This window comes from Rhineura floridana, chromosome 3, assembly GCF_030035675.1.
Source record: "Rhineura floridana isolate rRhiFlo1 chromosome 3, rRhiFlo1.hap2, whole genome shotgun sequence".
NCBI lineage: Eukaryota > Metazoa > Chordata > Lepidosauria > Squamata > Rhineuridae > Rhineura > Rhineura floridana.
Genome location: NC_084482.1, coordinates 149173076 through 149292017, shown reverse-complemented (window position 1 = coordinate 149292017; position 118942 = coordinate 149173076). Strand labels below are relative to the sequence as shown.

At 42.4% G+C, this 118942-nt stretch overlaps 2 protein-coding genes and 1 pseudogene across 12 annotated transcripts; 2 read left to right on the top strand and 1 right to left on the bottom strand.

The window, feature by feature from the left end:
- Window positions 1–9845: 9845 nt before the first annotated feature.
- On the top strand, window positions 9846–73793 carry DENND6A (DENN domain containing 6A). 11 transcript variants are annotated; one of them, XM_061618299.1, is made up of 20 exons: window positions 10190–10548; window positions 20445–20483; window positions 20561–20603; window positions 28535–28647; window positions 30050–30130; window positions 31725–31830; window positions 32184–32263; window positions 33088–33150; window positions 36717–36772; window positions 37662–37784; window positions 38695–38790; window positions 42295–42389; window positions 53389–53454; window positions 53542–53606; window positions 54622–54711; window positions 63900–63953; window positions 64037–64146; window positions 66667–66769; window positions 68036–68110; window positions 73009–73793. In XM_061618299.1, exons 1-20 carry the CDS (start codon window positions 10360–10362, stop codon window positions 73132–73134), a joined length of 1773 nt encoding a protein of 590 aa, XP_061474283.1. In that variant the 5' UTR covers window positions 10190–10359; the 3' UTR covers window positions 73135–73793. The 11 variants fall into 11 exon arrangements, 2 of the variants coding, with proteins under 2 accessions (XP_061474283.1, XP_061474284.1); XM_061618300.1 differs by lacking the exon at window positions 54622–54711; XR_009761491.1 differs by lacking the exons at window positions 54622–54711; window positions 63900–63953; window positions 64037–64146; ... (1 more) ...; window positions 68036–68110; window positions 73009–73793 and adding exons at window positions 46185–47240; window positions 48000–49912; window positions 50551–50701 and having other exon boundaries at window positions 53542–53564.
- LOC133382491 (5S ribosomal RNA) lies at window positions 65781–65899 on the bottom strand (annotated as a pseudogene).
- Window positions 73794–93100: 19307 nt separating the features above from the next.
- Window positions 93101–106950, top strand: ARF4 (ADP ribosylation factor 4). Its single transcript, XM_061618297.1, has 6 exons — window positions 93101–93588; window positions 99828–99908; window positions 100577–100686; window positions 103071–103142; window positions 105015–105140; window positions 106017–106950. Exons 1-6 carry the CDS (start codon window positions 93522–93524, stop codon window positions 106101–106103), a joined length of 543 nt encoding a protein of 180 aa, XP_061474281.1. The 5' UTR covers window positions 93101–93521; the 3' UTR covers window positions 106104–106950.
- Window positions 106951–118942: the final 11992 nt, after the last annotated feature.

Below are 118942 nucleotides of genomic sequence, written 5' to 3'. Positions count from 1 at the left end.
CCCTGTTAGTTCTATTGGACCTCTCAGCGGCTTTCGATACCATCAACCATGGTATCCTTTCGGACCGCCTTGCTGGGATGGGACTTGGGGGCACTGTGTTACGATGGCTCCATTCCTTTCTGGAGGGACGAACTCAGAATGTGGTGCTGGGGGACTCCTGTTCGACTCCTTGGCCGTTGACCTATGGGGTCCCTCAGGGTTTAGTTTTGTCCCCCATGTTATTTAACATCTATATGAAACTGCTGGGAGAGGTTGTCCGGGGGTTTGGGGTTCGGTGCCATCAGTATGCGGATGACACCCAACTCTATTTCTCCTTTCCACCAAAAGCCAAGGAAGCTGTCCTGGTCCTGAACCAGTGCCTGGCATCAGTAATGGACTGGATGAGGGCGAACAAATTGAAACTAAATCCAGACAAGACAGAGATGCTCCTGGTCAGTCGAAGGGCAGATCAGGGAATAGGGATTCAGCCTGTGCTGGATGGGGTTACACTCCCCCTGAAGACACAGGTTCGCAGTTTGGGTGTGCTCCCAGACTCAGCTCTGAACTTGGGAGGCCCAGGTCTTGGTCGTGGCCAGGAGTGCCTTTGCCCAGTTAAGACTAGTGCGCCAGCTGCGCCCATTCCTGGAAATGCCTGATTTGACTATGGTGATGCATGCCTTAGTTACATCCCATTTAAACTACTTTAACACGCTCTACGTGGGGCTGCCTTTGAAGACTGTTCGGAAACTTAAACTGGTACAAAGAGCTGCAGCCAGAGTATTAACAGGGGCTGGTTACAGGGACCATACAAATCCCTTGTTACAACAGCTCCACTGGCTGCCAGTTTGTTTCCGGTCACAATTCAAAGTGCTGGTTTTGACCTATAAAGCCCTATATGGCCCAGGTCCATGCTATTTGTCAGACCGTATCTCCCTATATGAGCCTACCCGGGCCCTGAGATCTTCAGGAGAGGCCCTTCTCTTAGTCCGAACACCCTCGCAAGTGCAATTGGTGGGGATGCGAGGTAGGGCCTTCTAGGTGGCTGCTCCTAGGTTCTGGAACTCCCTTCCTAGGGAGGCACGAATGGCCCCCTCCTTGCCATCCTTCCATCGGCAAGTAAAGACTTTTTTATTCCAACAGGCTTTTGGGATAGAAGGTGTTTAGGATTGGGCTTTACAAGGCTTGTTTTATTGTTTTATATTATTATTTGTATTATTTTAAATTGTTTTTAGATTTTTAAGTGCCTTTCACGGTTTTAAGGTTATGCATAGTTTAATTGTATTTTAATTGTATGTTTTTCTATGTTTTTAACTACATGTAGTTCTATTTGTAAGCCGCCCTGAGTTCCAGTTTGGAAAAAGGGCGGGGTAAAAATAAAGTTTCAATTCAATTTCAATTCAATTCAAAGTTGGACAGTGAAAAAAGTGGATAAGAGAAAAATCGACTCATTTGAAATGTGGTGCTGGAGAAGAGCTTTGCGCATACCATGGACTGCGAAAAAGACAAATAATTGGGTGTTAGAACAAATTAAACCAGAACTATCATTAGAAGCTAAAATGATGAAACTGAGGTTATCATACTTAATGAGGTTTCAGATAGAAGATGAGATGAGAACTTAATGAGATAATGAGAAATTATTCACTAGAAAAGACAATAATGCTGGGAAAAACAGAAGGGAGTAGAAAAAGAAGAAGGCCAAACAAGAGATGGATTGATTCCATAAGGGAAGCCACAGACCTGAAGTTACAAGATCTGAACAGCGTGGTTCATGACAGATGCTATTGGAGATCGCTGATTCATAGGGTCGCCATAAGTCATGATCGACTTGAAGGCACATAACAACAAAAACAACATGCAGGCAAAGTTTATTAAGTAGATTCACACAATACATTTAAAGCACATCCAACTCACATTTAAAGTGCATGACTTCCCCCAAAGAATCCTGGGAAGTGTAGTTTCCCCTTCACAGTTATAGTTCCCATCACACTTAACAAACTACAGTTCCCATGATTCTGTGATGAGATTCACATGCTTCAAATGTGTGTTGAATGTGCTTTAAATGAATGGTGTGGATCTGCCCTAGTATGCTGTGCATTCATTAGTGAATTGAAAAGAACCATTCTGAAATACTTTTTTTAAATGGGAAGGGCTGTAGCTCAGTGGTAGGGCATATGCTTTACACACAAAGGTCCAAAATTCAATTTCTGGAAAGGCTGTTGCCTGGAATCCTGGACAGCCAATGCTAGTCCATGTCATCAGTACTGAGCTAGATGGTGTCAAATGGCCTGACTCAGTATAAGGCAGATTCCTTTGTACCTAAAACAGGAAAGAGATCCAAGGGCCACAGTAACTCCAAAATTTATTTATGTATTTTATTTACAACATTTATATATCGCTTTATTGAAAAAAACCCTGAAATTGGTTTACAGAAGGAATTAAAACAATACAAACTGTTGGCAAAAACAGTTTGAAGACAGGCATTTTAAAACATTCAAAATAATAAAACCAACAATGAGTTAAAAACAGATTTAAAAAAATAGCTTCTACATGCCTGAGTAGGCTTGCCTAAACAAAAATGTTTTTAGCAGGTGCTGAAAAGAGTACAATGAAGGTGTCTGCCTAACATTCCATTCCTGGGCAAGGTCCTTGAACAAGCGGTTGCAGGCCAGCTCCAGACACTCTTGGATGAGACCAATTATCTGGATCCATTTCAGTCGGGTTTCAGGCCTGGTTTTGGCATGGAAACAGCCTTGGTCGCCCTGCATGATGATCTCTGTGAGGAGAACACAGGGGAAGTGTGGCTCTGTTGATTCTTCTTGATCTTTCGGTGGCTTTTGATACCATCGACCATGGTATCCTTCTGGGGTGACTGGATGAGTTGGGAGTGGGAGGGACTGCATGGCGGTGGTTCCCCTCCTCCTTGGCAGGTCGCCTCCAGAAGGTGGTGCTTGGGGAACATTGTTCAGCACCCTGGATTCTCCAGTATGGGTTCCGCAGGGGTCAGTTCTGTCCCCCATGCTGTTCAACATCTACATGAAACTGTTGGGTGCGGTCATCCAGAGTTTTGGAGTGTGCCTGGCACCAACACTGTTATCTTTTTGGCGCCGGGTCAAGACTTTCCTCTTCTCCCAGGCATTTTAGCATGAATTTTTAAATTGCTTTTTAAAAATAATTGTTGTAAACCGCCCAGAGAGCTTTGGCTATGGGCTGGTATATAAATGCTATTATTATTATTATTATTATTATTATCATCATCATCATCATCATCATCAATACGCAGGGAATTCCAAAGTGTAGGTGCTGCCACACTAAAGGATTGATTTCTTACAAGAGCAGAACAAGTACTATGTGGCACCAGTAACATGGAAGGTGCACCTTGAACTTGGCCTGGTAGCAAATCGGCAACCAGTGCAGATTTCAGAGCAGAGGTATTATATGCTGATAGGATCTCACTCTTGTCAGCAATCGTGCCGCAGCATTCTGCACTAACTGCAGCCCCTGGGTCAGGTTGTGCTGCATGGGGATTTCTGTGACCTTGGCTGACTGTCAGGATTTTTTTAGCTTTGGTTAGGAACCCTGACTGGTTGTCGGATGCTGAGTTTTCTGTCTAACTCATAGGAATCTTGTGGTTGGTATGGTATTGCATTTAAGAAATCATCACTGTCTTTTCTTTTTCTATTTGCATTTCATATACCTCTGACTTACTCCCTTACATCCATAGAAGCAATCCATGATGAGTGTTTTAAAAGTATGACAAATTGTGCCCTGAAAAGAATAGGAAGCAAATAATGGAACATTAATGTACTCTCAGGGTAGATTCTCATGCAATGTTTTGTACTTGGGCACAGGCACCAGAGTATAAAATTGTACCACCAGTTTTGCAGAGCATCTGTGTATCTATCATTTGTCCCCTTAAAACACATGGAAACAGGGTATGATTTATTTATTTATTATTTATTTTATTCAATTTTTATACCACCCAAAGCCAAAGGCTCTCTGGGCGGTGCACAGCATAAAGTAAATACAATACAATAAAATATAATAAAATAACAATAGAAACACTAAAAGCATACATATTAAATATTTAACAGCCTGGTATATATTAACAACAATAAAATATGTTAAAATGCCTGGGAAAATAAAAAGGTTTTAACCTGGCACCGAAAAGATAAAAGTGGAGGCGCCAGGCGCACCTCATCAGCAAGACTATTCCATAGTTTGGGGGCCACCACTGAAAAGGCCCTAGATCTCGTTACAACCCTCCGAGCTTCTCTGTGAGTCGGGACTCGGAGGAGGGCCTTTGATGTTGAACGTAGTGAATGGGTAGGTTCATATTGGGAGAGGCGTTCCGCCAGGTATTGTGGTCCCGCACCGTGTAAGGCTTTATAAGTCAAAACTAGCACTTTGAATTTGGCCCGGAAACAGATAGGTAGCCAGTGTAAACGCGCCAGAACAGGTATTATATGTGTGGACCGTCTGGTCCTCATCAATAGTCTGGCTGCTGCGTTTTGCACTAGCTGTAGTTTCCGAACTGTTTTCAAAGGCAGCCCCACGTAGAGCGCATTGCAGTAATCCAATCTTGAGGTTACCAGAGCATGCACAACTGAGGCAAGGTCGTCACTGTCCAGATAGGGACGTAGCTGGGCTACCAACCGAAGGTGGTAGAACGCATTCCGTGCCACTGAGGCTACCTGAGCCTCAAGAGACAGGAATGGATCAAAAAGAACCCCCAAGCTACAAACCTGTTCCTTCAAGGGGAGTGTAACCCCATCCAGAACAGGTTGACCATCCACCATCTGGGCCGAGAAGGCACCCACCAACAGCGTTTCAGTCTTGTCAGGATTGAGCTTCAGTTTATTAGCTCTCATCCAGTCCATTATCGCGGCCAGGCAACAGTTCAGCACATTAACAGCCTCACCTGAGGAGGATGAAAAGGAGAAATAGAGTTGCGTGTCATCAGCATACTGGTGACAACGCACTCCAAAACTCCTGATGACCACGCCCAGCAGCTTCATATAGATGTTAAAAAGCATGGGGGACAGAACCGATCCCTGCGGGACTCCACAATGGAGAGTCCAGGGTATCGAGCAGTGCTCCCCAAGCCCTACCTTCTGGAGACGGTCCACCAAGTAGGAGCGGAGCCACTGCCAAGCAGTACCTCCAACTCCCAACTCCGTGAGTCTCCCCAGAAGGATACCATGGTCGATGAATAATTCCCCGCATCCAAATATTTTGAAGAGACAAGCAGTGAAAAATATATACGTAAGCCCTTTACAATTGGCAGTTAGGTTTATATCCCCAAATCCAAATTAAATCCAAATTATTGCATGAGAAGACTGGCTCTGGCTGCAGTGCTAAACATACTTACTAGAGAGTAAGTCCCATCAAACTTGGATTTACTTCTGAGTAAACATGTTAAGGATTGCAGAGTCTGTGATACAACCTCATCAAGAGGTGAATTATATTCTGAAGGAGCTTAAAGGTTCTCATACAGTAGTTGAGAGTGGCCCCCTATAGGCAGTTTTAATTTTACACTGTTCCATCTCTTAACATTTGTAATTTGATTGTAAAACCTACATTGGCTAGAATGTACATTTGATTAAAATGCCTCTTCTCTTTGCAGTAGTAAGATCCACAAGGGACACATTCCAGATTAAAAGGCATTATTAGCATCTTTTATGAATGTGCCCATACAACCTATTATATTAGTGTAGGAAGAGAAAAAAGCATGAATGTGTGCTGGAATCTAATTAGTTTTAATCTCGCTAATAAAAGTTAGAATGCATGCAATTAGTATTAATTGAATGCTTAAGGACAGCAGTACCTTAATCCCCAAGAAAGTAAAGAGAACCATTATGAGGCATAGAGGTGTGCAATTTCCCCACTAAAATCTGAGTGTATTTTGGTTTCTGGAAAATGTCAATGTGCTTTAACCTATATACAGCCTTTCCCAACCAGTGTGCCTCCAGATGTTGTTGGACCACAACTCCCTTCTTTCCTGACCATTGGCAATGCTGGCTGAGGCTGATGGGAGTTGTGGTCCAACAACATCTGGAGGCACACTGGTTGGGAAAGGCTGCTATATAATGTAAACGCAAAGAAACTCCTGGACTCCCAGAGGAGCTTCAATGTTTAATTCAATCACCTGCTTCTTGAAACATTTATATAAATCTTTGAAGCTCCAAATATAACTTCTGTAATGGGACTGTAAAACCTATATTAGCTAGTGTAGAATTTAAAAGCACTTTACAGAATGTAGGTGGACAACCCCCCCTCTTTTGGTGTCATGTGTGAAAGTGCCCTAACAGCTATACATTAGGGATAGAGCGATAGGCAAAAAAACAGGGACTGAATCCCCCCTCCCCCCAAAGGATTTCCATCTGGCTCCCAAAGCAGATTTATATAACCATGAATATATTTGGCTAGCCTCTCATTTGTACCACTTAGTGACCATATTATGATCTGAGGAAGGACTGAAGCCAGTAGCAGTGGCACCATCTTAGTTGTGGTACACAGCATCTGTTTTGAATGCAGGAGGCCCCAGGTTAAATCCCCAGCATCTCCAGATAGGGCTGGGAGAGACCCCAGTCTGAAACCCTGTTGTCAGCATAGACAGCCCTGAGCTAGATGTCCAATGGTCTGACTCAGTATAGGGTTCCTATAGACTCAGTCTTACACAAGCCAAGATTGAGGTAAAGGATTCTTGAACCACCTTCTCCCCAGAGGAAACAGCAGTAAAGGTTTGGCCAGAATTCTCTCCCCAGCTGAGCACTCCTATTTGATTGTGCTTTTGGCTTGTGAATGAGAGTGAGCAAATGAAGTACAAAAGAGGGCCAAACTAGATGTGACACAATTCATAGAATTAGCAATTGTGTGAATGTCTGTTTTTTTAAGAGAAAAGATCAAGTGTAACAGGCATGGTGCATTTGGCTGAGGGAGTAAGAGAGGCTTCAAGCCTTCCTCTGCATAGTCCCAAGTTAAGGATGAATGAATCTGTCAATTTCAGTTTCTCTCTCATTTTTCTGATCTTAAATTCTGATATCAGTTTTTGGCAACAATTTGCATTAAAAAAAATTCTCATGAAAATTTGTCAGCATTAGTCCAAATTCCTTTTGATAAAGTTTTTGTTTGCAGTTTTGACTAATACACACATCTTTACGTTTTCCCCTTATATAATGCATATTTGTATGTTATTTCTGTAGTATATGCATTATTATGTACACTTTCCCCTAATTTATGTAGTTTTGTACACAGTGGTTGGACAACCACATTACAAAATTTGGAGAAGTGTGAATTCTAAAAGATAGCTGTGTTTTAATTCACATACAGGAATACCCCGCATTAACATACGCAATGGGTCAGAGCGAGTACGTAAACCAAAAATGTACTTAAAGTGAAGCACTACCTTTTTTCACTTGCGCCGCCACTGTGCCACCTCTCCTTCACGCGGAGCCTCAAAGCCCCGCGCTAAAGCCTCTGCTGCTGCGCTGCCGCGCCTCTCAGCTGATCACAATCGCGCCTCCCAGCTAATTCACCGTCGCGTGGTCACATCTCTTTCCACCAAAGAACAGGCCACAACCAAAGGTTAAGTGTCCGTTCTTGCAAAGTGAAGTACGTAAACAGGGGAATGGTGCTACTGTAAATATGTCCGTACTCGCGAGTGTCCGTAAAGTGAAGGTCCGTATAGCGGGGTATTCCTATATTTGTTTTAGAAGTGCAAATTCGATAGTGTCTCATTAAAATGCAAACACATTTAATTTTCTCCTCCATCCCTAGTCACAGTTGCCTTTTATTTGCTTTAAGAGAAAAGATCAGATAACTAGTTTTATTTAATTGTGGGATCTTCACATCTTGGATAAGTATTGCAGAAGCACACTTAAAATGGCTAACACCTATGGCTGAAAGTGATAAAATGATAAATTGCTGTAATTTGGGGGTTCTTAAACTGATCCATGGACCACTCGCAGTCCACAGGCTTCATTCAGGTGGTCTGCATCATGTCTGCATTAACTACCAATATTGATTTTAATAGTATTTTTATTGTTTCCTGTGTTGCTTATGCTGTATTTTATTGTATTACCATTTGAATTCTGTGGAATGCAAACTGTAATACAATAAAATAAAGGAAATAAAAGAAGCAATAGAAGATACATTTAAAAATCGTACAGCATGTAGCACAGCACATTACAATAGCTACCAAAGGCAGAAAAAGCATTAAGTGGTCCACTGTGGCCTTCAGCGATTTTTGAGTGGTCCATGGGGAAAAAAGTTTGGGAACCATATGGTCAAGAGCATCTAAGTTCATTTGTGTAGTAGGAGTTCTACAAAAGCAGTACCTCTAGGATCGTACATGGAGGCCTAGACTGGGAGCAAGCATGCTTCTGATAGCTTTAAAGAAATAATGCCTTATATTTTAGTCAGACAACGCTGGCTTTTTAGACAATTATTTCTACTGAAATTCTCAAACATCTAAATTGAAACTGAATTGGTTACGGGACCTCTGGGGTGGGTTAGTTTTTAATATGGTATTATTATTATTGTTGTGGTCCTCATTGGCTTTTATTGTATTTTACTGTGAAGTTGTACGTTGCCTAGAGTGGCCGTTAACTCGGCCAGATAGGTGACTCACAAATAAAATTTTATTATTATTATTATTATTATTATTATTACCATTTGGGGGGCAACCTAGGCTTGGTGCAGGAGATCTGATAGTGATCTTGTAAGAATAAAAAGGGGGGAAAGCTAATACCAGTTGCAAATTAAATTGTGGTATAGCACTGGAGAAGGAGGGGATTAACCCTTCCCCACATTGATTGATTGATTGATTGAATTTATTAGTTGCCCATCTGGCTGGCTGTCCAGCCACTCTGGGCAACGTACAAAATAGGCATACAATACGTAGGCATTAAAAATCTAAAAACAATGAAGATAAAATCTAACCCACCCCAAAAGCCCGCCTGAAGAGCCAGGTCTTCAAGGCCTGGCGGAAGCTCATCATAGAAGGGGCATGGTGGAGATCATTTGGGAGGGAGTTCCACAGGGTGGGGGCCACAACTGAAAAAGCCCTCTCTCTAGTCCTCACCAGTTTGGCTGTTTTGACTGATGGGATGGAGAGAAGGTCTTTTGAGGCTGATCTTGTTGGGCAGCATAGCTGATGATGCTGGAGGCGCTTCTTTAGATAGACTGGGCCGAAACCGTATAGGGATTTAAAGGTCAAAACCAACACCTTGAATTGGGCCCGGTAAGAACCTGGTATCATTTTACTATTAAAAATTGCACCCTCAAAGGTGTTATTTGCCTCATGGAATGAAAACATACAGCTATAAATATATATTCAAGATCAATTCTTGCAGATGGAGAGGTAACATTTTAACCAACCTTTTATAAACCATCAAGAAACCTTAGCGAGTAAGAAAACGCTTTGTTTAATATGTTTTAAAAACTCCTTTGTAAGCTGCACTGGGAGTCCCTTTGAGAACTAAAGAGCAGGATACCAAATACCCTGAACGAATAAAAAATGTGGATTATACAGAGTTTCAATGCATGTGAATTATGCAGTTGTAATTCTGCTTAATATTATTGATTGCAAATACAGAAAATAACTATAGTTATTCTGGATTCATTGGAAGTGGACTGCCTTCAAGTCGTTCCTGACTTGTGCGACCGTATGAACAGGTTTTTCATGGTAAGCGTATTCAGAGGTGGTTTAACACTGCCTCCAGAGTAAAACCCTCGGTCCTGAATATATATTTATTAGTATTATGAAAGAACGGAGAGAGACACCTGCCTCAGTGCGTGAGACTGGATCAAATGCCATGACCTGAATGTGCTTCCCAGGCTTACGCTAACAGCGTTGTTGTTTTAAAAAAGGCCTTGAGCTAAATGTAACTTGGGAGTAGTGCTTGGAAGCGCCCTGGGCGTACAGAATGTTAAAAAAGCAGGTAGGCAGCTTTACAAGGATACTTACAAAATCCTCCTCCCCCGAGTCACCCAATGCCTTAACTTACTATATACCAAACTAAAAAAAAAAAATGCTGGGAAGGCTCCATACATTTCTCCTCTTTCTATCGTACTGGCTAAATTATTTCCCTCCTCCCCGAGCTGGAAATGTTACCCTTCTCCCCTTTCTTTGTCCCCACCCCTACAGTACCCGTTTGGACTCTTCTACTTCCCTCTTCTCGGCCTGCTGTGGATTTTCCCATAGAGGAGAGAGAGGGGTAGGGGTGGTGGCAGCGGCCCCAGAGACATGCGTCACGTGGTTTTCCCTCCCTTGGAGTTGCTGCCAGAACGGGCTCTACGGCGGCTTAAGCCTAGAGTGAGAGGAATTTTGCTGCTCGGGCGTCGGCGGCCGGAGCTGCCGGTGCAGGTCGGCCAATCGCCATGTCCTTGCGGAAGCCAGGAGATGGCGACGGCGGAAGCGCGAGGCTGGGGGGCTCCCCCGGGGCCGAGGATCTCCAAGAATGTGCGCCGGCTCGGTGCTTACCACTGCTGCCTTGGGACCGCTTCTCGGCCTGGTTGCACTGCGTGTGTGTGGTGGGCTTCGACTTGGAGCTCGGGCAGGCTGTGGAGGTGAGCGTGAAAGTGACGAGGCCAAAGCAGGTGGCGTGACCTCGGGCGAGGCGGGATATTTGTATTCTTCTGCTCCGCTGCAGCTCCTGGGTGGGGCTGGGGTCTCCCGGGAAAAGCGCTTTTTCTTTGCCTAGGGGTTGGCCGTGCTGTGGTAACGTCGTCGCCCCAAGGGTAGAACAGAGAGACCTTCCAGGCATCTTGCCTGGACGTTTTGCGTGGCGATTCTGTTCCTTTGAGAGCGGAGTGTTGTGTTTGTATCTTACAGTCTTTGCCGATACAGAAGCTCTTAATATTAATAATTGAAAAATCGGCGCGTTATTCAACATCGTTTTATTATTCAGCATAAGAGCATTGCTGCTTCCAAAGAAGAGAGAGTTTAACTCTTTGTTCGTCTTTCTGCATGTAACCACGGCAGCCAGACAATAAGAATATAGTTGTCTTAATGGCTAAGGAAAGGTTCAAGGGGCACTTTGTTTTATTAGCTGTTGCTTTCAGAGCTGCTCCTCTTCCAGTTCAGGAGTGTCTGTTTTGAAAGCAGAAGGGGAAACGACTTCAATGAGAGCCCCTTCATTAACGAAAATGATAGTAAAAATAAAGAGAGCTCTTGTTATGTTACCAGACTGGTTTATTTGAGAAAACTAACTGTTCTGCCCAGTCTCCTTTCCTAAGTGTTTTTTAATCCAAGATTTATTTTTCATATATCACCCACAAGATGTGGCTAGAAGTAGAGTTCAAGATTCATTTGTGATATTTGGGTATTTACTTAATTATTTTTCTCAGCTTCTCTCTAAAGAATTTGGGGTGGCTTATGGGTTAAGCTGAGAGGCAGGGTGATTTGCCCAAGGCCATAGTTCCTTGCTGAGGGCTATTACACTGTCAGCTTCATTGTTAAAGGCCATTACACAGTTGCCACAGCATCATAGTATACTAGTGTACAGGCTCAGTGGGCCTGAAAAGTGTGAAGAGAAATGTATGCCCATGGCCACCAGGACATGTAGTGGATGCACACTGGCATCAGCTTGCAAGTGGCTATGGTTCTTTGTTGCACATCTGCTCTATGTTTGGGGATATGTGTCTTCTCACATTTTCCATGTTTACCACAGCAATACCAGTGTGCATGTGTACTGAGCAAAGTGTGGACTATCTTTGAGCCAAACTCAAGTCTGATCAGTATTTTGTTGTTATGTGCCTTCAAGTCAATTACGACTTATGGCGACCCTATGAATCAGTGACCTCCAAGAGCATCTGTCATGAACCACCCTGTTCAGATTTTGTAAGTTCAGGTTTGTGGCTTACTTTATGGAATCAATCCTGCCATTTGCACTGGGCACGCCTGAAAGAATATAAAGCCTTTGTCTCCGTTTGTCAGTGGATAAGAATAGCAAACGCAGAAGAGGAATTGGAGAGATTTTACGCAGAAGTACATGAAGAAATTGATCACACACCAAAACAAGGTGTGCTGATAAACTTGGGGGACTGAAATGCAAAAGTAGGGAACAGAGAAGAACTAGAAATTGTAGGGAAATCAGGCTTAGGAGACAAAAATGAAGCAGGACTTATTGAATTCTGTGGAGCCAATAATTTGTTTCTTGTAAACACATTTTTGAGCAACCGAAAAGATGACTGTGCACGTGGACATGGCCAGATGGTCAATATAGGAATCAAATTGATTATATAATTGGTAGCAGAAGATGGAAAAGTTCCATACTTTCTGCAAAAACAAGACCAGGAGCAGACTGCGGTATAGATCATGAACTGGTTGTATCAAAAATCAGAGTAATGCTAAAGAAGAACAACAAAGCAATCATAATGCCAAAATACAATTTAAATAACATCCCAGAAGAATATAAAGATCAAATAAGGAACAGGTTTAAGGCTTTAAACTTAGTTGACAGAGAACCAGAAGTATGGAGTGAAGTCAGAGACATTATCAGGGAAGAATGCAAAAAGATAAGACCTTTCGTTAAAAAGAGAGAAAGACCTCAATGGATGACTGAAGAAACTCTTACAATGGTTAAAGAGAGAAGGAAAGCAAAAGCAAGAGGGGGCAGAAACACTGTCAGAACCCTAAATGCAACAATACAGCGACTAGTATGTAGGGACAAAGAAAATTATTACAATAGTTATTGTATAGAAATAGAAGAGGACAACAAAATGGGAAGAACAAGAGCCCTATTCCAAAAGATTAGAGAAATGAAAGGGAAATATAAACCAAGAGTAGGGATGGTGAATAATCAACAGGGGAACACACTGACTGACCGAGATGAAATAAAAGGAAGATGGAAGCAATACACTAAAGAACTCTATAAAAGAGATGCAAGGATGACAGATTCATTCACGGAGGAACCGTATGATGAAGAACCAGAAATTTTAGAATGTAAGGTGAAAGCTGCTCTTAAAATACTTGGACAAAACAAATCACCAGGAAGAGATGGCATACCAATAGAGTTGCTACAAGCTACTGGGACTGAATCTGTCCAAATTTTGACTAAAATTTGTCAAGAAATATGGAAAACTAAACAATGGCCCACAGACTGGAAGCGTTCAATATACATTCCAATTCCAAAGAAAGGGGATCCCAGGGAATGCAGTAATTATCGAACTATTGCTTATAATCCCATGCAAGTAAAGTAATGCTCAAGATTCTAGAACAAAAGCTCTTACCATATATGGAGCGAGAAATGCTAGATGTCCAAGCTGGCTTTAGAAAGGGAAGAGGTACAAGAGATCATACCGCAAAGATACGTTGGATAATGGAAGGAACCAAGGAATCTCAGAAGAAAACCACCCTGTGCTTTATAGATTACACCAAAGCCTTTGACTGTGTAGATTATGAAAAACTATGGAATACTTTAAAAGAAATGGAGGTGCCGCAGCATCTGATTGCCCTGATGCGCAACCTATACTCTGGACAAGAGGCTACTGTAAGGACAGAAAATGGAGAAACCAATTGGTTCCCAATCGGAAAGGATGTGAGACAGGGATGCATTTTATCACCCTATTTGTTTAATCTATACGCAGAACATATCATACGGAAAGCGGGATTGGACCAAGATGAAGGAGGTGTGAAAACTGGAAGGAGAAATATCAATAATTTAACAATACCATACTACTAGCAGAAACCAGTAACAATTTGAAACGAATGGTGATGAAAGTTAAAGAGGAAAGCACGAAAGCAGGACTACAGCTAAATGTCAAGAAGACTAAAGTAATGACAACAGAAGATTTATGTAACTTTAAAGTTGACAACAAGGACATTGAACTTGTCAAGGATTATCAATACCTTGGCACAGTCATTAACCAAAATGGAGACAATAGTCAAGAAATCAGAAGAAGGCTAGGACTGGCGAGGGCAGCTATGAGAGAACTAGAGCAGGTCCTCAAATGCAAAGATGTATCAGTGAACACTAAAGTCAGGATCATTCAGACCATGGTATTCCCAATCTCTATGTATGGATGTGAAAGTTGCACAGTGAAAAAAGCGGATAAGAGAAAAATCAACTCATTTGAAATGTGGTGTCAGAGGAGAGCTTTGCGCATACCATGGACTGCAAAAAAGACAAATAGTTGGATGTCAGAACAAATTAAACCAGAACTATCACTAGAAGCTAAAATAATGAAACTGAGGTTATCGTACTTTGGACACATCATGAGAAGACAGGATTCAATAGAAAATACAATAATGCTGGGAAAAACAGAAGGGAATGGAAAAAGAGGTAGGCCAAACAAGAGATGGATTGATTCCATAAAGGAAGCCACAGACCTGAACTTACAAGATCTGAACAGGGTGCTTCATGACAGATGCTGTTGGAGGTCAATGATTTATAGGGTCGCCATAAGTCGTAATCGACTTGAAGGCACATAACAACAACAAAGGATGATGGGTGAGTTTGGTCTGCAGCAAGTCTGGAGTTAGGTTGGTTAATAGAGATGTGAAGCCCCCCCCCCGATGGGAAAAACCCTATTTTCCCCCTTTCCCCAATTTTGAGGGGGAAAACCTGGAAAAACTACATAAAAACTGGAAAAAAAATTTGGGGGGGGGGGTTCTAGGCCTTCATATCTCCAGGTTCGTATCCAGTGGACATATGACTTATCTACATGCACTCCGGTCTTCCATTTTCATTGGCTCTCACCAATTTGCATTACCCATGGAGGATGATTATAGGCCATATAGTCTTCATGACCTGGTCCATCATGCTGGTGTGGATGTTCCCATGCTAACCTTTATCTAACACTATGGTGTTATAGCAGCAGACTAGGATACATGAAATTAGGAGGTCAGTGACTTTCCAACACGGAAGGTATTGGTTTGTGTTTTCCAAACACTGAACATGTAAGACATGCATCATAGAGACGAGCATCATAGATTATAGGTGGTCCCAAACTTTTCACCCTAATAGAAGAATGTAGTCTGTAGCTCTTAATCTATTTGGAATAGATGGGATTCTCACATGAGCATCTAAATATGATAATACATTTTAACAAAATTGTGAGTGTCTTATGATCCTAGGCCACAATCAGGAGGACCAAATGTATGCATGTAGCAGGCTTTTTTTCTGCAAATCTTTTATAGGAAGGAAATACATGTCCCCCCACCCTGCCCCAGCAAACACTGATTAACTCAGTATGTTTGCATTTATTTAGTTTTTAGCTCCTGCTGGGAGCTGCTGAGAGGGAGAGAACCCGCTGTTGTTTCTCTCCTCTTGAGAGAGTCAGTGTACTGTGGTTGTTGGAGTGTTAAATTTGAGTAGAAAACCAGGATTCACATCCCTGCCTGGCTTTGAACCTCACTAGGGAGCCTTGAAACAAGTCCATCATAATAACAAGAAACAACAAGAGGAGTAGTATTATATCCCAGCCTAGTGTACTTTGCAGGATTGTTGTGAGAATAAAATGTGATAACTGCATTAGTGCCACTCTGGTTTCTTGATGGAATGGGTTGATGCAAATGAACTAAATTACTGTGTAGCACACTGCAGAAATATAAATGTGGCTGTATTCAAAATTATGTTTTAGAGTCTTCAAACATTTTAAAAATTCACAATGGTATTTTTCTCCTAAATACTGGTGTCCTTATAGATCACTATGTAGAATGGAAAGCTAACAAGTTCCAAAGCAAGTTCCAGCTTCGCAGTCTCAATGCGTGGATGAGACGATGGTGTCAGGTGGAAGGGTTCGGATTTGTTAGGCACTGGGGAACATTTTGGGACAAGCCGGGCCTGTACAAAAGGGACGGGCTCCACTTGAACCAGAATGGAACCAGACTGCTGGCACTTAAAATTAAAAAGGTAGCAGAGCAGCTTTTAAACTGACAGAGGGGGGAAACCCGACAGGAGCTGAGAAAGGTCCGGTTCGGAATAAACCTCCCCCCTGGGATAAAAACCAAAGAAATGATGAAATTTTAAAAGGGGTAGGCCTAGAAGTAGGCATTGTGAGAGCAGGGGCACAGGATATAAATTCAGAAGAGCAAAATTACCACAGGCCTAACCACAAGTGCCAAAGACACTTGAAGAGAGACACTGCTTACAAGTGCCTGTACGCTAATGCTAGGAGCCTGCGAACCAAGATGGGAGAACTGGAGTGCTTGGTCTTAGAGAAGAGCATTGATATAGTGAGCATAACGGAGACCTGGTGGAATGGAGAAAACCAGTGGGATACGGTTATCCCTGGATATAAACTATATCGGAAGGACAGGGAAGGACGTATTGGTGGCGGAGTCGCTCTATACGTGAAAGAAGGCATTGAATCCAGCAAGCTGGAAACCCCAAAAGAGGCAGACTCCTCCACAGAATCATTGTGGGTGGTTATACCGTGCCCCAGGAGGGACTTAATACTGGGAACGATCTATCGTCCCCCTGATCAAAATGCTCAGGGAGACCTTGAGATGAGATATGAAATTGAGGAAACATCCAAACTAGGAAATGTGGTAGTAATGGGTGACTTCAACTACCCGGACATAGACTGGCTGCATATGTGTTCCAGTCATGACAAAGAAGCAAAGTTTCTAGATATTCTAAATGACTATTCCCTAGACCAGTTGGTCATGGAACCGACCAGAGGGACGGCAACCCTGGACTTCATCCTCAGTGGGGACCAGGACCTGGTGCGAGATGTAAGTGTTGTTGAACCGATTGGGAGCAGTGACCACAGTGCTATTAAATTAAACATACATGTAACTGGCCAATTGCCACAAAAATCCAACACGGTCACATTTGACTTCAAAAGAGGAAACTTCACAAAAATGAGGGGATTGGTAAAAAGAAAGCTGAAAAACAAAGTCCAGAGGGTCACATCACTCGAAAATGCTTGGAAGTTGTTTAAAAACACTATATTAGAAGCTCAACTGGAGTGCATACCGCAGATCAGAAAAGGTACCGCCAGGGCCCAGAAGATGCCAGCATGGTTAACAAGCAAAGTCAAGGAAGCTCTTAGAGGCAAAAAGTCTTCCTTCAGAAAATGGAAGTCTTGTCCGAATGAAGAAAATAAAAAAGAACACAAACTCTGGCAAAAGAAATGCAAGAAGACAATAAGGGATGCTAAAAAAGAATTTGAGGAGCACATTGCTAAGAACATAAAAACCAACAACAAAAAATTCTATAAATACATTCAAAGCAGGAGACCATCTAGGGAGACAATTGGACCCTTGGATGATAAGGGAGTCCAAGGTGTACTAAAGAACGATAAGGAGATTGCAGAGAAGCTAAATGAATTCTTTGCATCTGTCTTCACAGTGGAAGATATAGGGCAGATCCCTGAACCTGAACTAACATTTGCAGGAAGGGATTCTGAGGAACTGAGACAAATAGTGGTAACGAGAGAGGAAGTTCTAAGCTTAATGGACAATATAAAAACTGACAAATCACCGGGCCCGGATGGCATCCACCCGAGAGTTCTCAAAGAACTCAAAGGTGAAATTGCTGATCTGCTAACTAAAATATGTAACTTGTCCCTCGGGTCCTCCTCCGTGCCTGAGGACTGGAAAGTGGCCAATGTAACACCAATCTTCAAAAAGGGATCCAGAGGGGATCCCGGAAATTACAGGCCAGTTAGCTTAACTTCTGTCCCTGGAAAACTGGTAGAAAGTATGATTAAAGCTAGATTAACCAAGCACATAGAAGAACAAGCCTTGCTGAAGCAGAGCCAGCATGGCTTCTGCAAGGGAAAGTCCTGTCTCAGTAACCTATTAGAATTCTTTGAGAGTGTCAACAAGCATATAGATAGAGGTGATCCAGTGGACATAATGTACTTAGACTTTCAAAAAGCGTTTGACAAGGTACCTCACCAAAGGCTTCTGAGGAAGCTTAGCAGTCATGGAATAAGAGGAGAGGTCCTGTTGTGTATAAGGAATTGGTTAAGAAGCAGAAAGCAGAGAGTAGGAATAAACGGACAGTTCTCCCAATGGAGGGCTGTAGAAAGTGGAGTCCCTCAAGGATCGGTATTGGGACCTGTACTTTTCAACTTGTTCATTAATGACCTAGAATTAGGAGTGAGCAGTGAAGTGGCCAAGTTTGCTGACGGCACTAAATTGTTCAGGGTTGTTAAAACAAAAAGGGATTGCGAAGAGCTCCAAAAAGACCTCTCCAAACTGAGTGAATGGGCGGAAAAATGGCAAATGCAATTCAATATAAACAAGTGTAAAATTATGCCTATTGGAGCAAAAAATCTTAATTTCACATATACGCTCATGGGGTCTGAACTGGCGGTGACCGACCAGGAGAGAGACCTCGGGGTTGTAGTGGACAGCACGATGAAAATGTCGACCCAGTGTGCGGCAGCTGTGAAAAAGGCAAATTCCATGCTAGCGATAATTAGGAAAGGTATTGAAAATAAAACAGCCGATATCATAATGCCGTTGTATAAATCTATGGTGCGGCCGCATTTGGAATACTGTGTACAGTTCTGGTCGCCTCATCTCAAAAAGGATATTATAGAGTTGGAAAAGGTTCAGAAGAGGGGAACCAGAATGATCAAGGGGATGGAGCGACTCCCTTACGAGGAAAGGTTGCAGCATTTGGGGCTTTTTAGTTTAGAGAAAAGGCGGGTCAGAGGAGACATGATAGAAGTGTATAAAATTATGCATGGCATTGAGAAAGTGGATAGAGAAAAGTTCTTCTCCCTCTCTCATAATACTAGAACTCGTGGACATTCAAAGAAGCTGAATGTTGGAAGATTCAGGACAGACAAAAGGAAGTACTTCTTTACTCAGCGCATAGTTAAACTATGGAATTTGCTCCCACAAGATGCAGTAATGGCCACCAGCTTGGATGGCTTTAAAAGAAGATTAGACAAATTCATGGAGGACAGGGCTATCAATGGCTACTAGCCATGATGGCTGTGCTCTGCCACCCTAGTCAGAGGCAGCATGCTTCTGAAAACCAGTTGCCGGAAGCCTCAGGAGGGGAGAGTGTTCTTGCACTCGGGTCCTGCTTGCGGGCTTCCCCCAGGCACCTGGTTGGCCACTGTGAGAACAGGATGCTGGACTAGATGGGCCACTGGCCTGATCCAGCAGGCTCTTCTTATGTTCTTATGTTCTTATGTTCTTAAACGTTTAGCTACAGCTAGGATGTGTACACATCCTGTCCATTATCTTGTAATTCCTAAAATGATAATGGATCTTATGCAGTGGTGGGGAAATGAATCCGGCCAGTGGGTGGGATCATGACCTCCCCCAACCCCTGAAGACCTTTTTGGCAAGTATTGGGATTTCCCACCTGTCAATCACTGACATTAGGTGATGCATTTTTCTTTGGCTGTGCCATTTGAAATCAAACCATGCAGGCAAAGGGAATGAGGATTGGAGGCATCCCTGATCAGTTAGTTGCTTGATAGTCCCTTCAACCCCCGCTTCCTTTGCCGGCATGATTTGAAATCAGTTTACATGGGCAAAGGCACAGTTTGCAGCCACCGATGATCAACTGATCAGGGATGCCTGCAAACCCTGCTTTCATCTGGTGTGGGGCAGGCGAGTTTAATTAGGTCCATGGGCTAGAGGTTCCCCACTGCTGATGTTATGAGCACCCATGTCTGTAATTTTTTTTTTTTAAAAAAAGAAAAAATTGCAAACCATTATTCTGATTAATAAACTGAAATATTCTAACAGTGTCATCTTTTTAGCTCAGTTTTAGACAGTTCCAAACTTTGGAGATTTGGAATACATATAGTCTGTTTTACCTTCTTCCATGCTGATTTCCTCTTCTGTTTCTAGATTGCTCTGTCTAGAGTTTGCTGTGATGTCAGTCAAACAAAAGGTTAGTGCTAAACTCCAAAACATGATTTGAAATAATAGTTTTAAATGGGTTTGCAAAGCGTTCTTTGGAGGATAGCACTAACCATCATTGCCTTATTTTGAGATCATGACAAACTATGGTTTGAACAACTTGAAAATTAAGAAGGGAAATGATAAGAGAGAGGAGTCTACAGCACATTTCCTGACCCCTAAACTCTGGGTTGGAGGAAATCTGAATTGAGCCATAGTGTGTATTAGCAATCTGAGGAAGGTGTAAATAACTATAACTTTAAGTTCAACTGGTTCAGCTCATCTGCTCAGAGCTATTTCCAGTGTTCTTTGTGTTCCAGGTAATACCTATATAATACCCATAAAGGTAAGGCATTTTGATTTATTAACAAAAATGGATGATACAAGCAAGAATGAACAGGCCAAATATGCTTACAGGAAAATGCATGGATGTACCCTGTTGGATGTACACAAATCCTTGCAAAGCTGCTGTGAATAGTGCCTGAACTCTCTGGATTGGGCCTGTCTAGAAGTGCATACTCCCCTATTTATGAGAATATGTGGTCACAGGTATACTAGTGCATACTACTTTGTACAACTTGGTCATACTAACACATTGTATTATCTTCTTGTCAACCAATGAAAGTTTTATCATTTGCAGGTAATATACCCTCAACATGCAAAACTTACAGATAAAGAGGTGAGTATAAGCTTTCAAAGATATTTATGAAGTACCATTCCCCTGCCAAAATGTAATATTTGTTTTTTTTCCCCTAGAAAACCAATATTTGCTATTTGTCATTCCCAGATTCCAATTCAGGTAATTTTTAATTACATATGCTATGCTATGTACATATGAAAAATGAGATGCTTCTATTTAAGATAGAACTGTGCCATTACCATTTTCATTCTAATTATTGTTCGGTTTTAGTCAGTGAAATAAAATCGGCATGTGATAGAGAAATTTGAATACTTGCTATTTGTCCTACATGGAGAATTTGAAATACTTTACAAAATAAAAAGAAACCTCAGGAAGCTGTGGTGAATTAAGTAGGTATCATTAGTTACCCATGTTATTGAGACAGAGGATGCAATTTTGATATGTCACTCTGACAGTGCAATCCTATACATTTCTACTCAGAAGTGTTCCATTGAGTGAACTGAGACAAACTCCCAGGTAGGTAAGTGGATGTAGGATAACAAACCCATTCATGTGAAAGTAAGTCCCATAGAGTTCAAATTAAGACCACAGGAAATAATAGAAAGGGCAGTTCAGTATAGATAGTGCAGTGTGAGAATTAAGGACAATTAATTTGCCAGAAATGACCAATTGTCTGGTAGATAAAACTTGAAAATAACATACCTGATGCTCATGGAAAGAAACTTCTTTAAACAAATCTGGTACAACTTGATTGTAAATAAGGGCTTGATCCTAATTTCTAATATGCCCGGAGCCTGCGGGAGTCAGGCGCCTTCAAGAGATATTCAGGCCTTTCTCCTGAATGTTTAACTTTTTTAAAAAGTTCATTTCTAGCCCCCCTTTTTATGGAGATATAAAGAAAGCTGCTGCTGCTGCTGACATTACAGAGCAGTAATCAAAATTCTGCAGTGTCTACATCCATAAGAATTTCAGACATGCACATTCTGCAACCAAAAGTTAAATAAAGAAGGTAATGCTTTGAGAATTCTGTTCAATTTAAAATAACATAAGAGATTGGGGAGGTTGAATAGTATTGATTTTCACATTAAAAAAAATTAAAAATCACACAAAAAATCACAGTGCCTGCACTTCTCAACAGCTAGGGGCTGGTTTCTTCCCCTGCCCCCTAATTTTAGATTTTCTCTTACTTTCTTGCTATCTTCATTGTTTCGATTTTTATTTATTATTTATTTATTATTTGATTTATATCCTGCCTTCCTCCCAGTAGGAGCCCAGGGTGGCGAACAAAAGCACTAAAGACACTCGAAAACATAAAAAACCCAGACTTTAAAGTATATTAAAACAAAACGTCTTTAAAAACATTTTTTTAAAAAAGGTTTAAAAACATCTTTAAAAGTTTAAAAACATTTTTTTTAAAAAAAGGCTTACAAACATTAAAAAGCAATTTCAACACAGACACAGATTTTTGTCTGACATATTACTCGTACATAATAACTGGTCATTATTACTGGTTTCACTCCCATTTCAGTATATAGTGTTTGATATGTGGGAAGTCTAAGGACAGAATATGGAGAAACTGATTGGTTCCCAATCGGAAAGGGTGTGAGATGGGTGTATTTTATTACCATATTTGTTTAATCTATATGCAGAGCATACCATACGGAAAGCAGGATTGGACCAAGATGAAGGAGGTGTGAAAATTAGAGGGAGAAATATCAATAATTTAAGATATGCAGATGATACCATACTACTAGCAGAAACCAGTAATGATTTGAAACGAATGCTGATGAAAGTTAAAGAGGAAAGCACAAAATCAGGACTACAGCTGAACTTCAAGGAGACTAAAGTAATGGCAACAGAAGATTTATATAATTTTGAAGTTGACAATGAGGACATAGAATTTGTCAAGGATTATCAATTCCTTGGCACAATCATTAACCAAAATGGAGACAATAGTCAAGAAATCAGAAGAAAGCTAGGACTGGGAAGGGCAGCTATCAAAGTCAGAATGATTCAGTCCGTGGTATTCCCGATCTGTATGTATGGATGTGAAAGTTGGACAGTGAAAAAAGCGGATAAGAGAAAAATCAACTCATTTGAAATGCAGTGTTGGAGGAGAGCTTTGCACGTACCATGGACTGCGAAAAAGACAAATAGTTGGGTGTCAGAACAAATTAAACGAGAACTATCAGTAGAAACTAAAATGAAACTGAGGTACCATACTTAGGACACATCATGAGAAGACAGGATTCACTAGAAAAGACAATGCTGTAATGGTGGGAAAAACAGAAAGGAGTAGAAAAAGAGGAAGGCCAAACAAGAGATGGATTGATTCCATAAAGGAAGCCACAGACCTGAACTTACAAGATCTGAACAGGGTAGTTCACGACAGATGCTGTTGGAGGTCAATGATTCATAGAGTCGCCATAAGTCGTAGTTGACTTGAAGGCACATAACAACAACGAAGGATGGTGGGTGAATTTGGTCTGCAGCAAGTCTGGAGTTAGGTTGGTTAATAGAGATGTGAAGCCCCCCCTAAAATGGAAAAAAACCCTATTTTTTCCCTTTTCCCCAATTTTGAGGGGAAAAACCTGGAAAAGCTACATAAAAACTGGAAAAACGTGTTTTTAGTGCCACTCTGGCTTCTTGAAGGAATGGGTTGATGCAAATGAACTAAATTACCGTGTAGCACACTGCAGACATATAAATGTGGCTGTATTCAAAATTATGTTTTAGAGTCTTCAAACATTTTAAAAATTCACAAGGGTATTCATAGGGTTGCCATGTCGTAGTCGACTTGAAGGCACATCACAAGAACAATGAATCAGCGACCTCCAATAGCATCTGTTGTGAACCACCCTGTTCAGATCTTGTAAGTTCAGGTCTGTGGCTTCCTTTATGGAATCAATCCATCCCTTGTTTGGTCTTCCTCTTTTTCTACTCCCTTCTGTTTTTCCCAGCATTATTGTCTTTTCTAGTGAATCATGTCTTCTCATGATGTGTCCAAAGTATGATAACCTCAGTTTCATCATTTTAGCTTCTAGTGATAGTTCTGGTTTAATTTGTTCTGACACCCAATTATTTGTCTTTTTTTGCAGTCCATGGTATCCGCAAAGCTCTCCTCCAACACCACATTTCAAATGAGTTGATTTTTCTCTTATCCTCTTTTTTCACTGTCTAATTTTCATATCCACACATAATGATCGGGAATACCATGGTCTGAATGATCCTGACTTTAGTGTTCAGTGATACATCTTTGCATTTTAGGACTTTGTTCATAGGGTTTTTGTGGTAAGAGGTATTCAGAGGTGGTTTACCATTGCCTTTCTCTGAGTTTGGATGCATCTTAGTCTGGTGTCTCAGCTTTGACCATTCCACCTTGGGTGCCACTGCTAGAAGTCTAGACTCCTGACGGCATTGCTGTCAGCTTCTTCAACACTCTCAAATGTTGGAAATGTACCCAGCCTGAAACACTGGAGAACTGCTGCCAGGCAATGTAGATAATGCCAACCTGGATATACCAATGGTCTGACTCAGTATAAGGCAGCTTCTGTGCTCCTAACGTACCATAGCAGTAATTTCTCACAAAATTAAATGTGATGTTAAGGAGATGAATGAAAGGCAGGCAAATTGGTAGAAAGAAGAAAGAACCATGAAACATGCCCAAGGATTTTTTTTTCAAAAGAACAATACACTTGAATTGGAAGATATGTATTGAAAAGGAATAAACGGTGCTTGATACATAAATCTGTTGATCATATGAACAGACTGAAACTAAACAGATAGTTTAAATTTTAGTACTAGTGATTGTTGCTCTTAGGATGTGACTGCCTGAAGGTACCCAGGCTGAGCAATCGAGACTAGGGCCACAGAGTAGTGATGCAGAGCAGCGGATCCACCACCTATCTGAGGATCTGCCCCCCCTTAGGGCATATGCAGGGCTTGGGATCCAATGTTTTCAAAACTGACGTTGTACCACCCCATTTTAGGACTTTCCACTAGTTGCAACCAGCAGGAGAATTGCCAGTGGGAGCTCTCCCACCAATGGAGTGAAGCAGCTATCAACATCTGGGGGGTGTATGGTTAGAATTGCATAGTAAACTCTGTATTACTGTTGGGAAGGAATACTCAAAAAGTTAAGCAATTTGAAGTCCCTTTTATGTCCAGTTTGATTTAAAACACTTGCTTAAATCTCTGATTAAAATCATTGGAACTTCAAAGCGCTTAACTTTGGCTGGATTATGTCCAATATGTAGAGGTATTTGTAAATGTTGAAGCGCTTTCCAGACAGCAATTTGTTAATGGAGCCTTATGCATAGGCATCAAATTTTAATCAGTAAACTGAATCAACCATTTTGATTATAATTCAAGAAAAACGAATAAAAATATTTAATTAGTTTTAGGCTCTATTGAATTTGAAAAATAGCATTTGGGATTAAACAGCTATTTTTTCAGCATAGTCTTTATGATAGTCTTCTAAAGTTTGAGGTAGTAAAGCTGGGAATGCACTAGCTGTATTCAGAGTCAACCATTTGGTTCTTTTATTTCATTTATTTAAAACATTTGAGTGGTAAGCACTCGTGTTACACTTGCTATTTCTGTGTGAAAATCAATGCTATCAACCTTGGTCATAATCTCATTGTCATTCAGAATCAGCGCTGTTTCCTTTACATGATTTTCAACTATATTTAGTTATAAAGGCATTACCTTTCTTTCTCATTTTGGTAACGGAATATGCACATGTCTGGAAGGCACTCTGGATATAGTTGTAGGACATGGTTGACCGTACGGGTATGGTACAAAGATTAAGCATTTGGCCTTCCTAGTCCAGAGTATAAGTGGAGCTGTGAGCCTGGTTGAAACATAGTCAGGTCTGCATACCAGCCTCCTCAGTGCTGTGGTGCCACCTACTTCCTGGCCAATTAGACTAAAGGGGCATCCATTCCAAGGAATGGGGGCTGAATGTGTACTCTAGGGTACTACAGTAAACATCTTATACTTGACTTGTGGTACTCTTCAGTGATTGGACACCACTGTTTGATTTTTGTCATCACTGCAAGAAGCAGGGTGTAGGTTTCCTTTTAGGAAGGGTGAAGAACATCAGAATCATGGGCCAAAATCCTGCCCTCTGTGTGTGGCTCTCTAGATTCTTTCCAAGCCGCACCCCTCACTTTCCCTGCTTCACATCCTCCTTGAGTGTTTTTGCCTGGCTGGAATGTGTCTTTGAACCTCGATGCCCTTTGCTTGCCTTTACAGAGGACAGAGAGGAGTGTGTGTAGAAGCTTGCTTACTGTATAAAGTAAACTTTACATTAATTGCTCTATCAGCTTTTGCCTGTGACTCCAGCCACGATTTGCTTGTGGCCCCTGGAAGGTCACCTAGAAGGGAATGTGTCCCTCAGGCTGAAAAATATTCTCTGTCCCTGCCTTTTAGTTTGTAATTTGATGGATTGCTACGTGCACACATTTTCTTACTTCTTCATAAGTAAAAGGGCTAGAGGCTTCCTTTGATGTTGTTTGTTATGAGCTGAACACTTGCAGAAAGGGCTGAGAGAGTCTGGCTTGCAAAGCTTCTCGCATGACTGTGGCCCTGGCTACAGCAGGAATTATCTTTTAAAAATTCTGTATTTCATTTCAGTTGTCATGTATAATTGCGCATTCGAACATGTGGAATGTTTTCCTCTTCATATGCCTCAAGGTTGCTCATTGTCTTAAACTTGGATACTCGGAACCCTGGGCTGTGTCCAGCATAGCTCTTTGTTACAGTCCTGTCAGCACAAGGATTTTTGCTTGTGCAACAGGGCTTCCCCCTTTCTCCCCCTGCACACCTCCATATATGTTCTAGGGGTTCCCCCAAACCTCCAGAGCAGATCTGGGGAGCGTGCAAGGTAAGCGGAGGAGAGAAGGGGGAATGTCCGTTGTGTAGGCAGAAATTATTGTACAGATGGGACATATTAGTTGAATATTGCCTTCTGTGATCTATTAGTCAAATTGTTTGATAAGGAGTTTATGTTCTAGGAAAACGTGATTAAATTATATATAACTCTTCAATATATTGCTGAGTTGTTCTTTTAAGACACATTACAGCCTGTTATTTCAGTTTTGCAACAAAAATCAGTTAATTACACTGAGTGTTTCCCTTTAAAGTTGATCTCTTCCCCCTGCTCTTCCCCCCCCCCCCGAATCAAACTCTTTAGTTAGATCTTCAGCAGAATGAAATGTTGTTTCGGACCAGCTTTTGGCTAAAGGGGGAAAAGACCCTGCTTAATGTTTTCTGACTTCTTAATTTTGAGTAGTGTTAAGATTTTAGCAGAAAAAGTTAGGGATGGAAATTTGGGGATCAATACATAGTGCAAGCAATTGACTTTTAAACTATTAGATTGTAAACTTTTTTTATGCTCCTTAGCTTTGATATTTTGAATATTAAAAAATTCAAATGTAATTTTTAAAAATGCTTGCAGTATGCCCAGGCATTGTTGTTTCAAACCCAGCCCACCAGCTAAATCATTCAAGTCCTAGCTCTTGGTCGAAGATAATACATTGCTTTTTCTGACAGTTCTTAATCAATATCTCGTTTAACTTACCATAATCACTGCATAAACTTGTGAGTACGTAATACTCTTTGTTCTGCTTCCAGAGCAAAATATAAAGCATGGAAAATGGAATGGTCATTAAACTGAACCACTGACAATAAGAGACAGGAGGAACAAATATGTTTTTTCATCTTGCCATTTGCAAAAGCTTAAATGTCTACTTCAGTTTTGTTTTTAACTACTCCATTATGATAGATCCAATATAGCCCCAATTCTGGCATATAAGAAACAAATTTGTTAGTATTTCCTGAACCTTGTGGTGGTAGATCAAGTGAGCGGAGGACATTCCAACAGTTGCACCGAGTTAAAGCTGGTGCTTCCTACAAAATGCTTTTCTGAAAGCTTTTGTTGCAGAGGGCTCAAGTGTAGCTGCTTCAATGGGTAATTCTAAAGTGTTAGTTCTTGCAGATCTCCCTTAAAGCCAAAATGTAAGCAGAGCAATGGAACAGGCAGGCACACCACATGAGTGGTGTCTATTGAAACAGTGATGAACAGGCAAAGCAATCCAACCTGCCAGAGGCCGGTGGAAGCTAAGCTCACATTCAGCTGCTGCTCAGAGACTTCTTACAGGGGAGGATGCTGGCTGTGCCAGCAGGGCGCAGCAGAAGGAAGGAAAATACATCTTTCCTCCTGACACCCCTTTTCCTGGTGTACCGGCTGCTGCGATGGAGGGCCGCAGGAGGGAGCCGAAATGGGACCAGGATCTTGTGTAAGGCCCCTCCTCTGACATGCCCCCGGAATGCCCCTTTTGCAGGTCTTCTGGGCTTCCCCAGCGGATCTTCAGCTGGGATGGGATGAGGGGCTTGTGTAGGCATAGCCCGACTGAGACAGGACCCAGCTGGCTCAGCCGGAGGTTCACCATATGCAACTTGCCTCAGCCTGGTGTAAATAGAAGTTGGATTGTATCCTAAGGCAGGAGCTTTAATGTATCTATTTCAACCATTAAAATCAGGGCTGGCAGCTCTTTTCTCCAGTTTCCTTTGTTGCTAGCTTCTTGCCATTTGGACAGGAATGGTAGGATCTCCAATACTTTTTGACCTCTAAAGCAGAAGGATATGGAGGAAAGTATGGACAGGCTGGACTTGTCCCACTCTTAGTTCATACTCAGTGTGTGCATTCTGTGTGTGCGGTCTCTTGCTCTGCCAAGAGAGGAAAGGTAGCATCTGCAAAAGCCATAGCATGCTGTTGTGTTGGTCTTAATGGAGAAGCACAGCATCATGCTGTGGCTGCCCCCATATGGGTGTACTTTCTGTTTTCCAGTATAAAACAGCACAGCAGCAGCACACCTCTGTCTTTCTCCAGCTGATACACTGTGGGTGCTGGTAAACACAAAAATGACAGGACTATGTTTAGTTTTCTGGAGGCATTTATTACTTGCTAGAAGTGGCCAGTCAAGCACCTACTGAGGAATCTTGTAGTTACAGATTTTCATTAAATGTATTTTCAACTCAATATAGTACTTTGTTCCCCCCCCTTTTTTTCCCCCCTTTTGGCTTAGGGTGCCTTGGAGACACGCAGTTTTGTTTTAGATTTCGACAGTCTTCTAGCAGAAACCTTTCATGGCATTGTTTGCTGGACCAGTTTGACAGAGACCTCCCCATTTACTTGAAGGTTGGGAAAGTAGTTTCACTTGGCCAAGCATGATGGTGCTTTTCCCTTTCTAGCAAGCAATTATTGTGCTGATACTTCATAATAAAATTGAGAGGTCCATTCTGAAATCCATTCTTCAAAAGGCATTGCTCAGCAAATAATTGGTGTTATACTAGTTTATGTAACATAAAACTACAAAACGTTCTAGTAATTAACATTAAATACTATTTCTGCTGAAATGGAAATACTATTTTAACATATATGATCTTATACAGCATTGTTCCATCCTTTGGGAATTTGTTTTAAATGTTCCTATATAGAGTTGTTTTCAAATTTTCTATTTTTGGGAAACCATTTCTTTGTCTGCCAAAGAATTCCAGAGGAGTGTCTATGGTGTACATTCAGTTGAGTCTCAGTTGATACTGACGCAGGGATGGGGAATCTGTGGCCCTCCAGAGGCTGCTGGACCACAATTCTCATTATCCCTGATTATTGGTCATGCTGACTGGGGCCGCTTGGGAGTTGCCCCCATGTCCTAGAATATATTCAACACTCTCCTGTAGCTGAAAAATGCACCTGGAACAGAATTCGAAACCATTGCTATTTTACCATTGGTAACCTATTCAAGCCTGTCAGAAAATGAGTATTAAAATTGCAGTAGTTTAAAGAATGAGTGTATTTATTTGAAAATATGTTTGATTTTAAGTATGGTTAGGATCACAGCCTAAATTAGATGGAGAGAAAAATATGCATGTTTTTGCTTGAATCAATTTTTTTTTTATTTCACAGCAGGATTCCTTAAAGTTTAGGTGCTTTTATATTTTTTATTTCTGTATTAGAGGTGTTCAGATTCCTGGGTTTTATCAAATACAGTAGGGCTCCACTCATATGGTGGGTTAAGTTCCGAACCCCTGCCGAAAAGCGAAAACCGCTGAAAAGCAGAACTCATTGAATAGAATGGTGCGCGACACGTGAATACCGCTGTAAAAGCGGAACAAGTGCCGTATGAGTGGGGCTTTAGTCTAATTGCATCTAATTGAGACCACCGCATTGGTGAAGCGCCCTAAAGCGAAGCGCCCTAAAGCGGGGTCCTACTGTACCGCTAAACTATGCAGATTCTTGTAATAATCTTAGAAAAGTTTGGTTTCTAAGCTGTACCAATGAATTTTCTTATTTTTCATATGCATAATTGAGATGTGTTGAATGGAATAACTATTTAAGTATTTTTACTGTGACATGTATAATATTAAGTGAAACTGTAAATATAAAAACTGATCATCTTATGGGGAGTACAAGGCCTTTCTTTCTTTCTTGTAATCAAGTCATCCTTAAAGTTGAAATATGTAATTCTTGTTCAGAAAGTGTGAAGTGTTATGGAATGTTTTTGTTTTTAAAAATAGTAAAGTTTTTTATTTCTTTACAGAAGGATCCTGCATATTATTATGGTTATGTATACTTCAGACAAGTACAAGACAAAACGTTAAAAAGAGGCTACTTCCAGAAGGTAATCTAGTTTTGGAAAGATTGTTTTATATGGAAATAAGTTCCATTGAAATCATTGGAAAGTATCCCATGTAACGTATTTAAGAATGAGGAGTGAATGCCCTTTAGTCTGAAAATTAACAGCCAAGACTAAGACCAATATGCATAAATAAAAGTAATGCCTCCAGTGTACAATATTGGAGATGAGTAGGCAGAGGAAACATTCAATTACAGATTGTGTGGTTAGCTTGCAGGATTTACTGTTGATATTAAGGTTTATTTATATACTGCTTTTTGGCTCAGAGGCCCCCAAAGTGGTGAACAGCATATTGGTTCTATCCTTTTTAGATCTAGCTATGCACAAGGTTTCAAATGCATGTTAGCCGAGGAATGTTGAACCCCACAAGAGGAAAAGCAGGGGGAGGGTTGCAACTTGGTTTGGAGGAAATAGTGAGCAGGAAAAGATTAAACCTTGTGCTGATTCTTTGCTCAGAATTACAGCCCCCCCCTTTGTGTTAACCACCAAGAAAGTTCATTGAGGTATTGTCACATCCATTGTAACACCCTACATTGTAGGTGCACTTGTATGAGTAAGGAACATTGTTATTGTTTATAGCAATGCTGACATTGTGTGTGTATATATATATATATGAACGTAATTGTGATTAACCAAACACAGGTTTTCATTGTATTAACAAAACGTTTCAGCTTCCGCCTTCATCAGCTGCTAACATACAAATGCTGTTACCAAGGTGGCAGTTATAGAGCTTTGAGGATGGCATGCTCAGGGGGCTTCATTTGCAGAAGCTAAGTAGTGCTGGTACTGTCCTCCAGGTTCAGGCCATGTGGTGCCAATGTGTCCAGAGAGTAAATCCAAAAGTTCTCCCTTTTGGTTAATGCTGCTGGATCTGCTGGCATCTCTATCACTGTAATGGCAAAGTCCAACAGGCTGTGACCCTCGATGTTAAAATGCTTGTGTGTGTGTGTATAGATATAGATATATTATATGTAGTGAGAAACTGATAATTAATTTACAAGCATTCTCTAAATACCATCATTGGCTTTGAGAGAGATGGGCAGGGCAATCCAGCTCAGAGGAAGCAGGTGTAAGTTGTGGTGGAGCAAGAGAAGCCGGAGTAAAGTTCCACCGCATCCAGTTGCTATTCAGGAGCCTCTGGGTTAGCTGAACGCTGGCTCAGCTGGGAGCTGTGCACAGGGCCCAGAAAGTAAAAGCCTGCTCTCCCAAATACCCCTACTGGGAGTAAGCCCTCTCCATTGACTTCATTGCAATTATTTTCTTAGACTGACCTTTTCCCCGGTGTAACTTTTGCCTGGATTAGGAACTGCAGGAGCTCTCTGAACACAAGTTGGATGTGGCCTAAGTTCCCTCACCTCGGCCTCTCCCTCAGCATGCCCCTTTTTCAGGCCTTATTCCGGTTCCACTTGTGCTGGTCTCAGCTGAGCTGGCTGAACCGGGCTGAGGGACTTACACTGGCATAGCTCAGCTGAGCCGGAACCCAGACAATTCAGCTGGAGAACCACCGCATCCAACTCTCCTCAGCCCGACGATTTGGATTGCGCCCTAAATGTGAATTATTTTCTTTCTCTTCTATTAGTCCTTGGTTATGATCAGCAAGTTGCCTTATATCCACTTTTTTCACACTGTGCTTGGACAAATTGCACCAGAATATTTTGAAAAGAATGAACCTTTCTTGGAAGCAGGTTAGTAATACTGTTGCAAATTAATGTTAACTACATATTTGTGTTTCTCTGGAGACTTTTTATAATGGAAGTGCACTATAAATCTATGACACTCATATTGGGGTAGGGAAGTACATCAGAGAAGATTGGTAGATTATAAGGTGCTTATGTGCAGGTTGCCAACTGAGAAACCAGATGACATAACAGAGGCTGTGACCTTGGTCAGAGATGATATTGTCAGATAGCTCTGAGTAGAGAGCTGTTGGTGGGTCTCTTAAATCACAAATTTTTGGAGGCGTTATAACTTAGTTGAGGGGGGGTTAATGCACAAAGCCTATTGTATTTTGGTATTATTATTCTTTTATGTATTTTAGCTTGTAGTGATATTGATCGATGGCCACCCCCAGTTCCAGGGAAAACCCTACATTTGCCTATCATGGGCATTGTAATAAAGGTAAATTAAAAGCTCTTCCCTTCTTGTTTGCTGTATGAATTCATGCTGTGGCTTTGTATATTTCTTGTATGTCACTAGTCCCTGTATATTTGCATTGATTTTATGCTTGTGAGGTTCACCTAATAGATGGGAGAGGAGGGTATGTCTGAAGAGAAGGAATATGTTTGAAAATTCTACAGGAATGAGGTATTCTAGAACTTTTTTTCCTGTTTAGACTTGTCAGTTAAAAGTAGCATTTGTTTCTTTATTATAACTAGAGCATGTAGGGCTAGCTAAATTTGAGTTTAAATTATTTCAGTGGGAGAGATTTAAACATGGACTTTACACTATTAGTTTGAAGTCCATTACACTGAAAAATGCTTAACTTTGGTTGAATCATGCCCATAATTATACCCATGAATGCACATTGCCAACTACACAATGTTTTGGTATTTTATTTTATTTCTTTACGAGGCTTTAATTGATTTCCCTAAGCAGAAACATTTTCCCTTGCTCTTAGGTAAATAACTATTTAATTATATTTTCTTGATAGTTCTTTGTTTTGTTTGTGTGAAGACTTCAAATTGCTCACAGGGCTGGTACCTATAAGTTAGGTTGTTAAGAATGACAAAGGTAGTTCTTAATCATTTCAATAGTTTGGGGGGAAATCCACAGTGATTTTAAGGAAAAAGAATTAAGACCAGTATATCTGCACTGATGTAAAGATGTCTAAGTATTACTTTCAGAAGAGGTTAATGCCTCTATTAAGTTATTACATAAGTTTAGCATTCTAGGTTATTCGCATTCTCAATAATAAATGAAGCACATCATGTCTCTTTCCTAAGGTGCGGATTCCTACATGTCGTGACAAGCCTGGAAAAACCCAAGTATTACAGTCCACAAACCAGGTAGTGAACAGTTCACCTGGCACTTAAATACTTCATCAAAACGAAGGGCTGACTATCAAATGTCATTTCCAGACCTGCAGGTATACACTCAAGTATAAGGGAGTGTATGTTTTGTAAATGAGGAATAACTAGGGAGTTGCAAGTACGAAAATATAACATGAGAAAGTGGAAGTTTGTACAAATATTTTTGCAAATATAAATTGGTGACATTTTGCTATCCAATAAAGTGTAAGTATAATTCAACTTGCTTCTAAATCCTATGTCTCACTTTAACTTTTAATTGTCTAAGAAATTATTTTGAAGCCCCTTAAAACATGAAATTCACATATTAACCTGTCACCACTCCAGCATAAGCATAATCCCTTGGTCAGTAGACCTTATTCCTGGGGTGGGGAATTCAGGCCAGGGCCTTCAGGACTCTTTGCAGGCCGTGCACCTCGTTGGTACTGTTTCACCCCCTTTGAGAGTTTTTGAATTCTGATAATGTCATTGAACTCTGATACTGCCTTTTGCTTGCCTGGATGGAAGATAAGAGAAGTATATATAGAAACTACTGTATACAAGTAAAATTTACTTGTATACAATAGGTATAATGATCTAGAGTTAGGGGTGAGCGGTGAAGTGACTTAAGTTTTCTAATGATACCAAATTGTTTAGAGTGATTAAAACAAAATGGGATTGTGAAAAGCTCCAGAAGGACCTCTCCAAATTAAGTGAATGGGTAGTAAAACAGCGACACCAATTCAGCATAAGTGAGTATAAAGTGGTTCACATTGGGGCAAAAAAATCTTAATTTCACACACATGCTCATGGGTTCTGAACTGGCAGTGACTGACCAGGTACAAGACCTTGGGATCAGAGTGTATAGCTGACAATGAAGGTGTCAACCCAGTGTGCAATACCTGTGAAAAAGGTAAATTCCATGCTTAGGATCATTAGAAAAGGAACTGAAAAGAAAACTGCCAATATCATAATGCTGTTGCACAAATCTATGGTGTGACCGCATTTAGAATACTGTGTTCAGTTCTGGTCACTTCTACTCAAAAAAGATATTGTAGAGTTGGGAAAGGTTCAGAAAAGGGCAGCCAAAATGATGAAGGAGATGGAGCAACTTCCCTATGAGGAAAAGTTGCTGTGTATTACCTCCAGTGTAGGAGGCAGTATGCAATACCTGAATGCTGCTGTGCTCAGGTCCAGTTTACAGGCTTCCCATGGCCATCTGGTTGGCTACTGTGAGAACAGGATGCTGGACTAGATGGGCCTTTGGCGTGATCCAGCAGGGCTCTTTTTATGTTCTTACATTTGTTGCTCGACTCGCTTTTGTCTCTAGCCCCACACACCACATGTGGCCCCCAGAGGGTTGCCCAGAAGTGGCCTTTGGGTTGAAAAAGGTTCCCTACCCCTGCCTTCTAAAAGAGGGACAGTGTGTCTTACAGTCCCAAGCCCCCTGAATTCCCCTTTTCAACTTCCCAGTCTGTTTCTTCTCTCCTTTTCCCCCCTCCCAGTGTTTTTTCTTCTTCATTCCCATTGCCCCATGAAAGATACTGTGCATGTGCTCTCCCTCGCATCCTACTGGCTATAACGACATCTTCTCATTCCTCCCCCCCCCTCCATGGCATATAAGTTTAACTTGTTCTGTCTCATCTTTCCAGACTGTTTTTTATTCTGCCTTACCAATTCAGGTGCACACATATTTGCCCCACTCTCAGACGTGCTGTTCTTGGGATGAGCATTGGTTGGTTGTTGGAAGGGGAGATAGTGGCGGGAAGAGGCTTCAGCTTTCATGGGTGTAGAGCCAAACAGGAGCGTTTACAAGCAGACTATTTAGTGCATTCACTGAAGAAGTGAATTTATGAGGGATCTAGCTTAGGAGCAAAAAACTCTTTATGCCAGACTGGGTGGATGAAATGAGTGGAAGTAACCCCATGCCCAGCTCTCCTGGCTGAGCTGATCTCCCACTAGTTGTTGAACATTTGGGTGGGAGACACCAGCAAGAGTAGGCTGAAAGCGCAAAAGCAGGAATGAACCAGTCTCACTGCCATGATGCAATGGCACGGGGCCTGTTGTGGATCTGATTGCTGCACCAACTCCAGTCTAGGGCAGTGAACTTAGTGCCCCCTTCCTTCCCGGCAGCCGTGAAGGGCAGAGATATGGATGTGGTAGTGGCCATGATACACAAGAAAGCCCTGCTGAGGGTGTGTGTGTGTCAGGAAGGTTACAATTGCAGCCTTACTGAGTGTCAGTCTACATTTTTTGTGATATGCTTAGTATGAGAGATCATCATAGTTAGCATAATACACACAACCTTTTCCCCAGGTAGCATGCCGTCACATGGGTTATATAGCTAAATAGTTTCTGAAGGCTAGAATGCACTGAAGTCAAGACCTGGGCTGCTCCTGCCGCCCCACCCCAGTTCATTCTTGTCTTCATCCAAGGCTGCTACCTTTTCCTTTACTCCTTGTAGTGAGTCTGTGTAATGGATTTGGTGTGTTTAGGGTGGTCTGTGTGTAAGGTGTGTGTTGTTGGGGTGTATTGTGAGGAGTGTTTTTTTCTGTGGAACAGTTGTTAATTTTTGCCTCCTCCCCAGCCCCCCCCTCCTCACAGGGCTCACAGCCGTGGCCTCACGGGCTTGTTTGTTCTTTCCAGACCAATTGGGACCACCTTCCTCGTGGGGCTCATGGCTGCGGCCTGCTGGTCTCCCTTTTCCACCCCGGCCTGACTCTCTCTTACCTTGTGGGGCTCGTGGCTGCCGCCCCGATTAGTGGCATTTGCTTGCCCCCTTTCTTTTTTCTTCAGCTTTTCCACTGGACGGAGCACAAGCAGTAGTGGCGGTGCTGGCTGACGCCCTTCTCAAACGGGGCTCACAGCTGTGGCCCTGGTGTGTTTGCTGGCCCCCCTTCTTTTTTCTTCAGTTTTGTCACTGGATGGGACAGAAGCAGGGATGGCGGCGCTGGTGCTTTTCCTGACCAGAGTTCATGGCTCTGGCTGCTCCAGTCATTGTCAGTGGTGCTAGTTAGCACCCCTCTTTTGTCTGGTGCTTGCTGGGGGCAGCTGCGCTTATTCACGCCTCCCTCAATTTTGCTAAGGTGGTTGTGAGCATCTTTGTTTGTGTGTCTGGCTGGCCAGAGGAGATCCTGTTGGAGCTCACAGCTGCAGCTCTGGGCTGTTGGGGTTTGGGGCTGTTCGCGCCCTTTTTGCCTGACCGCCATTTTGTTGGTTCTCGCTCCTTCTCTCCCCTCCCACCATTGGGTATGGCATTTTCCTATCCTTTTTATTGCTTTGTCAGCTTGACTATCCTTTTTCTCTCTTTGTTATCTTGGCTGTCTTCTGTCTTGCCCCCCTTCGAACTAAAGGAAGGGAGAATATATGTGGGGTTTTTTAAAGCCTGTATTTGAGTCGCAGCTGGGGCTGGACTGTGCCCCTCTACTTTGTGGGTGTGCCTGAGCCTCAAATGAAATCACCTCGCACCCCCCATGTGCATCTGCCTCAGTGTGGATTCACTGCACCCTTCTTTCATTCCATAATCTGGTGCTAATATAACCAAAAACGTTTTGTTTTGCTTTTAGACAGACACACAAGTCTCCATTGCTTTGTCTACTGTCCACGAAATTGATCTCTTCAGGTAAAAGCTTTCTGAAGTCTTGAAGTCGACGTATTCCATCAAAGAAAATTTCAGAAATTGGTGGTTTTAATGACTGGCTAGCAAATAGCATAAGTGAGACATCATTATTGGTAATCCAGAACATACAAGATGGGATGTTTGTCTATAAGGATTATAATAACTGATTTAGAAGTATTATTGTTAAAGTCAGTTATTTATTCTGCAAATATGTATACACTTATGTGGGAGTAAGTTCTACTGAAGCCAATGGAGTTTTCTTATGACGAGACATGTTTAGGATTGTACTCTTAGTCACTCTTTGGAGTGCTTTGAGAAGATAAGGAGAAACCCACAGGTAATAGAAGGGGTCCTTTAAGAGCTAATTGAAAAAGTAACACCTCTCTAGGCTTACTCTTTATTAACTTACACAGGTTTCTGTTACTCCCTTAATATAGTTGTGCTGTATCATAGGAATAAGGTTTGCAAGAAAAAAACAAGAATGCACTGTGCTTGTACTCTTCTTGCCACTGGTCCATATTCCTAGAGCCATACCCAGGTATCTTAGCATCTCTATAGCCTCTTCATAGTGGGTGCAACACAGTGAAGTAATTGTGACTGTGGCCAGTGCATGTCCTGACCAAAGTTGGAGAGCTATAGTTATATGTCCTCTGGCTGTAGTTCTACCCACACTTTTATCTCCATTTCTTTTCTGCCTTTTTCTTTTCACCTTTCAAGAAGAGTCAATAGTCATGCAAAGCTAAGACTCTCAAGATGGTGCAAGTCAAGGTCACATTTTCAGTTGCATATTTTCTCCTCTCTCTTTTTGCTCTACCTTTTCTTTGCTCCTGCTCTCCTTGCTATAAATAGAGATAAAAAATTTAAAAAGACTGTTCTTGTAAATCTGTTTCAGATGTTTCTCGCCAGTGTTCTTTCATATCCAGATGCTATGGGAGCTAGTGTTGTTAGGGGAACCGCTTGTTGTCATGGCACCATCACCATCAGAGTCTTCAGAAACTGTGTTGGCACTTGTAAGGTAAACATATGGAGGAGTCTTAAAAAGCTACATGACTGTGATCTCACCATGAGTCACAGGATGTGGAGGCTATAGCAGAATCCTCAGAATTGGTCGACTCATTTTTTTTTTTTTAAAAACCCTAACCCATATAACTGAAGAAATGTTTTTAAATTTAAATGCATGTAAAAGGTTAATACTTATAGGGGCCTTTTTTTTTTTGGCTGACAGTTTGAGGAGAATCTTCCAAGATACGAGGCCTCATCCTGTGCCTTTTGAGTGTCCCAGAATAGTTATTGCTTTCTTTTATTGTCCAAGACACTTAAAGAAAATAAAATAAAACATTGTGCAAAATGCAGATATTTAGAAAACATAATTATGCAACCTTACATTTACAATATGATATAATTTACATTATATTTTAAGCATAGAATGTGATTTTTTTAATGAGTGATTTTTCCCCTGAGAACATATGGCCAAATGCCACAAAATAATGGGTGATATTCAACATTATCATTCCCCCTTCCCCCCCCCATTCCATTCCACCTCCCCCGCAGCCAGTCAGGCAGCTGATAATTCTGGCTACTATATGGATTATGCCATTTTGGCTACCTCAGGATTCATACTTGGAGAATGACTTCTCTACTAGGATAAGATTAACAATTAAGCAGCATGTATTTTAAAAGATAGCAGTAAAATAGCAACAAGGTACCAGAGTTTATGTGTGAAAACCCAAGAGAATAAAATCACTTTCATTTGTCACCTAATAGACAATGTCAGCACCAAGCATATATCCCTGGGTGGGGGATATTCCAAAAGTATGGAAAAGGCCCTGTCTCCATTTAATCAACCAGAATAACCTGCAGAGTAAGTTTATAATCCTAAACATATGCATATTCACACACTTTTCTTCTGTGTGTTTGTTTCACAGCTGTATTTCACCTCTGAAGTACTATAGTGATTTTAGGCCTTATTTTACAATACACGACAGTGAATTCAAAGAATATACCACTCGTACACAGACCCCGTAAGTAAAATGGATTATACAATTTATATATTTAGATTCATTCTTCATTCATAATTCTGACTCTAAAGGATTGTGTAGACTTAGAGCCTCATTTTAGGAACCTCATCTTAACAAAAAAAACCCTAGCCCTTCATTTTTGTAATCCTGCAGGCCACGATTAACTATTTTAATTGAGTTTCATGCTGAGAGATGGGAAATAAAAAGCAGCTGTTGTTTTGATATGATTTTATTATCTTCTAATATATAGTGCTTAAAACAATAGGAATTCTGTTTACAAGGCTATTAAGACATCCTCCTAGTCAGGACAAACATTTCCTAACTCCAGTAACAATCTATATAATTTACCAGTATTCTAATGGATGTCTAGCCAAATTGTCAAACTTAAAGAAATTGAAGCAATTTTGAACTAGAGACATAGTGCATGAGTGCTGTTTCTCAAACATTTCTCAGTTACTTTTGAACCAAACAAGCTTTTCCCACTAAACCATAAAATGCAGAACAATAATATTGTCCATAATGTTTTTGTGCTATATTGTAACTTGATGAATGTGGTGGTAATTACACTAGCTTTGTTGGGCTATGTCTCAAAAGTCAGTAGTAACTTGAAACTGCACAATTTTAAAATTCTGTCAATAATAATATAAGGGAGGAAATATCCAAACATGGAAACTATACTTCTGAGCAAGTTATTTTTAGAGGCTAAGTTGTGTTTTGCTTAACCAGTCCCACAGAAACAGAGCAGTGTTTGGAATGATGACCCTTTATGTAAATGTAGAAGACCAAGAAATGAGTGGTTTGGCATAAGCTGTTGTTTCAAATAGAGCTGGTACTCTCCTCTTCTCTATGGCTTCCATAGTCTGAGCTTTCCTGTTGTGTAGTAAACAGTCCTACAATACTTCACTCTGCAAGCATTCAGAAGAACAATCTGCCTGCACTTGGAAAAGTAAATCAGTGCTGTTTTAAAGACTTTACAGTAATATATTGAAAAAGTGAGGGGTTAGATCTTAATTTAAAGTCTTTAGTGTTCTAAAAATTAAGTGTATTGCTTATATTGCTATCTTTATGCTGAGACAAAATATATATTCCTAAGGAATACTGCCAACATTTTAGAGTTTGATCAACTTTGCACCTGGTTGTTTGTTCCCTGCCCCCATCACCAGGTATAGCTGTGTAAGCATCCCTGTTATGCACAGATATTGTTCATCTGCTGTGACATTGAGGAAGCATTTCCACTGGATTATGAAGAGTAGTTCAGTTCTTGAAATTATTTAACAGTCATTACAGTTTAGCTGGGATATGTGTATTTTCTTTATTTAAAAATACAAAGCAATAAAACTTGGTAGCATCAATAGCCAAGCAGGTGGTTTTAATAGAGATATCAAATTGTCAGAAGCATATATTCTGCTTTCCCAGAAGAAAGGCTTCATTGTTCTTAATATCCCCCTTCTTTACAATTAATTGTTGAATATGTTTTTCCAGATGAGCTGTTGATTGTATGTTTTTTTAAAAAATGTGAATTTGTTTGGTTTTCACAATTATATCATGATCAACCAAAACCAGTTTGGAGAAGACCTGAATAGGTTTCATCCAGAAGAGAAACTCATTTGTTTGGGAGTATATTCTAATTATGTGAGAAATAAGACTTTTGTAACTTTAAACACAAAAGAGAATCTTGTGGAACCTGAATGGCTAAGCAATTTACTGTGGCATAAGCTTTTGTACAGTAGAGCTCACATCATCATCAAATGCATTGAGTTATCTTCAGTTTGTAGCTATACAGTTGTGTCCAACTATGTTCTATTTGGATTACCCACTAAAATTAATGGATCCCCATTAGTAATGTCCATTAATTGTAATAGGTCCACTCTGACTAACATTGGATACAACCCATACATATGGTTGTAGAAGAAAAAAGTGTAAAACAGAGTGGAGTTTAAAGGCCACAAAATACAAGAAATACTTTTCTCTGCAAAACTCAGAAATATACAAGATAAGTACAGTCACCATTCACCATAGTAATAATGGGCAGCTTCTGCCAACTGGGGATAACACTTCATGCATTTGAAGTGGGCTCTAGGTGATGAAAGCTTATACCTTCAGAAATGGGCTAGAATGTATAGAGGTCCTTCTTGGCCCAGGACATGGGAAATGCCAGAGCATGGGAAGAGGAGCTTGCCAGTTCTTACAAGGGCAGCTAAACCTATGGGGTTCTGCTGGATTCCTAAGTCCCAGTGGGAAATCGCTTTTGTCAGGTCCCTAAGCTAGTTACAGGAATACCTCGCATTAACGTACTCAGTGGGACCAGAGCGAATACGTAAACTGAAAATGTCCTTAAAGTGAAGCACTACCTTTTAAAACTTTTTTTACCTCTCCTTCATGCGGAGCCTCAAAGCCCCACGCTAAAGCCTCTGTTGCTGCGCTGCCGCTCCTCTCAGCTGATCACGATCACATTTGCAGTGGTGCGATCGCGTCTATTTCCACCCCCACGCACCGTTAAGTGTCCGTAAGTGTGAAGCAAGCATATGTAAACGGCCATGGTGGAGTATGGAGTATGTCCGTAAAAGCGAGTGTATGTTAAGTGAAGGTCCGTATAGCGGGGTATTCCTGTATTAGGAAAAATGAACAAAAGGGATTTGTTCTGGGAAAAGGGACAGGCAAGGGCTACCCAAGCCAAAACAGTAAGAAGCCATCTAGCTATAAGAGGGCTTTTGAGTTACTGCACACCTGTCAGTAGCCACAAGAGGCAAGAAAAATCAAACCAAGCCCTCTAACTGTGGATAAGAAAGAAAAAGGAAGTATCTGCACTCCCAGGTTAGGCCTCTCCCTCTCCCTTGCCTTGTGCTCTTGCTCTCTCTCTCCCTGGGAGGGAGGTTTGCATCTCCATGTCTTTCTAGTGTCTGGCTTCATGGGGCTCTCTGTTTCCCTCCTTGCTTGGGTGGCTGTTAAAGGCTGCTTCTGCTGCCTGGCAGTCTCCATCTGCTCTCTTACTCCACCCCTGTAAAGCAAATGGGATATATTTAAATCAACTTTGTCTTTCCATACACTTTGGCTGATCCCAACCCCTCCTTCCTGTTGTAGCTGCAGCTGTTGGGCTCTTTGAGTGAGGAGAGTTTTGGTTCAGGGCAAGGCTACTGAGTCACTTGAGGCAACTTTGAAGGCAAAGGAGCAGCTAGTCCATTACAGCTGGGCTTTTTTGACCAAATGGCTGACCTGAAGGTTTGCCATTCATCCAGGCGCCTGCATGCTTTGCACATGCGCACAGTCACACACACACATGCACATACTTGAACATACACCCCTCCACTGGGTCACAACTTCTTACACAAATAAAAGGAGTTGTTCTCTTCATAGAAAGAGTATTGTAGAACTAAGCCTTAGTCTTCAGTGTGCCACAAGTCTCCTCTTGGTGTTTTCTGCAACAAACTGAGCTACTCCTCTGGAATGTAGTTTCTTTGCATCTATGCAGAAGTTATTGATCTCATTCAAGAATTTTCCACATTTCAGGCCTTCTGTCATCTTAGGAGTGACAAATCCATTTTTTGCTAAAACTCTGCAGCACTGGCCACACATCATCCGAATAGGAGACATTAAACTGTCAGGTAAATTTTTAAGTTGACTGAAGGTTCCCCCCCTCCCCAAAGGTATATAGCATATTATATGCTACTGTCTTTGTTCTTTTAGCTTAGTTAAATGGCAACAAAAGTTAATTGGCAACAAAATATGAAATTACTGTTTTAAAAAATAAAGTAGAGAGGTGGTTTTGACTTGTGGTATGAAAATCAGTAGCCTGGCTTGCCTCTGATTTAATCACTTTATAAGTTAACATTTGCAAAACCTGAACTGGTGTGGAAACCAAAATAGTAGACTAATATATCCAATTAGCTGGTGTATGTTGTTATTTGAATAGAAACTGAAAGGCCCTCCAGCTGCATCCAGTCCCTCCACTCTCCTCCCCAGTCTTACATCATTCCCAAGGATCACCCCACCCCAAAGAGACTTGGAGGCAGCAGGGAAGAGCCCCACAGGGGGAGATGGAAAAGCCCTGTACCATGAACATGAACTCTGTCCCATTCATGGCAGGAAAGTTAGGATCTAAATCGTTGTCTGCGCTCTGATTGAGAGAAGCTCTTCCTAGGCCTTCTATCTTAGATCTCTTTAACTATAGATAGCAAGGGTCTTGTGGATCCAAATCATATGTTCTGCATCAAAGAAAGGAGAGGGATATGGAGTTTGCCATGTTATTCTTGCATGGCAAGGACCTCCTCCCATTCCAACTTGTCATACTGATAGACATGTAGCATGTAAGCCAGAGATGGGGGAACTTTTTCAGCCTTAGGGCTGTGTCCAGAACCCTCAGTAGGCCATGTTTGACAAATGGATAGGGCCACCAGCTTGTCAATCACCTGATACAAGGCGATTCACAATTCAGGCCATGAGCAGGGACAGATGTATTGTTGATCTTAATGCTGTGGTGCTTAGCACTACAATCAGAGATTATTTATTCCTGATCTTAGCACTTAGATTGGAGATAAGAGATCTCAGTGCCTGATGTCATATGATACCAGGTGAGTGAGAGGTGGGCGTGGTTTGCCCAAAATGGCCATGTGGGCCGAATTCAGAAGCTTGGTGGGCCTAGGCCCACAGGACCGAGGTTCCCTACCACTAGTGTAAGCAGTAGTGTAATTTATCAGTGCAAGTTAGTAAGTAGCCTTGCTGTGTTAAAGTTAAATAGTTAAGGAAAGTTGTCCTCTCCAAAACTTACAGTCTGGGCCTATATAATAAATTTGCCCTTTTTTGGGTCTGAAGCTACCACAGTAACAGCTGTCTCTACTGAAGTAAAAACAGATCACATAGTTAATTGTTTCAAACATATTTTAAAATATAAATTTTAATGTTATGTAATTTCCTATCAAATGACAAATATTTTTGTTTCCCCATTGAATGCATAAAAATGATGTTATGTGTTCTTTGCAAATGATGTATGTCTGGTCTGGTTTAGAATTTCTAAAAAAGGAAATTCTAAAAGCGCAATGGCAAGCAATTCCAACAAGGAAAAAAAGGGGGAAACAGCAGAAGAAGCCAATGTGGATTCACAAAAAGCTTAGAGAGGACCTGAAAACAAAAAAGGACACATACAGGAAGTGGAAAGAAGGCCAGGCCACAAAGGAAGAGTACAGGCAGGTATCACGGAATTGAAGGGATGGTGTCAGGAAGGCTAAAGCTGAGAATGAGCTGAGGCTAGCAAGGGATGCTAAAAGCAACAAAAAAAGCTTTCTTCAGGTATGTCCATAGTAAAAGACAGAGAAAAGAAATGATGGCACAGCTACTCAATGAGGATGGCAAAATGATAACAGATGACAAAAAAAATGCAGAAGTCCTCATTTTCCCTATGAGTCCGGCCATCACAACGGGTTTTAGCTCCACCTATCGTGCGAAGGCAAGAATGTCTTTGAAGTCAAGACTAGGGGCGTCAGGCCCCTCCCACTCTCCAGTTCATTCTTGCCTTCGTACGAACAAGATTGGAATTATAGCATAGCATTGAGCTAAGTCTCTTGTATTTGTTTGTGTATTTGTCCTCAAATCCTTACCTTTTCTGTTTTGTGTGTAGCTCACTTAGGGTTCCCACAGAGACCGCGGCTGCGGCTCTCTTCGATCCTTTCCCAACCCTGAGCTATTCATCTCAATTTTCTTTTCTTCCTTGACTGGGGGCTCCCTCTGAGACCGCGGCTGCGGATCTCTTGGTTTTTGGCTGTTTTTGAGATCCCCCCCCCCCCGGCTCTGTTGCATCCATTGTCTGGGGGCTCCCACAGAGACCGCGGCTGCGGTTCTCTTTCTTTTTGACCGTTTTTTGAGCTTCCCCCCCCCGGCTCTGTTGCCGCGGCTGCGGCGCTTCCGATCTCAGCGGGAGCTTGCAGCTGCAGCTCCCGCCGTTACCCCGTCACTCAATTTAGCCTGCCCGGGTCCGTTCTGCCTGTGGCTGCGGCTACTCCATTGGTTCCTTTACCTGAGTTTTACCCTTTACCTCAGCTCACCCTCGCTACGTGGCTTTAATTTCCCACTGCGAAGGGCTTTGCAGGCGGCGGCGGCTCTCTCTGTGGCAGCTGCCGCTTTTCCCTCACTACACTGTTCACTCCTGGGGGTTTTTTAGAACCGCCAGTGCGGTTTTCGGCCCCGCGGTTCCTCCTGCGAGACCACGCTGGGCAGCCCTTCCCCCAGTTCGATTCCAGACGGCCGCCATTACTTCTTCTCTCTCCACTATTTTTTCCCGCTCTTTTTTTCCGGGCGCCATTTTGTGAATTCAAATTTCCCGCCTTTTTTGTTACCCTTATTATCCATTGGATACCTCCCTTGCAGGCTATCTATCCGTATGTATGTTGTATACGTGCTGCAGACAGGCTCACACAGGGCTGATTTACACACAATTTTACTGTGGCTGTAATCCTAGTGGCTGGATTATATTATCAAGGCTGGAGCTCCAATTCTAGTGGGCTGGATTATTTTATCAAGGCTGGAGCTTTAATCCTAGTGGCTGGATTGTATTCTCGAGGCTGGAGCTTTAATCCTAGTGGCTGGATTGTATTATCAAGGCTGGAGCTTTACAATAGTGGCTGATTTGTACTAAATCTGATTTATATTGGTCCTGCCCCCTCTGAGGTCGTGAACCAAACCTGAAACCCAGCCTACAGCACTAATCTGAGTGTACCAACTCTAAAACAGCCTATATTACATTAACGTTGATACCTCAGTGCATTCTGCCCCCTCTGTGGCAGTGCACTTCGCCATTTGCCAGTGTATTCTACCCCCTCCGTGGTAGTACACTGTGCCAGTTCGGGTCTTTACATTCTGCCCCCTCCGTGGCAGTGTACTGCACCCAAGTTAATATAAGATGGCAAAACAGCCAGGCATGCCGCCATCAACCCATATGGTGCCAGATCAGCCAGGCATGCCACAATCAGCCAAGCCACAACATCCTAACACGACTAAGACCAGACATACCAAAGCACTGGCTAAGACAAAACATCTTTCCAGCCATAGTAAACCAAAGCGCCCACGCTATGTCTCTGTGCCAACCACCACTACAGCACAGGCACACATAAGCGATATTCTACATTCCCCTGCTGCTGCCTCTGACGAGGAAGAGTTTGTTGGCTTTCCCCCGTGTTCGCCTAACGAACCTCCCTCCGTTTTACCGCCCCAAACATCTGTTCCAATAGTTCCTCAGGCACATACATCTGCCACATCCGGTCTGCAGCTGTCTCCTGATTTCCTCTCCCAACTTCAAGCCATGCTGGCATGTTTCACCCAAATGCAGTCACTACCACAAGTTCCTGCCATACCTCCACTTAACATGGTCCAACGTGCGTGCCATGAAGCTCATTCTTCCGGTTCACCAGATCCCTTTGATGTAGCCAGAGGCAGATGTACGGACGAAACCTCGTATGCGGAGGAGTCAACTTTCACTGACCATGTTGAAGGAGACGACTGGAGCGACTATTCAGATCATGAGGAGGATACATCGTATCGCTTGTTTAATACCTCAGATTATCAGCCGCTAGCACGCAGGGTAGTTAATACCCTTGGTCTCCAGACTGCGCCTTCAACTTCGCCCGCCCCAGCTATCAAAGGGGCCAAGGTCCTCAAATCCCCTGCACCTACTGCGCACTACATCCCGGTGCCGGACCTAATTACCAAATTAGCCTCTGAAGAATGGGCCCATCCACTCAAAGCTCGACGCTTCAAGAATCTGGCTGACAGACTTTACGCCCTAGCCCCGGACTTTGCCACCAAGTTAGATGTCCCTGGCATAGATGAACCAATCGCTCGCCTCGTTTCACGATCGCTTTTGCCCAGGGAAGGGGAATCCCACCTAAAAGACACTACTGAGCGACAAATAGACTTTGCCCTCCGCAAGAATCACGAGGCCACTACCCTAGCCATGCGTGCCTCCGCTTCAGCCTCCATCTTCTCCAGAGCATCTATGATGTGGCTGGATGACCTTCTAGAGGATTCTAACCCTGATCCTGTCACCCTCAGAAGAGCACTATTGAAATTGCGTAAGACAGCAGCTTTTGTGGCCGATGCCACTTTGGATGCCACCCAATTAGGGGCACGAGCCATGACGGCTCAAATAGTTGCTCGTCGCACCCTCTGGCTTCGCCACTGGCAAGCTGATTCAGCGGCCAGATTGAATCTGTCCAGGGCTCCTTACTCCGGATCTCTACTCTTCGGCGAGGAAGCTCTAAAGGCAGTGCTGGTTGATCCAAAAGACGCCCACAAACCGGTTCTGGCCACAGTCAAGAACAGCGACCACAGGCCTTTCAGGCGATTTCCTTCATTCCGTTCTAACCAGCCCTTTCGAGGAACGCGGCCAGGAGGACGAGGCCGCGACTTCAGACCCTATGACCCCAACGCATTCAGGGGCTCCTGGAACCGACGCTTCCAGGGCAGAGGTCAGTACCAAGGGCGCAGGGGCAACTCATCGTCCTCATTTAAGGGAGGCCCTCGCCTACGCAAGTAGTCTTAACGCCCTCCCCATAGGTGGCAGATTACTTAATTTTGGAGGTCGATGGCTGCGCCTTACTAAGGTCTCCTGGATCAGGGACCTTTTCAGTTATGGTTATACCATAGAGTTCTGGACAACCCCACCAGACAGATTCCACCCGTCTCCTTGCCCAAGGGCACCAGCCAGGCACAACATTATGCAGACAGCTATACACCACCTCTTGGACATAGCGGCGATAGAGCCAGTTCCCACAACTGAGAGGTCGGAAGGGGTGTACTCCCTCCTATTTGCTGTGCCAAAACGAGATTTATCATGGAGGGCGGTATTGGACCTCAAGTTTGTCAACCGTTTTGTAACATATCGCAGGTTCAAAATGGAATCACTCCACTCCATTACGGAGAGTCTGCATGAAGGAGACTTCCTGGCTTCTATCGACCTTAAGGAAGCGTATCTCCATGTGCCCATTTGCATAGCCCACAGAAAGTTTCTTCGGTTTGCTTTTGGCCACCAGCATTTTCAATATAGAGCGATGCCATTCGGCCTCTCCTCTGCTCCAAGAGTGTTTACCAAGGTGCTACTCATCCTAGTGGCTTACCTCCAGACCCAAGGGGTTCATATCTACTCATATTTGGATGATTTACTAATACGGGCCAAGTCGGAGGAACTGGCTCATCATCATTTAATGATCACCCTCAATGTTTTGCAGGCCTACGGCTGGCTTGTCAACTTCGACAAAAGCCATCTCCAACCAACCCAACGCCTACTACATCTAGGGGCAATGTTGGACACCCTGCAGGCAATGGTCTTCTTGGCTCCAGATCGCATCACTGCCATCACAAGCATCGCAAGGTCCCTGATGCAACAAACATCCGCAGACGTCATGCTTCTTGCCAGAGCGCTCGGGATGTTTATATCTACAATCCACATTGTGCCATGGGCTCGAGCCCACACTCGGCCCCTTCAATGGATTCTGTTGCCTTTTCAAAAAGACATCGCCAGCTCCAACCATCGCAAAGTTCGCTTGAGCCCTGCACTGCGCCTCTCCTTCCGCTGGTGGACCAAGGTTCAACACCTCTCCAAGGGCACGTCGTTCAGAGAACCCCGCAGAACCGTTGTAACCACAGATGCCAGCCTCATAGGTTGGGGAGCCCACTGCAACTCCCAGTACGTTCAGGGGGTTTGGTCCAACACAGAGCAATCCCAAAGCATCAACTGGCTGGAACTAAAGGCTGTCCACTTAGCCCTATGTCATTTTCAGTCTCTGTTCCCTTTGCATCATGTGCTCATTCGAACAGACAACACGTGTGTAAAATCACATTTGAACAGACAGGGGGGCACCAGGTCTCGTCCTCTGCAGGACTTAGCCTCCCTCATCTTTGTCTGGGCAGAACAACATCTACAATCCCTGAAAGCAGAGCACCTCAGAGGGATTTGGAATGTGACAGCAGACTGGCTCAGCAGACAACAGGTCTTTCCGGGAGAATGGAAACTTCATCCAGCCATTTTCCATCGTCTCCAGTGTCGGTTCGGCGCCCTCTCTGTCGACCTGTTTGCCTCCAGTCGCAATTGCCAGCTTCCCAGGTACTTTGCCCGATACCTGGACTCAACAGCAGAAGCAGTGGATGCTCTGACAACACCGTGGCCAGACAGTCTATTGTACGCCTTTCCTCCCATACTATTGTTAGCCAAAACCTTGAGGAAGGCGCGAACCGAAAGGGCACAGCTGGTTCTGATAGCACCATTTTGGCCACGCCGACCGTGGTTTTCAGATCTTCTGGCAATGTCAATGATGGATCCTTGGACACTTCCAGTAAGGCCAGACCTTCTATCCCAGGGTCCAGTACTGCACCAGGACCCTACTTGGTTCAATCTAACAGCGTGGCGTTTGAACGGAGACATTTGAGGTCAGCTGGACTGTCTGACGCTGTGATTGATATTATTTTGGCCTCGAGAAGACCATCTACCACCCGTATTTATCAACATACCTGGGTGGCTTTCTCCAAGTGGTGTCAGTCCCACCACCACGATCCATCCCAGGCCACTGTGCATCAGGTGCTCCAATTTCTCCATAGCGGCTTTATGATGGGACTTCGACCCAACACCCTACGTCGACATGCGTCCACTCTGTCGTCCATTCTCTCAGTGTCCTCTCCTGGAGATCATATTTCCTCACATCCATTCATCAAACATTTTTTGAGGGGAGTCGCCCTACGCTCTCCGGCTGTTGTCCATCGGTTTCCCTCATGGAGTTTGCCGAAGGTTCTGCAGGCTTTGCAACGTCCTCCGTTTGAACCCATCAGGACTGTGCCTCTTCGTATACTGTCCTTCAAGGTCTTGTTCCTGATCGCAATCACATCTGCTAGACGAGTTTCGGAGTTGGGCGCATTGTCTTCCGCTCGCCATCTCTGCGTCTTCCATAAGGACTCTGTTGTACTGAACTGATCCTTCCTTCCGTCCCAAGGTTGATTCAGTTTTCCATTGCAACCAGGACATTGTTTTGCCTTCCTTTTGCCTGAATCCTACCCATCCTCTCGAGAAGGCTTGGCATTCGTTGGATGTCCGGAGGGCTCTCAAGACCTACCTGTCTAGGACCCAGGATATACGGCGAACTGAGTCTCTGTTTGTATCCTTTCATCCAAGGTCTATGGGGCATAAAGTTTCCAATCCTACCTTATCCCGTTGGTTAAGGGCATGTATTACTTTAGCATATGAGTCTCTGAAGCTGTCAGTTCTAGCTAGTATAACGGCTCATTCTACCAGGTCAGCTGCCACTTCGGCTGCTTTTGCCACTAATGCTCCTGTTGCCGATATTTGTAGGGCTGCAGTCTGCTCTACCCCACACTCGTTTATAAGGCATTATAAAATAGATCGCTATGCCTCTGCTGACGCTTCTTTTGGCAGACGAGTGTTGCAACAGGTTCTTAATGACGATTAACACGTGGGTGGTCCCTCCCTGTTTGGGCTGCTGGGGTACATCCCGTTGTGATGGCCGGACTCATAGGGAAAATGGACCATTGGTCTCACCTGAAGGGTGATTTTCCTATGAGGACGGACATCACGACCCTCCCAGTTGGAGGATGACTATATATTTTTTAATGTGTTCTATATTACTGTTACGCTATTATATTTAAATTTAAAAGTAAAGTCAAGACTTCTAGTTCTGTTATACCGCTATGTTGGAGTCATGTTACTATGCATGGTACTATTGTGTTATTTTCCTGCTGCCAGGCCTGTTGGCCTTGTTCTTGTATTTTTAGATATCTCTCCTTAGACTCGCTGCGAATGAACTGGAGAGTGGGAGGGGCCTGACGCCCCTAGTCTTGACTTCAAAGACATTCTTGCCTTCGCACGATAGGTGGAGCTAAAACCCGTTGTGATGTCCGTCCTCATAGGAAAATCACACTTCAGGTGAGACCAATGGTCCAATTCCTACTTTGACTCAGTCTTCTCCCAAAAAAGGGTCTATGACCCTCCCGGGAAACATGAAGTAGAAGGGGCAGGATTGGAGCTTGAGATTGATAGACAAATGGTCAAGGAATACCTAATCAACTTTGAACAAGTTCAAATCGGCAGGGCCCGATAAACTGCATCCTAGAGTATTGAAGGAACTGGCTGAAAAACTCTCAGAACCACTGTCTATTATCTTTGCGAAATCATGGAGGGCTGGTGACGTGCCAGATGACTGGAGGAGAGCTAATGTTGTCCCTATCTTCAAAAAGGGCAAAAAGGAGGAACCAGGGAACTACAGACCAGTCAGCCTAACATGAATTCCTGGAAAAATTCTGGAGCAGGTTATAAAGCAGTCAAATCTGTAAGCACCTTGAAAACAGTGCAGTGATTACTAGGAGCCAACATGGATTTATGAAGAACAAATCCTGCCAAACTAATCTTATCTCATTTTTTGATTGGGTAACCTCCCTTGTAGACTGTGGGAATGCTGTGAACATAATATATGTCAACTTCAGCAAAGCTTTTGACAAAGTGCCCCATGACATTCTGATTAGCAAGCTAGCTAAATGTGGGCTGGATGGAAGAACTATCAGGTGGATCCACAGTTGGCTTCAGAATCATACTCAAAGAGTGCTTATCAATGGTTCCTTCTCAAACTGGGCAGAAGTAATGAGTGGGGTACCACAGGGCTTGGTCCTGAGCCCAGTACTCTTCAACATTTTTATTAACAACTTGGATGAGGAGGTACAGAGCATGCTTCTCAAATTTGCAGCTGATACAAAATTGGGAGGCACAACTAATACCATGGAAGACAGAAAGAAAATTCAAAGGGACCTTGATAGGCTGGAGTATTGCGCTGAAAACAACAGAATGAAATTCAACAGGGATAAATGCAAAGTTCTACACTTAGGAAAAAGAAACCATATGCACAGTTATAAGATGGGGGATACTTGGCTTAGCAATACGACATGTGAGGAGGATCTTGGAATTGTCGTTGATCACAAGCTGAATATGAGCCAACAGTGCGATGTGGCTGCAAAAAAGGCAAATGCTATATTAGGCTGCATTAACAGAAGTATAGTTTCCAAATCATGTGAAGTATCAGTTCCCCTCTATTCAGCACTGGTTAGGCCTCACCTTGAATACCGCATCCAGTTCTGGTCTCTGCTCTTCAAGAAGGATGCAGACAAACGGGAACAGGTTCAGAGGCAGGCCACAAAGATGATGAGGGGACTGGAAACAAAGCCCTATGAGGAGAGACTGAAAGAACTGGGCATGGTTAGTCTGGAGAAGAGAAGACTGAGGGGAGATATGATCGCAGTCTTCAAGTACATGAAAGGTTGTCACACAGAGGAGGGCCGGGATCTCTTCTCGATCGTCCCAGAGTGCAGGACACGGAATAATGGGCTCAAGTTGCAGGAAGCCAGATTTCAACTGAACATCAGGAAAAACTTCCTAACTGTTAGAGCCGTACGGCAATGGAATCAATTACCTAGAGAGGTAGTGGGCTCCCCGACACTGGAGGCATTCAAGAGGCAGCTGGACAGCCATCTGTTGGGAATGCTTTGATTTGGATTCCTGCATTGAGCAGGGGGTTGGACTTGATGGCTTTAATAGACCCCTTCCAACTCTACTATTCTATGATTCTGTGGTCACAATATGTATAAACAATGTATGGAATCTAAACAGCTGTGTATGGGCTTCCACATGTGCAGATCCACAAACTTGGGCCTATGAGGACACTGTCCCTTCCATTCAGTGCAGGCCTTAGGCTACAGTTCTATGCATGCTTACCTGGAAGTAAGTCCTATCAAAGTTAGTGGTACTTACATCCAAGTACAAACACATAGGATTGGGTTATTTGTCCTTGATCTTGTACTGCATCTCTGTGTGAGGTCAGAGACAACCCCTTTCTTCCTCCCCCAACTCCCAAGTTTAGAGCTGGAAAGGGGGATGGACAAGGACCCCACAGTTGTTGTGGGCTTCAGATCACCTTGAGAGCACAGCACACAAGTGTGAGGATAGTCCCTGCTCCAAAATAGGAGCTGGGGATTGTTTGGCACTGGGCAGCCAGGGCACTTGGAATCTCTTTTCCACTCATTGTTCAAATTGCCACCTCCAGGTTTTTCCTCCAGAGCTGAAGGAAAAGGTTGGGATTTGTTTAGGCACTGAGCAACAGGGGGGCTTTGATTACCAAAACAGCAAATCCCAGCAGCTTGGAGAAGGAGACGGGACAGGGATTTTCTCCGTAGCTGCATTGTGCCATCCAGAGCCCAACACAACTGCAGGGAACAATCCTCATTCCTTTCCCATCTCCTGGCTAGAGATGAAAGGCAGGGTTCCTTTCTTCTTTGCCATAGGGCAATGAAATATTTGCCATGGCTACGATGACACTGAATTCTAGACTGCTGTACAAACTCACTGATGTTCTTATCCCTTCCTACCAAAGCTCCTTGTACTCTGAAAATATTGGAAGCTTCTGAATTGGCATCTGAGGCACTGTGGGTTGTTGAAGTTAGAAGTAAACCACTGGCAATGTTCCCCATGTGAATGCAGAACCCCTTTTAAGACCATGCCCTGGGCTCTTCAGATCTTGGCATGTGACTGATATATCCACTTAAGTGTCTCTTCCTTCATTTTGGCAGGTGAAGTACCAAAACAGGTAAAAGTGAAAAAGTTGAAGAACTTAAAGACTTTGGATTCTAAACCTGGTAATGCATTTCATCAGTATAAACACACTACTTACAGAATATTGTTATGGGCCTAAACCAGAGGTAAATCTTTTTTTTCCCCTGTAGGTGTTTACACATCTTATAAGCCATACTTGAACAGAGATGAAGAAATCATAAAGCAGTTACAAAAGGTAATTTCAAGCATGTAGTTGAACCACTTACATTAATGGTTCTTGGGCAGAGGCAGGAAAAGGGGAGAAATGTACTATTAAGAAACAAAAGGAAACAAGGACCTGCTTCTCCCAAAAGGAGGCCAGGGCATCAGTTTGATGTTGTGAGTTGCATATAAGAGAACATTTGAATATTTTATAATAAATAGAAAGAAATATGTAAAGCTAGACCGTATTGTTAAATCTTATCAAGAAATTTCTCCAAAGTTTAACGTCATGAGAAGGGGAAGACTGGGTTACTTTTGTTGGAAAAAACAATTTACAGAGTAATCCTGTACTCAAGTCACACCATCTGAGGGTCCATAGGATTTGGCAGGAGAACTGCTATGCTGGTAGATCACAAGACATATCACCAGCACAGAAGATCTGCTGGTGAAACACCCCAAATACGCTGGAGTCCACTGGCTCCACCAGTGAACATATGCCAGCAGAATGGCTAAAATGTGGCAGAGTCATAGATAGGAATGGCACAGGGGAAGATCACACTTGTACCGTATCCTTCAAACCACAGCTATGCTCCATCAGTGGTGCAGTTCTGCATGGATCTGGCACAAGAAATTTCCCATTGAATGGGCTTTTGTGGTGTTTCCAGAGACGCTGAGAGTATATCTGCCATGGTTAACATCAGCTACTTACTTTCTATGTTGCATGTTTTCCCCTTTCCCTCCTGGGCTGAGTTGGCACAGGGTAGGGCAGCCATTTTGCTGGTGTAGCAGCAGCATATAATCCCCCCCCAAGTGTAGTTAGCATATAGGATTGCTCAGTTCAATATTCAAATATGCACATGTAAAGTCTCCCCCTCTCCTCCCCCCCCATGCACTCTTAAATCTATCCTGGGGCTTCCCCAACCCTCCAGATGTGGCGATGGTACGAGGCTCCCCTTGAGCTAGCACAAAAATGTAGTTGAATACTGTCCATAGCTTTTCGTCTTCAAAATAATAGAAAGTGGGCTACTTACTGTGATTGCTTTTTTTAGGGAGTACAGCAGAAGCGTCCTGGAGAAGCCCAAAGTATAATTCTTCGTCGTTATTTTTTGGAACTGACCCAAAGTTTCATTATTCCTTTAGTAAGTTGCCATATGTATGACACTTCTCTATTGAGCAATGAAAATATTTGTAATTCAAACCACTAATACTCACAGACCACTTAAAATTTGCTTAGAGTCTTGGCAGAACATTTAACCATCGTTGACTGATGGTAGCAATTGTAATGCTCTGTGTGAGATGCTGTATGATTTTTATTGCTTTGTTTATTTCTTATGTTGTATTCTATTACAAATTTCACAGAATTTAAATTGTTACACAATAAAATACAATATAAGAAATGTATGCTGGTCTTTGACCAAGATAAATTATTCATTCATTATTCATTCATTCAATATAAAAAAAGAAAGAAGCAATAAAAATACAATAAAAAATTAACATTAATATTTAGTGTGGCCATGCTGCGGACCACCTGAATGAAGCTCATGGACCATTGGTGGTCCATGACCACCAAGATGAACAAAAGAGTTTGGGCAAATGGTTCCTGAAACTACCTTTGTAATTTGCATGGCGGTCAGAAAATATTGACAAACAAGCATTCTTAAAAATCGATATTTTCCATAGGAGGTATACCATCACTGCGGGTTGTAGCTCCACCTATCGTGCGAAGGCAAGAATGTTTTTGAAGTCAAGACTAGGGGCGTCAGGCCCCTCCCACTCTCCAGTTCATTCTTGCCTTCGTACAAACAAGTCTGATATCTATAGCGTAGCTTTAGCTAAGTTTCTGTGTTATCTGTTGCTGTGTTTGTCTGACAGGGTGTGGAGGTTTTGTTGCTTGTGTGTTACTGAGTGTTTTCCTTCCCTCTGTCTTGTATCTAACGTTGTGTTCCCATCCCTGGGGAATTCCCTTGGGGGGGTTCTTTCTTGCCCGGGCTGTTGTTTTTTCCAGTCCTTCGCCCAACGGCCATCAGAGGGACCGCGGCTGCGGTTCTCTCTATTCCCAGCGGGAGCTTGCGGCTGCAGCTCCCAGCGTTGCTTCCCTCCCGTACCTGGCCGTTTGGGTCGACTCCGTCCCGGGCTCTGCCGTGGCTTCTCACGGCAGTACCTTTTTTGGAGTGCCTCCTTGAGAGCCTGCGGCTGCGGCTCTCTTTCTGTGGCTTTTTACCTGCCGGACTGTTTTGAGCCTCGCTGCCTGGCATTTTCGCGCCGCAACGGTCCCTGCAGACGGCGGCTGCGGCTGCTTCCTCCTGCTTCCTTAGCGGCTGCGGCTTTTTTGCCCTTTTTTCCTAGCCGTTTCTCTTATTGTTTTCTGCGCCGCGACTTCACTTATCGCACCCGCGGCTGCAGCACGAGTGGCTCTTCCTCCGTCCGCCATTGCCTCTTCACCATTTTTTATTTTATTTTCCCGCGCCTGCTCCGGGCGCCATTTTGTTTGTCCCCTTTCCCTCTCCTGTACTAACAATAGAGGGCTGCCAGGGTTACTTGTAGGTGTGGGGCAGTTAGGACCCTGTAAAAATACAAGGGTTCTTTTACCACGCGGCCATTGCTGCTGCCCCCTGCTACTATTTGAACTCCACAGCTTCTGTGGCTGTATCCCAAGACTGTGACTGTGATCTACGCTGTCTGCACTCTGCTTCTGTGGCTGTCTCTTCAGGCTGTGGCTGTGTTCTATACTGCTGCTGTGGGTGTGCTGAGACTGTGAAAATCTGCACAAGCTGTTGAATCGTACATTCTGCCCCCTCTGTGGCCGTGTACCAAGCCTGAAGTCGACACTGTACATTCTGCCCCCTCTGTGGCCGTGTACCAAGCCTGAAGTCTATACTGTACATTCTGCCCCCTCTGTGGCCGTGTACCAAGCCTGAAATCTATACTGTACATTCTGCCCCCTCTGTGGCCGTGTACCAAGCCTGAAGTCTATACTGTACATTCTGCCCCCTCTGTGGCTGTGTACCAAGCCTGAAATCCAGCCTACAATACTAACGCTGATACCATAGTGCATCCTGCCCCCTCTGTGGCCGTGCACTTAGCCATCTGCCAGTGTATCCTACCCCCTCTGTGGTTGTACACTGTGCCTGTTCGGGTCCCTACATCCTGCCCCCACTGTAGCCGTGTACTGCACCCAAAGTGAATATAAGATGGCAGAACAGCCAGGCATGTCTCAAACAGCCAAGCTGCAACCTTCCAAGGCAACCAAGACTAAGCATGCTAAAGCACTGGCTAAGACCAAACATCTTTCCAGCCATAGCAAACCAAAGCGTCCACGCTATGCTTCTGTGCCGACCCCCACCACAGCAGCTCAGGAACACATACGAGATATATTCCATTCACCTGCTGCTTCCTCTGACGAGGAGGACTTTGCTGGCTTTCCTACTCAGCCTTCGCTTAACCAGTCTCCCTCCATGTTGCCGCCCAGGGCTTATCCTCCGGCTCAACCCACGGAGCCAGCTACTCAGGAACAAACATCTGCCCCAACAGCTACTCAGGCACAAACATCTGCTCCAACGGGGATGCAGCTGTCCCATGATTTCCTTTCCCAACTTCAAGGCATGCTGTCATTTTTCACCCAAATGCAGTCACCACCACAAGTCCCTGCCATACCTCAATGCACTATGGACCAACATGCGTGTTAAGAAGCACACCCTTCCTGTTCCCCAAATCCCTTTGATGTAGCCAGAGGCAGATGTATTGACGAAGCTTCGTATGGGGAGGAGTCAACCTTCACTGACCACGTTGAAGGAGATGACTGGAGCGACTATTCGGAACATGAGGAGGATACATCGTATCGCCTCTTTAATGCCTCAGATTATCAGCCCCTGGCGCGCAGGGTAGTTAACACCCTTGGTCTCCAAGCTGCGCCTTCAACATCTACCACTCCAGCTATCAAAGGGGCCAAGGTCCTCAAATCCCCTGCACCTACTGAGCACTACATCCCAGTGCCGGATCCCATCGCCAAACTGGCCTCTGAAGAATGGTCTCATCCATTCCAAACTCGCCGCTTCAAGAACCTGGCTGACAAGCTTTATGCCCTAGCTCCGGACTTTGCCACCAAGCTAGCTGTCCCTGGCATAGACGAACCAATCGCTAGCCTAGTTTCACGATCTCTTTTGCCCAGGGAAGGAGAATCCCAACTAAAGGACGCTACTGAGCGACGACTAGACTTCACCCTCCGCAAGAATCATGAGGCCACTGCTTTCTCCATACGTGTCTCCGCATCAGCCTCCGTCTTTTCCAGAGCAGCTATGATGTGGCTGGATGATCTTCTAGAGGACACTAACCCAGATCCTGTCTCTCTCAGAAGGTCACTGATAAAGTTGCGTAAGACAGCGGCGTTTGTGGCTGATGCCACTTTGGATGCCACTCAACTGGGGGCACGAGCCATGACGGCTCAGATAGTTGCTCAACGGACCCTCTGGCTTCGCCACTGGCAAGCTGACTCTGCGGCCAGAATGAATCTGTCTAGGGCTCCCTACTCCGGATCTCTACTCTTCGGCGAGGAAGCTCTAAAGGCAGTGCTGGTTGACCCCAAAGACGCCCACAAACCAGTTTTGGCCACTGTTAAGAACATCGACCACAGGCCTTTCAGGCGATTTCCTCCCTTCCGTACTAACCAGCCCATTCAAGGAATGCGGCCAGGAGGACGAGGCCGCGACTTCAGATCATATGACCCCAATTCCTTCAGGGGATCCTGGAACCGCCGTTTCCAGGGTAAAGGTCAGTACCAAGGGCGCAGGGGTACCTCATCGTCCTCATATAGGGGAGGGCCTCGCCAACGCAAACAGTATTAACGCACCTCCTGTTGGTGGCAGATTACTTAATTTTGGAGACCAGTGGCTGCGCCTCACTACGGTCTCCTGGATCAGGGAGCTTTTCTGTTATGGCTATGCAATAGAGTTTTGGGCAACCCCACCAGACAGGTTCCATCTGTCCCCTTGTCCAAGGGCACCAGCCAGGCACAGCATCATGCAGACAGCTATACACCACCTCTTGGACATAGCGGCAATAGAGCCAGTCCCCACAACTGAGAGGTCGGAAGGGGTGTACTCCCTCCTATTTGCTGTGCCTAAACGAGATTTATCATGGAGGGCGGTATTGGACCTCAAGTTCGTCAACCGTTTTGTAACATATTGCAGGTTCAAAATGGAATCACTCCACTCCATTACAGAGAGTCTGCATGAAGGAGACTTCCTGGCTTCTATCGACCTTAAGGAAGCGTATCTCCATGTGCCCATTTGCATAGCCCACAGAAAGTTTCTTCGGTTTGCCTTTGGCCACCAGCACTTTCAATATAGAGTGATGCCGTTCGGCCTCTCCTCTGCCCCGAGAGTATTTACCAAAGTGCTACTCATTCTAGTGGCTTATCTCCGGATTCAAGGGGTTCATCTCTACCCATACCTGGATGATCTGTTAATACAGGCAAAGTCTGAAGAGCTGGCTCATCATCATTTAACGATCACCCTCAATGTCTTGCAGGCCTACAGCTGGCTTGTCAACTTCGACAAAAGCCATCTTCAACCAACCCAATGCCTACTACATCTAGGGGCGATGTTGGACACCCTGCAGGCAATGGTATTTCTGGCTCCAGATCGCATTACTGCCATCACAAGCATCGCAAGGTCCCTGATGCAACAAACATCCGCAGACGTCATGCTTCTAGCCAGGGCGCTCGGAATGTTCATCTCTACCATCTATATTGTGCCATGGGCTCGAGCTCACACTCGTCACCTTCAGTGGACTTTGTTGCCCTTTCAACAGGACATCGCCAGCTCCAACCATCGCAAAGTTCACTTGAGCCCTGCACTGCGCCTCTCCTTCCGCTGGTGGACGAGGGCCCAACACCTTTCCAAGGGCACGCCGTTCAGAGAACCCCACAGAACTGTTGTAACCACAGATGCCAGCCTCATTGGCTGGGGAGCCCACTGCAACTCCCAGTACGTTCAGGGGGTTTGGTCCACCGCAGAGCAGACTCAAAGCATCAGCTGGCTGGAGCTAAAGGCTGTACACTTAGCTCTACTTCATTTTCAGTCTCTGTTCCCTTTGGACCATGTTCTCATTCGAACGGACAACACGTGTGTAAAATCACATTTGAACAGACAGGGGGGCACCAGGTCTCGTCCTCTGCAGGACCTAGCCTCCCTCATCTTTGTCTGGGCAGAACAACATCTACAATCCCTGAAAGCAGAACATCTCAGAGGGATTTGGAATGTGACAGCAGACTGGCTCAGCGGACAACAAGTTTTTCCGGGAGAATGGAAACTTCATCCAGCCATTTTCCATCGCCTTCAGTGTCGGTTCGGCGCATTCTCAATCGACCTGTTTGCTTCCAGTCGCAATTGCCAGCTTCCCAGGTACTTTGCCCGATACCTGGACACAACAGCGGAAGCAGTGGATGCGCTATCAACACCGTGGCCAGAAGGTCTTTTGTACGCCTTCCCTCCAATACCAACGTTAGCCAAAACCTTGAGGAAGGCGCGAAGCAAGAGGGCACAGCTGGTCCTGATAGCACCATTTTGGCCACGCCGACCGTGGTTCTCGGACCTTCTTGCAATGTCAGTAATGGATCCTTGGACAATCCCAGTCAGGCCAGACCTTCTGTCACAGGGTCCAGTATGGCACCAGGACCCCACTTGGCTCAACTTAACAGCGTGGCGTTTGAACGGGGACATTTGAGGTCGGCTGGCCTGTCTGACGCTGTTATTGATATTATCTTGGCCTCAAGAAGACCATCTACCACTCGGATTTATCAACATACTTGGGTGGCTTTCTCCAAGTGGTGCCAGTCCCACCACTACGATCCATCCCAGGCCACCATGCAACAGGTGCTACAATATCTCCATAACAGCTTCATGATGGGACTTAGACCCAACACCTTACGTCGACATGCCTCTACCTTGTCGTCTATTCTGTCAGTTTCTTCTTCTGGTGCGACTATTGCCTCACATCCGTTCATCAAACGCTTTTTGAGGGGAGTCGCCCTACGAACTCCGACTGTTGTCCATCGGTTTCCCTCATGGAGTTTGCTGAAGGTTCTGCAGGCTTTGCAACGCCCTCCGTTTGAACCCATCGGGACTGTGCCTCTACGTATGCTGTCCTTCAAGGTCTTGTTCCTGATCGCAATCACATCTGCCAGACAAGTTTCGGAGTTGGGCGCATTGTCTTCCGCTCGCCATCTCTGCGTCTTCCATAAGGACTCTGTTGTACTGAACTGATCCTTCCTTCCGTCCCAAGGTTGATTCAGTTTTCCATTGCAACCAGGACATTGTTTTGCCTTCCTTTTGCCTGAATCCTACCCATCCTCTCGAGAAGGCTTGGCATTCGTTGGATGTCCGGAGGGCTCTCAAGACCTACCTGTCTAGGACCCAGGAGATACGACGAACTGAGTCTCTGTTTATATTCTTTAACCCACGTTCTATGGGGCATAAAGTAGCTAATTCCACTTTATCCCGCTGGCTGTGGGCTTGTATTGCTTTAGCTTACGAATCCCTTAAGCTTCCAGTACCAGCTAGCATAACAGCTCATTCAACTAGGTCAGCGGCCACTACGGCTTCTTTTGCTACCAACGCTCCTGTTGCTGATATCTGCAGGGCTGCTGTTTGGTCTACCCCTCACTCGTTTATCAGGCATTATAAAATAGATCGTTATGCCTCTGCCAATGCCTCTTTTGGCAGACGAGTGTTGCAACAGGTTCTTAATGAGGATTAGCATGTGGGTGGTCCCTCCCTGTATGGGCTGCTTTGGTACATCCCGCAGTGATGGTATACCTCCTATGGAAAATGTACCATTGGTCTCACCTGAAAGGTGATTTTCATAGGAGGTATCCCATCACGACCCTCCCAGCTGGAGGATGACTAGATATTTTCTCGTGTTATTTATTCCTGTTACGCTATTATATTTAAATTTTATAGTGAAGTCAAGACTCCTAGTTCTGTTATTTCGCTATGTTGGAGTCACGTTATTATGAATGTTACTATTGTGTTATTTTCCTGCTGGCAGGCCTGTTGGCCTTGTTATTGTATTTTTAGATATTTCTCCTTAGACTCGCTGCGAATGAACTGGAGAGTGGGAGGGGCCTGACGCCCCTAGTCTTGACTTCAAAAACATTCTTGCCTTCGCACGATAGGTGGAGCTACAACCCGCAGTGATGGGATACCTCCTATGAAAATCACCTTTCAGGTGAGACCAATGGTACATTCCATTTCTCCATCAATGTTGTAGAAAATCTACATGCAAACAAATAATTGGATAACTCCTCTTATTTCTGGATTAAGCATGGACCAAAAAGAGGCTGTACTATTACTGAATTTCTGTCTGAATTCTTGTACACACAAATTGTAGGCAAATAGGAGTGCAATCCTATGCTTGTTTACTTGGAAGTAAGCTCCACTGTGCTTGGTGTAAGTATGCTTAGTTAGGATTGCAGCCATAGTGCTTAAGATAATGTTCTAAACAAAATTCCCTTTTAAAGAATCTTAAAACAAAGAGTGCTTGAGACAAATTTATTCTGACTAAATTTTCTCTCATTTTGTACAATTTTCAGTTTTGTTTCTGTGAGCATCTGAAATCTTTTAACTAATGTAATTGAATTCCTTACTAACAGTAAAAAATCTGGAGGATTAGGCTGTTGTTCTTGCAAACATAATATCTGAAACTATTGTATGTTTTTAATTATATATGTTGTATGTTTTTAATTATATGTGTGCTTTTATCTGGAAGCCGCCATGAGTTCCAGTTTTGGAAAAAGGGCAGGGTAAAAATAATGATAATAAATAAATAAATATTCTGGTAAGAGGTAATATGTTTCCAGTAATTCTGTCTAGCATAGTGTGCAACAAAATAGATATGGCCCTCCAACCAGTCACCAATATTGGAACATTAGGTTGAGACCTAGGTTTCTACTATGCATGGTTCTTCTAGTCTTACTTCCCCTTATCTTATGCATTGCTTCCCCCACTACTGAACATCACAGAACTTGCATCTTTTCTCCATTTCCCTCATTCAGTTTTGCTTGAGACAGGAAGGCACCTGGGTGGGGCAGCATTGGTTGGTGACCCAGGTGTTGTCCTTTTTAAGGGGCAGATTTGTCTCAAGATCTTCTGGCTGCTGACAAATGATACACAATGGATTATCTTTCTTGGCAAAGAATTCTCTTTGGTTTCTGCTCTCGCTAGTGCCCCCATGATAGCTTCAGGCAAGGCTTTTTTTCTTCTTCGCTTTTTTGAAATTGTTTTTTTCTTAGATTATTTCTGTTTTGGAATTTCCTGTATAGCCTCAGACATCTAAAGCTTTTTTTCATTTTGCTTTTAATATAAGTTAGATTTAGAGAGCAACCTAAACCCAAAATCCACTGGGATGAGCGAGTTAGGATCTGGCAGATCTCTAGCTCAGCCGGCTCAGCTGAGGCTCACATAAGTCCCCAACCCCAGCTCAGCCAGAGATATGCTCATGTAATTCCCTCACACTGGCCTGGGGTGAGCCTGGATAGGGGGGACTTACACTGGATCCTTACTCCATTCAGCTCAGTCACATGATCTGGCAACCTGGCAGAACTTACACCAACAAAAAGGGTAGTGTAAATCACTTGCTTTTCCTCTGCTAGGCTTGCATGGGCTCAGCTGGCAGAAGCCTTGCTCCTGGTGTACTTTATGCCAACTTAACTTAAACTGGTGTAAATTATACTGGCTTCCCATAGTTTGTATTATTCTCTGATTGAAGATGGTAATTAAAGCTTATCTCAGTATAATCATGTAGAATACAAGCAAAGTGATTATTGAAATGCTAGTAAGTATATCGTATTAAAAAATGAGACCTAGATACTCTTCCGCTTGAGTCTGCATGTAGGCTGAGATCAGGCATAGATTGTAAGGTTGTGAACCCCTTCCTTCCATTTGGCACCTAAAGTGCCACGAAAGTGTTTGCATGTACATAAGGACTTTTGTGGGGGTTTGGGGACCCTTGAAGCAGAAACCCATGAAAAACCAAGGGATTCCACCAGAAGGAAAAATTGATCTCATACATACACCACTGTGTACGGGTAGACATCTTTGGATCCCAGCGGTGAAATATAACACCCAAATCCAGAGTGATCATGATTGCTTGAACTTGGAATCTCCCTGAGTCTGGGAGTAGTACTGATGATTGAATTAGCATGATGGCAATTTGCTACATTTTATTTCTAGTCAGTTTATGTTTAGATACTTTGATTCAAATTGACAATTAATTATATTCCAACACAGAGATTCATCATCATGATTTTTGCATATATCTGTTGTTCCAGGAACGATATGTAGTAAGCTTGATGCCTCTGCAAAAGAGTATATTACCTTGGAAGGTGAGAAAATCTTGGTAAGCCAAACATTTGTATTATGAATAGCTACAAACTTTTACTTGCTTACAGCTGTGTTTCCCTTGTAGAGTCCACCACAGTTGAAACCATTCAACCAAGAGGAGTTTATGAAAACACTTGAGAAAGCAGGGCCTCAACTTACCTCTAGGTTAAAAGGAGACTGGATAGGACTGTACAGGTAACTTTGTTCTATACATTGAGTAATACCAAGATTACAGCCTGAAATGGATGCAAATTTCATGTTAAAAATATCTTGGAAACAGCAAATTGCCTCTAATGCTAACCGAACTGTTTTTTTTACTTGTTTGGGTTTTATAAGACTATGAATGTAACAAACAGTTGTGGGCTTTCATTATTACTTGATCAACAAGTAGCTACTGGGCTAAGTCCAAGGTGCTGGTATTGGGGTATCAAGCCTTATATCGCTCAGGTCCAAGATACCTAAAGGTTTTCTCACTCGTTATATACCCCGTGGATCACTGCACTCTCGAGGAGAGGGCCTCCTACAGATATCAGCTCATTGGAGATCTATTCCGTACAATGTAGGAATTGGACCTTTAGAGTGGTGGCACCTACCCTTGGAACCCCCTTCCATTACAGATCGGACAGCCACCACTATATTTTCGGTGCCTATTAAAGACTCTTCAGGAAGCCTTTAAAGCGGAGATTTTTATATCTCTGTTTCTATCCATATTAGATTGTGATTGTATTCATATATGCTTTTATTGTCTTTATTGTTAAATTGCTTCAGGATGTTTTATGGGAAGCAACTTATAAATGAAATAAATAAATAATGAACAAACATATAAACGGTAGGCATTTGGCAAAGGGACTGTGCACAATTGTATTTTTTTAAAATCTTTAGAATTCTTCCAACATTTGTACAGACCTTACGGCCTTTTCACTATTTCAAAGAGGACAGTCCAGCAGGAGGTTCTCAAGCAAAACTCTCAATGAGATAAATGAGAGCTGTGCAGTAGTGTAATGCTCTTGCACAGTTGCCATTCATTTCAGTAAGAATTAAACAAGAGAATTTGGCTGTATTGGGCCCAAAGTGTCCAGGTGCCGGACATTTTACAGTAAGTTGAATGAATACAAGCCTTCATTTGTTCTCTGTGTAGCGTTGTATATATATTTTTTCCTGTCCCATAAACAGAACATGCACCATTTCTGAGCTCTGTATAGTATTTTGCTACTAACATTAAACAAATGTGTAGGAGTGGTGGTAAATGGAACTGAAACCAAAATCATGCAGTTATTTTCTAGAGCAAGTGGCATATATTAACAATGTGACAGTACACTATACTGTCAGATTCCTTCCCATGCTTTATAACTGATAATTTAAGCTATTCATTCCTTTCACAGCCTCTGTGAGGTAGGCTTTATCATTTCCTGCTTTATCATTTGGGAATGGAGGCTGTAAATTAGTTTATCAAGAAATTCAGTGAGTCCACCATGGTTCACCCAATGTTTTAGCACTGGGGTCTAGGGATTGTGTAGAATATTTGCAAAATCGGATTTGGTATCGAATTTTGTGATAATCCGTAAGTTGATCTCATCATCAAACAGGCTCCCACTCTGCATTCATTTGTGGCTGTTAGCGACACCGTAATTTTTAAATCCACAGTGAGAATTTTTGTAATCTGCTGCTGTTGCATACATTATATAATTATACATTATATATTATATATATAATTTGTTGTTATGTGCCTTCAAGTCGATTATGGCAACCCTATGAATCTCTTTTGGATATATTCATAGAGTTTTCATGGTAAGAGGTATTTAGAGGTGGCTTACCATTGCCTTCCTCTAAGCCTACGGCACCTAGTATCCCCAGGCGGTCTCCCATCCAAGTAGTAACCAGGCCTGACCCTGCTTAGTTTCGGAGATCAGACGAAATCAGGCGTGTTTAGGGTAGTATGGCCGTAGGCATATATGTTATACATTATATATTATATAAATATACAACAGCATAAGGAATAACGGAGAAAATTGTGTAAATAATATAATAAATAAAATAATGGATAAAACAACAACTGGGAATCACGATAACTAGCGGAACGCAATTTACAGCGAATAGGAACTGGCAGCCCATTTGATGAATTGAAAAACTGAACAGAATCAGATAGCGAACCCCATGGGGTCCCAGGTTTACTGTCTGCACTAATATATTTACTCTTGAAACATCTGGGACTAATGGTTCCATGTATATCTCACATTAGTAGCCATTTATGTAGTTTCCATTCAACCCAAAAGCCTCATCTCTGCATGTGCAAATAGCACAGAACACTGTTGGCATGAATCAATCCCTTCTTTCCCTTGCAGAAGGAGCTATTTTAGTACAGGAAGTAACCAAGCCTGTGTGTGTGTGTGTGTGTGTGTGTGTGTGTGTTTTAATAGTTGACTAGATTTTAATGAACAACTTATTGATTGAATTTATATCCTGCCCCTCCTCCCTATTCTGTCATAAGAGAATTTGTGTTTGTATTTGCTTTACAAATTTTTAAAAAACATGGGGGGGCTGTCCAGCATTTCCCACAATCAATATTATTTCACCCTTTTATGTTCCCTAATTATTTTGAAACTGGTTATGTAAATGTGTAAATGGTTGGTTCAGAAGACAGTGAATCACTGTAACTTTGATTCCAGAGCGTCACTTCGTTTCACTAGTAAAACTAATTTCCCCTTTGTCTTAAAGGCATTTTTTGAAATCTTATAACTTTGATGGTTGGTTCAGGACACGACGGAAAGAAATGACCCAGAAGCTGGAGGCGCTACATTTAGAAGCATTGTGTAATGAGGTCAGAAAAATGGCTTTGCATTAAGCTTTTTCTTCTTTGTCCTCTGTATAGAACTACTAAAATTCAAAGCATAATTTATACTGGTAAAACACCAAGTGGTAGGGGTAGCACTATTAATGGCTGGGATCCAAAGGGCTCTGCATGTTCTTCCATGTGTGCACCTGGGGCTTTTCAGACACTGACTTCCAACTTCAGTTCCTGAAAATCTGTCCCCCAAAGGTCAAAGGACCCTTTGGAGATCAGGATTGCATTAGATGCAGGGGCTGCAGCTCAAATGGGGAATTGCCCCCTCCCCCATTCTATTCGTGGAAGCACTTTATAGGCATCTTTGGATCTTAGCCAATATTATTTATATTAATATACATTTATATTATATTAATATTTTAGGTGCTGTATCACTTTAGGGGGTTGCATGATGAAATGTTCCTTCATACAAAAATAAATAAGTAAAAATGGAATCCCTACACAAAGAAAACCAGCTTAACAGGGAGAAGATTTGTAAACCAGCCTTCTCCCAAATTTTTTATTTGAGCAGGAATTCATTTATTTTGTGTATGAAGGAGCATTTTGTCACATGAGCTCCCACCTGTAGCCTGAAGTTGTAGAGACAGGCCACATTTTGCAAGAACTGAACCATTAATCAGTAGTAGAAGTTTAAAAGGAAAAACAATCCACAGGAGAATCCAAAATTTCTTTTGATAGGGTTGCTATTGTTTTTTCTCCCCACTAGGATTCTTTACCTACCCCACCACACCATCTCTTCAGTCTAAAGAGTGCATACTCCCATATCCACCTGTCTGAATGCTATTACCTTCCACTTTTACCATCAGAGATAAGGCAGAGAGTAAAAACACAAGGCTTTTTTTTTGCCCTTTCCAAAGAAGATTGCCTGGTACCCACTTTATTACCTTTAGGTGCCAGGATAAGTCACTCTCTCAGGCATTTTAATGAATTCATATTGTAAGCACTAGTAACTTTAGTGCTCCACTCCACTGGGTTATGGCTTTATTGATTTTTTTTAATTGAATAATTTGTTGTTGTTGTTATTTTGAATTTTAAATTTCTTTGTAAACCACCCTGGGGAGACTTTTCACTGTGACAGTTTTTAACAGTTGTTTTTGAAAATTTGTATGGGTTTTGCTTAGAAGCCCTTAGTAAAGTGGGCATTTAACACATTTCATGAAGCTACAGTAATGAAAGATTTTTGTGTCCTGTCTTCATAAAGAAATTCGCTGCATCTAATTTTTAAGCATATTCTTTTGATAGGATTTGCTTTTTTGGAGTCAGAATCATACTGAAGTGGAAACGGTGGACCTAGTCTTGAAATTAAAGGATAAAATGGTAGGTAGTCAAATTGGTAGGCAAGTATATTCAACGTGCTATTTGTCAATGTTTTGTGTTGTGTCTCATTCTTACCAGTCTAGTTAAGTATCATTAGGGCTTGAATTTTCTAGTAAGATACTTATTTGCCTTCCAGCAGTTTTTGGTAGTTATTCCTCTGAGTCTTCTGGGCTGGGTTTGCATATTCAAGCAAACCATAGGTAGATTAAACTAACCATGGCTTAACATTATGTGTGAACTAGGCCATTTTCTTGATATAATGAAAATAATAGCATGCTTTCCTAGAGTAGCAGAGGCTCTGTGAAAAATCTTCACGTCTACAGACCTGAATAATATTAAACCTGCATTGAGCAGGAGATTGGACTCTATGGCCTTATAACCCCTTCCAAGTCTACTGTTCTATGGTTCTATGGTAGCTTGGACTGTGAAGGGTACAGCACTCCTGTATTTCCCTACAGCTGTAGTTGAGATTAAAGAAAGGTGCTTACTGAATAATATGCTTGCTTGTTAGTAGCTTCTTCTTGGTGGTTGCGTGCAGTTAGTGAAGAAAACTGCATTTATTGTGGCTGTATACTATAGCAAGAGTGGATTTTTCACATTCCGCAATATTAAATTGAAAATACCCCCCATGCCATTCTGATACTTCCCATAAGCTCATTTCAAAACAAAACCTTACAAAACGTGTAGTTCTGAACTCAGAAATGCTTGCTTAATAACCCTCTCAATTTTCATGGCGATACACAAAACAGTCAGAGAGAACAGAGAGTTCAAAGTCTAGAAAGAGAGGGGGAGAAACCCAGAGCCCTTTTGGACTTTTTTCTGTCAGAGTTCTCATAATCTGCTGAAATTCATTAAAAATCAGCCATGTTCACAGCATGCCTGTAATCCTAATACTGACCTTGCCCCCTACTCTGACCTTCGTCTTCTGCAGTTTAAAAGTTTAAAAAATGCCTGGCTGATTTTTAATCAATTTAAGAAATTTTGGCTGGAACCCTATGATAATGCAGGGCATGCTCAGTAAGAACCAACTGTCAGTGTTCTAAAAGCCTCACAGCTGCTGGGCTTGGCTAATAAGAGGGCCACACCCACACCAGACTTTGATTTCACTTGAGACAGTCATGGCTTCCCTCAGAGAATCCTGGGAAGTATAGTTTGTGAAGGGTGCTGAGAGGAGACTCCTATTCCACTGAGAGACCTCGAGTGGCCAGAGTGGTTTAACAGTCAGCCCCTCTAATTAAAGGTCTGTGAGGGGAACAGGGCATCTCCTAGCAACTCTCAGCACCTTTCACTAACTACACTTCCCAGGATTCTTTGGGAGAAGCCATGACTGTCCAAAGTGAAATAAAGGCCTGGTGTGGAAGTGGCCAGGGACAGCTTTGGTTTAAATTTGGGTGGGAGGCTACATGTGCCTGCTGTAGAATAAAAAGGTGGGGGAAACCCTGAAAAAGAATGATACTGTTCACAATGTTTTCCTTTTGGAAAGGAAAGGGGTTTCCCTTCTGCCCAGTGCCCACTCACCCATTCTCCTCCCCTCCCCCCCTGCCCCTCCCCCAGGTCAGTGTTGGACTACGACCTGGGAGACCAGGGTTCAAATCCCCACACAGCTGTGAAGCTCACTGTGTGACCTTGGGCCAGTCACTGCCTCTCAGCCTCAGTGGAAGACAGTGGTAAAACCACCTCTGAATACTGTTTACCATGAAAACCCTATTCATAGGGTCAACATAAGTTGGGATCAACTTGAAGGAAGTCGATTTCCATTTTCAAACATGATTGCACTGAAATAAATCCCATTGAACTCCAAAAGTATGCAAATGATCAAACCCACCCTCCCTTCTCCTCCCTCCTATCCCCTCCCTCTTGCCCCTTCCCTCCCCCTTCCTTTGCCCCCCATCCCCTTCCAATCCCCTCCTTCCCCCTCCTCCCCCCTCCTCCCCCTCCCTTTCCTCCTCCCCATGGTCAGTTTTACCTAAAGCATGATTGCACGGAAGTAAATACCATTGAACTCTATAAGCATGTAAATGATCAAACCTGCCCTCCCCTCCCCCTTCCTTTGCCCCCCTCCAATATGATCCCTCCCCCTCCCTCATGGTCAGTTTTTCCTATCCTAACCATGTTTGCATAGGAGTAAATCCCATTGAACTCAATAAGCATGCAAATGATCAGACCTGCTTTTCCCCCTCCTCCCCCTCTCCTCACCCTTCCTCCTCCCCTCCCCTCATCCTTTTTCCTCCTCCCCCCCCTGCCCACTCCAGCCCTCCCTCCCGCCCACTCGGTCAGTTTTACCTATCTTAAGCATGATTGCATGGTGTAGATCACACTGAATTCAGTAAACATGCAAATGATCAAACCTGTCCTCCCCTCCTGCGTGCTCCCATCCCAGTCCTCCCCTCTAATTTTTCTCTCCTCCTCCTCCCCATCCCCTCTGGTCAGTTTCACCTATCCTAAGCATGATTGCAGGGGAGTAAACCCACTGAACTCAGTAAGCATGCAAATGATCAATCCATTCTTAGCAAACTTGGGACAGGATCCCATTTCTTACCTCCCGGATTAAAAAGCAGGGAAATTCACTAATAGGCAAAAAACCCCTTGTGGTTAAGAACGTACCTATAGCCCACATATATTTCTGTCAATCTTTTAAAAGCAGGGAAATTGGGCGCTATAGTGAAGCTATGTAGGGGAGCTATATAGTGAATTCTGTATCGGGGAGCAGAAGACCTAACCTCCTCTCTGAGATACTGTACTGCCCTACAAATTTGTCAAAATGCAAACACCGTTTGGGTTGGTCTGTCGCAGTCCAATCCACTTGCTGTGTAGCTTGGAAGAATTTGGTAACATGCCTCTGAGCATATTGTGAGTGGTGGCAAAACCTGCAATCAGCCCAAATAATAGAAAGAAGACATGTGCTGTGCTGATCTTGTTTTAGCAGGGAGACAGTTGATATAGTTCAGATGGTCACTTTAAATATGTCTTACTTTGCAATTTTAGTGACGTTTCCTATAGGAAATCATTTTCTTTTGTTTCTGTTTCTGTGAACGTGAAGTTCAGCAACACTTTGTAAAATTTACACTAAAAAAACTCCAAAAATAATTGTGGAATAATGGCACTGACTTCTGCAGAATAATCTTCAGTGGACCTCAGGAGTGTCTCAATTTGCACAAGATAAAACAGTAGGAGGTGAAACATATTCTAGCAAAATTCTAGCTGTGCTCTATGTTTTTAATTGACCGTGCCCACCCTGCCTTAAATAAAGTGGATTAAACATAGCAGGCTGAAAACATACATCCTCTTTTTTTGAACAGCTAGAGTCATTGCTGAAGTAGCAACATATTGTAATCTGTCTGATTTTACATCAAAGTGCAGTTTCAGATTCAACTGTTAATGCATCCAAAATAGAAATAGACCATAACCTCCAATTTGAAACACAAAAGGCTGTCTTCACCATCATATGACACTGACCAATAAAAGACTTTGAAATTAATAAAAATAAATTTGACACAGGTTTCTAGGATGAATAAGAGGGAAATCAAATTTTCTAGTTTAGATTCTCTGTATAAACATTAGTAACACAGGAAAGAAGCAAAGTAAGAAGAACACCAACAAACATACAAAAATATAATTCTCTATCTTTGGAGATGGCAGGTGTTGCCACCACTCACCATATGCTCAGAGGCACATGTTACCAAATTCTTCCAAGCTACACAGGAAGTGAATTGGACTGTTGAAAGACCAACCCAAATTGTGTTTGCATTTTGACAACTTTGTAGGGCAGTCCAATATCTCAGAGAGGAGGTCAGGTCTCCTGCTACCTGGTGCATTTACTATAGCTGCCCAATTTCCCTGCTTTTTAACGTTTGATAGAAATATCTGTGGGCTATAGGTATGTTCTTAAACCGCAAGGTTTTTTGCCTATTAGTGAATAAATATTCTTAGAGAATACATTGTAGTTGAGTTTTCTATTTAATTTAAAACTGCTGTCACTTCTGTTGGGGAAGGGAGACTGCAAAAAGTTGTTGTTAAATAAGAACCCTATCCCGAGTCAGACTATTGGTCCATCTAGATCAAAATTGTCTACACTGTCCAGCTGTGGCTCTGCAGGGTTTCAGACAGAAGTCTTTACCCAGTCCTAAATGGAGATGCCAGGGATTGAACCTGGGACCATCTGCATACAAAGTAAATGCTGTGCCACTGAGTTGTGCCCTTTCCCCATATGGTCTATATTGAAATGCCTCTTTTGGGTATTCATGGCAAGGGTATGCTTCCTTCCTACTGGTGACTCTGCAGCCAGAAATGACATCAAGTCCTGTGCAGCGTTGGGTTACAGGTTAAGCCTGGGACAAAAAAGCAAGTGGGTAGCTTGTGTAGCACTGATCAGATGGTCCTGTGCCTGGTGCATTGCTTAGCACACAAAACTCTATCGCCTTTCTCTTTCTGTTAAGCTGATACCTTCCTGTTTTGTGAGTTGCATGCATCTGCCTCAAATATGTTCTGAATGTTTAAAAAGCATTGTTCCACCCAGAAAAAAAAAAAGCATGGTCAATCTCAAATTTCAGAATAGCTATAGAAGTTCTCACTTAAAGTTTTGGAAGAGTATATAAAGCTTGTCTGTAAACATCTACCAAAATTATGACATGACAGCCAAGAATACATACCGAGATTAGATTCCAAGACTGACTGCATGCTGAACTCAGCTTGCATGAATCCTCCTTATAATGTCATTTACATGTGAGCCACTTTGTTTCTCTAGATGCTTGCACTAATATTAATGTACCTGTATAGCAGATGTTTGGATGGTTTTAGTTTCCACGTTCTTCCATGATACTTACTTTCATGAATGATGAATTCTTGTGGATTCTTTTAAGATTATAATGGATTTTTAATTGCAGTTTCTTTGGTTACAGGCCGATGGAGAAAACTTACCTGTGAAACCAGGCACTATGGAAAAGTTGCAGATGCATATTGATTCAATTATTCTTGCGCTGCCAGAAGATTTACAGGGTATCCTGATCAAAACTGGCACAACGTGACTAATTGGATTTTTATCTCGCCATATATACATCACATATTTCAAGAGCGCTTGCAGAGAACTGTGGACATGAGAAGTATATTGTAATAGAAACCATGCCAATACTTTAAAAGGTTATTTTAAGCAGCCACTTAAGTTCAACTTGCATATAGAAGGAACTGAAAGGTTTTTGTGTTAAAAACTAAGTGCTCTTACTGAACATCTGCATGCATCTTAAACCTCCACAATGCAATGCAGTCATTGCAGAGCTTTTTAACGGTGCTAGTCTGCCCACTTGTATTAAACTCAGGGGAAACAATATTCCTGTTGGGTTAAAAGACTATCCCACTTAAGATAATAGCCAGTAGCTCTCCAGTGAGTATTTGTCTTGATATTTTACTTCCCATTAAGATCTGAAATGCTAGTCTACTAAATATTACAACTTAATTTAGACATTATGGAACCAATGGACAAACCTTACTTTGTTTATTCAACCATACAATTTGTATCCTGGGTTTCCTCCAGTGAGCTCAAGCAGTGTACCTGATTCCTCATCCTTGAAGCAAATTTATCCTCACAGCAACCTTTGAGGTAGGTTCAGCTGAGAGACAGTGACTGGCTCAGGGTTAGTGAGATTCATGGCTGAGCAGAGATTTGACCCTGGATCTCCCCAGTCCTAGGCCAATACTATCCACTACTGCACCACCCTGGCTCTTACACTAGTTTAGCAATTGGGATCACTCTTGTAGGCTTGAAATGCCCCTCCCTCTCATGGGTCCATGTATTCTCTCTCCCCCTCCCCTTCTGATAATTGTAGTCTAGTATTTCAACTGGGCAAACTAGGGTTGCTGATTACCATTGTTTACAGGGTGGATTGATTTCAAATCAGCGCAATACAAATCATGATTTAAATCAGCAAGGGAAAAAAGGCTGATTTAATCAAACTTCCCATGGATACATCTTTATATATTTCCTAAGCAAAGGTGCAAATCTTAGTATTGGAACCATCTTAATTTACAACTAGATAGAGTAGTATTTACACTGTTTCATTCTTACAACCAGCCCTTCTATCTCTTTGTCGCACAGTATATATTTTGTATATATGCTTTTTTTTAACCTTTTAAAATATTTGCATGTAGAGTCTCTTACAAACTAGCACTATAGAGATTAAGACTGGGACTATAGGAATCTGGGCACTGAACAACTGTCTTTTCTTTTTTCCTGTGCTGCTCCTTTTTGCTTCACTCTGCTTTTGCCCAGCCCCATCCTCACAAGAAAAAAATAAGTAGCCAACAAAACTGAAATGCCTGTGACTGATAGATGGAAGAACTGGTCAAAGTATAGGTAGAAAGTAAATATTAATATGTGAGAAATAAAAAACCTCCTTTAACTCAGTAAAGCTGCTATAAACATTGATTCAGTTTAGAGATTTAATTGTAGAGCTAACATGCTTATATTGAGATTATTTAATATCACATAATATTTAACAGACACTTAGAATTTACACATTTTAAAATTTTGATTTTAAATTTGAAAAGATCAAGTGGGGGGGATTGTGTGTTGTTCTTTTTGAAAAGAAACATGCTAAAAATTGATTTTTACCTTCCTAATAGATTGTCTCCAAACAGGACTGAAACCTACTAAAGTCCCTGGCTTAATTCCTGGTTTGGAGGCAGGGATTAGAATAACTGTACAGTAGGGTCCCACTCACATGGCAGGTTGAGTTCCAGACCCCCACCGAAAAGTGAAAACCGCCGAAAAGCAGATCAGCTGTAGCGCGGGGGTCTGGAACCTAACCCACTGATCGCGCCGGAGGAGGAGAAGATCAGCTGTAGCGCGCTACAGCTGATCTTCCCCTCCTTCGGCACTATCAGCTGGAGTGCAGGAGTCTGATCACCCCGAGGAGGAGATGATCAGCTGTAGCACGCTACAGCTGATCTTCCCCTCCTCTGGCATAATCAGCTCCAGCACGAGCGTCTGATCGCACCCGAAGAGGAGATCAGCTGTAGCGTGCTACAGCTGATCTTCCCCTCGGGTGAGATCAGCTGGAGTGAGGGAGTCTGATCGCCCCAAGGAGGAGAAGATCAGCTGGAGTGCACTACAGCTGATCTTTCCCTCCTCCAGTGCGATCAGCTCCAGCGTGGGAGTCTGATTGGGCCAGAAGAGGAGATCAGCTGTAGATGTTCCCCTCCTCCGGAGTGATCAGCTGGAGTCCGAGAGTCTTATCGCACCAGAAGAAGTGATCAACTGTAGCGCTCTACAGCGGATCTTCCCCTCCTCCGGCGAGATCAGCTGGAGCGCAGGAAGCTCCAGCCACCCCGCCAGCTGATCACCCTGCTGGCACCGTATTAGCAGAACGCCGAGAAGCGGGGCCCTACTGTAGTTTGTGCTGTTCAGACATACAGCAGATCATAGTTACCTTAAACCATGGACAGAAACACTTGAGTCCAGGGGAAAGGAGCATACAAACCTGTGAGAAACTTCCTGCTCACATCAACTCTGTGACATCTGAATCAAACTGATTGCTTGAGATTTTCAGTGTGTGATAGTGAAATTACTACCTATTAGGTCAGAAATCTGTCCTCTCCTTTTTTTAGTACAGAATCAGATTAAGTGGGTGCTTCTCATCAAAAGTCTTAGACTCTATCATAAATCTAAAATTTAAATTGCAGTACTAAAATTAAAATGTCATCAATTGTTTAACTGAAATTTAACTATACATGACAGTCATTGCGGAAAATACACATTGGACATGTTATGCCTGTAAAACAGGCTGCTGAACTGAAACATTTCTATTTCCTCAAGCCAATATATGAGTGAGGCTGTCTCTTCTGACATCAGTAATCAGCTATTGGATTACTGGGAGATAGGAGTACCTTGAGTACAGCCTTCTTTGTGTGGTGGATTTTGGAGTGAGCTACCTGACCCCCACATCTTAGATTCAGGACTTTCTCTTGTCTAGCAGCATTTCACACATGCAGTGATCCATAAGGGCAGTTCGTGTGCAGAAACAGACTTTTGTGTGTGGATTCCCTTCCTGGATTGGGATGATGGTCATTTACTCCAAAGTATCTCTGTTAAATAGGTATGGGAATACTAACCAGCATCAAATCAGTGCCCATCGCAATTTTATAAAGTGTTTTGGGATGTTTTACTATCATGTCATACTACTTTATTTTAACTACCTTTTTAAAAAGAAACGGTGTAAGAAGGAAGAGGCTGTCTTAAATCTATTATTTCTCTACCACAGGCTTTTGCAAATCACAGCTGACTCTTCAGGTACCTTCTTCTAATCTTCAGGTACTCTACCCACAGGTAAAGGCAACAGAGAAGTGGGGAGAAGTGTGCTAAGCTCCACCCTCCATTAGTTGAAGAACACACCTCTGAAACTGGGAGCCTCCTGTATTTATGGAGGCTACCTATGTGATTTAAAACTTGCTGTTCAGAATCTCATGGGGAACCTCCAAGAGTTCAGGAAGTTTCCAGCTTTAGAAGCTTACCCTCCAACTCATGGAGGGTGACAGGGATGACGATGGGGGTGGGTAGACCCTAGTGCATTTGTCAACACTCTCGTGTTACTTTTACATATAAGTAGTATACCTGAAGAGGGCTAATGTGAATACTATACATATGCTTAATGCATCATTCCTCATTGGCAATAAATTATTGTATTAAATGCATAACTTCTTGAGAACACAAGAACATAAGAGGTTTATAGCTCTGTATGAAATAGGACTTAAAGGAATTGTTCAAAGAATGTTATATAAATTCTAACATGTACCAATATATTGTGCATGTTACTGTTAGGAGCAGAAATGCAAAAGCTGGGTCAAGACTAAACTATGATCAATATCGCACAACATTTTATTCATTTGGATAAAACTGACATGCATTGCAAGCCTGTTGTAGAAAACTGCCTTTGTATGATATTTTGTATCATTATTTAGAGTCTTTAATTTTAGCTATACATTATCCTCTGTATTTTTAAGAAATGTATTTTAATATTCACTTACATGAATTCCAAATCATAAGCTAAAATTAAAATGTATAAAAACAGACTTCAACAATCATGCCACTATTGCATTAATATTTAACACACTGTTTTGCACAGCTGATAAGTAGCATTTTTAAAGTATGGCCACTAAATCTTCATTAACTGAAGCATTGCATAGTATATTGGAAATAGCTACATTAGCTTATTTTCTAAATGTATTTTTTAAGCAAATAAAATGGACTTTTACAGAAACTTTGTCTCTATTTATTCAGCAAACTACATGAAATAAAACTTACAGTGGAATTTGTGTTCACTACCTTGAAGTAGTTCATTCTTGCTTATATTCTGACACTACATTCTGTTCTAAAAGGAAAGATGCATATTGTGGCTGAAATCCTTTACAGATCTGTGTGGGAGTAATTCACTGGAGAAACTAGGATCAAGGTGTGGGCTCATCATCAGCTGCAACTGTCTTGACTTTTGTGCTGCTTTCCCAACATCTGCCCCTTATTGCCACCTTTTAGCACTATACTATAGAGACACCTGTCAAGAGAAGGCAGGATTCTGAATTTGCAGCACTATAATAGTGATACTGGGTGGTATCCAACTGGTGGTGCTCCACTGAGAGAAGGCATCTGTCAGCTGAGTAGACAGGGAGACAATTTCCAGTGATTCCTCCTCCCCCAGTACCCCCCTCAAAACAGCTCTGGATGGCACCTCCTGAGCAGATTTGAATGTAGCAGAGATGCCTTCAGGGGAAAGGAAGAATTGTGGAAAGGGTCTCTGTGATGTTCCTGTAAGTTAGCATCTGTAAATATGGTAAGTGCGGGTCTATTAGGTGATGTATAGTAAATGACAGAGAGAAAGGGGGAGTACATGGGTTAGAAGCTGAAGTATGCTGGATGATGATTGGCTGAGTGGCTGGCTGGCTGAAGGTATAAATGTGAGGAGAGTTCTGGGAGGGAGAAGTTGAGTTGGTTGGAGTGAGGTTTAGTGAGGGTTGGTTGGCAGAGTTCTGAGGGAGGTTTGGATTATATTTGGCTGATATTTAGAAAGTATATAAATGAACAGAAACATAAAGAGTGACACTAAATGAAACCATACACTTGTTAAACAATCCTAAGTAATCTTGTTATTTCCTGGTATTATTTAATAAATACTTAGATCCTTGTCTGGAGAATATACATACCAGAAAGGAGGGCAAGGTAATTACCAAGGCTGAACAGAAACAGTATCTAATGGTGGCAGCGGTGAAGGGAGATATTGTAACAAAGACAAGTATCTAGAGCAACCCAGAGTTGTATGCTTTATAGAGACAGATTCAAGGGGGTTGGGAACAGCATAAGCACTCGGTCACAAAGTAACCAGCTATAGAGACACTCGGGCAAAGTCTCTGGGAGTATTGGTTACAGGACGTGACTGGTGGTGTTGCCTAGCAGTGGGATCTAGTGAGATCTGTGCTAGAGCGGAGTGGAGAAAACATAAAAACAACTATCCTGACTGGTGGTGCTTAGGGAAAGGCAGTAGCCACAAGCAGGTGGGAACCTGACGGGGAAAGCCAGGGAAGGACGCCACAGTCTCCCTCCCTGTTCCACTCTGACAGATGCCTTCCAACAGTACAGTGACACCAGTTGGATAACACCTGGTGGGAATCACAGGTCTTTGCAGGAGCACTTCACAAAAGCATCAAGGGAAAATGTTCTTACCCTTACAGTGAAGCATGAGGCCTTAGGTCAAGGGAAGTCATGAGACAGCAGTGCCAAAATACATCAGCAAGGGCAAGTTCAATATTGCTTATATAGTGATGCATCCAGAGCAACACTTTACATTTCCTTTCAGCTTTACCCTTTGCAGGTACTATTTGCTGGCACATGTTAGTTTTAGGAGAAATCCAATGACATACCAGCCAACATGATGGAATTCCCTTTTCTCCCCTTCCCTGTGCCCTCCAATCTGCACCAGAAAATCCCCCAACCCTCTGAAAGAGATTCTGGGGGCATGTAGAGAGGAGTCCTGTTGGTGCATATGCAAGTCTATTGTGTAAGCAGGATATGACCCACTATAATAATCCATTGTTATAATTTGCTAGATGTATATTACTAAAAAATTAAGTCATCTTAAGATGACTAACATACATAGCTGTTCTCTTGGAGCTGAATTCATACATCCTCCAGTAAGTTTGCTGCACAGTGCAAAATGTAAAGAGGGATGGGGAGGAGAAGCAATCAAAATGCCTAGATCTTTGGACTATGAACTAGCTTTAACGAAAGAAATTTCAGTAAATGAGCACAGTAGTGAAAATGGATGTACTCATTAAAATGTAGGGGGGGAATATTAAAGATAGAAGCTCTGATAATTAAGGAGGACAATGGCCAGTGTAGAAGAGAGTGTTGGGATTCTGTCCAGCCTATTTGCAAGAAGACTTGCCTCCCTGGGCTCCTACTGGGAGAAAGGGCAGGATATAAATCTAATAAATAAGACTTGTACTTCGTTAAGAAGGTTCACCCTTTCCTGCAAAAAAAAAAGATGGCCTGTAGATGGTGTGGAAATGCTCTGTGGTCTAGATGCTCTGACTAGATTAATGGGTGTGGTGTATCAGTGACAAATTGCTCTAGCACAAGGATCCTTGCAAGTCTAAAGAACTTGTGTGTGATAAGGGACAACATAAATATGTTTTTTTTTAATAATATGTTTTAACCCTTTTTTAAAATAGTGTTTACAGCTTTTTAAAAAACGTTTTTAATGTTTTATTTTAATGTAATGTATATATGATGTTTTAAAGTGTTTTTAGCGTTTCTGTTTGCCGCCCTGGGTTCCTTCTGGGAGGAAGGGCGGGATATAAATAAATAAATAAATAAACAAACAAACAAACTTCACTAACCTGTCCCCTAACTGCCCCCAAAATGTTTTGGACTGCATTTTACGTTGTTAGCCTAAGAGTAGTTATTTAACTTTTGTAAAATGTATTTTGTAAATTGTTTTATTGATGTATTTTATATTGTATTTTTATATTCATGTTTTTTGTAAGCTGCCTTGAGGGCCTTTGGCCAAAAGGCGGGGTATAAATAAATTAATAATAATAATAATAACTCCCATCAGCCCCAGCCAGCATGGTAGCAGCATTCTTGCCTATAACTCTTCTTCCCCTTGGCAATGGCCAGCTGCAAGAGTAATAATCAAACAGCACCACTCTGTATCTATTTGCGTTCAGTCATTCCTGCTATCCTTTCCCCTTACTGTAATATCATACCCTATACCAAAACAGTGATCCAAAACAATTTAAGGACATCTCCGGCTTAACAACACAAGTAATAAGTATCATGTACTTCGTCTCAGCAGTTCTGCTACAAATTTTCAGTTCAGATAAGCAGAAAGAAAAGCATTCTTAGAAGATAGTCCATGTTAGGGAATAGGTTTTGCCACCAATGTGATTGTATTTCCCACCTGCAGAATTTAATTTTCTTTGAAACCCTCTGAGTGAAGCAGCTGTTCTATATAGAAAAAAACCCCACTGCAGTTGATACACCATTGTGCTGGGGGCAGAACATCTACCATGCCACTAGTGACACCAGCATCTGGCATGAGAAACAAGTTTTGCTTTCTCTCAGCTGTGCTCCAGATTGCAGTCCCATTTACAGCAAGGTTAGGGAACCTTTTTTCAGCCTAAGGGCTGCATTTCCTCAATGGCCGCATACCAGTGGTGGACAGGACCACATGCAGAAAGTGGGTAGTGTCAGAGGCAAAAGTGGAAAGAGCAATGGATGTGACCCTTATCTTTGTATAGTAGGCAGCATTCTAGCCATACAAAGTCAGACTTTCCATGCATACCTCTCCCTCTCCATTCAGGAAACTGAGAGGTATCATCAAGGGCAGATCCTGTCAAGAATAGCTAACTTTGGTCAAGCTGAAATGGGCCAAGCAGAGAGAATTCTGGGAGCCTGTGCTTCCATAAGACTCCCTACTGGGGAAGATCTGCAGCTTTGTGTCAGACAGACAATTTGTGACTTTGCGAGGGGATGCAACTGATCCCTAGCTGTTATCCCTTATCAGCTTCATGGGATTAAAAGTCAGGAAGAGGGGGTGTTGTAGATCAGGACCCGTGGGTGATGCTGTCTAGTTCCCTTATCTTCAAAGACTTCAAAGGAGTAGATCCCCTGCAGGGGCGGGATATGACTATTTACTTTCCCCCCTCCTTGTCATTGGTTAAACCCCATAAAAAAGGAAGGGTAATCTTCCAAGTTCAGTTCACTATTTTCCATCTACCGGCACTCGCTGAAATATGACAGAGAAAGCCTTTTTGGGAACCAGGCTGATCTATGTAAGTATAGGACCCAGAGCTTGGAAAAGTTACTTTTTTGAACTACAACTCCCATCAGCCCAATCCAGTGGCCATGCTAGTTGGGGCTGATGGGAGTTGTAGTTTAAAAAAGTAACTTTTCCAAGCTCTGGACCTAGCATAGTAAGTTCTTTATTTTACACTTTTGTCTGTATTGAACCTCTCCCCTTTTGTCATCCCCCTTTAGGATGCACACCTTAACATGGTGAGGGGGTTTAAGAGTGTTGAAGAAACTGAGAGCAATGCCATCAAGAGTCTAGACCAAGAGGCTAAACTCCTAGCAGGGGCACCCATGGCGGAATGGTCAAAGCTGAGACACCAGACTAAGATGCATCCAAACTCAGAGGAAGGCAATGGTAAACCATCTCTGAATACCTCTTACCACGAAAACCCCATGAACAGAGTATCCAAAATGCAACACGAGATAGTGCTGGAAGATGAGACCCCCAGGTCAGAAGGCACTCGCCAAGCTACTGGGGAAGGACAAAGGACAAGGACGAGTAGCGCTGTGACTAATGGTGCAGCTGGGTCAAAGCCGAAAGGAAGCCCAGAGGCTGAAGTACACAGATGCGAAAGGAGAGTCCGGAGTTGTACGACGCACACAATAGGAACATGGAATGTGAGAAGCATGAACCAGGGAAAGTTAGAAATTGTCAAGAAAGAAATGGAGTGTATCAAGATTACAATACGCATGAGAAATTAAAATGGATGGGAATGGGACATTTTTAATCAGGCAACTACAAAATATTTTATGCAGGAAATGAGAAATCAAGAAGAAACGGGGTTGCTTTAATAGTGAGAAGTGATGTAGCAAAAGCAATTAGGAGCTACAATGCAAGGTCTGAGCAAGTGATATCAATGAGATTAAACGGGAAACCTATCACCATAACCATCATCCAAGTCTACGCTCCAATGTCAAATGCAGAAGAAGAGGAATTGAAGAGATTTTACACAGAGGTACAGGAGGAAACTGATCACACACCAAAATAAGATATGATTATAATCATGGGGGACTGGAATGCAAAAGTAGGGAACAGAGGAGAACTAGGAATTGTGGGGAAATGGGGCTTAGGTGACAGAAATGAAGCAGGAGAATGACTTACTGAATTCTGTGAAGCCAATGGTTTGTTTCTAGCCAACACATTTTTTGAGCAACCAAAAAGACGACTGTACACGTGGACATCACCAGATGGTCAATATAGGAATCAAATTGATTATATAATTGGAAACAGATGATGGAGAAGTTCGATACTTTCTGCAAAAACAAGACCAGGAGCAGACTACGGTACAGACCATGAACTGACTGTATCGAAAATCAGAGTAAAGCTAAAGAAGAAGAACAAAGCAATCATAATGCCAAAATACAATTTAAATAACATCACAGAAGAATATAAAGATCAAATAAGGAACAGCTTTGAGGCTTTAAACTTAGTTGACAGAGAACCAGAAGAACTATGGACTGAAGTCAGGGACATTATCTGGGAAGAATGTAAAAAGACAATACCTCTTGTTAAAAAGAGAGAAAGACCTCAATGGATGACTGAAGAAACTCTTTCAATGGTTAAACAGAGAAGGAAAGCAAAAGCAAAAGGAGATAGAAACTCGGTCAGAACCCTAAATGCAACTATACAACGACTAGTAAGTAGGGACAAAGAAAACTATTACAATAGTTATTGTATAGAAATAGAAAAGGACAACAAAATGGGAAGAACAAGAGCCCTATTCCAAAAGATTAGAGAAATGAAAGGGAAATTTAAACCATGAGTAGGGATGTTGAATAATCAACAGGGGAACACACTGACTGACCAAGATGAAATAAAAGGAAGATGGAAGCAATACATAAGAACATAAGAAGAGCCTGCTGGATCAGGCCAGTGGCCCATCTAGTCCAGCATCCTGTTCTCACAGTGGCCAACCAGGTGCCTGGGGGAAGCCCGCAAGCAGGACCCGAGTGCAAGAACACTCTCCCCTCCTGAGGCTTCCGGCAACTGGTTTTCAGAAGCATGCTGCCTCTGACTAGGGTGGCACAGTACAGCCATCACGGCTAGTAGCCATTGATAGCCCTGTCCTCCATGAATTTGTCTAATCTTCTTTTAAAGCCATCCAAGCTGGTGGCCATTACTGCATCTTGTGGGAGCAAATTCCATAGTTTAACTATGCGCTGAGTAAAGAAGTACTTCCTTTTGTCTGTCCTGAATCTTCCAACATTCAGCTTCTTTGAATGTCCACGAGTTCTAGTATTATGAGAGAGGGAGAAGAACTTTTCTCTATCCACTTTCTCAATGCCATGCATAATTTTATACACTTCTATCATGTCTCCTCTGACCCGCCTCTTCTCCAAAATACACTAAAGAACTCTATAAAAGAGATGCCAGGATAACAGATTAATTCACGGAGGAACCGTATGATGAAGAACCAGAAATTCTAGAATGTGAGGTGAAAGCTGCTCTTAAAATTCTTGGAAGAAACAAATCACCAGGAATAGATGGCATACCAATAGAGTTGCTACAAGCTACGGAGACTGAATCTGTCCAAAGTTTGACTAAAATTTGTCAAGAAATATGGAAAACTAAACAATGGCCCACAGACTGGAAGCGTTAAATATATATCCCGATTCCAAAGAAAGGGGATCCCAGAGAATGCAGTAATTACCGAACTATTGCCTTAATATCCCATGCAAGTAAAGTAATGTTCAAGATTCTACAACAAAGGCTCTTACCATATATGGAGCGAGAAATGCCAGACATCCAAGCTGGATTTAGAAAGGGAAGAGGCACCAGAGATCATATCGCAAAGATACCTTGGATAATGGAACAGACAAAGGAATTTCAGAAGAAAATCACCCTGTGCTTTATAGACTACAGCAAAGCCTTTGACTGTGTAGATCATGAAAAACTATGGAATGCTTTAAAAGAAATGGGGGTGCCACATGAGAAGACATGATTCACTAGAAAAGACAATAATGCTGGGTAAAACAGAAGGGAATAGAAAAAGTAGACGACCAAACAAGAGATGGATTGATTCCATAAAGGAAGCCACAGACCTGAACTTACAAGATCTGAACAGGGTGGTTCATGACAGATGCTCTTGGAGGTTGCTGATTCATAGGGTCGCCATAAGTCGTAATCAATTTGAAGGCACATAACAACAACAACACCTTTTGTCATGCCAATGTACTTCGTGTAACCCATCTGAGGGTGAAAGCTTTAATGAATCAAACTATTGTTCTCTTTGTATATACCATGCTGTTTACCTTTAAATAAACTACCCTTTCATAAATGGTGTGTATTCGATTGGAACTAAGGATTCTAATCTAGTCCTTGGCTGCTGAATGCTACTGTTATTGTTAGTTAACGAGGGTTACTCCCTTGAAATTCGTATTGGGCTCTAAGGTCCCTTCCCTCAGAGAAAGGAACCTAGCCAGAAGGGTGGTGGCAGTTACTACGGAAGTAATTACTCCTGGAAGAGAGAGAGTTTGCCTGGGAAGCAGCGGCCCAGAGGAGTGGGACTGTTCTCAGAAGCAAAGAAATCCCCTTTGGGTGCTAAGGACAAGGGTCCCCAGGGGGACAAGTCTTTGACAGATCCTACCCAGGAGAAAGCACTAGAGAAGCCTCAGAGCAAGGACAGTGAGGGGACCAACCTGGGAAGATGTGGCCTGGAGAGAGTTCCAAGGGCCAGATGAAGAGGCATGGAGGGCTACATTTGGCTCATGGGTCTCAAGTCCTCCAGCCCTGCTTTACAAACTCAATGGGAAACAAAAACACTTCAAACTAGGATTGCCAGGCTCAGGGCCTGAGAATTATTCTATATCTTTAAGAAAAGAGAAAATTCAGCCAAGTGCAGGTTTTCTTGCAACACTAATGGGAAAAACCACAAGGTGAAATTCTATCTTCCCCCTGCACAACTTTGGGCTTCTGTGCAGCGTTGCTCTTCCCTCGTGCTCTGTGGGTGGGTAGGAGGCACCGAGGGAAGAGGTGGAGAGTGAAGGGGGGTGGAGTGGAGAAAACAATTGTTAAAAAAATGGATGGCGGTGGAGAATAATGGAGTAGAGGGGAAAAGTAGTCGGAGAGCAAGAACATGGATAAAGGAGAAGGAGGCAGCAGCAGAACGGATATAAAGAACTGTGGAGATGAAAGATGACAATGTATGTGTGTGTGAGAGAGAGAATACTGTGTTTGCACTTGGCACACAAAGTGGCCTCCACCACCCTGTCTAGCTACTGTGCTGCATTTGCAGTATTGTAACTTTTTTGCATCTCAGGAGAAAATGTTTCCTTGGGTGAGTGTCCCTTAATTGGTGGCAGGGCAGGGTCCGGGAGTTGGTTCAGTGAGAGAGATTATGCTTGTTGGCTTAGTGGGGGGGGGAGTTGCCCTTGGTTTGACGTGCAAAGATCTGAGTAGTGGCCTCTGCCTCCCTCCCCACCTCCCTTGCCAGCAGAGAGACCACTATTGCTATATTATGGATAAAAAGAATTATTCTACTACCTCTGTATGTGCGTGTTTATTTTTATTGTTGTTTTAGGCTACTTAGATGTGCAGCAGCCAAGGCCAGCACCTTGTAGGCGTTTTTTAAAAAAGTAACTGAAATGTAATTGTAGTGATTACTTTTGAGAAAAAGCAGAGTAATCCGTTACTTTCAGAGCAATTGCAATTGTAACGGTAATTACTACCTTTTTGGGCCATGTAATTGTAACTGTAATTTATTACTTTTTAAAAATAATCTTCCAAGCTCTGGTTCTTGTTTTTGCATGCTTTGCTCCTCCCTTCTCTTCTTGCCTTTTTGTTCTCAGTTAGTAATGACTCCCTGAGTGGAAGCTGCACGGCTGCTTCAGCATGTATGACTTTACCTCTTTGTAGTAATAAACCTTAAGTGTCTTCATTCTTTCAACTTCCAATCTTAACAGACCAGTCATTTCTGCACTCCACTCCAATTTATACCAAAAACTCTTAACACTTTTAGGATTCTATTTTTTTATGTAATCCTAGTCTGTAGAAGACTGGAAAATGGATGTCATCCTATGTACTACTAATAAACTCATTCTTCAAGCATGGATCTTTACATACCAACATACCATTGCCATGGTCAGACCACTTCCTGGTGAAGTTTAGACTTATGGCTCCGATCCTTCCCTGCAGGGGTGGTGGACAGATTAAGATGGTCTGCCCCCAGAGCCTAATGCAATCCACTGGATTCCTGAACGCCCTGGGGGAGTTCCCAATAGATAGAGCAGGTGACCCTGTTGAAGCCCTTGTCACCCTGTGGAACAGCGAGGCATGTCGGGCTCTTGACATGGTTGCCCCCAACCGCCCTCTCTGGCATTGTGAAGCCTGGCTTGCACCTTGGTACACCAGTGAGCTAAGGGCAATGAAACAGGCTGGATGACAGCTAGAGTGCAAGTGGCGAAAGACGTGCTGTGAGGCTGATTGGGCATGAGTAAAACATCATAACCGTGCCTACTGTGTGGCGGCGAGGGCGGCAAAGAAGGCCCACTTCTTTGCCTCCATGGCATCCTCAAGTAGCTGTCCGGTGGAGCTTTTCAGTATTGTCAGGAGTCTGTTGACATCAACTCCAAGAAATGGAGTTTTAGACCCTTCGGAGGCCCACTGTGAATTGTTTGCAAGGCACTTTGAGGGTAAAGTTGCTCGCCTCCGTAGCAGTCTTGATGCCCCCTCCACATCTATTGTAGTCCCCAATGAGTTGTCCAGTGCAACGTCTGCTGCAACTTCTTGGGAACGCTTTCAGTTGATGCAGCCTGATGATGTAGACAAGGTGCTTGTGATGATGCGGCCAGCAACATGTCCTCTCAACCCTTCCGGCTTCTTAGCTTGCCAAGGGGGGTCTGATCGAGTGGATCCATGGTGTGGTCAATGCATCATTGTGGGAGGGAGTGGTTCCAGCTGCCTTGAAAGAGATGGTGATCCGACCGCTCCTGAAAAAGCCCACCCTGAACCCAGTGGTTTGTGACAACTACAGACTGGTTGCAAATACCCCCTTCTTAGGGAAGGTGATTGAGAGGGTTATGGTGCAACAATTACAACTACTCTTGGATGAAACAGATTATCTTGACCCATCCCAGTCTGGGTTCAGGCCTAGTTATGGGACTGAATCGGCCTCGGTCGCCCTGATGGATGACCTTTATCGGGAGAAGGACAGGGGGAGTGCGACCCTGTTATTCTTACTTGATCTGTCAGCAGCTTTTGATACCATTGACCATAGTATTCTTCTGGGCCGACATGGTGAAATGGGAATTGGAGGCACTGTTTTACAGTGGTTCCGATCCTATCTCCAGGGTCGCTCTCAGAGAATAGCATTGGGTGACTGTTTTTCAGACCCCTGGCAGTTATGCTGTGGGATGCCGCAGGGTTCCATCTTGTCCCCCATGCTGTTTAACATATATTTGAAGCCCTTGGGAGCAGTCATCAGGAGCTTTGGGGCGAGGTGTCAGCAGCATGCTGATGATACCAGCTCTATTTCTCCCTAACATCTGAATCAGGAGAGGCTGTGCAAGCCCTGGATCGCTGCCTGGACTCAGTGGTGGGCTGGATGAGGGCCAGTAAACTGAGTCTGAACCCTAGCAAGATGGAGGCACTGTGGGTTGGTGGTTCTCGAGTTCAGATAACTGGTCAGTTGCCTGCTTTGGATGGGGTTGTACTCCCTCTGAAAGAGCAGGTCTGTAGTCTGGGGGTGCTCCTGGATCCATCTTTGTCGCTAGAGGCCCAGGTGACTTCCATGGTTAGGAGTGCCTTTTACCAGCTTCGGTTTCTGGACCAGGATAGCCTAACCACTGTTGTCCACACACTGGTAACCTCCAGGCTAGATTACTGTAATGCGCTCTGTGTGGGGCTGCCCTTGAGGTTGGTCCGGAAGCTGCAGATGGTGCAAAATGCGGCAGTGAGACTGCTCACTGGGGCAGGGTATCGCCAATATGTCACCCCGCTGCTGAAAGAATTGTACTGGCTGCCCATTTGCTACCAGGCCAAGTTCAAGGTTCTAGTTTTGGTGTACAAAGCCCTATACAGCTTGGGACCAGGATTCCTGAAAGACTGTCTTACCCCTTATATACCCAGTCAATCACTGCGCTCTGCAGGTGAGGGCCTCCTGCAGATACCATCTTATCAGGAGGTCCGTTCTGCACAATATAGGAAATGGAACTTTCGTGTGGTGGCACCTACCCTGTGGAATTCCCTCCCCTTGAATATTAGGCAGGTGCCATCTCTGTTACCATTTTGGCACCTTTTGAAGACTATCCTCTTTCAACAAGCCTTTTAAGTTGAGACCTATCCCAGTCTGCATCTGTGTTAGAATTGCTTGCTAATTTTTAAAAATATGTTTTAACCCTGTTTTATTTTGCCCCATAAAACTCCCATTCTTCCTCCCTTTGAGAAACCTTAACACCTCAGGCAGCTGCCTCATTCTGCTTCACATCTGGACCTGTCATGGCCATAGAAGCCAAAAGGGAGAAAAGTCCCCACGCTTATAGAAATGACTGTATGCATTTTATTTTCATTGTTTATACTACAAATACAGATAATATTTGGATATGTGCATCAACAATGTCGTAACTGGAAACAATAATTGTCACTCATAAATAAATCTGAAACACATTTTTATTCCATTTGTTTGGACAAGAAATGATTTTAGTTTGGAACTTTGGGACTTCAATGGCGTTCTCTGCAATCCTGAACAATTTACTAGGAAGTACATCTCACTAGCTAAACACATTGGGTTGTATCCAAAGTAGTCCGAAGTAATGTGCCCTGACAGTGGAAGGATTTCCACTTGCACAATGGGAACTTCCCCCATCTCTTCTCCCCACACATCCCCTAAATCTGTTCCAGGCGTTCCCCCAACCCTTTTGAGCAGATCTGGGGAGAGTGTGGGATGCATGTGGAGAAAGGATAAAAGGGAAAATCCAGTTGCACAAGCAGAAAACCTTTTGCCGATGAGACATGTTAGTAGGATACCGCCCACTGGGACTGACTTCTGTATAAGCCAGTTTGTTATTGTTGTTATGTGCCTTTAAGCCAATTAGAACTTATGGTGACCCTATGAATCAGCAACCTCCAACAGCATTTGTTGTGAACCATCCGGGTTCAGATCTTGTAAGTTCAGGTCTGTGGCTTCCTTTATGGAATCAATCCATCTCGTTTGCCCTTCCTCTTTTTCTATTCCCTTCTGTTTTTCCCACCATTATTGTCTTTTCTAGTGAATCATGTCTTCACATTATGTGTCCAAAGTATGATAACCTCAGGTTCATCATTTTAGCTTCTAGTGATAGTTCTGGTTTAATTTGTTCTAACACCCAATTATTTGTCTTTTTCACAATCCATGGTATGAGCAAAGCTCTCCTCCAACACAACATTTCAAATGAATTGATTTTTCTTTTATCCGCTTTTTTCACTGTCCAACTTTCACATCCATACATAGAGATCGGGAATATCATGGTCGGAATGATTCTGACTTTAGTGCTCAAGTGATACATCTTTACATTTGAGGACCTTTTCTAGCTTTCTCATAGCTGCCTTTCCCAGTCCTAGCCTTCTTCTGATTTCTTGACTATTGTCTCTGTTTTGGTTAATGACTATGCCAAGGTATTGATAATGTCCTCGTTGTCAACTTTAAAGTTACATAACTCTTCTGTTGTCATTACTTTAGTCTTCTTGACATTCAGCTGTAGTCCTGCTTTTGTGCTTTCTTCTTTAACTTTCATCAGCATTTGTTTCAAATCATTACTGGTTTCTCCTAAGAGTATGGTATCGTCTGCATATCTTAAATTATTGATATTTCTCCCTCCAATTTTCACACCTCCTTCATCTTGGTCCAATTCCGCTTTCCGTATGATATGTTCTGTGTACAGATTAAACAAGTAGGATGATAAAATACACCCGTCTCACATCCTTTCCAATTGGGAACCAATTGGTTTCTTCACATTCTGTCCTTACAGAAGCCTCTTGTCCAGACTATAGGTTGCACATCAGGGCAATCAGATGCTGTAGCACCCCCATTTCTTTTAAAGCATTCCATAGTTTTTCATGATCTACACAGTCAAAGGCTTTGCTGTAGTCTATAAAGCACAGGGTGATTTCCTTCTGAAATTCTTTGGTCCGTTCCATTATCCAACATATGTTTGTGATATGATCTTCCCTTTCTGAATCCTCTTGGATGTCTGGCATTTCTTGCTCCATATATGGTAAGAGCCTTTGTTCTTGAGCATTACTTTACTTGTATGGGATATTAAGGCAATAGTTTGATAATTACTGCATTCCCTGAGATCTCATTTCTTTGGAATTGGAATGTATATTGAACGCTTCCAGTCTGTTGGCCATTGTTTAGTTTTCCATATTTGTTGACAAATTTTTGCCAGTTTAATTTTAAATTTTAAGCCAGTTTAGGATTGAGCAATTAGGATTGAGGATTTTTGTACGTGGAGTTGTATTGCTCAATCAGAAATTAATTTCCAAAAAAACAGAAATTAAATTCCCAATAACTTCCAATCCAGCAGAACTCCTGATAGCCAATGGTATCCAGTATTTTAAATATTTCATAGCAAACTTTTATCAACATTTGAGAAATATCAAAGCCCTTCTTACTTTGCCTTGGTTGCAACATTTATAGAACAACAAATTTGGCCTGGTGTCATGGCCCCGTCAGAGAACTCATCAGATGAGGATGACTTGGGAGTAACAGCAGCAGACCCAGAAGGAGAAATGGAGGAAACTCCTGAGAACCCAGCTCCTTCTCCCCCTCAGCGGCAGAGCACCCCAGACACAGCTGAAGCCCTTCAGCCAGACGCAGGCAGTGAACAGGATACTCCCCCCTCACCTGCAGAACGTAGACAACAGAAGGTCAGGCAGAAGAGGGGCAGGCCTGTCCACTTAAGGCCAAAACGCTGATGGCTCACACCTGCTGACAAACCTGCTCCTTAACAGTCAAACCTTGGTTTCAGCTTGTTGCTGACTACAATGTCAGGCGTGACCACTGTGTGTCTTCCTATCCCCTGAATCTTGACTTGGACTGATCTCTCGGCAAACTAGACCCGGACCTTCACTGACGTCTCTTCTGGATTTCTGGCTTGGCACGTAAGCTTTGAACGGTCTCTGCCCTTATCTTGCTTCCTCCTTGCTAGCCTGGCAGATTTATAGCCAAGCTGCCGGCTGAGGACTTACGGCCTGGCAATTACCAAGGAATCTCCAGCCCTGCTTGCACCCCCACCGACACTGCTGTCTCAGTGAAGAGCTGACACCTGGAGTTGTTTTAATTTTGTAGGAATGTGTCTCATTTAAAATTCCATGGAAATTATAAAAAATGATTCCGGGTGTAGAGGTGAATAGGTGCCATTTCCTCAAAAGCAGGTAATCTAAAACAATTATGAACTACCATACCATGAGAAATGCAATATTAACTATAGAAAAAGGTAGAGAAAAATATATGTATGCCTCATGAATCCTTCCAGATGAGCAAGAATTACTTTCGAAGGGATCCAGGATATGATTCAATATAACATTTCCCCAGTCATGACACCGGTTCCCTTTAGTACAGTTTGGCCTATGGTTGCGTGGACAAACAAAGCACATTCCTCACCCCACCACTGGGAACGGTAGTTTGTTAAGGGTGCTGGCAATTGTAGTTCTGTGAGAAGTAAATTACAGTTCCCAGGATTGGGGTGTGCATGTGTGTGCTTTGAATGTATTATTAATTAATTAAATTTATATCCCAGAATTATATAATTACATTTATATCTTTCTTCCCAGGAGCCCAGAGCGGCAAACAAAATAAAAATACTCTAAAACATCATAAAAACAAAAAACTTTAAAAATATTCAAACAGAACATCTTTAAAACATTTTTGAAAAAAAAAACAGGTTTCAAAACATATTAAAAAGCAATTACAACACAGACTGGGATAAGGTCTCTACTTAAAAAGCTTGTTGAAAAAAGAAGGTATTATGTGTATGCAGTCAGTCTCACAACCAGCTGGTGCTGTGGTAAATAGTCCCAGGTATGGTGTGAAGATACATGAGGCCACCACCTTGTTGAAACTAAGCAGATGTCCATCTGTTCAGTGCCTGGATGGGAGACCACCTAGGAACCACTTCTTTGCCACTTTGGGTTTCTTGATGAAAGAAAGGCATGACAGAAATGTAAGAAAAAAATTTAAAAAACTGCTGTACCAGGTCAAGAAGCATGAAGCTCATGTGACTCCCCCTCCCCCATCCCCTGCATCTAGAAAAGGAGCGTGTCAGGAAGTAGTGCAGTTCAGAATCCATGCCTCAGGGATCTAATTTTTAACGTAGAGGATTCCGTTCCCTCCAACCTGAAGCGGCGAGGTCCAGGGTCAGGTTTACCACCTTGTTTGTGGGAATTAGGTCTACAACTTGCTCTGAAGCCATCCCGACTACGGCTAGGCCTCAAGCTTAGTACAGGGAGACTATGTCTCCCAGCGCTCACTGCTGCAAAAAAGACAGAAGGAAGCTGAGACAAGAAATAGGAAAGGAAAAGAGACTACTACACTTCCCAGCATCCTGTGCGCCTCTTTTCTCCCTCTCTTTCTGTCTAGGGGACAACCGGCCGACTCTCTTTAGGACTACACTTCCCGTCGTGCCGTGCGACATAAAAACTAGACCTTTTAAGGCAACCGCCGGCGATTAGCAATCTGGGAGTCGTAGTCTTCCTGCGTGTCGTGAGGCCTGTTCGAGGTTCATGTGGGTGGTGCCGCGGTGAGGATGTGGCGAGCGTGACGCGATTTTGTCCGCGTTGGAGCCGGGGCGGCCGTGACGTGGCAAAGAGAGAGAGGGAGGGAGGAAGAGAGGGATAAAAAGAGAGCTAGAGCGAGCTAGGCTCCCTGGACGCAGATCAGCCTCGGTGAGAGGACGTCGCCGACGTTGCCTTTGCTCGCTCGCTCTTGCTTTCGGCGTCTCTGAGGTGGCGAGATCTGATAGAGGAGGAGGAGCAGCAGCAGCAGCAAGCGAGGAGGAGGGACAGGGGCCCCGGTCGCTGCCTCTGCCTTCGTCGCCGCCGCCTTCGCCCTCGGCCCGCTCTCTCCTTGCACCGCCGCTACCTCCGCCCAGCCCGGAACCGCCATGGGCCTCACCATCTCCTCCCTCTTCTCGCGCCTCTTCGGCAAGAAGCAGATGCGCATCCTCATGGGTGAGGCAGGCAGAGAGGCGGACGGGGACGTATGGCTAACGAGCAGGGCCTGTGGCGACCCCAACCCCGGGCATAGCGGGCGGCCCGGCGCTTTCCTCCGGGCTTGGGCTGGTTGCCTAGCGTCGCTCGCTGCGGAGACGCGGGTTGCCTGTTAGCCTAACCGGAGCGGTGGGGTTGGAGTCTGCTGGGGGCTGGGCAAGGCATAGGCACAGCACAGTAGCAGAGGCTAGGCAGCATTGTTCAGCTAGGCCTGTGCTGTCGGGAGGGGGGAGGGGAGGGACGGTTGGGCTCGCAAGCAAGAAAGATGGGAGTCTCCAGAGCCTCTCCCTTCGGGGCGTTCGTAAGGAATCTGCCTTTGGAGAAATTTTCGAACGAGGGCAGTTTATCTTCACTTCGGCGTTCTGCTCTTCTCAGGATGTGGCTTCATTTTCCGTGCGATGGGCTTCCTGTGTTTCAAAATAAGTCCGGTGTCTTCAGTCTCATCGCTTGCTGGCCCACCGGCACAAAGCCCTCGCATTTGTTGTGATATTTGTAGGGTTGTTTTTTTTAAATCTATTTTTCTTCCAATGCAGGAATGCAAAGCGAATTATAGTAATAACTACAATACAAATAAAATAGAAGAGAGGTTTACCTTGAGGGTTGTCTCCTAGTTTTCTATAGACAATTGCTTTAACATTACTTCTCTCTCACACACACACGTACATATCCTTTTGCATACCTATCTGTCAATAGTTGGTGTGCAAATACCCACGTTGCTTCCTGCCATTAGTCTTTCAAACAGGTTGTGGCAGGTTGTTAGTAGTTGTTGGTATTTATTAAAATGAGATGCAACTTTTTTTTAATATATGGGGCTTGGGGGCAAGCTCTGCCTGTTTTTTATATATGGTTAGACTACACAGATCAGTAGTGGTTGGGGGTGTGTGTCACCGAAAGATGCTTGTAACCATTATCTGTTTGTTGCTGATAGCCTGGTATATTAGCTTAGGATTTTGCCCTGTTACGCAGTGGCTGTTCTGAAAGGTCATTGGTTTTGAATTTGGATTTTCTCAGTTGTCTTGAGAGAGCATGGCTGCAATTTTGAAATGGAAAATGTCACCTGTACGTGCTTATCTTGACATCATCCCTGGGCACAGCAATCATTCCATCAGCCTCCAGTAGTAGGAGACCTTCCCAATGTGTCTGATCAAAGCACACATATTTTCCTGCCCCCTCCTTCTGCCTTGGCCAGCATAAGTGTCAGGGCTGTGGATGCACTGCAGGGTGTGCCATTCTATAAAGCCCCATTGCTGCCTACCAGGGTTTGGAATTGTACCCTAACCCATTCCCCATCACATTATTAAGATGTTAGTGTGGTTTTATCCTTGCTCCCTTAGTTTCCATGGTCTGGTCATAGCTTTTTAAAAACTCTAAAATATTTGAAAGGGTTGCTATTAAATTGTACACAAGGGGTCTTTCCTGATGGATCACTTTGCATCTATATTATATCTACTATATTGGTGAGCAGGCTGAGATTTTGAAGGGATTATTGTTATAATACATGTAGGAATATCCTTTGATTATGATGATAAACTTGCAGACTTCTCCCCTGAACATTTGATTTCAAATTCCAGAATAATAGTTAGAATGTAGTCAACTTTCTCAGTTCACAAACTGTTCTGGGTACTAAAGCTTTGTTTGGACTTGTATTACTGTAAGCAGAATTTCAAAAGATTATAGGTTATCTCTTGTATGTGTGTCTGAGATGATGTTTTGAAAAAGGACACATTGGCCTGATTTGTAACACTAAACAATGGTTTAATACTATGCAAACGAGCCTACTTGGACTTAAGCATTCCCTCCTCCTGTTTCTTTGGGCATATGCCAGAGAAGGAAAGTAGAAGAATCCATTTCCAGATTTAAAATAACCTTTGTTTGTCATTACATCTGATAAGGATAAACTGTGGTTAGTTTAAATGATGGTTTATTGGACCAAGCCAAGACCATCTGCCAATGCGCCATGCTTTAAACTAACCACAGTTCATGGCTTGGATTAGTTTAAAGAAGGAAATGGAAGCTTCCAGGATTTTCCTTCTCCTGGTATGTGCTAGCAGGGCAGGAGAGAGTGCCTAAGCAAGCTTGTTTGTGTGTCATTTTAGATTAAGAACTCTTGTTAACAATTGTTGATGAAACAGCACCATGTGTAATTAAGTCTTCATTTTGATTTGGACTACAGATAGAAGTAGACCCCAAACCAAATAATTTATATGTTCTGACAATATAAAACATACTATGTTGTATTCTGTGACTCCAGTAGAATCTAAGACTTTGGGAGTCTATTTGAATCATGCAAGTCAACTGGATAGCTCTCAGCTACTTCATATCACCAAGAACTCTCATATTACTTCCCACAAAGCAGCTGATGTTTGGCGTCTTCGTAGCATGTTGTTAGAGGTAGTACATTAGATATATTACTAATTTAAATGGTGATATTTGGATTATAGCAGATAACTGGCTTTCTAGGAAAATAAAGTTGATTTGTTCATGTGTTTGTCAAAAAATGTCCAAACTATGCAAATATCTTCCACCCTAATTTAATTATTTTCCTCTTACAGCTTCACCTGGACTGTTCTCATTTTTTTCTTCAGTTAAAACCAGTTGCTTTAAACACTTCTCAATGTACTATCGCATTAAAGAAGTGACGTGAAATAAGCAGCTTCATTTTTGTCCATCTTTCTTTGCTCTAGCTTAGATCAACACAAAGCAATGCTTTCTAGTCTCCCTGATCTATGGACTCTAAAGTTCTAAAACATTCAAAAGATGGAATCCTGGTGATTCCATACTGGTTCAAATTCCCCATTCTTTCTCACAGGGGAGATTTTTTAGAAGATAAAGTCCTTACAGCCTCATGTTTCTTTTTGAGGGTTATCTGATTATAACTTTGTTACATAGCTTTTCCATTATTGGTATTAAGAACAATTGCAATTGGAGCATCTAGTTCTTCGCTCCCATTAAGACATTCTAAACTGTTGTTGCTTTTGAACTAGGATACAATGGGTTGGATACAGAGTGCCCTTGCCATGAACTGAAGAGACTGATAAACTGGAGGCTTCCACGGGAGGAAGCGTGGAGGCATTTTTTGCTGATTTTTCCTGCACCACCTTCACATCATTTCAGAGGATCCTCCAGAGCAGAGCAAAAATAGTTTTCCCTCCCCAGTTGGGAGTATCCCATGAGTGGAGTACCACTCACAGGAGCTCTGAATCCAAGCCAAAAGATTTACAGAACACAAGAAGATTAGATGGCATGTATTAATGCACTTGATTATTTTCTTTCTAAACCATCTTCTGTGACTATTTCATGACTAAACTAACAAAACAATTTTACGTTTAAGAATGCCTTTAAGAATGTCTCCTTCCCTGCGCACAGAATACACAATTGCCCTGAAAAGGCAGGAAGGTAAAATAAATGTATTAGAAGTTGCAGACCTCAGATTTGTGTTTTATATGCCACTGTTCATATGTAATTCTGAATTTTTTCCCACTCATCAGAGCTTCAAATAATAAAGACAGCTCATTAAAGTTTCGCAACCCATGCATGAAGTTCTTTAGATAACATCAGAAGAAAACATAATCATTTACTAAAGACTAGAATATGATTTAATGAGAAATCTTCCAAGATGCCAAATACACTGTAGGAAGAAAGTCATAAAGACATTGCACATGTTTCTTGAATTCAAGTGTAGCACCTGTATGTAAAAGAATATCTGTTGGACATAACAGAGCCCCTTTTTTGTCTTGTCCCTTCTTCACATAACTTGACCAAGCAAACAGGGACAAGGAAGCCTTCCATTCTCTCTAATAGCCCGCTGCACAATTTGTCGTAGTGGGGAATTGTTTCCACTAAGCCATACAGTAGCATAGTGTGTGCAGATGGAAAGAAGCATTGTGTCCAAGAAATGATCTCTTTAAATAGGAAAATCAGCAACCTGAAGTCTAAGGCTTGGATCCTGAGAAATGTGAGTGGAAGCTGTCCCTTCTTACTCCTTGCAGCCCCATATATGTCTGCAAGCTGTTCTGGTGGGTTGTGCATGGTGCCTCTGCCAGCCTTTGAGCAACACTTCCTGTGCTCCATTCCATGCTCATTGGGAGGATCCCCCAATCCTTCAGATAAGCTTTTTTGGGAGGGCAAAGAGCTTTGGGGGTTGACAGAGTTACAGTTTTCTTTCATTCACAGTTGTCAGGATAATAGCCTCTTACTGGGAGGAAGGGCAGGATAGAAATTTAATTAAAAATTGCTAGATACTGCTTAGTTTGAAATAATGGATAATGTAAGATTTAGAAGAGGTGCAAAAATAGTAAAGTTGATTTTTAATGTCTTGCAGTACTGGAGAACTCTGATAGTTTCATTCAAGAAGATGTAGGTACCTTGGATAGTGCAATAGTCCTTGGGCTCTTCCCTCTTAAGTATTTGCTGAAGGGTTTTTATTTAAGATGGCATCTATGGTATTTTTATTTAGCGTTTTAGCATTCAGTCCCAAATTACACTGAGTGAAGAATATGGTAGCTATAATTTTTAGCACAACTTAAGGTGCAGTCGAACTGTTATTTATGCTGGGCCGAGGTGAGTTGTATATTGTGGACCTCTGGCTGAACCAGCTAGGTCCACCTCAGCCAGGCTACACCAGCAGAAGCCCCTGATCTTGGCTCAGCCGGAGGTCCACCAGGGACACCCAGCCTGGTGGATGGGGAGCAGGCAGAAGGCCTGCAAAAGGGGCACTCTGGGGGCATGTCAGAGGAGGGGCATAAAGGAACATGTGATATCCAAGTCCTGTTCAGCTTCCTCCCACGGCCCTCCATTGTGGCAGCAGGTACACTGGGAAAAGGTGTGGCAGAAGGAAACATGTATTTTCTTTCCTTCCGCTGCGCCCTGCTGGTACAGCCGGCATTTCCCCCTCCAAGATGCCTCTGAGCGGCAGCTGGATATGGCGGCCCCTTCTGCCAGCTCCACCTCTGCCACCTTCACTCCTGCTGGCCTCCAGAAAGTTGGATTGCTCTGCCCATTTTTGTTTTTTTCTAGGTCAGACGCTGCATTTTAATATCTCCTAAAATAAGAATTAGGGTCCCTAATGATTTACTGTTCTGTCTACAAAATACATGCAGTGTACTCTTGTCAGTACTGCAGGCAATCTTGGAGTGCATTTTTGTTTCTACTTTTAGAAGACCTATTACACTACTAGAAGACTTCTAAACTGTTTTATTGGAAGAAATGGAGATTAACTGAAAAATGCTTTAAAAAACCCCTAGTACTTAAACTCAATTAACAATGCTGTGAGGAAAAGAAACTAACAAATCTTAATTACTCTGTGTAGAGCTGGGCCCATAACTATATGAGGCATAAACCATTATTTTTATAAGGTTTTTTTATTTCTACAAATGTTAGGGTTTCTCTGAGCATGATGATATCTCCCTCTTGTTTCTCAGTGGCCCTGTTTTGGCTATGTAGCTATTGGCACTCACTGCCTAAGTTCACTGTCAGATACAGTAATATGGCGATCCCAGGATCCCCCCCTTCCTCCAGTTATTAAATCATAAGCCCTCATCTGCCCCAATTGCTTTGTGTTGACCTCTGCTCTATATTCTGATTGGTTAATTGTGAACACAGTGAATTCTTTGGCCCTACACTGAGGGAGCTATTGGGAACCTAATGTTTATTCTATCCAGACAATGCTGATGTTAGTCTGTCATTCTGAAAGGCACTAAAATAGTCAATGCTCTGTATTTGAACAAACATGGTAGCAATATAATTTCTGTATTTAAACAAACATGGTAGAAATTGCCAGTTTCAGTTTATCTTAGTGGCAAGGCAGGCTGTTTGGTATACTGAAAACTTGTTTCGGAGAGGCACACTTCTCATTTTGTTGTTGTTGTTTATCAGCTCTTATGAGTGAGGTCTGGTTCAGATGCAAGACAAACCAAAGGCTTGCTTCAAGCTAGGGAGGGGATATGAGGGAAGGAGGGAACATGTGTTACTTATGTCTGGTTTGGGTTACATGTTTTAGTATTATGTCTGAACTAGCACTGAGATGGAAGATTAAAGTTTATCAGGTTTAAATTATAGTTTTTAAAAAACATTTAAAGCTGAAAAGTAGACATTGCTCATTTTTAAAATTTATCACCATCCTTGTTTGTTCTCAAAAGGGATTTTATAAAGAGCAGGGTATGGCTTTTTTAAACTAATAATAAATCTTTTTTCCCCTCTAGTTGGTTTGGATGCAGCTGGAAAAACAACCATTCTGTATAAGCTGAAGTTAGGAGAGATTGTCACTACAATTCCAACAATTGGTAAGATAGTAAGAATACATCTCATTAATATTAGCAACAATTTTTATCAAAATGTTTACAAAAACATGCATTATGTTTGGAGGAAATGATATAGGGCAGTTTTCCACAGAGTTTGTTAGAGCAATGCTCCTAGATTTTGTTCCCTCACCAAATTTATGCTACATATTGCTGGATTTCGCATACTTTCACAAGTGGGGAGACTCTTGCTTTGAGTAACAAAGCCAACAGAGAGAGCATCATGGAACCAGTCCTCTGTAGACTTTGGTAACTTCTGCCACTTGCTTGCTTCTAAGATGAGCTTTTTCTCTGTCAAATCTTTCCCTGACTGTAATATAGACAAATAAAAGGACCTGTCAGAAATTAGTTCTACAAACCAAAATAATAGTCAAACAGATCCTTTATTACTTGTTTTCTGAAAAGGTTTGGCAAATACTTGGGCTTTCTAGAGCTTGAAAAATGAACAAATTAAACTGTAATAACAGTTCTTGGTGACTTGTCTTTATCGGATTTACTACATGGTCTTTTAGAGAGTTTAGACACCCCACTCTACCACTACCTTGTCCTCATCTCGGCTCTGATTGGGTTCACATGTCCCTAGCTGGGTAATGCTAGAGCACTGGATGCTCATTGGTCTTTATTGTAATAACCACTTGGTTTTTTCTCTTTAGGTTTTAACGTGGAAACAGTAGAATATAAAAACATCTGTTTCACAGTTTGGGATGTTGGTGGCCAAGATAAAATTAGACCACTCTGGAGGCATTATTTTCAGAACACACAGGTAAGTCTTCTGACATCTGTTTTAACCCTCTCATTGATAGGCTGGTGTAAAGCTGTAGTGCCTGTTAAACAGATTTTATGCTAAGACACCCTCCCAGTATAATCCCTCCAATACCACAGTTTGACTTTACTTTTCATTGCTACTTCATAAGGATGGAAGTTTTAAATCAGAATTGAAGTGGATTTTCTGAGAGCATTAAACCTACTATGGACTCAGCTAGTGCTAGAGTTGTGATTTCACTTTGTAAATGTTGAATAGTCCTGCTCTATGTAACTTTTCTGGCACTCTGGTAAACGGAGATCACAGCTGTGTATGACTGTGTAAAAAGAGTTTACCAGTTGGCAGGAAAAAAACAGTGAAACCTAAGAATGGCATAAGTTGGCCATCATTATGTTGCCAACAATTTTGTTTCCAGGGAAGAGAGAAAAGAGGAAGGTATCCCCCTCCAATCTATGTAGGCAGGGAAGAATACATAGGAGGAGGTGTTCTGTAAGGCACACAGGATCCAATATGTTGAAGGTTTTAAAGGTAATGACCCACCTTGAAATGAGCCTAAAAGAAAAAAGATTCTATGCGCTCTTTAATAAATTGGCTTCACTCTCCTCCCTTCTCCCCTGCAGCATTCTATGTGCCCTCAAAATTTGCTTCAGAGTCTATTCTTCACAGGCCAAGCAAATAGTGGTTTGAGTTTAGGGGCCAGTTATGTCCTTGCCACGGACAGATCATTGACTGGCTAGGATTGAAAACAGTGCACCTCTGGAGACTAATGGCCCCAATCTGTTTTCAGTGTGCAGGGGGGATGCTTTATTGATGGTCCTGTTGGGCTCAGAATAAACAGCTGCCCTCTGAACAGGCAATGAAAATAAATTCTCCTGGAGTTTAATGAAAAATTACTAGCAGTGAAACAGCATGGGAACCTGTGAACCACGGGTGGCAGAAAACATGAGCCAAGTCTGACCAAACACAGTTTGGAGCACATCTTGAAAGCTCGTACCGTGATAGAGAAGGAACTTCCTTCACCATCATCACTGCATCTGACAGTGTCACTTGGCAGACTTGTTCTGTGTCAGTTATAATAACCAAATCATCCTAATGGTGTTAGAAATACCTTTTACAGCCTGCTATGTTAACTTTGTGGATATTTTTGCAAATCAAAATACTTGTAGTTTTGTAAACCCAGATGAAATTGACTCAGTAATTCCTCTGGGGAAGATAATACTTTCCATTGGAAGTTGTAACATGCAATTGTTGCTTGAAAAATTACAGTAGGGCCCCGCTTACCGGCGCTTCGCTTCCTGGCGTTCCGCTAATGCGGCACCTTTCATTTTCCATTTTAAAGCTGATTTTTGCGACGTTTCCGTGTCATTTTCGCGTGACGGCCCCATTATAGTCTATGGGTTCCGCTTTACGCCGATTTCCACTTTACGGTTGGGGCCTGGTCCCTAACCTGTCGTATAAGCGGGGCCCTACAGTATGAACACTGAGTGTAAACTGTCTGCTGATAGTGCCTCTAGCTGTTGAGCCTCAGCTCTCCCAGAAGGGACAGGAAGGGGGGAGGCATGAGTTTCAGGCGCCTCCGCTGCCAGAAGGCTTGGGGGTTGTTGAGTCTGAGCGGGACTTTGTCGGGGGGAAGCGAGCCTGAATTCCAGCCAGTTCCCACAGATGATGCGATCTCTGAGGAGGAGAGCGTGCCGCCCCCAGTTGCTGCTTAGGACCTGTTGGGGGAAGCTCCAGTGAAAGTGCCAACTCCTCCCTTACCAAGCAGTTCCCAGGATGCCACCAGTGTGATGCAGCCCCCTGACCTCGAGCCTGTTACTCAGGAGGAGGTGTCTTCCGATGAGCCGTTAGAGACACGACCCCTGTCACCTCACTCCCGCCGCCACGAGAAACGGACAGGGCAGAGACAGGACTTGCGCAGGAGTCAAAGATTACGATCGAAAACGTTCCCTGCTTAAGCTTGCCACTCACAGTGGGGAGCTGCTGAGTCAACTTCCTTCATACGCTGCAGAGCATGTCTAGAGTGTAGTTAGGGATTTTAGTGAGTTAGTGCAGGTTTTTCTATGAAGCGCAATGCCTTTGATGTATCCATTACTTTAATAAAACGAGATCTAATTGCACCCACATCTCAGCCTCGTAGTTCCGGCTCTGGACAGGACACTAGCCCTTCTGAAGTGTTGGCCATTGTGATAGAATAATTCACATGGATTCAGTCTCTGAAGTCAGGAGTAGGGCATGATACCCTTTGATTTTTTACACATGTTCACACTTGTAACAAGTAAGGAGTAAAGATTAATTAAATCTCTCTGCAGTGGTGACTTCAGATTTTATTTGAATGGTCTTGCAAATGTCAAACAAGCTTGATGAGAAATACATTTTCTTTTCAGGGTCTCATTTTTGTGGTAGATAGCAATGACAGAGAGAGAATTCAGGAAGCGGCAGAAGAACTGCAGAAAATGGTAACTGCCTCTTTAAATTTAATCTGAATTTGAAGTGCTTCTGTGTCTGACTGACAATTTAGTTCTGCGTAACTAATAAAGTTGAGATGTTAACTTACAAAAAATATCAGATACCTTCGTCTTGGATGTCAAGATGCACTCTTACATGTTCAGAGGCCAAAACATGAGAGGTGGTGCTTTTCAGAACTTCTCTATTTTGTTTTGGTAAAATTCTTCTTGCAGCTTTCACTTTAATTGAACATAGTGCTTCTTGTTTGAGTTGCTTACATGCACTGATGGTAACTGAATCAATTAGCTACTGAAAACTACTGGGGGACATGTGAAGGGGAAAAAATATTGGCAGCCCAGTAACCTTCTTTACATGTAGTTTAAGTCAGTGGTTCCCAATCTTTATGAGTAGGGGACTCCTTTTTTGAGCACAAACTTTTTTGTGACCCCCCCCCATTGTACTTTTAGCCTCTGTTAATTGAAAAAACGGTGCATGGCAAAATCATATCCCCTTCCATAAAAAGCTCCCTCCAGACAGGGAGGTGTTGCTTGCTTTCTCAATGCAAAGGTCCAATCAAATTGGTATCCCCCCCCCAGTCTGAAAATGTACAGTCCTGTCTCCCAACACCAGTCGGTGACAGTGTTGAGCTAAGATCCAGGTTCAAATCCCCACCCAGTCATGAAGCCCACTGGGTGACCTTGGGCCAGACACAAGTCTCTCAGCCTGACCTATCTCAGGGTTGGTGTAAGGATAAAATGGAAAGAGGGGAGGACTATGTGCACCACCTTGAGCACCTTGGAGGAAAGGTGGAATATAAATGCAATAGTAAATAAATAAATTTCAGCTGCAGTATGTGGACCCCAGCCTCAGCCACCCTGCTGATTATTATTATTATTATTATTGATGATGATGATGATGATGATGATGCAGCAGCAGCAGCAGCAACAGCAATGTGGTAGTGGTGGGGATGCTAGTTTGTGAAGACAGAAGGGTGGATAGATTGAGGGTGGGGGTTAGTGATTTTAGGCCTTGGCATGATCATCAGAACTGATGACTTGGTTAGCGTGCACTTGGGGAATGAGAGTGAAGCAGAAGACAGATCAGAGCATGTGCACACAAACCTGCCTCTCCTGCAAGCCTCTGCAGGTGTGCATGCATTTGGACATGTGGGAGGAGGGAAGCCCTCAATTGCTGCAGCATTTTGGAGACAGAGATGGGGGGCGTGGAGTGTAGGTGAAAGAAAGGGGGGACGCTGGCACAAACACTTAGCCTCAGAGATCGGGGGCAAGCAAGTCCTGAGCTTTCTCACCGCTTCTTGGCTTCGTCTGGGCTGAAGGCAAGATCTGGTGGCCTCGCAAATAGGAGTAATTTTTAAAAGGAAATGGCAGTGAATCAGGAGCCACAAAAGACAGGCAGGCTGGCTACCAGGACGGAAGGAGGAAAGCAGCCTTGCTTCTTTTTCCTTCATGAAAAGCCTTCTCCTCTCATTCTGAGCAAGGGTGTCATCGTCAGCAGTGGGAGGAGACGGGAGTTGGTGATAGTAATCCCCTCTTCTTCCTGGTAGCTCCACCCGCAGTCTCCTTTGGCATCTGTCACGTGTTTTATAGGCAGATGCCTGCCCTCGGCATGCCTGAAAGATGCTCTGGCGCTTCAGCAAAAGTCGTTCCCTCTAGTTTGGAGCCAGGGGGAGGTGTCATCTGCAGCAGCAGTGGGGAACAGACAGTGTCTAGGGAGTGAAGACTTTTTTTGAAAAATTAATAATTCATTTCTTTACTGTTCGTGGCCCCCTCAGGATTACTTCACGGCCCCTAGGTTGGGAACCACTGGTTTAAGTGACACCAACTATAAACAGGGAAATTAACCAACATGGTTTCCTCCTCCAGCTTCAGGAAGACGAGTTGAGAGATGCAGTGCTGCTTCTCTTTGCAAACAAACAAGATTTGCCAAATGCCATGGCAATAAGTGAAATGACAGATAAATTAGGCCTTCAGTCCCTGCGTAACAGAACTGTAAGTACTCGGATTTTTTTATGTTGATTCAAGATGCTAAATGTAAAGTTGTCTGTTATCTGGTGTATTTTATATATATATATATATCAAGCTTGCTCTGGATCCCTATAAGGATTCTGTTAATCACCTAAAAATATATGAACGTAATTGTGATTAACAAAACAGAGGTTTTTATTGTATTAACAAAACGTTTCAGCTTCCGCCTTCATCAGCTGCTAATATACAAATGCTGTTATCTATATCTATATATAATGTTCAGTGGGTTTGATCCTATGAACAGCAAGTGCTTTACTTCTCTGTAAGTGGAAATGCAGAGGCCACCCTTAGACCCAAACTATTAAAGTTGTTGCTCTTGGAGCTACTTTCTCATCCAGTGCTATTCTTTGTCATGCATTTTTTTGGGAGGAGGGCAGAATCACTACTTTGCAGTATTTTTCTAGTCTGAACAGCCATAGTTCAATATAATAAAAGCATGCACATAGTTGCTAGAGGTAACATATGTCTTAATCCCATCATACTTTGGGGCAGTGGAATGTCATACCTGTGAATTCCTGTCTAAGCACGCACGTGGACTGGCCACTGTCCCTTTATGCTAAGTGGCAGCTACTTATAAAGACCCTTTATTTAATGCCTGCTAGAGATTTTGTAATGTTTGGCTGTTGCAATTTCTCTCCTTACGGGGTCTTTCTGCTGTGATATGTGTCTTGGCCGAGTGAATATATTCCTGTTGGAAGCCCACTTTGCCTGTTCTGATGTTTAGATTTGCCTTGCATTATAGGAATATTGTCTTAATTTCCCATAGGACATTCAAAGAGTTGCAATGTGTTCAAAAAGGGATTGCACGGTATTAAATGTTTCACTTTTCATTCCCAACAGTGGTATGTTCAAGCTACCTGTGCTACACAAGGAACTGGTCTGTATGAGGGACTTGACTGGCTGTCAAATGAGCTATCAAAGCGCTAACTGAAACTGAATTTCACACCAGGGACATGTTTGATATAAGTGGTCTAGGCTTGTTACATCAAAATTAGTTTGCGTCTTGGTTATTATACAGTATCTGGAACTGGTTTGGGCAGGATATTACAGCATTTTGACTTATTTGTTGCCAATTATTGTTCACCAAGCTACATGTTGCCAAGGTAACAATATGCTTGGGTTAAAAAGAAAACTCCTTAATTTGGAAAAAAGTGTATCTTCTGATTTTTACTTCTATTGTTAGCCTAAATGCCTGAATATAGTTGTGACTTTTGAAATCTGTTTGAATGCTTATTGAGCCCCAATTAAATTAAGTACATTTTAAAAAGATTTTCCCTTGTCGTTTTTAAGTTACTGATATCTTACTTCATTCCTTAAGACAGTCTGCTGACTTAATCTAGCATTCCATTTATATTTATTTCACTCCCTTATAAAAACACATCCTATTGTTGTTCATCAGGAAAATGCTCTAAAACACTATTCAAATCTTCTGCGTGAGGAACATTTTATTAACCCCTTGGATTCTGTTGACCCACTTTTGCCTGTGTGTGAATTAAATCTGGTTGGTAGAACATTTCTGTGCCGGTTGCAACAAACTCTTTGAGATTTTTAATATTCAGCAGATTGTCTTCCTTTATATTGTATTTTTTTGTTGCATGTTGCTTTTTGATATCAGCCTGTTTTGCCCAGTGTATAATAGTTCTGCTAAAATTTACTGTTTATTGGTGAACATATCTTCATGAAGACAGATTTTGGAAAATTCTTCAGACTCAGTGGATTAATTTCTTCATAACCTACTCAGAATTATTCTTAATAAAGATGATACCGATGTATAGCTTTGTGTATGCTCCTTCAATCTTAAGTTTGTGGAACTGATAATATGAATGTGTGACAGATTATCCTTTTTCAATAAACGGAGTTTTTTCTGTACTTTGAACACAAACACAAATCTGAATAGCCTTTGAATTGTTTTCAATTTGGCAAAAAATTGAGATGGGCAGTTGAACTTGTATACAGTGTAGCTGGTTAATCATCAAGGCTAAAATCCTGTAAAAGTGTTTTTGAAGCTGTATATCTAAATTAAGATGTCCAGATATGAGAGTACTAACAGTTTAAAATTGTAATAAAGTACAAACTGCCCAAATTGTGTGTCAGTTTCATACTTAATTGGAGATGACAGCATTGTGCTTGCTGGCAACCATATACCTGTGTTCACTTGCTTGGAGAATTTAAATGTTGTCTATATTTGACTCTATCCCTCTTTCCAAAGCTGAGTTTTTCATTTTTCTTTAATCCCTTTTGCTTTACTCCAGCCAGCTTTGGAACTGTCAAATCATAAATGAAATTCTGTATGGGAATCTTAATACTGCAGATTTTCTGTATTATCACTGTGTCTGCAATTAGGAACCCCCCTGAATTCTTATCCTTGCTTAAAATGTCACATAGAGCTATAATAATGGATTTCAAATCCTCACTAGGCCAAGAATGTTTCATGCTGCAATTATGAAATAGCTCATCATGCATACAGGACAGCCACAACTGCTTTGGAAATGTCTTGGATATTAATATTTAATCTTTGTTATGAAGTAAAAAAGTGTGTGCTTTACAAGAGAAATTCTTACAGCAGCCTCATGACTTACACAGTCTAAGGTGAACAACATCAGCCTAAAAGTCTAAAGCAGCAATAAGTGTGAAGGCAGCTGTGTATTTTTTAATTGCATCTGAATCATGCACTTTTTCCAAGGAGCTTAACTGGAGCAGATGTTAAATTACCCCATTTTAGTCTCATAAAAACCTTGTAAGGCAGCACGTGCCTGAACATAAATTTGAACCTGTCATCTTGTGAAGTATACAACTTTTCTCAATTGCAATTGTTCCTTGATTCTTGACACTGTTGTTTTTGGATCTGAGAAATCATAATCCTTTCTGTCGATGTTGTCATAGCTCCAATTAATATTTACTTCTGTGTCAGGTGTAGGGATTCTGTTGCTCTCCTGATGTTGTTGGACTACAGCAGCCATCATCCCAGGAGTTGTAGACCAGCAGCTTCTTGAGAGTTCCCCATCTCTGTTCAACACAGAGTTTATACACCATGGGTGAGATCTAGCATCGTGCCACCATACATGTCAATTCCCCTTCCTTCCATCCCTTCCCCATCCCAAACCTGGAAGAGCAAATCCTGGGGACAGGTAGGGGTGAGGGGAGGAAAGGTAAGGTAAGTCCTGTTTGTGCAAGCGGAAATCTTTTGGATAAATGCCACAATTTGATGTCATCTGACTATCTCCACCACTAGACATTGCAAGGCTTTATTTCATGCTTTCCTTTCATATTTCTTCCCCTCCTTTATTTATTTATTAAATTTCTATACCGCCCCATAGCCGAAGCTCTCTGGGTGGTTTACAGCATAAAAAATCAATTACAATATAAAATATACAATTCATCTTTCATACAGTTAAAAGGAAAAACAATACCACATTTTAAGTAAACATAAGTAAACAATAAATCTCATAACATAATAAGTGAATAAATGAAACAAAACAGAGCAGTTATAACAATATCTACAACATTCTCCAATGTCTCATATAAAATAATACAAAAAGAACACATTTTACAAAACTAAACAATGAAATAAGAGCTAGCTAGCATTACAAATAACATAATAAAAACTTAACAGAGTAATAAAATAAGGAATCTTCCATGATCTTCTGATCTTTTGTCTCCAGGCGACACCAAGTGCAACGCTAAAGCGTCGCACTTTGTGCGATGCGGAGGCGCTGTCTGAGACAGCCCCTCTTCTTTATATACCTGGAGCAGGAAAGACACAGGATGGTAGAGTTGTGGAGTAATTGGAGCAAGTGGCCACAGCTGCCACAGCATTCTTCCACACACACCCAGCTTCAGGCAGTCCCTCTTCTTTATATTTAGCCATTCTGTTTTGTTACTGTGCAATGTGCTGTGAAAAACATCTGTAAATGAATATAAAATGTGCACTTTTAATATGCCAAATTGGGAATCCACGAGATTTAAAGAAGAGGTCAGAGGTTATGTACTGCTGTGCTTAGTAACACTTTTTCCAGCCTTACGTTGGATGATTAAAATGTTTGGGAAATAAATGTTCTGAAGGGCAGCCTGAAATAAGGCGAAGTACTATAGCTGTTATAGATTGAATATGCTTTCCTGAGTACTACTCTACTGGAGGAATTTGGAGGTGTTTGAACTGATCTACAAAATGAATTGTAGGAATGAATATAGCTAGAAGAGATGGATGGCAAAGTAAGGTTCTGATGCTTGTTGAATGTGCAGAAAGTAGCACCAATTGGAGGTGGCACGAGTATGATCCATGGTGAAATTCAAGCTGTTAATCTTCACTAGACAGGCTGGATGAATATTTCTGGGTTATACTCTTTCTGATTTAATAGAAAGTGATTATTTTCTTCTCTCAAGCAGATACACAAAACAGCCTAGTCTCATGAACTTTGCACAAGGAACGCAGCCAAGAATGCAAAACCTGCGGCCCTCCAACTCTAGGCAATGGCTAGGGATGACAGCTGTAATTCAGCAATATTGGGAGGGCCACAAGTTTTCCCCTGATTAAATGTATGGATTTCCAAATGAGTTGGCACAGAAAAAAACTACTTGAGTTGCTGGTGGGGGAAAAGTCACTTTATTTTCATCTCTATGAAAGGCAATCTGCAAGACTACAAACTAGTATCTTTTTCCTCACAAATGTAAATCTGTACAGTGACTGGCAACACCTTTCTAAGGTAGGTATTGCTTGGAGTCTGGTGGCACATCCCTCTGACCTTCAGCATTCTTAACTACAGGGCAAAATTTCCCTTTCACATTAATACATAATAGAGGTTATAATACCATGCACTACTTACCTGTAGAGCTGACCAGTTTCATAGGTTTCCATTCAACACTGTGTCTTTCCAGAAGAAAAGCACTTCTGCTTGAGCAAGACAGCTTTCCCTAATTCTGGCAATTCCTCCATCCTGCAGCTCAAGCGCTCTTATTACAGAGGGACCTGAGGAGTGGCTTCTGGAGGATTGGGGGAGAGTTAGGAAATTAACCCAATGTGTGGAGTTTTGCTTAGGCTTTTTTAGATCAGGGTTCTTTTATAGTTAATGAATTCTGTGGTGTATATTTTCAGATTGGCATGTTTGCCAACCAGAATGGAGCAAAGATAATTTGCAAGTTATATTATGAAAATGGTGGGGAGTCTAATTGTGCTTCTTCAAATATTTTTATAGGAAGCAATAAATAGAAGATTGAAGAGAAACAGCGCTGAACATAGATGCACTACACAAAAGAGAACAGGTGTTGAAATGGTATACCTAGTGGTGATAAGAAACATCACGTACTGTGAAACATACGATTTATAACCACACACTGGAGTTAAAAGCCCAAAATTCTGCCATCCCTGGAAGTTAAGTCCCTTTACTTGTTAACTATGATCACAAGTGAACTGTAGTTTGAGAAAATAACTAAGATATAAAACCTTCATTTATTTAAAGCAAGGGTGGCTGGCCAGCTCCCATTGTGACTGACAACTGGCCCACTAGCTGTGGATTATGGAAGCTGAGAGTCCCATCAACATGGAGGGCCACAGGTTCCTCACCCCTTTCATCTTAAAAGGATTTCAAAATTATTTTTAAAAGTACAGAAAATTATGAATTTGCTCTGTCTTCATCTCGTTAATTTGCAATTAAGAGGTATTGTCAGTGATCTATTACTTCCATTTTAAATCTTGGCTCAACATATCAAATAAGGGTTGTCTTCAATGTAGCACTAAAGTGAATGTTGTCAGTGCAATAGAATGTTTTCCCCTTGTGTGCCCCCTAAATCTATTCTGGAGCAGATTTGGGGATGGCACATGGACAGAGATGGGATTCTGTTGTGCTAGCATTAACCCTTGTGCTAACACAATGATTTTGTTGAATACTGCCCAAGGTGCTAGTAAGATTCACTCACACTATGGTTAAATTGTCTTGTTAGTGGCAATAGAATGTTTTTTGAGAAACTACTACTTTGCTGTAGATAGCAGAAGCCTGAGTTTTATGCAGGTATTGTATAAGTAGCTTAATTATGAAAAAGCAATACAATATTTGTTGTGGGTTGTGTCATTTGTTTGCTGCTCTGGGCTCCTGGGAGGAAGGGTGGGATTTAAATGTAACAATAAATAAGAGGCTGCAACCTGCTTGGCACAGGGGAGCCTCACATAAAAAAATTACTGAAGAAAAAAAATACTTGAGTGAAAGATGCTTTTGCCATAGACTCCTGAAACCTTCATGTACAGAACAGACATAGTTACAGTACATGCCACAAAGGGCAAAGAGTGAATGCAGTATAATGAGCACTTTGTGGTTACTATTGCAGTTCCATATAAGATTTTGGATGGTGGAATTGCTAATACTGTAGCTGACTTTTTAATGCATACTCCTTCTAGATTGACTATAGTAAATAAAGCCAAACAATGTCAAACATCATAGTGGCATCTTGTTACAGTATATTTTATTATTTGATTTATATCCCACCTTTCCTCCCAGTAGGAGCCCAGGGCTTCAGATGGCATTGGGAGGGAGGGCGACTTCCAGCTACCGCACTAAACAGCAGAACACATGAAGTGCCTCAAAAAGAGGTACTTTCTATTGCTGGGTTTTAGAGCTACTGTTTTTTTCATGATGGCTACTCTATCACCCATGGTGGTCCTGGTATTCTGTATGGCTTATCAACAAGCTGCATCAAACATGGGTTAGTTTATTCAAGGACCCAAACTTTTCTCTTAGCATTCTTGTTCTCAAGAAAAGGTTCTGGAATATTCTTCTTGGTGATCACTCATGACCGAGTAAGATTGTCTTCCAAAATATAGTCTTTAACAATGGATCCGTCTGAATCTGTATCCACCGCCAATGTACCAGACCATGACTAAGGGCTTCTGGATTTCACAGTTCCCGTCACCATTTGCCAATCACCATGGGACTTTTGTTATGGAAGATGCTGTGCATGAATTTGTTTTATGTGGGGAGATCGGTGCACCACAATCAACACACAATCTTGACAGAAAAAGGCTTTGATCCAATAGCATGGGTACCATCATGATTGGAAGTCCTTTATCTGCTGCAGCCTTCATCCTCCTTCACAGCCGTTGTAACATACACATTGTTATCCTCCGCCTGTTCTGCCGTTGAGGACTTTCTTGGATCGTTCTTTGTCTGGTTCCTCTCCCTTGACCTTACTGCCATGGGTGACCCTGCTGGGAGTACATGACTCCCGACGGCATCGCTCACAGGGTTCATTGGAACACGCAAGCCCACTCACCACTGCAAGGTGACGATCCAGTGTGGGGGTTCTGGAATATAATATACTCAGGAATGGACATCTTTTAACACTGACTAAACTGACAGGTGCCCTACCTTCCACCTCTTTCTAATCTTCCATGGAATAGCAAAAAAAGTTTGTCATAGACTGTACCTTCCCTTTTTGTGTAACAAATTTTGAAGAGAGTAATATATAGGCAGCTGCTTTCTGCTTCCATTGGTAACTAAGTATGAATAAGCATCCCTCCAGTTTTCAGCAGGTTGAACTAGCAATAGTCTAATACAGGACTGGCTAATCTTTGGCTCTCCATATGTTGCTGAACTATAACTTCCACCATCCCTATTAACCATTCTGGCTGGAACCGATAGGGTGTTATCGCATCCATTATCATATGGATGGGCACAGGTTTTTTGGCACTTTTTAAAACTATCACTCCGACCAATAATATGCTAAGTGCTATAGAGAACATAAAAGTATAACTCTGCAGAGGTATACAATCGACCAGAAATAAAAGTGGGAATGTTTAGGGATTGACAATAAGTAGTAAAGACATGGATTGTTAAAAATGGCAGGTAACAAAGATAGACACTGTCTAAGGGGGGGACTGAAGAAGGAACAGGGAGGGAGATCTAGCTGATTGACAAAAGGCAAACAGTGTGGGTCAAGACTTTGAATATGGTAAGAAATATAGGCAATTAAAAGCCCTGTTGAGGTATTTGCATGAATCTGTAGGACCTAACAGAGATGGAAGGGGCAGATGCATACAACTTCTGGGCTCTTTAGACCATTGTGCATTTAGCACAAATGTCTGCAGAGGATTTCTAAGCATTTGTAAACTTACAATGATGCAGTTTGCATGTAACACTAAGTCAAACTATGGCTAAGCAGGAACATTTGCAGGTACTCTGTTTTGTCTGGAATAAGACAAACCATGAGTCCAGGTTCAGACATACCATTGCTTAGCTTCAGCCTTAGTTTCAGCTAGTGTGACAGCAGATCTGAAACAGTGATTTTCCTGTGACTTACCTGCATATTCATGTTTGGCCATGGCCTGGCATAGCATTATATGCAAACCAGATGAAAGGTTGCAATCACTACATCAATACATGCATACCAAAAGTTATATCTGGTATTTTCTCAAATGTTCTTTGACGTGCAGAAGTGACAAGGTAGCATGACTGCATGCACTAGCCCCACTTATTCTGTGCATTCAGAAGTTCTCAGAGGGGACACTACACACATACAAAGCTACAGGCCTTTGGCTATTTTTTTTAATTTCTTTTTATTTCCATTTTGCATTAACATGTATTTAGTTACAAAATAATAAAAAACCTATTCCCTTCCCTCCCTTTCCTCTAAAGACTTTAACTTTCAAGATTTTATTTTGTAGTTTTCTTTGAGAAACTTCCATTCTTAAGATATCCACAACGATCTGAAAGGATAGGGCACTGGTCCCAAACTAGTGTCTGAAGTAGCAACCAAGATAAAAGGCCACCAATCTGCTTCAAAAGAGTCTTTACTTTTCTTTTTTCCCTCTGCCATTCTTATTTTCTGTGTTAACTTCTCTAATAGAGCAATTTCCCATAGTTTCTTTTGCCAGTTTTGCAGCGTTAAACCGTCCAGAGATTTCCAATATTTGGCAATCGTCGATCTGGCTGCCGCCAGCATAAATCTAAGTCTTTTATATTGTAGATTTGTGTTTTGTCCCATAAAAATGTTCAATAAAGCTAATTCAGGCCTAAAGTAACGTTGTTGTTTTGTCAATTTCTGTATTTCTTCCCACACCTCCTGCCAAAAACCCTTGAGTTTATTACATTCCCACCACATGTGTAAATATGAGCCTTGTACTTCGCATCCTCTCCAACACTTTTGTGTGCTGTTTTTAGAGATCCGTGCTAAATACAGAGGAGTTAAATACCATTTTTGTATTACTTTTAGGGCTGTTTCTCTATAGGAAGTCGAAATAGCTCTATATGAGAATTTTGTCCACATGTCATTCCAGTCCTCTTCTTCAACCTGGCATTTCAGGTCTGATTCCCATACTTGTTTTAAAATTGAGTTAGAACCCATATCCTTATTTACCAAAAATCTATATAATTTTGAAATCACCCCCTTTTCCATTCCTTCCATACTTCACATTAGTTTCTCCCCTTGTTAATTGTCTAGTACCCTGCATTATAATATGTTTCCTAATAAAAGTACTAAGTTGATACCAACAAATCCATGACACACCCATCTCCTTAAATTTATTTTTCCATTCATCTCGTGATAAATGTAGTCCATTCGTATGAAAATCCTTCAACCTGTGTAAATTATTGTCAATTAGGCTTTTATCCTATTTCTCTGTTCCTTTGCCTTCGTGTTCATAATATTTTTGTTTATAATAAATCATGTTTACCATTGTTTTATCTATTTCAGCTAAATAAATCTCTGATAGTTTCTTTGATTAACCCAGACAGACTAATCTCAGGCAAAGTTACAGATAAGCAGCGTGATCTATCTGGGAGTGAAGCTGCAAGTGGCTCAGTATAATATTTTAAACAACGGCTCTAATAAGACGATCCAGGAGTGAAGGTGCAAGTGGCTTAGTATAATATTTCAAACAACGGCTCGAACAAGACGAATCTCACTAGCACAGGGAGAGTTGAAGAGCTCGGCCATGGAGGACGGGAACCGTTCCAACAAATGGCAAACTAAGATAACAAACTACTTCCCACGAATGCAGGGTGCACTAAATCCCTCTCTGACTATCCAGAATTCTCAGGCAAAAGACTCTTTGCCAGCAATGGCACATGACTGGACCCTAGGAAAACCCTTTTTAGTTAATAAACATACAGAGAATGCTGCCAAAGTTACAGTTCCAAGTTTAGCAGAAGAGCTTTCAGACGCCGGTTTTAATTGCTCTCTTAATTCTTTTAACGCATTTTACGACTCACCCCCTTCAGAGGCTGTCACTATTGACTCGTACCATGAGCAACTCAGCGAAAACTGTTACATCCACAAGCCCTCTGAAGCCTATGAACCATGCTCCCCAGCAGCTGATGTTACTGACGTTTCTAAACTAATAGACCCAGACGGACAACTTATCCTCCTGCATGAATTGAGACTAATTAAATCCTTTATTAGTGAAACTAACAACCTGCTTACCACCTTGGTGAAATCTTGGGGGCCCAAGCCTGTACCCGGCCCCTCGGAGCAGCCAGCTTCTGCAACTATGGACTCTAGCTGTTCTCAGCAGTCGCTGCCTGCAAAAGAAACAGCCAAGAACAAAAAAAGGAAAAAGAAGTCTCAACGACAGCAATCCAAGGTCGCTTCTGGTGGGAGCGAAAAGCTAAGGCAAACAAAGAACTGCAAGAAGGCCAAGAAGTCTAAGAACTACAAAAATACAGAAACCTTACCGGTTAAAAAAATGAATTACAAACCACTATTCAAACTTCTTGATTCACAAAGACCGAACCCTACCACATAAGAACATAAGAACATAAGAAGAGCCTGCTGGATCAGGCCAGTGGCCCATCTAGTCCAGCATCCTGTTCTCACAGTGGCCAACCAGGTGCCTGGGGGAAGCCCGCAAGCAGGACTCGAGTGCAAGAACACTCTCCCCTCCTGAGGCTTCCGGCAACTGGTTTTCAGAAGCATGCTGCCTCTGACTAGGGTGGCAGAGCACAGCCATCATGGCTAGTAGCCATTGATAGCCCTGTCCTCCATGAATTTGTCTAATCTTCTTTTAAAGCCATCCAAGCTGGTGGCCATTACTGCATCTTGTGGGAGCAAATTCCATAGTTTAACTATGCGCTGAGTAAAGAAGTACTTCCTTTTGTCTGTCCTGAATCTTCCAACATTCAGCTTCTTTGAATGTCCATGAGTTCTAGTATTATGAGAGAGGGAGAAGAACTTTTCTCTCTCCACTTTCTCAATGCCATGCATAATTTTATACACTTCTATCATGTCTCCTCTGACCCGCCTTTTCTCTAAACTAAAAAGCCCCAAATGCTGCAACCTTTCCTCGTAAGGGAGTCGCTCCATCCCCTTAATCATTCTGGTTGCCCTCTTCTGAACCTTTTCCAACTCTATAATATCCTTTTTGAGATGAGGCGACCAGAACTGTACACAGTATTCCAAATGCGGCCGCACCATAGATTTATACAATGGCATTATGATATCGGCTGTTTTATTTTCAATACCTTTCCTAATTATCACTAGCATGGAATTTGCCTTTTTCACAGCTGCCGCATGGGTCGACATTTTCATCGTGCTGTCCACTACAACCCCGAGGTCTCTCTCCTGGTCGGTCACCGCCAGTTCAGACCCCATGAGCGTATATGTGAAATTCAGATTTTTTGCTCCAATAGGCATAATTTTACACTTCTTTATATTGAATTGCATTTGCCATTTTTCCGCCCATTCACTCAGTTTGGAGAGGTCTTTTTGGAGCTCTTCGCAATCCCTTTTTGTTTTAACAACCCTGAACAATTTAGTGTCGTCAGCAAACTTGGCCACTTCACTGCTCACTCCTAATTCTAGGTCATTAATGAACAAGTTGAAAAGTGCAGGTCCCAATACCGATCCTTGAGGGACTCCACTTTCTACAGCCCTCCATTGGGAGAACTGTCCGTTTATTCCTACTCTCTGCTTTCTGCTTCTTAACCAATTCCTTATCCACAAGAGGACCTCTCCTGTTATTCCATGACTGCTAAGCTTCCTCAGAAGCCTTTGGTGAGGTACCTTGTCAAACGCTTTTTGAAAGTCTAAGTACACTATGTCCACTGGATCACCTCTATCTATATGCTTGTTGACACTCTCAAAGAATTCTTTGTTTTTTTACAATAATTTTTTATTCAAATTTTCATAAAACATACAAAACAAAATCATAAAACATTCAAAGACAAAAAACAAAACAAAAAAAAATGATTGAACAAAAAAATAAAATGTTGACTTCCCATTTGTCGCAGATCAAATCAGTTGTAGGTCTACAATATATAACAATCCTGTCTCTTAAATTATATTATAAAATCACTTTCCTCCAGTAGTTATCTTAATTAATCATCAAATCTCATAAACATTACTTTATTCTTTCCACAAAAAGTCAAAGAGAGGTTTCAATTCTTTAAGAAATATATCTATCAATTTTTCTCCAAATAAACATGTCGATTAATCCATCTCGTTAATAATAATAATAATCTTATTGTCATAACCATAGTCCAAATAAACATATTGATTAATCCATCTCATCAAAATCTGTTAGGTCCAATAATTTCAATAGCCATTATTCCATTATCCATATTAATTCCATCTTCCATCTTCAATAGTCCTGTTAAGTCCAGTAATTTCAGTGTCCAATCTTCCATTATCAGTATTCCATAATAATCTTGCTGTCATAGCCATAGTCATATAATAAGAGTCTGATGGGAATTTCCTCTATCCCAAATATTTTCTTGCCATCAATTCTGAATAAGTTGCTGAAATATTGTTGTAAAGTCATATCTGTGTTCTTCTTTTTTACAAAATGCACTGGCTCATCTCTTGAGAGTTTTTCCATTGTCACATGGCTGCAGTTAATTCCATAGATTTTCTCTATATCAAACTCCATCACGTCATTCCAGTCCAGAAGATTATCCAAGCCATTGATAACTTTATCTCTAATATCTTCATTAATTTCTTCAGAGATAACGTTAAATTCCAAACAGTAGATTTTATTTCTAATATCCATAAACTCCAGATCTTTTTCCAATTCCACATTTGTTCCAATCTCCAGGGCTTGTATCTTCCCTTTATTTTTTCTTTTCTCATCTCTGATCTCATTCTCCTCTCTCACAGGATCCCCTGTTTCTTTAAGCTCCTGCGTCATTTTGCTCAGTTCAATTTTCAGCTCCTTACTGCCCTGTCGCAGGGTTTGTTTCGTTATCTCAATCTCATCCATTATTTTCTGAAACATAATTACTTCCAGATTCTCAGCCACTTTCTTGATTGCCATTTTCAAAACCACGAAAACAAAACAAAACAAAAATAAAGAAGAACCACTTCTTATTTCAGCAACAATTGGGTTAATATTCCAGGCTTGATGACATCACAGTATAAACAGAGCAGCCTGCCTTATCTCTCTATGTTCAAGAATACAAAACAAATTTAGTTCCCAGCATCAAAACAGTTAGTGGCGTCGTGAAGAAGCAGATTCGTCAAAATAAAATAGACCAAAAAGAGAATAGTCCCAGACAATATAATGTTCCTCGGAATAGAAATCCCTCTTCTGTTTATATCTTTAGAATGCACTTCCAGGACAGCTTTTTGCAATAGAAACAGAGATAAGCTGTTAATTTCATGAATAACAGAGAAGAGTTATGGCTCACCCAGAAGTTCTTTAAAGCTGATTCATTTGACAAATCTCTTTTTGCTGCAACAATTTAAACCAAGTAAAAAAAATAATAGAAAGAAGGGTGCTTGCCTGTTCGTCCGTTTTCTCTTTGAAGAAAAGATAAACGTATCGCATTAATCAGATAGAGCTTGTT

What these genes read in the sequence shown, in the direction of transcription:
- ARF4 (XM_061618297.1), top strand. Translation starts at nt 93,522, where the DNA reads ATGGGCCTCACCATCTCCTCCCTCTTCTCGCGCCTCTTCGGCAAGAAG. An exon ending in CACTACAATTCCAACAATTG is followed by an intron (nt 99,909 to 100,576) that starts GTAAGATAGTAA and finishes TTTTCTCTTTAG; the next exon opens with GTTTTAACGTGGAAACAGTA. An exon ending in ATTATTTTCAGAACACACAG is followed by an intron (nt 100,687 to 103,070) that starts GTAAGTCTTCTG and finishes TTTTCTTTTCAG; the next exon opens with GGTCTCATTTTTGTGGTAGA.
- DENND6A (XM_061618299.1), top strand. Translation starts at nt 10,360, where the DNA reads ATGTCCTTGCGGAAGCCAGGAGATGGCGACGGCGGAAGCGCGAGGCTG. An exon ending in ATTCCCAGATTCCAATTCAG is followed by an intron (nt 20,604 to 28,534) that starts GTAATTTTTAAT and finishes CTTTTGGCTTAG; the next exon opens with GGTGCCTTGGAGACACGCAG. An exon ending in TAGAAGCATTGTGTAATGAG is followed by an intron (nt 66,770 to 68,035) that starts GTCAGAAAAATG and finishes TTCTTTTGATAG; the next exon opens with GATTTGCTTTTTTGGAGTCA.